A 123,690-nucleotide genomic window follows, 5' to 3' on the forward strand; every position below is an offset into this window, starting at 1 on the left:
ACTGGTGAGATATTTCCCTGCTACCAAATGACAATGTTCTTAAAAATGAATTAGATAATTTTAGTAGATCCCAATTAAAAATACAGTCTTTGAATTGATTATACCCAGACAAATGATATGAATTCATTTCCTAAGTAACTTATAAATTTAGTAGGAATAGTAGAAACTGAGTCTTTCTACTGTTAAAAGAAGATACACTCTGAATTATATCAATACATTAAATATACATATAAGAACTCTAACGTGCTTCATACTACATTCACACGCTGATGGTGGCAAGCTACTGGATAGTAGCCACAGCTGCCCTGACCTGTATATTTTCAAAAATATTGAATAAATAATAAGCTCCAAACTAGATACAAACATAAGCCTAGAATATTTTATGCACAGTAAAACATTTTTAGGCTACTAACTCTGTTTACACCATAGGGATGTGCCAATCCTATTGACTGGATATGTAAATAAGTGATACAAAAATTGTTGCAAATGCAAATCTGACAAGCAATTTATTTTATTTAATACCCCCCAAATGACTGTGCACCCTGGCAGATAGCCACATTTTATGTCAACACAGCACTATGTCAAGGACAGCATAACCAAAACAACTAAACTCAACCAGCTACTCATTAAATGAACAAAACAGAAATTGGAAGACATACATTTAATTACAGATTTTCACAAATGTTTGGAAGTATGAAGCGAATATCCACCTCCATTATCTGTGCCAGAACACCAGGGATTTACATCAGCAAAGTCATCACAAACAAAGCCAAGCTGTGTGTTGAAGGAGAAAAGCAGACTTTGTGATTTAACTGAGCATCTAAGAAAAACAATATCTACTAAAGTACTGCAGGACAAACACACTATTTTTAGCCTGAATCCCAGTTGCTTTGGATATGTTTCATCTTTTCATGTTGAGACGTAACTGATTACATGGCCAATTTATGAATTAAAGGCTTGCTCATTAATAGCTGCCTCTTAGATTTGAGGGGAAAAACATGTTCACTCATTCTGACAAATTCTAACAACATGTTAGGCCGCGTAGTGATCAGCAGTAAACACATTGTTATTTTCAGGCTCTGCCAATCCACCTTTAAACTCACTCATTAACTGGGTCAAGGTACCTATGAGGTGTGGCATTAAACCTCTCATACTGCTGACCTTATTCATGAGTTACCTTGACCTGAGTCTGGCCCCGCTGGGGCACCTGTAGTGTTTACTTGTGCTTGCAGAACTCAAAGAGTTCTTCAGTTTCTAAAGGACACAGGATGGCATTACAGCAGAACTACTGAGGAGTCTGTAAAAGATATCCTTATGAAACAAGATGACTGTGGTGTCACTTACATCTGCTCTTTTTTTTTTTTTTTTTTCTGGAAGAGCAGTTACACTGGGACATTAGTGACACAACATTAGTTGGTGTCTATACAAGGAAAAGGTAATAAAATGGATCCAATTACAAGATATATATTCTTGAAGACTGGGAATTGTACCTCTTGGAGAATCATTGGGCAGAAAATGACACCTCGAGTCCACCTCAAAGGGCCTAGTGAAGCGTTACCGTTCTCAGTGCAAGAGAAAGCAGTGTTTCTCCGGTCTGCTGGCTTCATTACAACAGATCCTCTACTACTACTTCTACTGTACTATCCGCTCCAGCTCTGCTCTGAAGGGCTGCACTTCAGCTTCTGGCCACTTGATGGCCCTTTCGACCAACAGATCTCTCCCCCCCCCCCACCACCACCACCACCACCACCACACCGTCTTTCGCCACTACCGTCATCATTGCCCACAAAATGGATGACAGCTTTTTTAGAAATATCAGCCTGCGTCACGACTGTGAGGTGCACATGCTGTGCCGTTTACGTTCCACCTGTTCTGATGATGCCTCAGCAGCCTCAGCAGGCAGGGAGAGATCATGCCTGCAACAAACAATCTAATACTGTTGAGCACAGATACTGCATCAAAGCAAGAGGACAGAGGAGATACAACTCACATATTTTGCAACAAACAGATACAATTATAATCTGTGATATGTGAATAATTCACTTATGATGTCAAAGAATCAGTTATTCTAATCTGCTTATTAGATTTTTGGCCATAAGTAGAGCAAAACACGTTTTCCATGCTTTTTTCCTTTATTGATGATGAACTTGCTTTTAGAAATGTTTTTTTTTAAAGTGTAACCATCTTTCTAACAATTTCAGGAATTAGTTTTTATCAATCATCCAGGAGTTGTTTATGCCACCTTTTTTTATTTAAATAAGTGTAAATGACAATAAAGTTGAATTCTATTCTAATGCAGAGGATCTATAAAACTGAGGCAACAATCAGCTCTAAATGAGATTTGATAGAAAAGCAATTAAAGAAGGGATGTTGCAGGATTGTGTTTTACATGGGGAATAAACAAGATCTATTGGTTGTGTGTCTTGATTAAGGAGCTTATTGAGTTATTTGTAAGAGTAGAAAGTTAACACTGAAGAAAGGTGGAAATTATTTCACCTGAACTGCCTTACTATACTAAACACTCTGAGAACAACACATCTTCTCATGCACTGGTAAATTAGAAGACGTTCCATGAAAAATGATTCACTGTCTTGTGGGTTGCTGACATTGATGCGAACCCTTTCATGCTTAACAGATTCCTCACCATAGAGCCCTGCAGCAGCAGACTACCCACAAAAATGTTATTTTATTCTCTAAATTCTTTTGCACACATGGGACAGCAATGGGAACTCGCATCTCCTCTGTCTGTCTCTTCTCACAGTGCAGCACTGCAGTGCCTCTCTGCACATGCTCAGTCAGAGAGACTAAGGGACAGCCACAGAGTTGGATCTCCCTGAAAATATGAACAGCCTCCATCATAAGACGTTGTTGTCTTGCGATCAGGCTCTGAATCATGCTGAACTTAAGAATAATAGGCAGCAGTGTTGCTGACATGGGCATATTCATTCCTACCTGAATAAACTTCGTCTTTTTATAGAAACATTTCTGCTTTGTCAAGGTCACTCTGTCTCTCTCAAGCTCAGACTGCTCAGACTGACTCTCTTTTGTGGAGGCTTTATGTACTGTGAGCCCTGGTAGCGATTTATATCCCTTTCCTTAATATCTGATACTATTTGGGCTGCTCTTTAGTTTGTAATTCTTTCCACATATTTTCTATAATTAATCTAAATATGTAATAATTTACTGTGAATACAATAGTGATTTTGTTTTGCAACTATACATAGTTTTTCAGTAAAATTAGTGAATGTGAGTCCTTTTCTTCTCTTTGTAATTAACACAAATGGGCCTTTGCAAAAATATTCATGCTCACCTTTCACTTTTTTCATGTGCATGTGTTACACACAAACTTTATTGTGTTTTATTAAGATATTCAATAAGACATACAGTATGTGCAATTACAGTGCTGTAATTGCATTTCACAAGTGGAAGGAAGAGCGCACATTGACTTTTTTGTTCTAAGTTAAAATTTGAATCATAGCACTTGTTTTTTCAGCCCTCTTTATAACTTAGTACCCCTAAATAAAATTTACTGTGACAAAATGTTTTTAGATGAAGCAAAATGATTATATAAAGTCCAACTCTGTGCAATTATTTCTCAGAATAAACACTTGTGCCGTAAAAGTTGCAAAGGTCTGATAGAGAACTCTGATCAACAGACCGCATCATGTAGATCAGTAAACACAGCGGAAAAGTTAGAGATAACTTTTTGAAGAAGTTTAAAGCAGAGCTAACACTCATTCAAGGAACTATTCAATCTGTCATCTGCAAATGGAAAGAGTGCTGCACAGCTGCAAATCCACCAACACATAAGCGCCCACCTGAACTGACAGGCCTGACAAGAAAGGCATTAATCAGAGAAGCAGTCAAAAGGTGCACGGTAACTGGAAGAGTGCAGGGCCACTGCTCATGTTGGGGATTCATTTGACAGCACAACTACTACCCATGCAACATACAAAATGACCTTAACAAAAGAGTGGCCAAAAAAAAAAAGAAATTGTTGAAAGAAAGTTGTAAGCAGTTATAGTTCATGCCTGGATAGCAGCCTCAGACTCATCCTTCTATGATCGAATGGGAATGCAGTTGAGTTTCAATCAGTCTGCATGACTGAAATGAATTGGCTTGATATTTCTGCATATGAATTTTAGTTTCTTTCTAGTGTTTGAAGCATCTGTTGTAAATCCTGGCTTTATAATTAAATTAAATTAAATTAAATTAAATTAAATTAAATTAAATTAAATTAAATTAAATTAAATTAAATTGAGTTGAACTGGGTTGAATTGGATTGGATTGGATTGGATTGGATTGGATTGAATTGAACTGAACTGAACTGAATTGAACTTAATTGAATTGAATTGAATTGAACCCTTAGAAAATTGTTCTACTAAAATGCTTAGACCTTTTCATGTACCTAAGTGTAAAAATAAGAGTCAAAACAAAGATAGATTTGTTCCTCACTGATATTTTGTTGTCTAAAAACATGTATTTTTTAAATAAATTTTTAAACAATATGCCATCAATGTAAAGCAGTTCTGTTCAGGTTGTACCAATTGTGCATTTCACATTCAGTCTAAGATGGCTCTAAGGCAAAAAAATAAGGAAAACTTTTTTTTTAGTATTGTTTTTGTGACTCCAATAAGTCCTTTGTAAATCTCAAGCTGTGTTTCAACGAGTGTTAAAAGTCTCATTTAAAATTAACCAGTCTATGAATCCAAAACGTTCAGAGTAAAAACAACATATTGCTTCCTGAAAGTTTTTGGCTTTTGTACAAGTATTTATAGTTTCCCCCCCAACACTCTGGGTGGCATGTCATGTCAACCATATGTGTTTTTAGATGTAATTGACAGACAAGAAAGGTACTCAAGTGAATCCCAATAATGTGGTTGGTAATGAGGTGGTATATGTCGTCTTAATTGAATATAATTTTTTACTTTTCATTCTGTTTCATTGAAGCAACAATGGACACATGATAAGATTTCAAGCAGCGAAAATATCTCTCAAGGTATAAAACTCTCCACACAAAAAAAAAACCCATCAAAGCCTCAAGACCACCAGGAGGACTGTGAATGTTCAACCTGTAACAACCTACTGAACGAAGTAATGTGTGTGTGAAATTGTATGTGCGCATGATTGTGTGTGTTGATCGCTCTACTTGGACTCCTCAAGCAAATTATTTGCCCAGGTTTTCTCACTACTCTTTACCAGTTCATTGCTTGTCTTGAGAAGGGTGCGTTAATGTTTTTAAAGCACTTGTCTGACTCATTATCTCGGTCTGTCTTCACATTTTTTTCAGTACTCACCCATCTTCCCTGCTCTGTCTCTTAAAAAACATTTCTAGGCCTTAAGTTGCATTTTCTTCCTCTGCTCTTCACTGAGATGCCAACTTGCCAACACTCTGACTATCTTTGGAATAAATCTGTTACAGTATGACTGATTTTAGTTACTGCCTCTACTCAAGCTTCCAAGTTGAGAACCTGACAGTATTTCCACAGTTACGAATAGAAGAGAGGTAGGGGAAAATGTGCAGCAAAAATTACTCTGTAACCTTCAACCGACTCTAAAATGTCACTTTAGCAATTTTACTGAGCCAAATCTAGCATGTGCGGACTAAAAATATCTCACTGTGTGATCTAGTTTCCTTTTAGTATTAATTTAATTTGATCTACCGGCAAAGTCAGAATCAATAGCGATGACGTTGCTTAGACATGTTTTGACTCTACTTGTTCCAGACGCAACAAATCAATTTAACATGCGTAACTCTAATCCCCCATTCAGTTTGTTGTTAGCACAGCATCTACCCATATAACTTTTTCACATTTTGTCACATTACAACCACAAATGTTATTCTGTTTGATTAGGTTTTGTTGCGATAGATCAACATAAATTAACAATTGTAAGGAGGAAAGAAAATGATAGCAAGTTTTCAAAAAATGTTTTAACAAAACTTCTTAGAAATATGAAGTGCAAGTGCATGCAGACTCCTAATTTAATAGGTTTGTAGAAAAAACTTTTGTTGTAATTACGGCTGCAAATCTTTTTTGATATTTACCCACCATCTGTGGCGCCAGTATTCTTTTTAGAAATGTTTAATCTTAGTCCAAAAAGTATCTCAGTTAAATTTAGGTCTCTGAAATTCCAGTTTGCCTCTATCCATCTTCTCATTAACTCTGACCAGCTTCTGTAGAAACTTCCCCAAAGCATGATACTTTCACTACTATTTCTGACAGGGGCCAGAATGTTTAAGATGCTAGTTTTCTGCCACACACAGGGCAAATAGGCTAAAAACAAACAAACAAACAAAAAAAGAACTGCAGAGGGGAATTATTTTGACTTTCTTTCAACATTTCCACAATCTCCACAACAAGGGCCAAATTTCTGGAGTGCTTGATTAGTCCTTGTCTTGTTATTGGATTCTCACCACCTGAGCCATGAATCCCTGAGGTCCCTTCAGAGTTACCATAGGGACTCTTGGCAGCTTCATAACGCTCCCCTTTCTTTGTTTTGGTGAAATGCCATGTGTTGGTAGGCTGGTAGTTCAGCCAAAGTCATTCCATTTGCAGATGGTGGGTTGAACAATGAGTGGCATGTGTGATTTTCATGCTTATCTGCCTTAAAGTTCTCCCCATGTTTATCTCTGAGTTGTCTGCTGTGTTCCTTATCGTCATGATGCTGTTTGTAAAGAGATGTTCTCTAACAAACCTCACAGAAGAGATTGATTTATACTAAGACTAAATAAGATTCTCTATTTATGATTTAACATTTGAAAACAGTTTATTCCACTGGATTTTAACCTTTATTCAGAGAATAGGTTTCTGCAAACCACCTAATTTTTCAGATTTCCACAGATGAAATATATACAATTTTTAGATGGTTATGTGACAAAATCTGAAAAGGTTTAAAATATATTTATTCTTTTGAAAGGCACTGTATCTCCTTCCCTTAGGTTGGTGCACCTTTCTATTTGGTTGGTCATAGAACCTAAATGAGTTAAATGAGAATTGCCCCGACATTTTGACCCAATCATCACCTAAAGGCACAAGCATTTGAAAGAATCAGAGTGCATACCTACAGTTGAGCTTACCCAATGTGTAAAATCAATCCCAAGATGCATTAGAGCTGCTCTTTTTATACATAAAGTATTCCCTCTGTGACACTATTGATTTTTTCCTTCCATTTGTCATCAGTCAGAGTCTCCACCTTTGGCCCACAAAAGGTGAAAGCATACATTTTATTACCGGCATATTATGTCGTTTACCACCACCTTTTGTGTGGTTTTTCACTGATATGGTGTTGTAATGTAGACGGTGGGGCCAGGGCAAAGCAGAGTCAGAGCTCTACAAATTTCATAGCTGTGCAATTTATTGATGTGATGTAGTTTAGTTTTCCTCCTGCTGAATCAGAAAAATACCCCCTCCCTCCTACCACGCAAGTATGCTGCTGTGAAGCTGGCTTGACGCGGCTGCCAGCTGTTCAGGGATGACTCACCTTTGCTATAAAGAGATGCGCGAAAGATGTTTTAATTTTAACTTCCTGTAAACATCCAGAGTCTACCTTTACAGTCTGTTGACATTGAATGATTATCATTTCCCCAAAAGTTATCAAAACCCCTTCTGTTTCTCTTGTGAAGCTGAATTTTTATTATGATTTTCAATAAGTCCATGACGTTTAATTGTACAGGCTCACTGTGTAAACAAATCAAAATCTGAATTCCTGTCAGAAGATTTAAACCATTTCCAAAATCTCATGAGAAAAAAAAAAGAGACAATTATAAAGAGAGTGAATCTGACAGCAGTACCTCTCTGCACATGGCCCCTAAATGGAGCTGCAATCAATATTTACGACTTTGGCGAAATGACCTTGAAATGGCCACATCTTGTCTCTCCCTGTTGTTACTCCCCCCAAACCTTCCTCTAGTTTTTCCAATTCTATTTTACCACCCAAACACACACTCACAGGAGCTGCCCACTACAACTGTTCTTCACTGAATTTTTAATATTGATCTTCCTGTCACGTGTGCATTTTTAGTTCAGACTGTGTATGTGCTACTCTGTCTTTAATTTACCCCATATTATAACAATTTTCAAAGTACTGTCAGTGTCCTGCAAAAGTTTTTCAATTACATTCTGCATTTATTCATGTTACAATCACAAAACCTTAAGTATTTTATTCAGACTGCATGTGACGGACCAGCACAAAGCGGCCCACATTCCAGAGGGAGAAGGAAATTGATTTGTATTTATTTAATTTGCAAATGGAATTTTGAAAAGTTATATTGAAATTTACCACATAATTTCAGTAAATCCTGCTGAGTATGTCTTTTTGCACATCTTGAGACTTTTAACTATTCTTCTTTGCTGAATTGCTCAAGTTCAGTCATACTGCATGGAAACATCATGAATTTCAGGATTATCTACACATATTTAAATCTGTGACTGAATCATTGTCTCAAACATTTCACCATTTATCATACCATCCAATTTTCCTCTAAAATTGAAATTATGACACATTAAAAAAACCTAAAAATCACACCCAGAACTTAATCTGTCTACAGTATATTAGAGAAAAGATGTCTGGCAAGCTCTAAAAGAAAAATGACTCAAAGTTACTATGCGAATTACAGTGTAAATGCATTATTAATCAAAACAGTAGATATTACATCTATGATGAGAAACATAAGAAACCAGACTAACAAGAAATAAAAACTACAAATGCACATAATCTACTTTTTGTAGTAAGTGATAGATAACTACAACTTTATTATCTAATTGTAGACAAATTTAGTATGAGTAGGAAAATCAAACTATTACTGTGTTGATAAGAACCAGGACAGGTTTTACTATGCGACTCATCATCGTTTGAATTATTTCTGAAGCTTCAGACTTTGGCCCTGCAGTGAATTTGTGGCCCAGATGTGACTGCATGGACCAGTACACTAAAGCTTGCTGTTTTAGTGGAGACGCTATTAACATCCCCATTGGTTTCCTTATTGTTGCCTCCGGATATACAGTTTAAACTTAGAAAACTGTGACAACCATCACTGATTTTTACAATCCAGCTGCTGTTGCTTTTTGCAAAGTCTTGAGCTTCTTTGCTTGTACACATGAATATCTCTTCAGAGGAGAGAGTTGACCTGTATGTACAGTTCAGTATATACATGCACAATCCTGAGCTGCGCCTCAACAATGATCATTTCCAGCAAGCTGTAAACACGAAGGTGAGGATATTCCCTCCGGATGATTTACTTCCCTCTCTGTCTCTTCTTCTCCGTGTCAAGCCAAAGCATAGACTGCCTCTAGGTACAGACTGCCTTGCTTATTTATTCTATAATACTGCAAAGGTTCTTTATGTTTTTACATTAATTCTATGCAAGTCATATTCTAAATAAGCACTTTTTGGCATTATTCTCACTGTTTATAGGACCTCAATTAAAAAACGCAAGAGAGCTGAACAATAAACTTGGTCAAACAAATTGTGAGTTTTTTATGGGTTAAAATCATCTTTACATGATGAAACAATTAATATTCATGAATAAAGCCATGATCTTAAACAACAGTTATAAAAGAATAGTTTTTCTTTTTAGAATTTTAACATTTAATATTAAAATGTTTGAGATTTAAAATTATTGTAGTGCATTATTTATACATTATTACACTGAATAATGTATTTCTGGAAAAGTGTTACACATTACTGGCAGTTATAGTTGTATACTTTGTTTAAAATCAAATAAAACCATACAAGAAAAAATATTTTCTCATGTTTATTTAAACAAGTTTTCCCTTTACTGTTTTCTTTTCAAACAATATTTCTGAAAATGTAAAACTTCTCTGTAAAGCTGCAGGCTTTCTGCAGAAATCCTGGCTGCTTTTCAGTGAGAGGCAGCTTTCATCAGCAACATGTGATTATGTAATTACCTCCAAAATGTTATGACAGATTTAAATTGATTAGATCATTGGTTATTAAGCTGGTACTGTACTATCAGTCCACTGTCCAGCCTGACATTTAATGCAAATGACTGTGCACTGATCTTTTGACTATATTGTATTTCAATGACCTCAACCAAACTGTCTGCCCTAGATCATTTCCTGTCCCAACTTTTTACAATTTCCTTGTTTTTCTATTGACAAGCTCTTGAGAAATGACACTGATTGGTTAGTCATTCATTTAAATGTCATTACGAAGGCAACAATTGGTAGATAACAACTACTCATGCTGACTGTGTCAGCAGCTCAAATGTGCTGTGGGTCTTTCAGTGTGACTCTGTTCCAGTGTTGTATAAAGTACTGAAATCTCAGAGTCAAGTAAAAGTACAAGTACCTCTCCAAAATATGACTTTGGTAAAAGTCCAAGTCACTGACTGAAATGTTACTTGAGTTAAAGTCTTAAAGTATCTGAAACTTCTTGTACTTAAGTATGGAAATTACTGTAAAAATGGATGTACTCAAGTAATGTAATGAAAAGTACAAGTAAAAAGTAAAACAAAGCAAATGCAGTTTGAATGACTTTTTTTATATTTTGGTAAACTTGTCAAATACACTTAAAATAATGTACACAACCAAGTGCAGGCAAAATTAAACCTGCTAATAGATATACCTGCAGGCATCATTTAGTTAAGAAAATTAGGTGCTTTACCAATAGCACAAGGTTAACTTAACCTGCTTTACAACTGAACCAGCTTCTTAGTATACCCTCCAGGACAGAAAATACAAAGTTTTTGTAAGCCTCAAGTTTTCCCTTCAAGTAAGGTCAGTGCTGAAAATGAGAAAAATAAATAGTACAGAAAATGCGGCCAACATGAAGAAAAAGATCTGTTACGATTACTCTACTTCACAAATCAGTGAATCAGTCAATCCTACAGTCAGTAGGTGGTGCACACAACTGGTCATTATGCAAAAGAAAAAAAGAATTGGGAGGGAAATGCAGCTTATTGGCATCTCTGTAAACCTGGTTTTGATCTTGCATGCCTTTCCTATATTCGTTAAATTTAGTCTAAATTGCTATCGCTATGGCTTCTGTCCCCCTTGAACAGAGGAGTCTAGGTAGCCTGATACAGTCAACATTAGGCCTCAGCTAAATACACCACGTGTGGAACTGAAACAATGCCAAACAAAGTTCATTTATGGTCAAGATTTCACAATACAGTAGTGTCTAGTGACCAAGCTATAGTTACTGAAACAGGAGGATTATAACCATTTCATAAGTTACCTCGATGTGTTTCTTCAAGTTGGACGGGGAGTTTTTGTAAGATAGAATTTCCATGTGACTGCTACTGATTGCGAGACTTGCTTTGTGTTTAATGGGAGAAGCGAAACAGGTGTATCCTAATTAAAATAAAGAAATCAAGAAATGGCAAAAAATGTGGAATGAAGATAAGAAAGGAAGAAGATTATATGAAGTACAAAAGTCAGTTCAAATTCGAAGCATTAATGAAAGAAACAGAAGAGAAGAAATAATAATTAGTAGATTAAGAGTAGGTCATACCTACTTAAATGACATGCTTTATACAATAGGGAGGAAAAATAATGATAACTGTGAGAGATGTGGAGTGAAAGAAAATGTAGAACACATATTGATGAACTGTAAGTCAAATGAACTCGAAAGGGAAGAATTAAAGAGAATAGTTTGAAACATAGGGCATGAATGGAATCTTAAAGGTATATTAGGAAATGAAGGAAACATAACAGATATTCACAAATTAAGGAAAGCATTGTTTATTTATCTTAAGAATACAAAATTAAAAAGTAGAATTTAATAGATATGAAGTAATGCTTCTACACACTCATGTACAGTAGGTGGCGGTATGCACCTTAAAGTTGCTTGTGATCCGCCATAATAGAAAAGAAGAAGAAGAAGGTGTATCCTATTGGTGGTGATGAACAAGCCCAGGCAAGCAGGCTACGGACTTTGTTCGGTAGCCTGCTTGCTACTTGCTAATCAGTAGGTGGGATCAAAACACTTTGTTTCTCTCTCTCGCTTTTTTGTAACGAGTAACTAAACCACATATTGAAAATGTATCGGAGTAAAAGTACGCAATTAAGTTCGGAAATATAGTGAAGTAAAAGTGAAAGTCATCAAAAATGTTCATACTCCAGGAAAGTATGAAGTACTCCAAAATATACTTAAGTAAAGTAGTGAAGTATTTTTACTTCGTTACTATACAACACTGCTCTGTTCAGCTGTGCTGCAGTTCGTCATAAGTATTATACTGCATGTTGCATCATCCATCCATCCATTTTCTTACACCCTTGTGCTCCCTTGGGGTCGGGAGGTGCTGGTGCCCATCTCCAGCTAACGTTCCGGGCAAGAGGTGGGGTCACCCTGGAGAGGTTACCAGTCTATCGCAGGGCAACACAGAGACAGACAGACAAACAACCATGCACACACACTCACACCTAGGGAGAATTTAGAAAGACCAATTGACCTGACAGTCATGTTTATTTGGACTGTGGGAGGAAGCCGGAGTACCCGGAGACTGCACAGGAGACCACGCATGCACAGGGAGAACATGCAAGACCCCGGGCCGGGAATCGAACCCAGGACCTTCTTGCTGCAAGGCAACAGTGCTACCAACTGCGCCACTGTTCATCCACCTTACATTAGGTGCAAAATCTCTAAACATGATCAAAACCCAATTTAATCTAGATGCATGTGTTTACAGACAAATTATTAGTTTTTATGTATCATCTTAATCACTGAACCCTGTCTCTGCAACCTGCTTATGGGTTTTCCAGCAACACAAAACTATTATTTTTGAGGGAAAAGAAAATTACTACCTCAGAATATGTCTATTCAAATAGCTTTTTGTGTGTGTGTGTTCTCAGGAAGCATGCCCACAGTATGATGCTGCAACCATGATCTTTCACAGTGGGGGTGGTGGGATTAGGATGATTTGCAGTCTATCGCCAAAAAATTTAACCAAAAAGTTAAATTTAGGTCTCTTCTTCTAGATACTTCTCATGTCCCTTACATGTCTTGTGGCAAACTGCAGAGGGTAATTCATTTAACAATGGATTACCCTTTGGCTCTTACACAGTTGTTGTGAACTGCATGACAAATTGTTCACCTGTCACTACATACACAGACACCCAACTCTAACTGCTGTAGGTTTAGTAAAGGTTTTTTGATCAGTTCTATTGTGCCCCAGTAAAATTCTGTTCTGTTACAAGATTATGAGTCAATCCATGCATCTAATAGAGTTTCCAACATTTAAACAAAAGCAGCACTCATTGTACTGCAGGCCACAGAAGTAATCATCACTTTAATCACAAAAGAGGCACACAGCATGACGTGACTACCCGACTGTCAACTCAATCTTGATAATCAGCATCTGAAAGCACTTTGAGATTTCCTACAATGTTCCTTGTTGATACTTTGTAATGTGCACATAGATTTACTCACCATTTTACAACCATAACTCCAAATGTCTTTAATATACAGGTATATATTTTTTTTAAATATATACTTATATGTGTTACCACCTGTACATAAAGGTATACATGGTGTAAAACTGAAGCTGAGAACACATATTCTGCTTCTGTAGTTGCATTGAAGTTCAAGCATTGAGGAATTGAATGGAAAAGCATAAAAATGTTTTAGATTTGTTTATAAGAAATATGGTATGAGAAGGTTAAAAGGAATATTATTAGCTAGTATCACCATCAAGCAAATGGCAGTACTGCTGTGTTGCAGCGAGAATGTCCTGGGTCAAAATCCAGGCCTGGAGTTTTTCTGCATGGATTTTGCATGTACTCCCAGGTACCCCATCTTCTTCCGGCCGTCCAAAAACATGACTGGTAATTTGGTTTCTCTAAATTGCTATTAGCTATCAGTGTGTATGTGTTTGTGTGTGAGCATGTTTTTTTTGTCCTGCGTGTCTCTGAGTTTCCTTGTCATGGACTGGTGGCCAGTCCAGGGTGTACCCCGCCTCCCGCCCAATGACAGCTGGAGGTAGGCACCAGCCCCCTGTATGTATAGCAAATTAATAGATGAATGCATGCCGGAAATGGTGATGAATCAAAAACGGGACACAGAGAAGAGAGAGTAGGAGTGCCCACCAGATGACGGGGGCAAATTTGAGTCGACCAAAGGATAAATAATACCACTGTAAATTCTGAGAAGCACAGTCCTTTTTTGAAGTTACTTATTTTCCTTCATTTCCCTGACCCTCACCTGCAAAACGTAGCCACATTTTATTGCACAGCAGCCAAGTATGAAGGCAGCAGAGAGAGTTGCAGTAAATCAGCTGTCAGGAGCCGAATATATCACTGACTTTCCCCTGGTCAGCAATAAAAAAATCACCTCTTCATCAAAATTCAATTATATCTTGACTTGTAACAAAGATGGTATTCTCAAGGCTTGAAAAGATTATTTTGACTTAACACTTGAAAGAAGGCACAGAAATTGACTTGAAAGTGTATGTCCAGATTGAATAAGATGGTCTGTTATCAGTTAGAGGGGGACTTTAACAAATTGTTTTAAAAGGACAGATTTTCTTTTGCTTTCTGATAAATTACCTTGAGAGATGCCAAATGTGAAAAATGTAAGGGATTACCACTGCTGGGCTACTTTTAAAGAGATTTATTGCCTTGCAAAAGTATTCGCCCCATTTCCTCTTGGCATTGTCTACGTTATGTCATTTTCTTTATTGCGTTGCAACCTGGTACCATTTAATTTACAGAGCATGCCTACAATGTTGAATGTTTCATTTTCTTTTTATTGTTAAGCAAACAACAAATAGGACAAAATCACAGAAAATGTCAGTGTATAACTTTTCACGTCCCCTATTTCAGTACTTTGTAGAGCCAGCTGTAGGTCACTTTGACTAAGTGAAAGAATAACTTTGCAGTTGAATGTCAGAAAACAGAATGTACCAAAGACTCTCAGGGGGAATAGCAAAAATCAATCGGACACAGTGTGTATTGATTTAACAGATCAGTCACAAGTGTTGTAACGTTAAAAGCAAAGTTTTGTCATTTTTGTAGGGGTAACACAATCCTGTCCAAAACACTGATCAAACATTGCCGTGTATCAGCAATCTAAATTATTATTGCACACCTGGTTGCAGAGTATGAATCAAATGATGACACAGTGAGTTATGATACGATGACTGAAGCTAGTTTCCAGAACTGTAACTAATTTTTTATGAGGGTCAGTTCCATTGTTGGTTGATCAATAACTCTGTGATGCAAAAAAATAAATGTTGCAAGTTTACCTTTTTTTTGATGAACCTTTAAGGAGTTAAGTGGAGAAAAGGAGGACTTTCAAAGCTTAGAGTACATACTTATAAATTGGACTAATAATGCAACTTTGCTCACAAGGCTTTGTGGACTGTATGGCAGATAAATCCATTATTCCCACTACATTATTAATTTGGGTGTATTTTAAGCATCTGGTTTAGCATTTTACATCATAATCTGTCCATGTATGTTCAAACTGTGATGTAATATTTCCTTATGGTGAAACAGGAAACCACTGGATTATAACATAACTTCTGTCAGAGTAGCCAGGGTCATATGAGGGGATATGAGGTAACACAGATTGCTTTTTATCCAAACATATTTCGTGGATGCTCTCGTTTTTCCACTTAAAGGTTTTCCTCTTGCTCTACAGCTTACTTATGCTGACTTTCAACACAGTGTCTCTTTATTTGTCATTTTATCTTTTATTTTTCTTCTTTTATCACACAAGAACAAGTTTCAAATCTAGGAATGCGTAAGATCGTGCTCGATGATGAGTAAACACGATTGTCTTGAGAGTTGAGTGTCCTAGCTACGTTAAAGGTCAGCTCAGGCTGCCAGCTGAGGGAACAAATCTGCACCACCCTTCTCAGAATCAGAGGCCTGCGTGAGAAATTCAGTGCAAAGACTTACTACTTACAATAACAATGAGATTACAGACCTTTCAGAGAGAGAGAAGAAGAAAGAAGTCTTTCTTTTGCTCCAATCTTACATCCAGATTATGTTTGAATCTTATCAGACATCTGTCATGCAAGAAGTTGACTAAGCTGCACAATATGTGAATGTCACAGAAGAAAAAGTTAATCTGTTGACCTAAGATGTGGAGCAAGATAATCTCAGACAATTTAGACACACTAAAATGTTCACAAGTACTGCATATACCTGTACCCTAATCTGCTCTCTTATCTCTTGGCTTTACATTATTGATTTTAGCCATTTTCAATTATTTCCTGTTATTCGTAAATCCACCTATGAGGCTTGCACTTAGGTATTATGAACTATGTTGGATCAAAATTGTTGCTTTGAGCAAGCATACAACTTTTATGATGAAACCATTATGATCCATGGAATGACATTTGAGTCGTGTGTGTGTGCTGTGTTGAGGACCCTGGTAGCTGCAGGGACATCATGTTCTTGTGACGTACCCAGCTTGCTTGGCTTGATCAAAAGAAAATTTGATGAGCTGAAAAAAATCTTAAAAAAACAAAAGAAAAACTGAATTAAGTAAACCTTCCAAAAATGCATGTTAACACTGTAAACTCTAAATACTTTTAAATTATAAAAAAAATTGTACAAGCACAGATATTTATTTTGATTTAATCAGAAGTAACAGATGCAGTAGCATTAGCAAAAGAACGAGACGTACCATGATAGAATAATAGCCTCCTTTCACATTTTATTTCGGGAAACATAAAAATGAAAGAGAGAAAGCTTACGTTGTCTAACAGACGGTTCGGGATTCCACAGCTTAAGTTTGACAGGCTACAGAGGTCGCTCACTGTTAATCCATTAAATTATAAATACATATTTTGCCTGTCTGAGCATGTTCTGTCTGTCTCTCTAACTCCTATACTTTTTTTTCTCTTTCTGGTTTCTCCTTGCACTTTATTTTATTACCTACAACAGTTCTAAAACCTGATCAAATTTTTGTGTTGATAAAAAAAGAGCGGATGGAATAATAGAAGAAGCATCATATTACCATTAATATGGTTATGGAAACTACAACAAACTGTCAAGTCATAAGGGATTTGCTCTAATCTGGCTGGGTTTAATGATGGACGGATTATTTACTGTCAGGCAGGGGGCTTTATGTGTCACATGTCCATGGAGTCTGGGACAGGGACAGGACTCCACATCTATGGGAAACCTTTCACATCTGTTTGCCCTCTGACTGACCAGATTAGTTTTCTTTAGCGATGACTGTCACTGACCAACCAAGATTTGAGCCCATCTACTCAACGTACCTGGATTAATAATCTGAACTTTCACCCAGGCTGTGTTCATTTGATCCGGTACATAAATCCTGACATCTTCAAGTCTCACTTCCTGTTGTAGAATCAACTTGCACCATAGCAGTGCCAGTATCTCCATTGATGTTAGAAGAACTCAAAGAACTTAAAAAACTGAAGATTATAAATACCGTAGAAAAATATTAGAGAAATATTTTTATTTTTATTATTATTATTTGGGCATTTAAGTGTGCATCTGTGCATAGGTAATATGAGACTTTCTCATGACTTAGTTTAAAAACAAGTTCTTTATTATAAAACAGACCAGATAATCCCCACTGTGTAACCTGATTACCACTTTGGCAATCTAATCAGAATGACCATTAATCTTCTGAAAATGTCAAACCCGTCTGTGTGTGCAAGCCCTGCTGCAGTAATGGGAAGTCTAGGAATTAATTATTACACATATCCTCTCTACAGTTAAGTGGGAGCTCATTACACTGTAAAATGACTGACGATAAGGAGAATCCTGATGGGACAAGTGGTGAGAATTGTGTGCAACATAAGAAGTTGTTAAAGTTCCTCTGGAAGCCTGAGATAAGACATTTCTCCTGGGGATGCACTCGAACATGGAAAGCATGGAAACCCACAATACTTACAGTGTGGTGATTACGTATGAAAAAACTAAACAAAACATAAAACAAACAAAACTAAAAAACAAACAAAAAAAACTGAATTGTTAAGCTGTCCTTGGGATGCACCTCTTGTTGGGAGTAAGATACAATTTTCACCTACATTATTAAATGGTGCCAATATTTTTAATTGAAGTTAAGATTGCTATCTAAAATTGCGTGACCAGGAAAACTAAAAATATCTGCAATATTTGTGTTTCTTCTGTCACTAGCCAGCTTTGGCGTGGTTTCCCTACCTGTTAATATAACAGGCTGCCATGTCTGGGAAAGTAATAACTCTGCATTTTCAGAAAGATGAGGAGAGGAAGGGTCAATGTGTCCATCCATCCATCTGCCCATCAATAGAATGAGGTATCATCTGCAAAACAGGAAAGAGGAATTATGATCAAACATGACACCAGTTAATCAATGGCTGCCTCTTAAAAAAATAAATATAAATGTAAGCAATAAGCAGGATCATTAATAAAGTACTTTAGTCCCAAAACCATAAGAATAAGTAATTACTGAAAATGCAAACCAAGCTTTTGTCAGTCATGCAGGCTAAATATACAGTCATATTCAATGAATTGTTAAGTGAATAAAATGTTATTTCAGTAACTAATTTCACTAAGTGAAACACATGAAATAATTACACATACTGATGTTTTGAAGGTTAGTTATGATTATTTTCTGCTAATAGCTAATTGAAACATGCCATCTAAGACTAGAACAGAACATCTGACCAGTAAAAAACATATTTATAACAGAAATGTGGGCTTAATGAAAGTATGTTTAATACGTGCTTAAAGGTTGCTATTTTCAAAAGGTAGGCTACTTTTACTCTGACAAACAAGCCCCAGCATAGCACATGTTTGTAATGTTTTAAATGTGGCTGTCTATGAAGACTGAAAAAGCAATCTTCCATGCAATAATTACTGTGGCACAGACTTTTTCCATATAGTTGCAAAATCAGTTTTTAAAAGGGAGATGGACATCTTATTATACCGGGCCATGCCCATTGTTCCAACCTTTAACAAAATTTGCACTAACATCTCATTCAAAAACGTCCAGCAGTATTTGAGATTTTAGAAACACAGCATGAATCCAACCTCATGACTCTGTTGCTTCAACCCTATTTGTCCAATTATTGTGAATGGAACTCGTGCCGTAAGTTAAAAGTGGTAAGAAACATTTTCCTGATGTAATGTTTTACACCTATTTTTAGAACGATGATTACTAATCAACTCTGGGAATTATTTTGTCTCTCCTAGGGGACTTATTTCAGCCTGCACAGAGTGGGCGTAATCTCTTATTGACTGTCAGACAGTATCATCAATAAACTGTGTCCCAATGCCTAATGTTACTTGACAGTATTTTCCTTCTTGCCATTTCTCTTCAGTGATTCAAAATTAGACACACTTTTTTTTTTTTACACCTGGCCAGGGGAGGAAAACAAGATGCACGAATGAGCTTCTGCACAGAGAAATCCCTCTGGTGTAATTGATTGACAGACCTGTCTCATGATGACAAACAGTGTGTGTTGACAGTTCATCAATAGACTTCGGTGTGATGAGCATTACCCTCCTGCAGACCACCCCAGAGTGGGTGAAATATCACAAAATTCACTTAGAATCTTAGCAAATATCGATTTAGTACTGGCTAATTTAGATTTTGTGTTGATAGTAGTCAACTTGTTTCATTTACCCCGGTTGAAAACAGATCATGTTTTTGTGTGACTGTTCTGTGTGCGTGCAAGAAGCTGGACATGACTTACAAGATGACAAGAATCCTCCTCCGCGAGGTCACCGCAGAAGTCCGGCTGTCATATCTGAGGTTAAATGCTAAGTGAAAGCGGGGTCATTTGGAAAGGTTGCAGTGATTCACCACACGTGGACATTCTGAATGTAACTTCTTTCTTTTTTAATTATTTCATTTTTCTTCCTAAATTCTGGCATTTAGCAAATAGCAATAATTGTGGCCATTCCAAAACATGAAAAGTTCGCTCTGATTCAAAGACAGAAGGTTATGTTTCATTTTCTAATGTGTATGTAAATATTCAGTTGTGACTGCATTTTAACAACACTGAAAGCAATAAGTAGCAAGTCGATATGTGTAGCTGAAGATTGAGTTACTATTTGTGTTTCTTTATTTAATTGTTCTGTTTTTGTGAAGCACTTTGTGATCTATATATCTGTGAAAGGTACTATGTAAAAATACAATTTTACTTACAAAAAATGTTTTCAGCATCCTACAGGTAAGGATGCTAAAAAGCAGACAAGATGTCTCCAATTCTGGTTTTGAAAATGTTTTTAAACCACTTTCTCAATAAAACCTAAGTCTTCTTGTGGAGAAATATGGTCAAACCAAACTGAAAAAAAATATCTAATGTACATTATAAACTTTTTGGCTGTGCAGTTAATAGCACTGTTGCCTTGCAGCAAGAAGGTCCTGGGTTTAATTCCTTTCCCGGGATTGTTCTGCATGGAGTTTGCATGTTCTCCTTGTGCATGCGTGGGTTCTCTCCAGGTACTCCGGCTTCCTCCCACAGTCCAAAAAGATGACTGTTAGGTTAATTGGTCTCTCTAAATTTTCGTTGGGTGTGAGTGTGTGTGCATGGTTGTTTGTCCTGTCTGTCTCTGTGTTTCTCTTTGATGGACTGGCGACCTGTCCAGGGTGTACGCCGCCTCTCGCCTGAAATGTCTCGCCGGAGATAGGCACCAGCAGCCCTCCCAACCCCACTAGGGACAAAGATATACAGAAAATGGATGGATGGAAGAATATGAACTTTATTGAGAATGATGAAAGTCCAAACAGGAAGTGGGCGTTACCAAGGATTCTATCAAAGAAATTTTCTTTTTAATTTTAGCAAAGAGAAATGAAAGCCGGTCTATTATATAAAATGCCCTTAAAATATTTAGAAGTTTGTGATTGTAACAAAATACAATGTGAAAACGTTCAATAGCTGTGACTGCCCTACATAGCAGCTGCTATATTCAAACTGATCATAAACCCAGAGCAACTTTTCCTGGCTTTCTTTGAGGCTGCTCAGACTAGAAAAAGCTCTTTCCACAACGGCTGGAAGACTTAACAGAGGTAATCGCGACAGACTTTTCACTTGGTTCCGACTTCAATATTGAGCAGATTCTCCTCCTGCTGTGCCCTTTCCTGAAGAGGATTTCCGACGCGCTGACTTCAATTCCGCTGCATGACATTACAACCTTTATCTTTATGCAGTTCATGCAGGTTACGTAAACAGAACAAGATTTACCAAAATTCAATCAAGTGCTCTTTTTTTGTCTTTTGGTGGCTTTTCAACAAAGAATGCTTGTTTTGCCGTCGCAGACAGGTGTTGGGATAAAAATATTTTTTCTTCCAGATAGAAAAAGGAGTTTTGAGGTCAGGCTGTAATCAGCCAAAGGATTGTTTTTCTAGATATGTATTTTTTTTAAATATGTAATTTAAATACAGATACAAAAAAAAACAGAGGAGAGTGGGGAGGTCACACAGCAGCTGGGGAAGCTTTGGTGTTGTAATTACGGTCACTGTTTTGGCTTCATTATGTTTTTCTCAGCGGGCTCATGGATACCATGCAGGCAAACACAATGGCATAGCTAATCTGACTTGGGATAGATGGAGGTATCCAGTGTACAAGCAGTCAGGTGACTTCGGGTGAAACGGAAAATTAATGGGCAATAAATGAATCACATCCAAAGTCTGAAATTCCTCATCTGTTGTTTGCAGGTGGTATGACCTTTCATGAAACCTTAGGAAACCAGTCATGTCTTAATGTCAGTGGAGTCTGCAGATAATCGAAGGAGTGGAAAATACAGTTGAGGCCAGTAACTTTATACTATATTGATTTTTGTGACTTGATAGAGTTAGATCATAGGGCCATAAGAACAACAACAAAATTCTGTTGACGTCTTTGTGAAAGTTATCTAATATTCAAGCTCTCCTAAAGCAATCAAGGCTCTGCCAGTTATTACCAAAGTCTACAGCCCAGTCTGACTGGAGTTTTCCCAATTTTCGATTGTTTTTTGCATGACTAACCCATTCTATGGCAAACATTTTTAAATGCATCTTCGAGTACATCTGGGATTGTATTTTGACTTATACGATGCCTTCTTTTTCTTCCTGACCTTTTCCAGTTCAAAGACACAAAGATCTATTTAAATTGTTTCAAAATATGTCCAAGGTATCTCTTAAACCATTGTCAGTATCTATGGGCAAACTTTTTTCTGAAGGTCAGCTGAGAAAAAAGTGTATGTCAGCGCTGAAGGATAAATAAACAAAGTGCATTTTGTCAGAATTAAATGCTGAAATAGCAATGTCAAAGAAATGACAAGCACCAATAAATATAATTTAGTTATATTTAAAAGAAAGCAGTATCTTATTTATGTTTGTATGCTGAGATATGAGCAACATTTACAATATTCCTATCAATGGTTGCAACAATGTGAATTAGGATAATGATTTATTTTGACGGAGAAAGAATGTCTCTCAAAGATATTGCAAAGAAATTTAAAGCACAATAAAAAAAAAGGAATGAAAATGAAACCTAATTTTTGCTAACTATTGGCAACAGATGCAGTTTTCAATTTTGCCTGGCAGCATTTCTGTTTTAGTTGCTTGCAGAGTCCCTAATTAGTATATTTATTGAGCCTCCGACAGTCTACACTGAGTCACAGTTGTAGGACTGTTGCTTTGTGGCTAGACAATCCTGGATTTAAATCCAAGTCGGGGCCTTTCTGCATAGAGTTTGCATGTTCTTTTTGTGAATGATTTTCCTTTCACAGTCCAAATACATACTTGTTGGAATAATTATTTTTGAAATCTGCTTGTGAATATGTGAGTGTCTGACTTTTAATTCCAGTCTATCTTCCTCTTTCCATGGTGTACCCCAGCTTTTACCCATCGACCTCTGAAGATAGGCAGCACCATCAGAGTGGGTATCGAAAAGGGATGGATGGATGCACTTAAAAAAAAAAAAAGCATTACATCTGCAATATGCGTCTGGCTGTGTTTGACTGTATTTTTATTCCTAAATGTACCTGTGGAAAAAAATATTTTCTGTTCAAAGCAATAAAATGACAAACATTTTGACCAATCACGTAGTTTTCAAAAATTTACACTGAAGGCACATTTAAAACACTACACCTTTACTAAAACATCAGGCAGGTTAGATTACCTTAAGTTATTCAAAAAGGTCCCTGGCTAAAAAAAAAGAAAAAAAAGCCCTCAATCTTGTTCTGTTTTTTTTCCATCGGATAGAGAGAACTTATCAAGGTTTGATATAAATTATGCTAAGCAAGGCTAACATCTGTAGGAGTTGCAGTTTCTGGCCGTCTTTACAGCTAAAACTCACCAGGATGGATTCTCCTCATGAGGGTTCAGCTGCCCGTCAAGCTTAGGATTTTGTAGATAATGAACAGAAACCCCTCTCGGCCATAATCACCTTGTCTGTAACTGTTGACACACACATATATAGCCAAGACACTCTGTGAACCTCTCAATCACTGCTTCACATCTAAAAATACTCCCGGACCTTCTTCTCCAATAATCAAATTGTAAATGAGTCCACAATCTGCCTGCATGTTTTATGCAACAGAATGAGTCACACCCGATTTAAATGACAATATGTCGTTTATTTTCTATATTTTCAAGGTTTATTATTTACAAACAAAATAAATGAAAAAAAAAATCAAAAAGAGTTTTTGACAAACACTGTTTGTCTGCATATTATCGTAAGAAAGTTTACATTTATCCTTCTTTCTTCTGTTTTAAGCAACCACCAGACAGTTTGTTTTCTCTAAGCCTCGGATTATCTGAATAAGCTGAACAGTGACCATGTGAGCCGGGGTTGCACAACTCACATTATCGGTAAACATAATGAAACCTGTGATCATCAAAACCAAAGAAAAATCTGGTTCATCCTACATGAATGTTATCAGTTGTTTTTGCATCTTGCTCCCCAAAACACCAACAAACCCACAAAAAAGAAATATACATAAATAATATGCGTGCTGGTTTGTTGACAGTCTCTAAATTCCTAATGTGGATGCTCGTTATTCTGTGTTATACGTCACTGATAATGCCCTTTCCGGTATGCTAGTTAGTAGCGATTTGTTTAGTGAAAAAAAAGCACATAGTCGGGACGCTCTCCCTCCAAAGGCAAGTATCAAAAACAGCACAAACCAACAGTGCTGCAATCCATCTCAACTGTGTACTAGTTCCTATACACTATGGCATATTCACGATTAAGCGCTCTCCATTGCAAATAGAACACTCGCTCCCGTTTAGAAACTCAAACAAGATGAGGGCAGCACAAATTCTCAGGGATATCGCTCCCTTTTCCATCTCATCCAGCACCTAACCTCGCTGAAAGAATCCCTATCTTTTCATTAGTAAGTCAGAAAGTGCAATTTAAAAACAAAGACAAAGACTTTGAATGTTTTGCTTTGGCCAGTTTCTTCTCAAGCATCAGTACTCAACCTTTTACATCAGTGGCTAGCTACAAAGAAAGGTATAAAGGTGCTCCAAATTTATACAATGTCTCAAGTCTGTGATACATCTGCAAGTCTAAAGATTGCACTTCTTTTATCTGTACATTACCTCATGACGTTTCTATTTAAGTCGAGAGTTTTAGAAAATAAAAAAAAAAGACCCGCCTCCAGCAGTTTTCACCCTAAGTGAAGACACCAGCTGCACACGTTGAGACATTTGGCCATCATTATTGTTATTTCCTTTCTTGTCTAAAAACACTGAGACACAGAACACACACAGAGTATAGTAAGAGTGAACTCGCAGCCGTGTGCAGAAGTGACGCTAGTGTGCGGCGGGCTCATGCCCGCAACGAAAAGGATGGAACATGGCGATAGTTTTAGGCACAAATACTTCAGACCGTCAATGCAAAAAAGTCAATGCTTGTGTTTCAACACACAGATAACATCTAGGCAGAAGGACAGTGAACAAAAGAGAATCTAACATTAACATTTAACGTCAACATTTTCGAGATAGTTTCTATTTAAGTTATTTGTGACAACGCATGCTTTCATGACAGTGGTGGGTTGACTGTATTAGTGAACTATCGACACAGTCTGGGGTGAAGACTTTTAATCTTTTAAAACAGTATCTCAACGGGCTTAGTCACTATGAACTGATGAGATATTTGGTGCCATGAAAGCGGCAGTTCTGAATCAAAATTGACTGAGAATTTGTCACATTTGATTAAGGAGAAAGCAGTAAGGCCTTGAGCACAATGTGCAACCTATTGTATGTGCACGGAATGGACCTGCAAGCAGTGACGATAGCTGCTTTTATTTGGGTCTTCAGATAATAGTGTGTTATTCTTGCTTAACTTTATACTTTCATGCCTCAATCTCCGGGTCAGTTTAGAGTATCTAAGCCCAACACGATGGATTTACATGAGACAGAAACCTTAATGCAAACCAGCTATTGTTTACCATCCACTTTTAATCTGCCCCTTTTTACCCATTGATACAATGTCCTGAGGTCTTCATAAAGTGTCTGTGATATGCTTTAATGAAAATACACCAATGATACAGTACCAAAACCCTCTAATATTGCCTATCTTTTCTTTTTAGCTCTCGACTTTACTTCTCCTCTTTCTTCTGCTGGTTGTGTGTTTGGAGATGGCTGTATATATTTGTTATATGTGTTATATGAAGCTATGTAGAGTATTCAGCCTGACAGCTCACACCATGACACATAGACTAGGAAATGTCAAACTGTTACAAAATACAGTTTTGATCTAAAAAAAAAAAAAAAACAACAAAAAAAACTCGCATCACTCTTATCCGAAGCTCAGTCAGTTGATAATTATCCACTTTTTGGAAGAGAATCATTGCAAGTTATGTCATGTTACGCACCTCAAATATGATTGCCAGAAACCATAAAAGTCAGTCTGCTGGTGAAATATCACATCATAATTTGCAGATGATAAACTCCGGTCTTTACAGTTGGTTTATTGCTCTGTTTTCAGTCATTTATTAGGAACTTTCCAGTTTATTTTACTTCTCATTATTCTTCATTTATCACCAGTTTGAAATAAACAATGACCTTTTCACACAATGTAGTAAGAAAAGGTGGTAAAGTTATGCTGCATACTTACTAAGTATTTCCTGTGAAATACTTAGTTCACAACAGCAAGTTTCTCATGTAAGATAATCTTTTACCTTACACATAGCTTGTTCCATAAGTTCAACATTCAGATTTTGAAAATAAATACTTAAAAACCATGAAATCATTATGCGCACTTAAAACTGAAGGCCTTTTTCTTTAAATCAAATATTGGATTCTATGACGCTGGTGCAAGAATCTAGTAATTTAAACCAAACTCTGTCAAAAATAGTTGTGTAAGAAAAAAATAGAATAATTTTACTGTCAGAGCTAGGAAACTCAAAATGAGATGTATATTCAATTAAAACCTAAATATATTCTCATTTAAATGACTATAGCCATAACAGTAAATTGGCAACACATTGCAGGATGTTTGAGTGCTAATAGAAGAAACTGAGTGAGAAGATGGAGAGTCAGTGGGAGCTTCTTTATGCCTTTTCAAGAAGTCGTAATAAGAGGAATGTATTTCTATATCTCATTAAAATGAGAAACTTTGTCACTTTAACGAGATATAACACTTGTCTCGTTAAAACAATTAAGTATCTCATTTTAACGACATACTGCTCCTGAATATATTTCCTAACTGGGCAGCTAAACGTTTCTGAAAGGAAAGAGACAAAAAGGAACCTTACTGTGGTTATTGGGTAAACCTCAGCATCACTAAATCTCGTTTAGAGGAATAAAATTAAAAAGAAAATATCAAAAGGTAAAATTGTGCTGCATAACTATGTGAATGTGAGTGGGTTGTTTTTCTACTTACACTTCACACTAAAGAAAATACTTGTTTATTTACTTGAGATAATATCAACCCTTTGACTGCTATGTAGTTAGCATAAGCTATTGCTAGCTTGCCATGCTCTTGTAAACAAAGAAAGTGTCTAATAGAAAACCTAACTCAGTACTCTAATTCAAACATCTAACCTTGTTGTGTTAAATAAATCAATGGCGACATTGGAGTATATTTGATCCGGTTTGCAAATAGGGGACAATTTAAATAATTTTTCAAAAGCTACAATATGTAAGAATGAAAATAATATTTCTGGCCTTGAATATGAATCAGTAACATTAGTGAAATCATTTTAAAACTGAAATTGGGATAATGGGAAAAACTAATCCACGTTGGATTGAAAGACAAAAATCAAGTTCTTTAAATTATATATTGTGTGGACTCAGCTGATCCAAAACCATATGTGATGCTAGACCTAAATACAGCAAACATCCAGAGAAGAGAGAGGGAATCATAAATGTCCTTTAAGCCTACATTTCTCTGCCTCGAGTTCTGCTAGTTTTTGCATTAAGGTTTAATCATCTCTTATGAAACATACGTATTTTGTCACTTAACCTCTGTCGCATATAGATGATAGAAGTAAGACATTGTTATGATAGAGAATGCACAACACAGTATCTGTAAATCCTAGATCTACAAAACTATTTACAGCACATGTATAGGTATTTGTTATGTCACAGTCTATTGCATAATGGTGATAATCTTTAGTTTATAAATATTATAAATATACACAGAATTTTTTTAAGCAACATTATGTAAGATCTCAACCATCTGAAATCAAAAATAGAAAAAACAAAACAAAACAAAAAAAAACAAGATCATCCATCCATATCCATCTCCACGTTCTTGCTTCACCAAAGAAATAAACAAAGAAAGCAGCATTTCTATTACCTATTCCCTTTGGACCCATAACACTGTCATGGTTTGAATGTGAGCCTGCCTTGGGGATATAACGGCTCAGAAGACTGTATTCTCACCTCTGGGCGCAACTTAATACACAGTTACAGTATTTATTCTGATCACTCAAGCAAGGGCTCAGTAAATTGTTAGGAGATTTTTTTTTATCATAAGTATATGCTTTTAGAATTTCTCTGTCAGAGATAATTGCATTAATAATCGCACAGTGATGCCTAAAGCTGCTTAACAGGAGAAAACATTTTTCCTCTTCATCAGGTTAAGAACAAAATCCATATTGCATTCCAGTTAGAAAAGAAAGCAAATGACAGAAACAAAACAAATAAAAATAATTTCAAAAAGTCATACATGATATATCATTTCATATATTTCTTAGAAAGGAAGACTCATTTTTATACTACAGCTTTAAATTGCCTTTGCCAATATTGTAGTTAGATTTTACCCACTTGCACCTGCACACATCCACACTCTCAAATATCCATTCACGTGTATCTGTATAATATACATTCTTAAGTTTAGGGAGACAAAAATGTCTAAAATATTATACAAGGGCTTATATACATATAAGATTTGTATGAGGTTACTTTAGAGGAAAGTTGGAGAGTAACAAATAAATTCAGAAATTCCTCGTTTTTGCCTCTTTTGTTCTATACCCATCCTGAAGATGAATTGAAACACATAAATAAAAAAAAAAAGAAAGTAAGGGAAAGATGTATGGAATCATAAATTTGATGCAAAACGCATTTTGTCTTGCTCAGTCTCTGTACTGCTGAGGACAGAATCTCTTCTAGATCCAGGGGATTCCCTGTGCTGGGTCGAGGTTGATGATGATGCTGCTGCCACCGCAGCCGCTGCCGAAGCGGCTGAACGCACTGGGGGCAAAGCTCCCGACGACATCTGGCGGAACAGACTGACCCGCTGGGGCACTGTAGTGCGAATGCCACCTTGTAGACTTATTCCCTGGATGGCTGCTGCTGTCGGTGGCACCATGGAGGCCAAAGACTCCCCAGAAGCCGGATGAGCTCTGGGCCCCAGAGACGTGTCATGTGGCAGTGATGGTTGGGAGGCCGACAGGTGTCGGACGTCTCGACTCAAGCTGCCAGACTGGAGAGCATGCGTGCTCTTGTGGATGTCTCCCCGCTGAGGTGAAGGGACCTGCTGCTGTGCTGCTGAGGCTGCAGCGGCAGTCGAAGCAGCCGGCTGTTGACCGAGCTGCTGCTGTTGTGTGGGTAGAGAAGGTTGACCAATGGGCTGCTGGATAAGCGACAGCTGGGAAGCTGTTGGTGAGCCATACTGGAAGCTTCGGCTAGCCAACGGGGTCTGAACGGGTGGGCTGCACATGGCCGCTGTGAAAGAGCAGGGTGACATGATCGCTCCCTGCTGTAGTGCTGTCTGTGAAGAGGAATTCAGGTTAACCTGGGAAAGACTGGATGTAGGGAATCCCCCCTGTGCCACAGCGGCGGCAGCGGCAGCGACTGGCAGCATGCGAGCAACAGAGGCATTGGCAATAGCTGAAGCACTATAGGTCATGGGTACAGAGGACTGCTGTAACTGAGCGGCGCCAAAGGCAGTGGAATATGGCGGCTGGGCTGGTGAGTTAATAATGGAGTTTCCTGACATTGGAGTCGAGTTCATCCCGGTAACTGACTGCTTGCGGTCCACCATCATCACCATCTCTCTGTCCTGACGGATAATCTGCTTCAATATCTCGTTCTCCTGTGTGTTGAACACGCCGGCGTTCAGGTCCTTCTGGAACTTCTGCAGCAGCAATGAGTTCTTCTTCCCTGTTGACGCGCAATCAGAAGAGTCACCACATACAGCAATGGAGAACTTTGGATATATAAGAGAAAAGCAGAACTCTGGGTGATAAAGATGCAGCTTGTATGCTTCAGTCATACCAAAGCATACCTATCTTCAATTTCTAACCTGTTAAGAGGTCCATTGTTTTAGCAAAAAAAAGAAAAAGAAATTATTGTACAAATTTTGGCTCAGAAGCTGCATGTTTATAGACCCACTAAGGACTGCTACGTTTAAAAAAAACTGAAAGACATTTTGACAGTCATGACTATGAGAAGATATAAAGTCTGAGAAAAGAAAAGGACATATAAGAGACAAAGATTACTGAAGGTGCGACATGATGACAGACTATGAGGGTGGTGAGGTCAAAACACAGGAGTTACGGATGATTTGTACCCACACGCCACAATACTGGACACTTTATAAAGACAGAAAACAGAAAATCTAAGTTCTGAGAATGAAATTAAATCTCACTCTTTTGAATTACAATGAGAATTTAGCTAAACCACGTCACAGGGACATCTAGAATAACCACTACAATTTGGCACAAGAAAACATTCTGCTATCTCAGTCTTTGATAATTGTATAGTTATTGTTTATTAATGGAAATTAATCTCACTTATAACAGAATATGTTAAAGAACAAGTTAACTATTTCAACAGTTTTTTTGGTGTACAGTTAAATGGTAATAGAAATTTAGAAATAAAATTTAGGGTTTGGTATTAGAACCATGTTCTTTTATCACTTAAGAAGAACTCCCTTTTTTGGTACAGCTATTAATGTGTAAAAAGTCTTTAAATGATTTAATCTTTTGTTTAAATAGCATGTTAATGATGCTTAAATCTTTAGAAAAATCCAACTGTTCTAGGAGTACATTCATACATTGATCCAATGGTAACAAATTGCTGATTTCACCAAACAAAATAATTTAAAGCACCCCTCAGGATTTAAACAATAGTATCTGAAGCATTTATAATACATAATTTTAAGGTTTATCTAAGCTATAAAAAAAATGGCAAATAAGGCAGAGGCCTCTCTAACATTTTTAACTTGCTCATACACACAGCAATTTAAAAAAAAAAGAAAAGAAAACTGAAATAACTGGGTGCATTAAAACAGTGAAATGGATGAAACCAAGAGTACCGATAATTTCTGGAGACTATTGTATGTTCTATTAGGACACAGAACATTTTTTTCCAGTCTGTCAAAATGGTTGAGCTATGAAAATAAATGGGACTAATTACTTATTAAACAGCAACCTCTTCTTGCTTCTAGAGGAAGCAACAGTAGGAGCTCCTAAAGACATCAGATGCATCTCAAAATGACAAGATTTCAAAATACAGATATTTTTAGCATGTTTACCCTGAGTGACTATGTCTGACTGTTCTTAGAGGACGTGTTTCCTATAATTATTGTTGTCCTTCTGTATTGACAGGCCATGAAGCATTGTCAGTAAAGAAGACAGAGAGGGCGTTCGGCGTGGTGAAGGCTTTCACTTCATTCAATCAATCATTAAATCCTGTCCTTGAGAGTGAAGAATTTCTTCACATAGTTTACTGTTTAGCCACATTTGCTGCACTCAAGACTGCTGGCAAGCCATGCATTCAGCTATAAGATATTGCTTTACAGCTGTAGCTGCTGAAAATAGATTGATGTCACTTTTGGAGCATTTTATTTTCAGAATCCAGCACTCAGTTTGAAGTGGATCACTAGGATTGCAACGATTACTACGAGGTCGGGTAATAAAGAGCTAAAACAAACACCACAGGCTGACTGTTAATCTACTGTCAACATACAAGATGGCTTACATGGCAGTTTTAAAGGCGAAAGGGTCAAATACTGTAGATTAGAATGAAAATACATTTATTCATTATTTTAAGAGCTGTTTTAACGAGAACTGCTATGTTTGTCAGAAACACATTCAAACAGGGATCAGTTTTAATTCAGAAAAAAATAATAGATATTTAATTTTATTGAAATAAAAAAACATTTTAAATCTATAATAAAATGTCACCATTAACATTTAATAATTGTACATTTGCTCTGCAGTGCAATGTGCCCTCTGTCTTATCTATTAATTTCCTTAATGTTGTTTTTGGTTCCTCAGTCATCTATCTTTACTGGATGTCTTGTCTTCTTCATTAATCGCCTAAAGGTGAAAAATGTTTTTATAGAGCTACAGGTCATACATGATATATGCTCTACATTCACATTGACTACAGTCAAGTATTTGACTTTATCAGCTCCTTTAAGCTGGTATGCCTCCAGGATGGTCACACATGCAAAGCCATTCATATATAAAAACTTCATGTGATACTGTGTGGCTCTGAATGTTTAAGCAAAACCATATTTCAAAGAAAAGCATCTGTTGCATTCAAATAATTTCCAAAAATATACAACAAGATAAGGAGCTGAGACTACAGATGTAAAAGTGGAAAGCATGGACTTATTACAAGTAATACAATATTTATTAAAAAGGAAATCTGCAGGCACACCTCATATTGAATTAAACATAAAAAGCTGTTTATGAATTGAATTATTGCTACAATTTTGTATCTATGACTTTAAAGTTTAAAATTAATACTCTAAAATAAAAGCCATGAGACATTTATACATGATTGTTTTAAAACAAGACACTTCTGCATATTAGGAAATGTTCCTACTCATTACTACTGTAAAACCAAGTAAAAATCATAAACACTGCTTTTGACTGTATTAAGACATATAGCTATTCTGCATCTATACTTTAAATATTAGAAATAGTTAAAGACTTAGCAACCCACTAGTCAAACATGTATAAAGCAAATAAAACATGTTTCCAGCCATGACTGAAACAATGCGGGAAAATATGATTACATTTTGAAAGCACTCATATTTGTGTACAACGTTGAAATAGTAACAATTCAAAATGTGAAATACCACCATCTTACATTATGGTGATATTTGAATGTTGACTAAGAAATCTGCTGATGAGCAGAGTAAAATTTCCAGCAAGTCTGACGACTGACTGGTCGGGAACTCAAAAGTTTGATCTTTTTCAGGTCAGTGAATACAACATTTTGTAAGCACTATCAACCTGCACTAACCCTAATACTCTGTAGTGTAGAAGCACTTTAGTGCCAAGAACAGCTGTACTACTGATTCTGTTGTACAGTTTACTGATCTAATACTCTTCAGTGTAGAAGTATTTATTGATGGAGAAAGACTATTTTTTGTATTTGTGAACCATTTAAAAATATAGTTTTTCATGTACCAAAACGCTAAACTTTTTGTACCCAAGTTTTTGGTGTGCAAAAAGCTACAACAGGATATCAATTTATTCCTGCATTAGGGATGCTTTATTGAACCAGTGAACTCTCACAGTGAGCACACTTCATCAAATACCAGGATGTGTGATCAAATTATAACAAACTTGCAAATTGTACATTGGGGAAGGAGTCTACATTCTAGAGACCACTGTTTACAGATAATGCTAACATCGCTAATCATCCAAATGGGGTGATGGTGATGATAGTTACGGGACAGGAGTTTGTCCCGTAATCGGTGGGCCAGTTCGAATCCCCGTTCTGCTTGTCTCAGTTATTGTGTCCTTGGGCAAAACACTTCACTGGCTTTGCCTCCTGGTGGTGGTCAGAGGGCCTATCGGCATGTCAGATTGTCACCATCAGACTGTGAATGTGACTGTGTGCATGTAAAATCTTGAAAATTGGTCACTATAGTCTGTGGATTTCAACATTAGTGTTCCTTTGCACATTTCTCAGAACTGTAAAGAAATATCCATATTAAAATAAAATGTAATGCATGAAAATGACTATTAATTGTGTGGTAAAAGTTACAATATGCTCTGACGGCATCAATCACAATTTTGGTTTCTTCATCTACACATGGTGAGACTCACATAAAATCAGAAAACTCACACCATTTTTCTCTTGGCTGCACCTCATTTCAGACAGACTAACACAAACTGGAAAAGTCTGAAATGCTGCAATTGAAAATGTCCTATTTTTTTGGAAACTCTGGATACTGAATCCTCCAGGCTAAAGAGGAGGGACCGGCCTGCTGTTATCGCCGCACAGTTAGAAAGGCAACATCTGCGATGGTACGGCGGTGCAGTCATGCACATGACAAGTGGAACTTGCACATCTGTGAAGGTCCCATTAATGCTGATTTATATTTACAGGTCTCAGGGAAAGAAAAAAAATACTGAAAACTTTGGACACAGTAGTGTTAGCGTTTTGTATCTTGTGCTGGTTTTAGACAACTAAAGTGAATGTAAAGGTTAAATGTGTTGTACATGTTCCCTAATTTGCTTCTTTATTAGTTTTAATGATTACATAATTACTGCAAACCACGTCTTAGATAACTGTAGTTCAGTTCAGTTTAAGGTAAGATGTTTACGGTACATAGTAATCTGTATGTCTATTATAGAGGAGGTGGGAAGTTAAAGTACTTGAGGACTTGTGCCTGCACATTATAGATGTGGTCCAGCTCCAACACTTTCAGTTCAAATTGAAAAACCTGCTAATGACTTTGTTGATATCAGGTGTGTTCATGCAGAAAAACACCGGCCGTCAAGGACCAGCATGACCCACACCTGCTTTAAATCTTCCTCGTTTTTTTTTTTTTACACAAGACAGAACAGACATTTCAAGTCAGACAATCAGAAACAAACTTTTTTGCTGGGTGAAAACATGAATAAATAATGAAATGGGATATTGAATGTATAGTGAACTGTATGTGGTGTTGTATTAGTAAAACTCTTACTAATTTGAGGTATGGTTTTTCTGAATGCACTTTCAGGAAAGGATTCATACAGAATTGGAGTGCTCAACAATCACAGCTAACCATAAATTGTGTGATTTTTCATTGAGGATTAGTTTACAAATAAAAATGACATGTAGAACTGGATGACATCTCTTTGTTTCTTTGATTGTCTCAGTTGCTGACATTTTAATGTGTCCATCAGAATGTAGAGAGTTTTTTGTGTGGGTAACTTGAGTTATGTGTTAAAGATGCAGAAATTAAACAAGTAATGTAATCTTCAGCAACAAGTCAAGCTGTTAATTTTCAGACTGGATTTATTTAGCAAGGCTGAATGTGTTAAATCTGGCCCTGTCCAAATACTGGAATCAGAATAAGAAGTTTACCTGGTGCCTACTCGTCGGCCAGGGCATTCTTGAAAACGAGATGAGCTCGTCTCAAGATGGACTCCTGGTCAAACAATTTTTAGATAGATAAAGGATAACGTCAAATGTGCAGCATAGTATTTTTCTCAAAGCATGGTTACTTTTTTCTTTTTTTTAAAGAGCAAGACAAGCAGGTAACCAAATGCAGTCAATATGTAGAAACGATACAACCAGCACTGATCATGACAAAATATCTTCCATCGTATGAGACAAAACCCCTTTCATGTTTAGACTGAAAGGACGAATCTGCTCTGCAGCACCCTGAACTGTGTCGGTGTGCACAGCTTTCACTTTCCAATATATGATAATAGTGAGAAGCTAACTCATCTGGCAGTTCTTATACAAGGGGCAAATATAGGTTAACCAGCTGACATTAAAGGGCACATTGAAACAAAACCCTACATTTCCCTGAAGGACATTCTCTAAAAATGCTACCTTGTCTCCTTTGAGTTTTGTTCTACGCTAAAGGTTAGTTCAATGTACTTCATGCTGAAAGTACAGAAGGATGAGCTATTTTCTGTCGGGTGTAAAATTGTTACTGATATTTTACAGATGTAATAGGGTTTGATGCAGGAATAAATACAAATTTATTTTCAATTTTGCAGATTTGTGCTTAGCTACCTTTGTAAATAAATAAAAAAAATATTTTACAGAGCCTCCCAGGTGCCAAAATAAAATCAGAAATCAGAAAAATGTCCTCCATGCCCAGGCAGACATGTCACAGGGTGGCTCATACTAAGTCTGGTTCTGCTGGAGGTCAGGTCTTTCCTTTCCTTGTTCGCCAAATGCTTACTGAGGAAAGAACTGCTACAAAGCTCTTGACTTGATGCAATAGGATTTACTCTGACAGGTACCTTTTTACCAATTGTAATGTAATCTCCTATTATAATCCAGATTCAAGTGGATAAAATATTATTCCAACAATGAACGACTTCTAAACAAACAACTACAACCAAACCATGAAAGTCATCTTCTCTCAACAAAATCTTGTATTTCAATTAAAACAAATAATATTTTGAGCTGGATGCGAGCTTAAGAACGTTCTCGAAGAAATACAAGGATAAAGAATATTCAGAATTATCTAAATGTGCATTTTGAAATTGCCGACATGAGCCGGATGAACAAATGTCTGATAAATTTCTGAATTTAAGAAAATATTTGTAGGTAATACAAACAATACTATCAATACATCAGAAAGAAATTTGTTTCTGATAGAATATGAGACAGGTATTTGTCAAAAGATAATACAACAATGCAAAAGGAAAATTGTTTCCAAAAGGAAAAATCGTTTTCCTCTGTTACATTTTTTTTTACAATTCACAGATTTAAAAATAAAACTTTAATGATGACAAATGCTTCTATTCTCAATAATTACTGATTTTTTTTTGTTGACAAACAGTAAAAATCAATTAAATCCTTTTTGTAATTTTTGACTAACCTTTTCATGGTTCAACTTGTATTTTGATAATTTGTCTTTGAGGTTGACACCCATTATCTTTTGCTTCCTCCTCAGATTCTCCATCTGGTTCAAGCCAGATTCCTCTTGCTGGTCTACTCCAAAATCTTACTATTACTATTATTATTATTACTCCGTTTGATCAATTTAAACATTGCTTTAAGTCTAAATCTGCTAGGGGCATGAATAATTTAGGACAGACATGTATTTGAATCCTAAAGTGAAATATTTTGATTGAAACCATTTCCCAAAATCTTATTTTACCTTTTCCAGCTCCAGTGACCCAAATGCTGCTGCATCTCTGAATTTATTTTGACACCAAGCACTTGAAGGGCTCTGTAGGTTTTTCTTAGTCATCAGCTGACTTGATGACATATTAGAGTCACCTATAGAGACTTTTCCAACTTTATAGACACCAATAGTATATTTCCAGTTAATCAATCTGACCTGATAACTAAGTGCTTTTGAATTTGAGTCAACTTTGTGTTACAAAGCAATTCCAAAGCAAGAATATGTATATCCATGGCAAAGTGATCCACTGACAGGGCCGTGATAATGAAAAACAGCCAGAAGTGATCCAAAAAATTCAAGTTGAAACACTATAACAACTTTTGTATATTGTCTTTATTTATGTTGATGGGTAATAATGTTTTACTGTAATAAAAGATGTTTATTAGTATATCAGAAACATATTATGAAGTATTTCAGCCCTTCTCTCAATAAAAGAGTGGATTATTGTGAAAAGATTTTAAATTGAGACGGCCAAGGTTATGTTTAATAACGTCATTGAGAGGCACCACTTGGTGAATTCATTTGAGTGAAATTGTGTATATTTTACAAAGTTTACTGTATTTGTGTACTTCAAGAACCACAATATAATTCAGTGCATGTCACTAAAAAATACTAAAAATATTTCCTGATAATACAGTAGGATTTATTGTTTTACAGACTGTCTAAAAGAAATGGTGATATTGGAAAAATTCAGGGAGAAATTATAAGGATTACCCAAATTGAATGTAATCTCAGTTATCTCCTGTGACACCAGATCTTACAAGATGCACAGGACTTTCTGAGACATCGACTGTTCAGGATGATACTTTGTAGACACTTGCAGTGTTGTAGCCGAACAATGATTCAAGCATTTATGATTCACATGGAGTGGCCTGATCAGATTTCAAACATACTGTACATACATGTGCCCCTTTGGAAAGTCTGTGTGGTTTGAAATCTAGATTACTAATTCTCATTTTAATCTTTCATGGCAAAGTTCTTTTTACTTCACTTTATCAATTGATTGGAGTACGATCTATTGGTTAATAATGTAGTAGAGTGCCTTGCAACAATATTCATACCTCTTGTGCAATGCCACATTTTCAAACCATAAACTTCACTATGTGTTTTTGGGATTTTGTGTAATAGACAAAAACAAAGTATTTTACAAGGGCTTTGTTTTTGATAGTAAATGAGACAGACATGTCTTAAAAAGTTTTATTGGTCTGAAACTGTTCTTGTAATTTCTGACGACCATATTGCATGTATTTACTGGTATTTTGGCAATTTATCTCTAATGATATGCTGAAGGGGGAGGGAGGGACTTCCTGTAAAATTGACTTTTTTGAGCTTTAAATCATCTTACAATGTTATGCCTTCAGTCAAAACATACCTGGAGTGTTGCTTTGCTTATTTCCTGTATGTCTGAGGAATCCTTGAATCTCCAGATCAGACAAAGTACCTCCTATTTACCAAAAGCTCTTCTTTGGAGTGGCAGTCACCAGTCGAGCTTCTGCCCCACACCACAAAGAACTCCCACACTCAGCTCCTCCAGACTAGAGGCAGCAGCAATTAGCAAACACCTGGTGGAACTGCATATCTGCTGAGCTCATCGTGCAAACTACTACTCAGTCTAATAGTGGTTAACCGCATCATGGAGGAGCACTGTTGTCATATGGTACTGAAAACAGAGTGTAGAAGTGAGTAGGATATCAATTTCAAGACATCTAATTGCAAACTCAAATTTATTTTAAATGATGCTAGATGTATAAAGCATTTTGATAAGAACGGAAGGTAGCATATTTACTTGATTGTACTAAAACGTGGCACGCTGTGCCTGGAAAATGCATAATACAGCTCCTTTAACTCTTGGGGGTTGGATGTTCTCTGTGCCATTACCCTACTCTTTAGCATTCTTGACAGATTCTCTACCAGATTGTAGCTCTGATCTGGCTGGGTCACTCTTAAACACTGATGTTACTTGATGCCATAATGAACATGTTGGTAAAATTAAAAGATTAATTAAACTAAAATCTGCCAGTGGTATTCATTTTGACCTTACCTGTGTATAGTAAAAGTTAAACTGTGTGCAATCTCAGTGCAGACGAAAACCTCAGATGTTTGTTAAAGACCAGAAAACGGTCACTTTATCCAAGCGGGCCTCGGTAAAGGTGGTGAAGGTAAAGGAAGGGTTATTTGGGTATGCTCATTTCTGCTGGTCTATTACATAAAACCACAGTAAAATACAGTGAAGTTTGTGGTTCAGACAAAATCTAAAGAAATAAAATAAAATCTAAGAACCAGCTATCAATACTTTTGCAAGGCACTGTGTGTTATACTGATCAGGAGCCTGCTTGACAGCCAACTGAGCTGCACCAGATGGTAACATTTCTCTTGTCCCTGATATTAATTTTGTAAGAAATCTGTAATTGGGTGGGGTGCTGCTCATACCCAGGAGTTTGGATGAGTGTACAGAGAGCCAGACACACATGCACGTGAGGTTAGCTTCCATCGACTCGGTGGCTTCCAGTGGGGGGGTCAACACCAAACCAAAGAAGTGGGCGACTAGACTCCCTCCCGGACAGCGACATGCACCGCCTTCCAATTAATCCAACCACAAAATGCTACTTTTGCTCATTAGAAGGATTAAGACAGGTTATAACAGAACTGTCTTTTGTGTTATTTAAGAAAAAGAAAAAAAAACAGACACAAGTAAAAGAAAAGGTAGCATACAGGTCATGCAGCACAAGATGGTACACACAATGCTTTTATGAGGAAATAAGGGCAATCGGAATCTGATTAGGACAAGACAACGAGGCATGATGACGGGCAACAGAACCAATCAATTAGAAACGAGAAAAAAATTGGGTCTTACCAATGCGGTCCAAGCGGTCGATGGCTACAGTTTCAAATGCACGTCGCATCATGGGGTACTCTTCTAGCACCTCATTGAAATGGTCAACAGAGAGGGAAAAGAGTCGACAGTAGGTGTCTGCACGTACGCTCGCTGTCCGTCTGCCCTTGGTGAGCAGACAGATCTCTGCATGACAGGGACACAGAGGTACAAAGAAAAACACATGAAGGAAACAGTAGCAGGACTGCAGCGTGCAAAAGGCCATAAAGGAAATCATCCCAGTAATTACTGTACACATTATCATATAGATGAATCTGTGAGAACAAAAGGTTCCGGAGAAGGAGAGCTAATGTGAATGTAAATAAATTGAGAAGCTCATGAGCAGGACTGTCACAGTCATTATGCTAAGACAATTCATCATCCTGTAGAGAGCTAATAGTCCCATAATATAATACCGTAGTTAGCTTTACTGTCAGGCTCCTAGGCACTGCATCAGTTTCTAAAATGTAATGAGTAACTAAAACTGGGGATGATTTTACAGCCACCTGTATTCCTGTCTCTGATGCGATGAAATACAAGAACGACAGCAGAACAATGCATCAGCAACATATCTATATTCTCCTTGTAGTCCCCATTGATCACTTTGATCACATTATCACTGAGCAGCACAATATATAAACACCCTAACTTCCTACCTCTATTAATGCAGAATCATTGTACACAGTGCACATCCATTTGAAGAAAAGCATCGCTACTCATATGTCCTACCAGGTACCTGTTAACGCCACTTAAGTTGTTTACATACTTTGCAAAAACAGAGAAATTAGTTCTATGTCCCATGACTGTAGGCTGTAAGTGATTTCATTCTTTAATTGTAGCCTGGTTTGGGAGTTCTTCCAGCTTTTTGTTAACATATTCAGGTGAGATCTTTTTTTATTTCTCTGTTGTGTTCAATAACCATTACATACAAATGTAGTAGGAGGGACCTTAAAGGATTTCTTCAGTTGAGCTCTTTTAAAGTATAAATGTCATGACCAGAAAAAATCTTCTTGTGGAGTACGTGTTGACCTTGAATCTCATGCTCTGCCATGTACACGCTCCTCTGCATGCAGAATGCGGAAATGATCCCTTCCCCATTTAGGTTCTTAATGTTTGAGGTTGAAGAAGAGTCAGTAAGTTGAATTCATAAATTCCATTTATTAAGAATAAAATGCAGCGCTGGTCCATCGTCATTTTTTTCTTAAGGACTAACACAGCAAAACGGCACCTAAGAACAGTTTCTAATTTCTTTTGTTGGCTTGTAAGCTACACCCTAAAGAGGGCATTCTTTAAAGGCTAAGTGACACACTTAAATTCACTTAAAAGAATTTAAGTGAATTCCTTAATTCACTTAAATTCCTTTTAGAATAATTTATTCCCAACACTGCCTACTTGCAAGACAGTAGAGCTTGTCTTTTGAGGCCCTGTCCACATTACCTTACCACATGCAATTTGAGTTTATAGTGACACATGCTGCATTTTTTGGAAACACTTTTTAAAGTGAGAATTTTCCAAAATTCAGACTGTGAAGTGTATGTTTGAAGCTGAATATTACATAATACAAGGACAGAGAGGCCATCTTCACACAAGTCCACTCAAGCATTCCATACCAGAAACCAAAAATGCAGGAGTTTTCTGTTCTTTTAAAAATCCATATTTATCCACTTTATCTCGACTACTTTTAATAAATATCAAGTGTAAGCACAAAACTTTAACGACTAGGAGGAAAAGATAAACCGCGTCAACATTAGAACTGAATACGTTTATTTTGGTAAATCTTTAGCACCACACTGCTTTGAGCATGCTCAGGATCTTGACAATTTGAATTCTGATAAAGTTATTGTCAATGTTTTTGCCTCGTACAAGTGGATTATTGGAACCTTATGGGAAGCGTGCAGGTAAAATGAAATTTGCTTAAAAATATCCAGAGTACCAAAACCGGAGTCTGAATGATCCTGCAAAGAACTTGACTTTCACTTGGTGTTACTCAAAAGCTGTGTATAAAGTTTAGAACTTTCATTTCCAAATGGTCAGACAATGATTACTACTAATAAATACAAATTATAAAGAAAAGTGATAGTGATGTCATAGCAAAATAACTTACTCTGTTCTGACTCAGCAGCACACTGTACATCTGACACCTTTCATCTTAACACTGAACACATTGACATCACAAGCGACGTGCATACCTAAGCAGATGTAACAGGATCATGTGTTTCACAAGAGGAAATTGATCTTTTTCACAATGAAACCCATGTAAAATGTGTTTTTACAAACACCAACATCCATGGTACGATAAACAGCGTAACAGTAACTTAACATTTGCAGTGGCTGACTGAAGCAAAATACCTTTTTATTTATTTTTTTTAATAAACCACCCCCTCATCTACTGTCCTGTATCTGTTTTAACACTCTTTGACCTCCACTTACATTTGCACCTGTACACAGTCTACCACTTTCCTTCACATGGCCAACGTTAACCTGTTACGGTGTAATTTTTCTTGGCTCTGCCATGATACATCATGGAAGCAGAGCACAGACTGTGCAAGATGTGCAAGCAACACTCTCTCAAGGTGTGAGTGTGAAGAAGGTGTTAGCCCTGCTGTAATGGAAAAGCAGCCTTTACAGCAAGAGGTTCCTTAGTGAACCTGGCAAACACACAGAGGATGAGAGACGCTGATAGAAGAATGCATCATGTCACATGTGGTTTCAGACGTGTGGGAGATACAAGAGTCAAAACAAGTACAGTCGATGGTTGGTCTGTATTTAAAGCAGCATGCTATGCAACTAATAAGCTTATATGACACAACAATGGCAACATCCAGAGATAAATGTACCTGACACTAAGAATCCGATTAAAGTGGGCTAAACAGCAGTGGGTGTGTAGATAATGACGTTTTGTCTGATACTGATATAGACAAATGAAAGCTATAGCTTTTGCAAAATTTGAACAAAGAAAAACCCATCAGCAATATTGGATCTTTTTCATTCACTTAGCCAATTCCTCATACCTCTAATGCCAAGGTTACATTTCATGTTTAGATAAGTAATGTCCCCCCTTATCAATCATTTTAACAAGTAAGTTAAATAACCTGTATACACCTTACAAAAAATTACTGTTGCTTCTAAGAAAGACTTAGAACGTATAAACTTAGAAAAACAAGATCTATTACCCACTTTTGCTATTTATTTGGGTGGCAAGTTCACTGGTTTAGCACCTTATACATATTCAACTACCTCTGTTTTTCTGTTGTCCTGGCTTGCAATTCTGTGTTGACATGGAGAGAATAGGAGCCCTGAAATGAATTTTAAAACTCTTCTGAAATATCATCCCCGTCACCTGGAAAACCTCGGGTGTTGCTGTGGGATCGTGTACGTCAGGGACCAGTTATCACTCCTCATGATGCTGCAGTTTGACACGTGTCTGTTGTGCTGTCACAAAGCATAACCACTGACTCCTGGAGCGTTGAGGATAATTTACCATCACGTCATGTGTCACATATACACTTGTGGCAACCCGCTTTCCTCCTGTGTGTGTGAGGAGGGTAAATCCCGTATGACTAAGACACTGAGGCCCAAAAGGGATTCTGGTCTGCTGTCTGTCTTGTTCTAGCATCATGCTGTATTATTTCTAAAGCCACACAATGGCTTCACTGCTGAGCTTCTGTGTGAAAGTAATATGTAATCCCATCCACTCTGGCCCTGAGGTGATGTTATTTCAGCATGCAGGTGTAGTAATGACCATGGCTGAAGGTGCTTTGTGACCTACTGTCCTCCCAAATGTCCTGCTCATCATTATGCTATTAGTTTCCTATGGCTTTTTTTCTACAAGAGCAATGCCAGATGGTCCCCGACTCTCCCAAAGAGTTACCTAAGGCATCTAAGTATGCATACCCCTTTGAACCTTTTCACAATTTGTCATGTTACAAAAACAAACTTAAATCTATTTTATGCGATAGATCAACTGATCATCAGGGGTTTATTTGAAAACATAAGTGAAAAAACACCATCACAAACTGAAGGAGCATTCACAGCAGTCTTGTTTGGTCCGATTTAATCGAACTCTAGTTGATTTGCAGAGAGGTGTGAAAGTGCAATCAAACTCTGAAGCGACCAAAAAGACTCTGCTCCGCCTAAACTCTGGTGGTTTCGAATGGAAATGTGGATGTGAGCAGACTGGAGACCGCTTCAGAAGCAGGAAGCAAACTACGGGCAGGGCATTCTGGGTAAATACAACTTAATAAACACAAGAGTCTAATGTTAGTGGGAAAATATGTTGTGAGAAATCCTACAACAGCTAAAATTTGACATCACTCGACTTTTGTCTACGCTTTGCAGAGACAGAAGTCGTCTTCTGGAGTTATTGTGTCATTTCCTTCACTGGTTCTTGGTGCAGAACCACCACTGGCGAGGTGGGGTGAGCAGGGTTTTCAAAGAGTTTGGATTCTTTGACACATTGCAGTGTGAAAGCGATTCTGGAGAAGTAGCTGTCATAGCCCAGGTGAAAATAAAATCTGTTAAAATAACAAACATTAGCCTTGCACTCCACTAATCTGGCCCTTATTGAAGAACAGCAAGAAGGAAGCTTTTGCTGGAAGAAAGCCACAAGATGTCCTGTTGACAGTTCATTACAATCCATGCAAGGGACCTAGGAGACTTGTAGAAGAAGATACTCTGGGCAAATGAAACCAAAAATGAACATTTTAATGGTATGCATGGTTGAAAAAAGATGGGGAATAAAAAATATGGAGTAAAGGCTAAAGTAGAGGAAGCTTGAGTTTTTTGCCAACAAGAATCTGCAGATAAAATGAGCCTCTAAATGTTAAAAGACAGTAGAGACACACTCTAAAACACTTGCAGTCACAATTGTAGCTGAAGGTTGTTTGACAAACTATTGAATCAGCGGAATTTAATACCAATGTTCATCACATCTTTGAGTTATTTTATCGCATGAATATGCAAAAATGTACATCAAAAGTTACTAATAGCATAAACTAAGGATGGTTTTTATGTGACAAAAGTGTGGAGAAGGTGAAGAGGTGCAAATACTTTTCCAAGGCACAGTATTTTCCTGTTTTGAGCAGAGGTGTAGAAACATTTGAAGGCAGTGTTGGACAGGAATAATGGACTTTGATGATTCAACCGGGAGACTTTTTGTTTTTGCCTCCTTTAGCCCGTCAACGAGTCACAGTGCATTCAACAGACACACCAAAGGGAAGGTATTCTTAGACTTACCCTCCTCCCATAGCAGGGGTGAGCTCAAGAGATAAAAAATGCAAGACAGTCTAAAATAGGAAACTTTGCTTTGCTTTCAATAAGACACAGCAATGTCTGCATGTAGATTTTGGCAGAGTAAACAACCTGCAATGAAATTACAAGTGACATTAAAAAAAAAAAGAAATGTATGAAATCTGGAATGTCTTGAAGAGGACAAAAATTCGAGATTTAAAGCATGGTGACAGGGTGAGAATAGCAAGGTGCTCCTGACTTCAAGCAGAAGAGTTTTCAGTTGCTCATGATAAATACATCCAGCAAGAACGAACAGAGGAGGCGAGGAGTTTTTGCATGCGAGGGTGAGTGTGGAGGAGGGACCTCTGTGTGTGTCCTAAGGGATGCCTGATCCGCGCCTTGGCCCACTCCAGCAACCAGATGAGAGATTATGTAAGCACCGAAGCTGACTAACGTCTGAAACTGGTTACTGAGAATCTACAATGACTTCCAACAGCATCAAACACAAGCCTTAGTCGGCTTTTCTGTCTAAGCATGTTACATGTGCATATATACAGTATGTATGACTCTGAGCAGGCTGACGCAATCATATAACTAGCATTTGAATTTTTATGTGAGTGTGTAGAAAAGCCAGATAATAAAAAATATTCTCTTTTTTTACCTCCAAAGTAGGATCCATCAGTTAGTTTCATTTCCTTGTTGAACTTGGTGATGACACTCACGACGCCATGCTGAATAAAGTACATCTTCTTCCCAACCGTGCCTTCCCTGATGATATAGTCATTAGGTTGAAAAACTTCAAACTTCAGCTTGCTCAGCATCCCCGTCACAAAGTTGGGGTCGGCATTGGCGAACAGAGGCATGGTGGCCACAAGCTTACGACAATTGAAGTTGACAATTTCCTGGCGGAGGAAAAAGAAACAGGGATGTAAGAAATGGATACGCTCATGCCATAAATAATTCACTTATTTCCACCTGAACACAGGGAAAAGCAAGCAAGCAGATAGGTGGTCCGACACAAAACCCTCCAAAACCTTTCATCTCTGAACCGTTATCTGCAAACATAAATGAAATTGGACACACAGCGCTGATTTAGGCTTAATACTTCCCAAGCACTTCCCATATGTCTCATGAGAGGAAACTTTTTGGCACATAAATCAGATCCTGATGAGTTTGCCCTCTGGTGCCGGCTGTGAGCCATCTCGCTGGTCTCATCCTGTCCCCTCATACGCAGCAGGAGATTAGGAGCTTGTTGTCTGTTTGTACGTAGCATCTCTGTTGCTGTGCAGATGGAAGGCCGGGGCACTTGGCAACCGCAGTGCCGTGTTGTTGACCCCACATGAGCGATAACTCTCCTCCAGTGACAACGGGACATTAACAAAAAAGATAACCAATCTCTGCAATGTTTTGCTGGCTACATGAGTGCAACAGAGAAGAATCTTAGCGCAGCCTCAGATGTGTTTGTCAGCAAACGCTATGGAGTTCTGACCTCAGTCATGCACCAGAATTAATGAATTAGACAGAAAACAGTTCTCATAGCGGGGCAGCATTCATGTCTGAGAAGGAATCTTTGGCTTTGCCTTTTTGAAGTTTTGTCATATGGCAGACAGCAGGAATACGAGTTGGAGGTTATGCAGCAGTGTTGAAACAGTATGGTTGTTTGCAATTACAAACCAGAGATGTTTTTCTTGTATTTACCATTAAAATGGTCATAATGTCTGAAAGCAAACATATTTATGCAGGCCTTCAAAATAAATCTGTCTATTGTTTATTTATACCACTATGTTTACAGGTAGGTAAACACCTTAGACTGTGCTGAAATGATACCTGGGCTGAATTATTCAGTGATTAAAGATTCTTCAAAGCATGTGATTTGTGCCTGCCATCCATCTATCCATCTATATTGCAGAAAAAAAATGCAAGAATGTGATTTTAGCAAATAAATGCAAAAAAATTACATTTATTTCTGCACTAAATTGACAAATTCCAACAACAGATTGAGCATTTTTTCTTAATTTATTTATTAATTATTTAAATTAATATTCAAAACTGGCAAAATTTTAAAAGTGTGACCACCATACTCAATCCATCAATGTTATACACAACAAACACCATTTACAATCCATTCAGGTTTTAGATTATACTACAAAATAAAATAAATTTGTTTAGATCATTTGGCAGTCTATGCAAGGTTTTCCTCTTTGCACATACTGAACTACCCCTGCAAAATATTTTGTCTTAACACCTGAGTCTTAAGAGCTCAGACATAGACTAGCCCCTCGCTACACACACATCTTTCAACCTAATGCCCACTTAATTTTTGTGCAAAATTAAACATTCGAAGTTCACCCTAGAGAATTTTTTTTCTTCTTGCAAATGTGACACCAGCTGTCAGAAACACTTTTCCCTGTATTTTTTTTAAAGTATTCTAAAATCCAATTTAAAATTTCCATCAAACAGGAAATGATATGGGGTCAAAGTTTGAATTCACTCATATGTTTCATCAGTGAAGCTGTCTCACCTCTTTGAGTGGGTCGTTGAGTTCACTCAGAATGTTGTCCTCATCAAAAATCTTGCCTTGGTAGCGGTGCTCATAGTAGTCATGGATTTTCTGCCTCATGTCTGCTGGAAGCTTGTGGAAAGACATGTATTGCTCCACTTGCTTATACTAGAAAAGAATTTAAAAAAAGACACATGCTTCAGTTCATACAGCTTTTACAATCCTTTTATTTGGCAGAATGCTGTTAAGATGTGTCAAAAAAATGTCATTGTAAAGTGCGATCTGAATCACAAGCAAAGTTGCGAATAGCATTGCGGTCCCACAGTGTACTTTTGTGTCCCTGTAACAGGGACAAGTCATGCGCTCACTGAGTCACAGTGCCATATCCTGGTTGTGTGTGTGGAGGTACAGCCACAAAGAGAGAGATGCAGGTGGTGAAGGAAAGCAGGAACAAGAACAGGCCGAGGGCTATGTCTGACCAAGGTAGCAGCTCAGATAACCTCATCTAACCTAACCTAGCCCAGCGCTAATGCGAATTACCAAACTAGGCTCTACAACAAATAAATCAAACTGAAAACTGAATTTTCAGACTAATTTGATAAAATATTCTGTCAAATATTTCTTGCAAGGACAATCGCAGGACTACGGACAACTTAAATGGGGCCCCAAAACATTTCTTTTAAAGGAAAGTTGTCTTTTGCTGTAGGTAACAAGTGTCTTTTGTACAGTATTTCAATCTTAGGTTCTTATGATGTGTTCGACCTTCTCAGTACTCTATTTCCTGTCTGTATTTTAGTCAATGATTTCTTCACAGTGACTCCAAGGAAAAGATTAAATAATGCATACTGAACATTTTCACTTCAATTTTCTTCCTGAGGTTCAGCAGCCACACAGTCCTCTCAGGAGCTGCATAGCAATATGAAACATAATGTAACTAACGCATAAAAAGAATGAAAATGTTTAGGAGTACAGATCATTTTTAAAACAACTCATGTACAAGTTACTACTTGAGATCTGTTCAAAGGAAGCCAAGATTTGATTCAGTGATTAAAAATGGCCATTAGATTGCAAACAACTTTTTCATTATCCACATTAATCTTGGGTTAGTGTGTCAGTGTGTGTCTGCATCACACATCAGACCGTGAAGGACAAGAATATTAAGCAGAGTCAATGATAGATCTGTGCAAACAGCTTCCATAACCTTGCTTTCAAAACCTGTTTTGTTGTTTTTCAGAATAACTTATGGTTTTAGAAGATCAAATTTGATAATCAGTTTGAGTATTTTGTAAGACAAATGCAAACAGCAGATAACTTATTAATTTGGTGACTTCTGAACTAACCTTTGTTTGGGGTGTCAGAGTGAAGGGGTAGGAAGACAAACAAGTTACACATTTCAGATTTTTATTTACATGAGGAAATGTGACCAGGTTTTTGTTAGGGTTAGGGTTTTTTTTACTAAAAAAATAGTCACATCAGAAATGTGTTTTTTGTTTGTTTTTTTTCTAAATGAATCTCCAATATGAGGTGAAATCAAAATTGTATTTGTTGCCATTAGGACAACTATAATATATATACTAAATATAATCCTTTGTAAGAAGTAAAGACCAAGGAGGCTGTTTTTGAGACTAGGAGCAAATCAAGTAATTTCACAAAATCAGTAGAAAAACCTATACAATAGTTCACAGAAAAACAAAAAAAAGTCATTTCAGGCTATGAGAAAAAAGAAGAAACTGTAAAATGCTCCTTGGAGAGCACTGCAAAAAGCCAGGCAAGCACTGTAAAAATGGGATAACAATATTAGCATATTACAAATAAAAGAAAAACGTTCAATCCTCCCCTTTTTTGCCTTTTTTCAATTACTAAATCTGTGAAAATGTTTTAATTCAAGCCTCAGACAATCAAAAAGAGAAGAAATAAGGGAAAGCCGAAGATGCAGATGAAACTACCTATTTTGATCAGTTTTGTAACAGATTTGTGAGAGACACAATCTTCCCATCCAGTCCGCAGCCCATACAGCTGAAAATAAACAATGTCTCTCACACTCCTCTGGGTAATCATAGCGGAGCAGTGGGGGAGAGCAGACAGCAGCTGAGGTTGGTAGCTCAGGCCAGTAGCAAGCTCTTTGACCGGTGCGGCGCAACTGGCTCCACAAAATGAATTTTGTCAGTGAGAGAGAAGACACTTGAGTCACAATGCCCCCCTTTATTGATTCCCTCTCCCAGCTGCAGAAAGGTGATAAGGGGCCAGGATTTTGTTTGTGGGAAATTGATTTATTTTGAGTTCACACAGTTGATGCTGGAGAGTGTCCACTGTGACTCAAACAAAGCATTTTGACTCAGTTAGTCAAGGTGGGGCACAGAGTGAGGCGAAAGTGCAGAACTTGGAGGATTATCAACATGACCTGCTGCTTAACATAATACTTTGAGTAAAGATAAATGGGAAATCAACTGATGACCACAATGAGATGATTTTTAACTTGGTCAGCTTTTACTGGGCAGAAACTGATGAGTAGCAAGCACCACTAGATCAAGCTATCCACTACATTCTTCATAGTAGAGGTTGTTACTGAGCAAAAAAGATTCCGTGTGCTATTCTCAGTATCAGCTACGTGTCTGCAGTTCATTCAGACTGCAAGAGAGAATGAGAAAAGGCCTCAGTTTCTGCGGGTAACAGGACAGATGAGCATATTGCACCAAAATTGCTTTGCGTTATCCTTTTGCTATTCAACCTCCGTTTCTTAAAGAGCTAGCAGGGTTGGAAGTGTTTATATTCTTTGTGGAAATATTGATCTATGGTAAATGCTGGCATTCTCTAAGAATGTACATTGATGTTTTAGTACTGCTAGCTCTGCTACATGCACTAATTGCTAAAATACGGTGCAAAATTCCACACTAATGTTGATTTTCCTTCAAACAATAAGACTGAACTCTTGTTTTACGACTTCTCTCCCGCACATGGGGTATCCAAGCACCACCTATAGAAGGTATAGTAAATAAAGTTTAAATGCTGTTCCTATGTCGTAGCGTTTACTTTTTGCATAACTGATTAGCTTTGTTAATCCAAAGCCTTCCATAAAAAAACATCCAATCAGAAATTAGATGCAAAATTCTTGCTTGTGGAGATTTAATTTTAAATTCTAGCTTTTTTTTATAGCATTTATAAGTTTGTGATGAAGTAATTAAGTTCCAGTATCTGACTAAAACTACCCATATCCCTCAATCAAGAGTCCATCTCTTTTCCTAAAAAAGAAAAATCTAATATGTATTTTTAGTTAGTGCCTGGAGTAGCTAAAAAGGATCTTTTTGGTGCAAAATATAGGAAGCAGCTATACAGAGAGAGGTCTTCGGTCTTCCTGAACTGAATGACACCGATGTCCTCTGGGTTGCAGTGATTCAGCACCAAGGCATCACAGCAGGAATGTGTTGACATCATGCATACTTTACTCCCTCACTTCCTTCTCTCCCCTCCAACAATGTCTCTGACTCCTCGCCACTAAAAATGCTCACTCTGTCTTTTTCATCCCCTTTAAGTCTTTTTTTTTCCCCCACCCTCACACAACACAAAAGAACATTTAAAAACATTGACTATATGGGTCACATTTTCCCAACAAATGCTTGCCACAAACATCATCTACCATCGAATTACTTGTAACAAGAACGCCCACGTCATACATCTTTGCATCCATGTCTCTAACCCCTCCAGCCCCCCCAGCTGTGACAGAGATAGATGTAATGACTAGAGGCTCAGCACCCTGAACTCATTCCTGCTGCTCCTCATCCTGCTTCACTGATATGCACAGCCATGCAGCAAATCAGCCCTGGCTGAACCTGGCCACACACTGGGGTTTCTGCTCCCAAAAACAAGACATATTCACGGCCTCAAAGCTAAGAGTTCAATGCTTGAAGGGCTGTTGAAATGAAAGGTAAAATGGGAAGGGGGCAAGGGGAGTAGATTAAGACTATCGGCTGTGAAGCAGATGCACATCACACACTGAGCAAAAGAAATGCCACTAATTCAGTAACCTTAGACTCCAGACTTGTTTTCTGTGGGCAACTGTTTGTAAGAATGTTTTGTGGTGTGCCTTTAGCTGTCTATAAGCAATCCTAACATTATTTTCCTAATTACAATAAATCTGGACATGCAAAATCCACATTTTTAGGTTTTTCTTTTTCGATTTTTATGATTAAACTTCAGTATACATTTAAGAGTGATTCTGCAGCAAAAAGATTCTGGCAAAAGCCTTGCAATCATACAGTAATGACAAGTTTTAAGTGGCATGTTAAACAGCTTTGTGGAGCCGGGCCAAATGCAATGAGTGCTTTTTCTAGATTGCATCGACCACGAAAGCGTCTGGCAAGGTCAGCCCATCGTGCTAGAATAAATTAAAATCATCTAAATGCTTTTATAAGCAAGGTGTAGATTAATGAACTGGTACTTTAGCATGTCCTGTTATAGTTACAGCCAAGGTGACTCTGCTGATCTGAATTATGGTAACAACCTCCCACGGGACAGATAATGTGTATCAGTTGAACTTGTCTCTTTTTGTTTGTGCCGATGCACAAACCAACACAATGAGTCTGCAACAAACTAACATGTAATCTTTGAGTTAGTGGACTGGCAGAAAATAAACAGCTAAAGTTTATTTGAGTTGTATTGTATTTACATTGAACCTAATCGTATTTTGGCGTATTTAGTTGTTTCACATCACATTGTAACACCATTGTATACTGTTTTCAATGTATTGTTTCACATTCCAGTGTATCACAGTATTATATCAAATACATTGCAATGCATTAAATTGTATTACCTTCAAATACATTGTACTGTATTATGCCTTATTGCATTTGTTTATAATTTCTGATTGATTTCATATGAGAAGAGCAAGCCTTGTTTTCAGTTGCATGTCCTGTTTGAACTATTGCTGATGAGCTGCAGGCCAAACTAAACACAAAAAGGAGAAAGAAGCTGCAATAAGAACTTAAATTCACGTGAAAACTTTCACTAACCTAAATCCCGACTTATACAAGAACATATGTAAGGTCTAATTGTGTTTTGCTGTACTTCTTTTAAAGAAACTTGTCAATTGTGATATTTGATTAATTATAGGCCTTTAAGGATAAATACTAATCTCATTAGAAATGCTCAATTACCACATATGAGCACAAGAGAAAAGTTGAAAGGCTCAAAGTGCTTCTATTACTGAATGAACATCAAAGGAACTTCACATCGACTTCACCAATCAACTAATTATAGCACCTCTAATTACATATGCTGCAGTATTTTACAGATGCCGATCGGGTATCTCAGAATGTTATCTTAAATGGATATAAAATCAACTAACCTTTTCGTCTTCTGGGAAGATTTTATAGCCTGATACATAATGACTGGAGAGTCTTTGTGGCTCAGACATAAATAGTTGAGAATTACTAAAACCAGTGATAGTACCTTAATTACTAAAAACAAAAATTTGCAGCTCCTACAGCTGTATAAAATTAACTTTTAATTTCTGTAATTTTGAAAAAAAAAATTATTGTTCTGGCAAAAACAATTTAAAATTAAATAAATGGAATACATTATGGACAATTCAGCTTGTCTAAGCTGGAATTAGTGCTGCTGAAGTTCAGCTTTTTGTTTTAATCGTACATGTGTCCCGGCATGACACAACTTAGAGGACGTTAATCCCTACCAGCACACAGTCGTATGTAAAGCACAGTAAATGGGTTTACTGCTACATAACGGAGAAGTATGGAAGTTAAACTGAGCGTCTCGCGTGCAAACCCAGGAGCACATCGGTCATTGCCGGCTGTTCTGGGAGAAGCCCAGGCCCCTCAGCATGATCACAGATGGTGGCTGGGTGTAAAGCGAAATAATCACTCTCCATGCGGAAAAAAAAAAAATAATAAATTTAATTATCTAATAAGGAAAATTAAAAGAAAGAAAAACATAATGCAACTTCTCACAGACTGGTCATTTTAAAGTCCAATCCTGACCCCAGCGATCGTACTTTTATCTGCTGTGGAGGGAGATGAATCCTCTTTTCTGGTCATCATCCTGGATTTTATAATCCGAGAGCAACTGAGAGTAAAGCTAATTTAAGTTTCGCTCCAAAGTGCAAGGTCTTATGTAATTCAAAGAAAGCCAACCAGTCAAACTAATACCTGGTATAATTCTGCTATTTTACCTTAGGTCTTATACCCTGTAACCCATTTGTTAGACATCTACTATTATATAAATCAAGTAGGACTAATCTACTTTTACTTTAAGTATTATGTTTCCTGTATGCGATGGCAAGACTCTTACCTTCTCCTGGTACTGCCTGCGTGAGGAATCCAGTGACTGGATTAGCGCTGTAGCATGGCCCACAAACATAGCGTAGCACGTGGCGCCCACGATCATGCTCAGCATGGTGATCCACAGGTCGGACATGCTTACGGGCGCCCGGGCGCCATACCCGATGCACAGCATGTGGCTCATGGCTTTGAAGAGGGCATAGGAGTACTGCTTACCCCAGGACACATTCTGCAAGGACAGAGAAAGAGGACATGGGGAGACAGAGAAGGGTTGGGGGGAGTTACTGCGGGGCAAAGCAGTGAAGAAAAGATGGCTTTGCTTTGATGGAAGACTGGCTTTTAGCCAGCATTCATGTCAAGCCTAAGACCTTAAGGTCCTCATTCTACCTGTTTCCATTCCCTCTCTGCTCTCACTGTGCCAGGACTTACCTGACCCCATATTTTCTTCTCAAAGGTGGAAATAAAATCAAAGGTATGCCTGTAATTCCCCTGACATGTGTTCTGTTGACCTGATTAGTTTATCTTCTGCACCTGCCCTTAACTACACAACAGCATGCAGAGCTGGGTTTCTCGAGTGAGATGTTAGTTTTATTATCCCTGTGCAACTCCCACTTATGTATAAAGCAAGTATCCCTAGCTGTTATCTCACTGTTACTCAGCTCATCAGAGAACAGCCTGCTTTAAGTTGTATTGCATTTGTATTGCAATATTGAAAGTTCAAATTGATTAGAGCCTGGAGTTGGCTAATTTTCAGGTGGGCTAGCTATGAATGAGTTCTGTTTTTTTCTTTTTTTTCCCCCATAAATACACTATTGGTGAAAATTCTGCAATGTCACACTGATACGCATGTCAGCATTTATTTCAGTGTAAAAGCTGCTGCTGGGTGAAGAAAAATCAAAGTTTGGTATTTTCACAAAAGTATTTCAAAAGAAGTCAGTGGAAGCACAATGATTAAAGAAGCTAACCTGAGTCAGGGCAATGATCTGTACATTGTTTTGATAATGATAACCATATTATCCTGGCACAATGCTACGAAAAAAATATTAAACACCATAATAACTTTGTCTTCGCTTTATAATAATAGCAAACAATTCTATTTAGCAACTGCTATTTCACAGACAATGCTGCAATCATGAATTAAAATTAAATGCTTGTGGAAGAAATACTTGGAAAAAATATTGTGAATTATGTTTTTCATATCTTCTTATAGACTTTCTTTGAAAGTTACAATTAATGATGATAAAACACATATTGTGCAGAATAAAGCTCAATACAGAATATAGTAACTAAATGTTGAAAATCTACCTCAAAAATTTCATGTGTTCAGTGAATCTTTAAAAACTTTATCCAGTTTACTGCTGGATAAAACTTTGCTTCATATATACCATATAAATTAAAGTTTTATCCAGAGGTTTCAACTATAGGGTGCTGTATCCCTCCCAATCCCTCAGGTGATGCTGCACACTGCCTTTAAGAGGAAGAAAAGGCTTCTTTGCCCTGGGCTTCTGAGAAAAAACATTTCAGGCCTTAGGGAATATTTGTGGCTATTCTGCTTTTGACAAACTTAGGGCAATAATTTGTGAAATGTGTGACTGTCTGAGACATTTCCAGCAACTTCCTCCAGAAACTGACCAGGGTTAAAGGGATGAGGGGGCTTTTCAGGCTTTTAACCTCATTGTCAAACACTTGTTTCATTTATACATTCTTACGTCTTCAATTTTCAACAAAAATAACTGGGGTGAGAAAGTCTAGAAGGGTGCATCAGTTTGAATAATATTTCAAAGATTACTGCTTTACACTCTCTCTCTCTCTGATGTCAGGCACTATCCCCTCATGCTTGATGTTGCTGTTTATAACAGCTTTGGCGTCATATCCCTGGCCTTTAGGCAGTCTCATTTATATCTTGCCCTTTTTACAGATTAAAAAGCACATTGGAAGTGACTTACTATTGAAACTGTGATGTGAAACCATTAAAATGTGTTAATGCATCAACACTATTTCACTGCTGGGCTTGAAAAGCTTTCTAGCTTTGTTCCAGAACTCTCTAATGTCTTTTGTTCCCCACTTTTGTTGGTCTGAGCCATGACAGTCATGTTTGGAAGTGAGAGCTGCAGGATTTAGCCTCCTCATTAACACAGCACTTATCAAATGTGAAAGTGTGCCTTTTTCCCCTGGAGGACAGGCAGGATCTCCGGTGAGCAGGAGAATAAGCCCTTTGAGGTTGTGGTACTCGGTAAGTCTTTGCAGGAAAAGACATGTGACAGGTCTTACAACGGCAGCCAGAATGCTTACTGCTGCAATATATTTGCATCTTGCAGACAGAAATTACATTAAAATTTGCTTCATACGATACACTTATCTCAACCACACCTATGTGAGAGACAAAAGAGTTCAAGGCTCACTGGGTACCTCAATTTTAGGTGTTTTTTTGTTGTTTTTTTCCCCCTCAGTTAGCCTCTGTTTGGAAATAACTGTTCTTTCCACTAATTAAAAACGTTGGCTTCCTCTCATTTTCTCAAATATTCACATTGCTTGAATCGCTCAGATTCTGTAATGGCACAAATGGCATTTAGACAGTTGTACATTAACACAGTCTGGTCTATCAATTCATGTCTATGTAACTCAAGAGTTAATTTTACATATACTTTTAAAACCATAACTTTTTAAAACCTCGTTTACCTTGCAGACTCTCATATGGGGTCCGTTTATATTTAAACTGTCTAAAATAATAAAGTGCAATAATTTTCCAGACTGGTACTTTCTTTTTGTTTCTCTGTGTGGTTGCTTTTAGGGACAGATAAGTTATTACTCCAAAATAATCTTTTGCTAGAGCATATTCTGCAGCTTTATACATAAGCCCTTTACATTCAACGATTCTGTCACTTCCTGTGTCTTTTTTTATCTACTGACATCAGACACACTGTATTTATCTTTCGGCATGTCTGTAGAGCACTACGGACGTCATACCCAAAACAAATCCCTTTCCATTCCATAATTTAAGTATCAGCTGCTACAAAGTTTCTGTAATTTAACAGTGCCATGTGTTTACCAGTGTGCTTCTGCATCTAACAGCCTGCCAGGATTTTGTTTCATTAGTCACAATCTAGTCTCCTCCAGTTGCCTTACACAAGATGTAGCTGGTTATGTGACCGGCAGGCAGTTGCTGATTCACCATCGCCCCAGTGTTGAGTGTCACCCAGAGGCGTTGGTTGTTGTTGATACTGATGAATAACTATGAGGCTAACAGGATGCAGTACACTGCTACAAAGAACACAGTCTGTCCTCTTATAACATTGTTTTTGAAGGGCAAAAAACATCCGTGTTTACCTGAAAAATATCCCTGAGTAGAATCCATTATAACAATTGTCTTTGAAGGCAACCTATTTAATTTGGTCTTTGGAAAAATACAGCTACTCTGTGAATCTAGTATTGGTTTCTTGAAGGACATTAGTAAGCAAACTAATGAGGACAGACCAGTAATAACTCCTAAAGGGCAAAAACAACACAAAATACTTGCCAAAGTATGATGAAAGCAGAGTTAGGTTATGAAATAATATCTGAAGCTTTGAAATCTCACAGCACTGTTTGGTCCATTATCTGAAAATATACGGGGGGCACAACTGCTAAAAACGCGACAAGCAGAACCATTATTGGAGAATGATCCAAAATGGCCCTTGCAGCCCTGGAGGAGCTGCACAGATCCACAGCTCGGGTGGTTTATAGAAATCTGCTATAAACCGTGTAAAAGAAAAGAGCGAGAAAAATACTGAGTGTGTAGAGGAAAGGTAGCAAAGCACATCTTCATGAACATGGCATGAGAAATGCATTAGCAACATCATGATATGAATTTGCATTCTGGTAGGACAATATAATGCAATAGCTGTGGCAAGATATAAACGGTGGTGTCCATGGATGTTTTTGTTTATTTTATAAAGGAGAATGGGCACAAACTTCAGTCTCTAAACAGATTGCAACATCCGCTAAACTTATTGCAGTTGTAAAGGAGTATTAACCCAGACTGCACAAAAAACAAACAAACAAAAAAAAAAAACATTTTCATTTGAGAAAACTGTTACAAACCATGCATCATTTTACTCCAACTTTAGAGCTATTTATACAAATAAAATAGAAAAGTCAATGGGCAGTGAAACCAGAATTAAATTTGAGGGGAAAGTAACAGAAGGAAAGAAAAATGTCAGATTAATTCATAAACTCAGGACTGAGTTTGGCTGCTGGAAGTGAGTCATTCATGAGGTTGGAGGGAAAATCAAATGGGTGATCTTGCAAAAAAAAAAAAGTCAAGAGGGGTGACTGACGGATGGTTATGCATGGCTAGCTGGGCCTTCGTGGATTTCAGTAAGTGCATGTGTGGGCGTGCGCTGGGGTGTGTGTCTACCTACTGTTTCTGCCCGTCTCTACACTTACACACAAATATTCAGCTGTCTAGAACTTAGTTGACTATATCTCAATATAGCATATTTGAATAACACACATGCTGCTAAACACATGTCCACATGCAAACAAACAGAACGGCCCATCACCCCCTGACAGAGTCAGCACAGTGACAGCGGCATTATCTTGTCTGGTGATTAAGTAAATGCAGCCTCTAAAGAGTAAGAAGGTACTCTCAGGCCATTAGTCAGAAAGATAACAGGCACACAGCCTGTACTGCAACACTCAGCAGTATCTGCTCTCCTCACTCTTCTAGCCCCAGCTGGGAACCAAGTACAAGCCAACTACAAGAAGAAATAAATATGGTGAATTTGAACTCATCGGGATAAAATGATACAGACACTGCATTTGGAAAAACATTGAGGAATTACATCAGGTATTTATACCTGAAATAAGCCAAATAAAAACAACCGAAAACAGGGTAGAGGGAGAGAGATGTGAAGATATTTAGCCCATGTACGCTAATGTATTGTGACATTGTGAGAAGAAGGATCCCACACGTGGGCGCGACTTATCACTTTGGATTTGCCAGGGCACAGTCAGCACACAGGCTATTACTTCAGCAAAGATCCACGGGGAAGAGATTCCACAATCTGCTCACATCAGAGTCTGTGACACCACGCCAGCTGCTCATGAGCACAAGCCTAACAAAAATGATTGGCTTATTGTGAATTTTACCTCAGTTGATCCCCAATTATTGTAGAAATAAAAACTAAGAAATTATTTTAAAAAATGATAGATCTGTGTTTCTTTGGCACCTACAGTACTTTCAGATTCTAATTTTAACTTTTTATAATTTCTCTCCACACAATATATTTCCTGCTTTAAGATTCCAGTTGATCAAAATAGGTAAAATGTAAAAAATGTTAAAAACTTTATTAGTACTTTATTTCTTTTCCCTGCATCCTCCAGCCTAATATACAAATAGTAGTAAAAGGAAATGTGAATGAAGGAGTAAGGATAGATCATCAATCCATCACAGGACAACACAGATACACAGGAACAGCAAGCATGCACACACTTGCAATTTAGATCCAACGATTAGCATCACAGGTATGATATTGGACTGTGAGAGGAATTCAGAGTACCCAGAGAGAACCAAAACATGCATGCAAACTACAGGGTACACTTCACAAAACAGATATGATGATGTGGAAAGGAATATTATGTGGACATAATGAAACAACAACAGCCTAGATGTAAAGCTTGGGTACACGTGGATCTTTCAAGTATGCAATATCCATAAATATACTGTCATGTTTGCTACAAAGTGGCTCACAGACAACAAAGTCAATATTCTGGAGTGGATGCAAAGCTCTGAACTGAGTTTCAGAAAGTCTGTTGGCAAGGAAACATACAAACCCGACTCAGTCACGTCAGTTCTGCCTGAACAAGTGGGTCAAAAAAAAAACAAAAAAAAATCAGCAAACTATCGTGGCGACCTTGTAAAAGGAAACCCAAAACGTTTGACCCAACATTCAAGCTTAAATAACAGTTCTACAAAATGTAAAGTAAATGTATGTAAACTTTAGAATTTGAATTAGGAAATAGAAATAATTTGAATCATTCTACATGAATTTGAAAGAAGAAAATGTTTAGACTGATTTCTTGTCAGACAAAAAGGAAAAACAGTTATTGTTGTACTTTTGACACAGTGTATGTAAATGTATGGTCTTAACTGTAAATTAGATGTACGATGTTCTGTCATGGACACTGACATGCGGAGCATGAACATCAAGGCACAAAGTTAACGTCTTTTGAAACCTGACAGATTTAAGGGCCAGGGGACATCATTGTTTTCTTGTTTCTTCATGCAAATTAATTTACGGGTGTACAGCCTTATGAAGAGAGAATTTAAATAGTTGTATTTAATGATTTAGGTCACCCATGCCTCCAGCAAACATTTGTGCCCTCTTTGTTTCAAAACACTCCTGCACTCTGAAGCTTTGAGCATAGCGTTGTTTGCGGGGAAAATAATCCTGCCACACAGGGGGCATCAAATTAGCCTTTTACATGAGTTCATTTTACACTGATTTGCATACAAGAAGACGAATGTGTCGAACTCATACTGAGCAAGGCCAACAACCTGCAGCACAAATACAGAAGCTGTTCATCACTGCGCTTTAAGATTAGAAATACACTTACAACCAAACGGTTGTAAATCAAAGTAAATGTTAAAGAAGAAAATTCATCTCCCAGTTTGTGGACCATTAGTGAGGACGATTTGTAGCATTCATGTGGGAAATTAGATCAGTCCAAAGTCTTTGGGTGCAAACAAAGAAGGATCTGTTTGTTCCATCTGTTTGCATGAGTAACACATGCAAGCTGGTAGTGAGCTTGCTTAGGCAACTCATTGCCTCAAAGTAAAGATAAGAGTGGGAAACAGAACCGTGACGCTGAGCAGAGCTGACATTTGCACCTCGAGCCCAATGCCTCAGAGCGGCCAGCATGCGTGTGGAGCACAAAAATGTTTATCACATAGAAGGAGATGAGACGGCAGAAGACTTCCATAGGCGAGCATTTACAAGCAGAGTGACCCAGGAGGCATGTACACACTTCTGCACAATCATGTTGCTCCAAGAGGAGCAGCAATGCTTGACCCCCAACTTAAGGCAGAGACAGTGAGGAGGAAATAATACTGAGGAGGGAAGAGGATGCCCAAGAGGAGGGAAGCTAAATAAAAACAACGGTTATGTAAAAAAGATGCGTTTTCAAGTCAACTCCCATTTCTACACTGTAGTGAAACTAATTCTCAGCCAAAGCAACACCTAGACTTGACACTTTTTCATGACTGACAAACCTTCATCCGAAACACACACACAACGACTTACACTGATTTTCTACTACAGAAGTGTTTGATCATACACACAAATAGATCCAGGACATTTGAACCTTTTACATAACATTTAGGCACATTTCTTTTATAAATCAACAGGGATCTTGGTGTACATGAGAGTATACTGGGAACCATTCTATTTTAATATACACTTAAAAGTAAGTATATCCTTTCTGCATGATTTAAAAGCATGTCTACATGCAGAAAAAAGTGGAACTTGAAAGAGTTGAGCTTCTAAATGAGGCACACAAAAACAAAAAGTTTGACAACAAGCATTATGTTTTGGTGCTAAACACTGCTTATGTGGATTACGCAGAATAAAACTATAAATGAAATAAGAAGTGTGTCAGGAATAGCAATAAGACTAAAGCATTTTAAATATTCGGCATGAATTTATGAATAAATCCCACGAAGAGAGGATATTTTGAGGTCACATTGTGTTTATTTACCAAGTATAAGTATAAACGCATCCCACAGTGCGCCAGTTTGTAGTCTTTTCCCAACTATGAAGTTTTTTAAATTTGGGAGACTTGAGTTTTGATTGATACTGTATCGCTGTATATGTAACTCCATCAAAAAATTATGGTGAGCACAATGCGAGTTACAGTACGTCTTTCTTTACATTATTATATTGGCTAATGTTTGAAAACAGAAGTTTGTTTTTGCTGCACAAAAGTGATGTTTGATGGATAGCAAAAGTGAAAATTTTATTTTTTTAAACAAGCTGATGTGGATCTGAAATACCTAAAAGTATGATACATCTATGAAATTCAGAACTGTTTCAGACCTGTGCAAACCATATATGAAAGAAACTGTGCTCTTAATTAAAATGTCAGAGATGCCAGGTCACTGCAGACTCCCAGGATTCATTCTTATAGTTCAATGTGAAAGGAAGGATGCCTCAAACAAAGCAATGCTGCTATAAACAGCCACTCCTTACATTTTCTATGTACAAATCCTTTACGGACAGCTTGGCATGTGCCAAAAAGCAGTCATGTCGACGCTGGTAACAACATAATTCTGCTGTCTTATTCAATGTTTTATAACTCATTTTATCCATGATGGAAGGCATTGCATATTGTTAAACATTCAAGACCAAAGACAGTTTAAAAAAAAAAGAATGTAAAATGATTTAAGCCTTAAGATGTCTTTTTTGCAACAGCTTATGCCAGTGTATGTAAACCAAATACACTGCGCACAAGGAGTGAAGTCAGTGCAATGATTAAGCTGTACTCCTCTATTTTCCACACCATTGTGTTGCATTGGATACAACTATATGTTAAATTATTCCAGTCTAATAAATGTACCAGCACAGGGAAGCTGAATGTCCTATATGCCACATTATGAATGCAGTGTAATGATAAACTGCATACCCCTTCCACATCAAGAGGCAATTTTGATTGCATAGAAAAACAAACCAGAGAGGAGCTGAGAAGACAGACACGAGCTAAAAAGAACAGACAGCTCAACCAGCAGAATGGTCCCCCTGTGTTTGCTGGATTTCCAGCTAACAGGAGCACAGAATTAAACATAACTTCTCATTATACTTAACTATATTCTTAAAAAAGAAAAACAAGATTTTCAGCATTGCAGTAACATGGATGAGTTTCTTTTTTTTAATCCGTTTTCTACATGGGCCTGAGTAGCTGATAATCTTTCCCTGGTACAGTCGGGTGATGATATACTTAACACTTCATTTTAATCAAACAGCTTACAGCATTTACTTTTTTTGAAAAAAATAACATTTTGAAGAGAGATGTCACTCCTTTTGAGGCATTTAATTTCATGTGAAACCATTACACTCAATAAATGGCATGTTTTAGAGTCTGTCAACTCCTGTTAATGATTAATTGTTTACTGAATTAGCTGATTTTTTAAAATTTGTTAGATTATTTTAATCATTGATTCATCATGATTAATCCAAGTAATCATTTCAGACATCCTCATAAAGCTAGACCTGCAATGTTTGGCTTCAGGTATTTTTATGCCTCAGAGTAACCCAGTCGAAGTTCAGACCTAGATGCAAATAAGAATTTGAGAACTTTGACTTTCAAACTTGGACTCTATTAAATCCCAACAAAATATAAATAAGACTGTGCTGGCAAAATGATACAATATGAAAAAGTGAATAGTGTTGTGAGTCGATGTATATTGAAGAGAAAGTTTAGAAATAAAGCACAAAAAAAATCATTAAAAGCCATGCATGACTTTTGTGTGCAATTTATTTTATCTTGTGAATTACAAAGTTGATATGAATTCTAACATTAAATTTTGAGTCAAATGAGAAACTTCAAAAAAACTATAAATTTAATATTAACAGCAACATATAATTCTGCTAAAATTGTGCTGGGTAGAAATGTGAAACATGCTTGTTGCAAATGACAATTGTTTTCAAACCACAAGTAAGAGATGTAGGAAGCAACAGCTGCTGACATATTATGGCTTTATGCATGAAAGAAGAAAAATGTGTAATACTTACAACCATACCATTTAGGGACACCCAGCAGTCAGGGGGAAAGTCTTGGAGGAGAGGCACCAGATACTGGAGACAGCCATCCCAGTGACACAGAAGCAGCATCATCCCTATCAAATTAAATATTCTTACCACTGCACTAGCCAGATCATAGGTCATATGGAAAATCTGGAAGACAAAAGCAGAGACAAACAAACATTATAGTCTGGACATTTATATATACAACTGGTGTTATATTCAAAAAGATTTTAAGTAGTAAGCCCCTTTTTAAGCTGATAAATTTGGCTGCTTAAGGGATGTATGTGTGCATCTGCACTCGCAGAAATTGGGCTGTACATAATTCAACATGGCTGCTTTCCAAAGCAAACAGAGCCGTCGAGGAAACACACATCCAGCGCAGAGGACAGCAGGTAACACAGCGTAAATGAGTTGGATGATGAAGAGAACGCATGGCTGTAGAGTAATTAGTTGGCTCGTGTGTTTCACTGGCATAAGCAGGAGTCGACTTCTACAGCCGGCGTTTCCGTTTAATCTCAGCCCGAAAGTTTTCAGAACAAAAAGTTATCAGCGGCATGAAGTAGCAAATCTGTGGAGGGAAGCTGCGTCATTTACATCGGATCAAGCCGAGGTGAATCGACTCACGCCTGGGTGACCACGGCGCTTCTTCAGAGCTTCTCATTAGCATAAGAAATCATCATTAGCATGAGAAACCAATTACTTACTTCCAGGTTAGTTAGGTCAGAATCTTCTTTATGCTGAGGCTCAATTTTTCCTTAAACAGAAAGCTTAAATTAGGGGAAATATGGCAGCTGATTGGTCCGTTTTGCATAATAAACCTGCATAATTTTTCAACTTAAAGCATGTGATTTCAGGCAATTATGATCTATTTAAAACTAATGGCTTTCCATATTCCATGAAATCACCATTTTATTTGTAAGAACTGAGTTTCAATTGATTGGCCACATCATTAAATGATTGTGAAGATTTTTTTTTTAAATAAAAACTTCTGTTTAAGCTTATTAAAGTTTAAATCTGAAGTAGTTGATGGACTTCAAGCAATTCACCACTTTATGCAATGTGGTTACTGCTTTGACAGCTCTGCACAAATGTTGATGGTACCGACACATACTATAAAGACCTGCATTGTTGGCAAGTGGAGTTACAATCTGTGTCAAATGTGGAGGATATTAAACTGTATGATCATTTTTTAGAAAAGGAGTAATTGAAACATAGAGGATGTATTGATGATGCTATGGAGGCTGAAATAGCTGAAAATGCTGAGGATAAGTTAATTATAGTTTTGTTATTTTATACAACTTGTTTCTATTAGAAAGACATGTGCAAGTTCTGCACCGCTTTTTTTCTTTTCTGGTTTGTTTGGTACATCTTTTTTCTTACATTTGAATAGTGATTTTCTTTTTTCCTTACCCCTCATAAACAAAGTTCTTAAAAGTGGACCCCACGTTGTTAGTAGTCTATGATCTGAGCCACTTTTTGTTTATGTTCAAAAATCTGCTTGACCAAAGCCCAGGTGTTTTAAAAGCTCTTTGAATCCACAGTTCCCCACCTCCATCTATTGTGACTGGCCTGTAACCCCACACGGCACGAAGAACAATGTCCACACATAGAACAGAAAGGAGAGGCAGGGCCTGAGCTGGCGCTCAGATCCCTCTGTGGTTCAACTCATCCACAGGGAGACACAGTGCACTGCCCTGAAAGGCTAAAATTAGCCACCGGCTTACAGGGTGGCTGTCTCAGTGCACCTAACATCTTCTCCTCACACCCAATTTAGAACACATTTCACTGACTCGGCTGAGGTTCTGTTTAGATTAATTAGAATAGTGTGACATAAGGGGATAACACAACATTCAAAGCTAATGCCTTGCCGGCTCATTCCCCTTTGTGAATACACAAAAAGCACAACAAGAATTGATGAAACTCGATGAAGGTTGGGACAAGGTTTCCCAAAGTCCCAGCGACTGTCTGACTTCGCTGGAAAGTTTCTACGACCTTTGACTTGTGCTGCGTTCCAAAGGCCAGATGGGGAAGAAGCAGAGTCATTAATAATTGCTACTTTCAGATGACTAGGTCATTGTGAAGTAAATATTTGAAAATATACCAAAACTGACGTAAAGGTAAGTAGAATGTCCAGTTTTCCTAAAATATTGAAATAACTCACAATAATCAAGGCAATTAAAATTTCATATGAATGGACACAATATGCAGTGTTATTGATATGCTGCCAGTGCCCACAGAAGCCCTGTGAGTTACTGAGTTAATTTTGCAGCATATATCTCTATACAGACATCATATATCATCATAATATTTTGTGCTATCTTTGTGATAATGATAATAGTACCGGTAATATGATTACAAAAAAGGACATAAAATTACATACCTCATCACTAAGCTCCGCACAGAACCTGCATTTAGTTATATTTTCAAATGTATTGATTTTTATTGATGCTCTCATGACGAAGTTGAGTTAATCGTAACATTAACAATTTCGAGAAAACTTTCCATTTTTTGGATTTTCAGATCATATCAATTAGAATTTGTCATCGTCAAAATACGTAAAAATTCTTATTATTGATAAATGATGACCGTCTCTGTTTTACATTTTGTATTTTTAAAAAGACATTCAGTGCCATAAAATGTTTCTTATTTCCTTTTGGGTAATTACACAAAACAAAGCAGAAGCGAGTAAGAATCCCTCTCTTGTGTTCAAACTGCTTCTTTCTCTCTTCGTCTTTGCCATGGAGCTGAATGCCAGCAGACATGTGCTCCTTAGCAAGCAGCATGGCAGAAAGAACAGCTTATTATGTCATCAAAGTTTTAGTTGGTGTTTATTTTTTGGATTTCAAAAAAAGACAAGAACATCACCACAGTAAACAAACGCAAACTCAGAACAATTGACATTAAACATCTATCAGATGTCAGGGCTTCATGTGAGCCAACTCAAATTCATAACCCTTAAAGGAAAATTATAATGCAGTGACTAACCAGCCACTGATCCCCCATGGCAATGGGGGATCCCCAATCTCACCAGACTGTACAGCTGAGACCACGAGAAGGCAGTCTTTGCTTGGGAAACGCTCCTGGAAAAAGTAAAACCAACACTCTAAAATTAAGTCTGATTTTTAACTTCCTCAATTGTGAATCTAGCAAAAATATTGCATCATCTTCATTTATTTACTCCACTGGTAACAGTATGCAGTAGCTAAATAATTTCACACAAACATATTTAAAAAATTAAACCATCTAAGATGGGCACTGTCGTTCATTGGAGGGGAAAAAAACCTCACCAATGTTATATAACTGACCTGAACAAGTTTAAAAGGGCTCGAAATAAAAATTTATCTTTAATCACTAAGCTGTCACTGGATATGAATAGAAGATCACAGTGAACCTATTTCTCTAACCATCTTGACGTGAGAGAGACAGGAATATGTGTCACTTGAGTAAGGCAGACATATGTTGGCCTGAAAATGGCAAGTAAGTAAAATATTGAAAACTGGAACTATGCTGGATGTCTCATCTTGCACACACACACACACACACACACACCCACACACCCACACACAAACACACACAGAGTTGGGAAGTGTATTAGAGAGCAAAAGATAATTTCCAAAGATCACTGTCCAACAACAGCAGTAAAGAGTGGCACCTTGGGGTCAGCAAATCTCCACAGCTGGATTGATTGAGCGTTGAGACACTGAAAGTCCTGGGCTGACTCAAAGCCCAGGTCTTAATCTCATTGACATGCAATGAGCCACACATGCAAGAAACTCTTTAAACGCCTCAGCTGAAACTGAAAAAGACAATATAACAAGATGAAACATGAACAAGTTAGAGGCTGTAGTTGTGCACATAGCAAGAGTTGCAGCTGCAGAACACAAGTCGCTTTGTTACAAATAAAGCCTAAACGATAACTTGCAACAATGTATCTTATAAATGGCTGGTTGTGTTGGCAATAACTCACAGCAGACACAAAAAGCTGTCAATTATTGTCAAGCTAAGAAGCTTAAATCATCTGCAAAGGTAGCTGTAGCAGAGAGCCAAAAGCACCATCAGCGTCTGCAGCTGGCATGTATGGCAAAATGTTGGCATAGAATTAAGTGCATAAAGCTTACATTTCTCTGGGGACAGAGCTATTGGTCAACATAATCCTCTAATACTGCAGAGACAAACAGCCAAGATGTGATATGATAGTTAAACAAAGTCACATGCTGGTCATGGGTCATGTCCAGCCAGCAAAGCAAAGCACTTGCAGAACAAGACAAGAACAAATGTATCTGAACCTGACCAATAAGATGTCCAAACCTTCCTCCTTAATATGTGACATTAAAAATACAATATTAGAAGTTTTTTAATATGTCAACTAACTCATGTGATTGGAAATTAATTTTCCTACATTTTGTTTTCTTTTTTTATTTGATAACTGCATTCTGTCAGTTTGACCTTTACAAATTATTATGCACAAGAAAATAAATAAATAAATAAATAAATAAATAGCATGCCAGAGTTTTGCTTGTCAACAACCAGTTGGTTCTGAATGTGCAATTACAAAGTAGCCTTTATGCATCTTTAAAATGAACATGAGTGACCTCTTTCTGAGGTTAGTGAGGATTAGCCTGGGACTAATTTGATGGGATTAAATCCACCACTGGCTATTACATTGAGGGATGACAAAATGCTTCCAAGAAAATCTGCAAGTCTCCTGCTTAGCATCATCTTGTAAATCTCTCTTTGGAAGTCTCTTAGTTTTACTTAATTACAAGAGCACATCTGAACATAGATTTGTTTTTTTAAATCACATAAAACTGGATTTTTATGAAATGTAGTAGATAAGGCATTTTCTGCAAAGCGTTTTTATATGAATAGAAAAAAAAACCCTTCAATTTATGACGAGGCATCAACATAAAATCCTTCTGTCCTTCAAGGTCGAGCAGTTTCTGGTAAGTAATTATGACTCATGTGACTGCAGTGCGATAGTGATGCAAGTATAATTCAGCAAGAAATAGACATAAACAGAGCTGGCATTACTTCAGGCAGCATACTGTATGCACTGGAAGCCTCTCCAGTGTCCTGATCTGTTTATTGTACATCTTAGGATAAACTAGAGCTCACAGAAAGGACAGGAGAAGTCTTCCAGTAATGTCAATATGAATCTGTAACACACAAGCGTAATTAAACAGCAACTAATGCAAGCAGAAGAAGAGGAATAAATGTCTATTAAAAATAATTTCTAAAATGCATCAGACTTACTTATTTTCCTGTGTAAAATGTAGGTTTGATTCCAGCTTCCTCTGAGCAGGTGCCCCTGGGCAAGGCAGTTAACCCTTTATATGCTGGGTTAACCGCTGGAGCTATAAGTTGTCTACATATGAGTGAGAGCGGCTGGTGATAGAATAATTATGTTTTGTTATCATTCTTGCATAAGTAGTTAGTTTGTTTTTCATTTAAAGGTTTAGTATTCACACCCCAGGGAGGAAGAATCTGTTAAACCATGTGAAAGACAAACTTTGCCTTTTCCCTAAACCTTGAAGCTGCAGCTGCTTTCTAATCCAAGGATCCTCCTTAAAGGGCCTGTGTGTTAGTTTACGTGTTCTTCCTTGTTTCAGAATAGCCATTCTTTGATTTATCACTCTCCCACATTTCACTCTCGACTCCCTTCTTTCTCCTGCTTAATAAAAAGACAGGCTCTGCTGCAGGGAGTCAGAACGCATGGTAAACACCTTGAAGTGGTTTGCTATGTTTTCTCCTTCTGCAGAAGCTTGGTTGAAAACTCATAAACGTTGTCTGTGGTTCTTTCTTTGTATTTAGGTAAACAAAATACCTATCAGCTGGGAAAGTAATTATCTATTGTGAGGCATTTTGAGTGGTTGGTGATTAGAAAAGTGTCGAATAAACTAAATCAACTTATCATTAAAATAGATCATCAATAAAGATAATTCAAAACAAATAATCACAGATTCAGTCATTCGTTTCCATGTCTAGGCTAACATGACTAACTGCTGGGAAACTATTTGTAAATGGTGAATTACTAAACACATTTTGTTAAGTGCCCTATATACTGTTAATTATTTCCAAGGAACTGACTATTAGGTTCTATTTAGTAGATGTATAGTTGCTTATCTGCTAATAATGAACAACTGTCAGCTTAAAATCCAATTATTGAGTAGTAGTTATGTTACTTACTACTTAATATATTTTTTTTCGAGAGCAGTTAGTTTACTATTCAATAATTATGATGGACATAATGTGTTACACAGTTAATTTTGGACTTGTCTTTAGGTAAAAACATAATTACCCAATAAGCTTTTTACCTATTTTTGTTTTAATTGGAAAAATAATTTCCAGGCGCGGCGGTGGCGCCACAAAGTTCTCAGTCCTCCATACAGCTGCCACAGATTCAAGTCCTGGCCTGCTGACCTTTCCTGCATGTGTTCCTACTTTCATGTCATTTCACTTTAAAAAAAAAAAAAAAAAAAGACAAGTAGACCCAAAAAAAAAAAAATCCATCAAAAAAAAAATTTAAATAATTTCCCACTGACGATGCAGTTTTTGAATTTAAAACAGTGGCTTAGCCCATTTTTTAATAGAACCAGTAAAACTGGCAAGTTATGCAATACAATGAAATTGTGTTATTTGTCTATATTGTATGTTGTATCAGGAAACCTTTTTGTAGGAGCCTCAGCTAAATGTTATAAAGACAGTTCCGTTATGAATGCAGAACTCTATTTCATGACCTCTAAGATAAACAGGGGCATTATTAACAAGAGTTTAAAATTACTGAACCTTTATCTCTTCACTACATTATTAGTAAACCTTGATCTGTATCACAACATTAAATACATTGTTGCATTCACTAGTTAATGATAAATGAACCACTTTCTGCTTGTGATAATCTAATTAAAATTAATTCTTGAGTGGATAGGAAACTTGAGACTTTCAGCATGTAGTTTAAGATTACATTTTTACAGTATTCCATATATGAATATTCATACTCAAGTATTTTTTTTATTTTAATGAATAACTAAAGCACATATTAAATAGAGATGTTGCAAATTGTATTAAAATAGGCAGATAAAAGCCATATGTCCAATTTCAACAGTTAATCGCCTGCTGAACAAAATTTGTTTAGTAGTCTATTTTTAAGTAATTGTTTGGTGACTAATAAGTAGTTACTCAGTTATTTGTTCAATATTACTGACTATATAACTAGAATAGTTTTGTTGCTTTTATTAGGAAACATTACCAAAAATCTCAACACAAGGGTTGGCTGTATTGCTAATTTTACATTTAAAAAAAGCGACAAAAAAACAAACATCCATATGTTTTTCACAGAGGCAACTTTTCAAAATCTGATTCAGCACTAATGAGCCACAGAAAAAGGAAGAAATAAGAAGTAATAATTTCAAGTGAAGACATTTCTTACACAAAAACAATGGGTTCAGACACAGATTGGTTTGTTACCCTCTGCTGCTTTTCTTTTAAAGTCAGTTCTTTGATATCCAGATTCCAGAAACAATGTTGCAGGCAGTTTATGTGTTTAAAATGCTCTCTGCTTATAGCTATTTATATGGTATGATTTTGTTTATCTGCTGTCTATCTGATCTACAAATGAGTAGTAGTTGTCTCTTGACAAGGAAACTTAATACAATAGTCTATGCCACCAACAAATGCATTAAAAAGTAAATTTTTATGTATTTTTGCCTTTGCCTGTAATGCTTTTTAGGATGCAAATAATCTATTGGAATACTAAAACTTTCTTGCGGAAACACAGTTTCCTCTCCAGTGTTTAGGTCTGTCAGCATCAGTGATCTTTTCCAGGAAGTACATCCCCGCTATACCTCAAGCCTGGCTGCTGTGCCCGGCGTTTCACCCGGTCTGCATCTATTTTCGTCGTGTGAATGTGATAACCTCAACACTTGTGTTCTGGCTTAATCTGCGCTTTTCCCAGTCAGAGCCGCATTGCATTGGCAGAAGTGACGTCCTCTGGGGAGCAGGCTCACACTGCTAAAGGGATTCACAGTTATGATGTTGTCTGCATGAACATGATGGGTTGCTTTTGAGGGGGTACTGGTATTATGGCTGAAAACGCTGATTTAGAATGTTATTTTAGCATATTGCACATCCTCTATTAGTAATCCCAAATACTATGACCCACACATTACACTGGGGCCTCTTCTATTCTGGGTATGTGTAGAGATTAATCTTTGTAATTAATAATATGCTGATGATTTATGCATAATCCTCCTGGTGTTTCTCTCAAGGCTCACAGAAGCTTGTCCTGTAAAGGAACAATCCAACATCCTTGTGGATGCATGTTTTATTGATTTGTACCTGTAAATCAAGCAGTGGCAGCAACCTAACGTTAGCTCAGATCAAATAAATCAAGAGCATGCAGCTCTCTAAACACAAGCAATCAATACAATGCTTGTAAGCTCAATGGAGTCAGAGCGAAAAATAGCATGAGTACAGTGGTAGAAATAATGCCACAACAATGCCGGCAGTGAGTTTCTCCAACAAAACAATTTGTATTCAGCGTAGAAAAACTAAATCCAGGTTTGATGTATGTTAGTTTGTGTTTTTGTATTATTTAAAGGTTGTCTGAGCCATACACCGTGTTCCAAATTATTATGCTGATTGGATTTAAGTGTCAAAGATAAAAAAAATTGTTGTGCTATTAAATTTATAGACGGTATTGTGTGTCAGGGCTCTTTGAATCACTATAATTGATTTCAGAGAGCTGAGTTAATTAGTTTGTCTGGTGAGCTCAATTAAAGGAAATCTACTTAAGAAGGATGTTCCACATTATTAAACAGGCCACAGGTTTCAAGCAATATGGGAAAGAGAAAGGATCTCTGCTGAGGAAAATCATCAGATAGTGTAGTACTGCATGACAAGGTATGAAAACATTAGATATTTAACGAAAACTGAAGCGTTATCATACTGTGAAGAGATTTGTGGCTGATACAGAACAAAGATAGGTTTGTACAGATAAAGGCATAATGAGGAAGGTTTCTGTTAGACAAATTCATTAGATTAAGAGAGCAGCTGTTAAAATGCCCTTACAAAGCAACTCTGGGAAGGTATTCTGACATCCTGCAAAGAAATTCAAACAGAAACTATCCACAAACTCACAAGTTCAATGGATGCAAGAATTGTGCAGGTGATATTAAAGAAGCGGTCCTATGTTGACATGTAACTCAGTCTGTTAAGATGTTTTTGATTGAAAGAGCTTTTGATTTTAGTACTTAATGCTGCACATTCAAAGAATGTCCGTTTGTAGTTCTTTATAATCCATAAAATGTGTAGAAAATCCACTGTGAATAATAATTTGGAACAGTGCATTTTGAGTTTTTTAATTTTGAAAAAAATACTGTTTTCATGGGGAACTTTGTTCAGTAAAATTTGATTTATACTGTAATAGTTCATGACTTGAAAATTATACTGACCATCATTTGCATTGACCATTTAAGAAAATCTGAGAAAATATCACTTGCATAATTGGAAACACGGTATACAACAACATTGGAAATTGACTTTTTTGTATTTCACAATTAGAATATAAATTAAAAAAAATGTAACTGTGTTTTAGTCATCTCTGTGCAGCGTCAAATAGCTGAAGTTATAATATTGTTTTTGTAAATTATTACGTAACTATCTAATGTTTTGAACTGGTCAGAAACAAACAACCAAATAGAGAACTAGCCCTTTATTTTAGCATTGAAACTGCCAATCACAAATCAACTTAATAAGCAAATACAGTCATATTTTCTTACAGTAGTTACACTGAGCACAACACAGTGGGTACCCTTTGCTCACTGATTGGACTTACAAATTAGCAGCAGAAACTTGTTCAAGGCTTTTTTCATTTGTTGTCTGAACTAACCCCTCCCTCCTTTTGATGAGGCCAGGCACTGAGCCAGTCCTGAAAATGTTGATACATTGTCCAAAAACATTTAGGTAGCCTCAAGAGCAGATTTGTAACACCTTGAGATGTATTTTGAAGTTTTGCAGCTCTGTCAAAATTTTCTGTGTGGGTGTCTTAACAAATAGGAAAATTTCAGGTTTTCTTTTTGTTTGGTGAAAACTGTTCTTTGATGCATGATATCAGATGGACTTTGCCCCCTATGTAAACTATGTTGGACTGCAATGATCCTGAAAAATAAGAAATGAATTATTATCCAATTAGAGGGTTTCAAGTCACTGACATTATGTGTAGTTGCTATTTGATTCAGCATAAAAGAGAAAAGCAAGGTGCATTTGCTAAAAAGTGTACAACTCAGCAACATAAGAAAAAAATGACAGAAAGGCGAACAGATGCCAAAAGGAAAGACAGAGGAAACGAAAAGGAAAGGAAGCGATGGAGAAGTCATGGAGAGCACATGTAGTTCTGTAAGCTGTAGTTCTGTGGGTTGTAGATGTGCTGTAGATGGCAGTCATTGAAGATTAGTGCCCATGTGAGAGCAGGAGGGATTTGACTGGATTGCACAGGGTGACCTGCTGTGCTCTTGTAAACATCAGCAAGATGGACCCTTTCTGCCTCAATGTAAAGTGAGGACGCTTTATGCAGAAGGGGATGGAGACACTCGCAGCCCCAGCGGATCCTCTCTGTTGGATGTCAACAACCGCCTATGATAATGCCCATGATAGCACAACAGGAAATGTTGTGGTAAAAAAAAAAAAAAAAAAAAATCCAAGAGGGGAAACCTACACATACAGAAGCTATCTGGTACTACACTTAAAATTTTTATTTCTAAACAAATCGACAATCATCTTTCATTTTTCTCCTACTTTACAGCTATGCTCTATTTTCTCTACATCTACAAAATAAAATGTGTTGAAGTGAGTGGTTATAAAAAGTGAAAAGTTTAGTTTTGCAAAAAAACTGCAAAAGTCACAAAAGAGCATCAGCACATTAAACAGCCTCCATATGTCTAGCTGTTGCATCATGACCACAGCTGATCTTCCACATACTCCTCTCTGTCTGCAGCCTCACACACATTCACACACACATCTGTGTGCTCTTACGATAGGTAACTGTTCTGATATTGCCTCTCAATGGGACATTGTATGAGAGCAGCTGTAGTCATGACAGCAGGACAAAGGGTGCCTCGCTAAATCCATTCACCGCCACATTAACTTCGGGAAGCGAACGGAGAAGAAATCTAAATGCTTCACTAGTTTCTAATTAATTAATTTGCACAAGGCATCATTTCAGGATGCCTGGGATGAGTGGGGGTACTTCAGTGTAATTACTGACGGAGTCACTAATACGTGCCCCTGATGCCGAATCCGTCAATCAGTCCGGCTCTGATTTGTCAATGGTCATAAATGCTAATGGTCATAAAAACACAATGAAGGTTCTAAAAATATATATATATAATTTTCCAGATGGAAACTCTGGCCATTACATGGTTTTGTCTGTCTAATTCACATTGGTAAATACTGGCTTACCTCTGGTCATTTTGCAAGCAATGAAACCAAATTTTCAGCTGTTTGGTGTAAATTACCACCAACATCTCTTAAGAAAGCGTGTCAGCTCTCTGCCATCTGCTAAAAACAATATTGTAAACTTAAAATATTCACAGTAGCATCATAAGCATTTTATAACAAAGCACGTCAAATATATCAATAGGAGTATTTCTTTATTTGATAGTTTGCTTAAAGTTTAAGCACACAATACCTAGCTTAATGTCTATATGTTTGAAAAAATGCTAGAAGGCTTTCTTTCCTCAATTACTTTCTACAACAACAAGGTAACATACCAGCTAGCAAAAATAGCCAACGATAAGCCTAATCTTCACAGCTATCACTCACCCACCCCACCAGATACACAAAAGACAAATTTATCTGTCATCTGTCTGCTTACTGTACTGTGAAGAATGAGCAGAGGGAAATTTGTCTCTGCAGGGGGATATCCCATGGGGATGGACAGAAGATCAAAGCTGCTGTTACCGACTGTTTTTAACTCATAACTCTGGAGGGAGTTAATGAACTTCAAGGAAAGATGTTGCTGCTAAACACAGTATGATTTCAGAAGCTAAATTATGCAAAGAGCAGGACCTTATTATGCTGGATAATGTGGAGCAGCTACCTTTAAACTAAAGGCTGAGTGAAAGAAGCTTCTAAACTGCGTCCTGGCTGAAAACTTTCATCCATTTGTTTAATTTGGAAAAATGGAACCTATGGAGATGTTCATGTGCAAAACAATGAGGGTGGCAAATTTGTATATCAAGGAGTACAGGAATCTAATATTAGCATTATAAAACTTCCAGTGCCTTTTTGCAGTATTTTGAACCTATGACTCTCAAATTCTATCACATTTCAACCCCAAATGTCTATTGACATATTTTTTTATTTGACAACACAAAGTAGAAAATTATTTAAAAGTAGAAGAAACATGATATATGCTTTTTACATTTTTACATTAATAAAAATGTCTCAAAAAGGACTGCCATGTATTTGTATTCGGCTCCTCTGGGTAAGAAGTTTATAGAACCAAGTTTCCCTACATCTGCGTTTGCAACTCTTTTAGGATATATTTCAGCTCATTATCCACATTTTCAGACAAAACCTTCTGCCTATTCCTGTTCAGACTTGTTCAGAGTAAATGAAGAACATCTGAATAATAGTTTTCAAGTCTCGCCACATATTCCCAACTGGATTTAAATCTGATCTTTGGCACTTTTCCCGGAAGGCCAGATTAGTAGGAGCTTTTTGTTCTCTAATATTCTCTAACAGACGCGTTAGATTCCCCCGGAGGAGCTGGAAGAAGTGGCTGGGGAGAGGGAAGTCTGGGCCTCCCTTCTGAAGCTGCTACCCCCGCGACCCGACCTCGGATAAGCGGAAGAAGATGGATGGATGGATGGATGGAGACGCGTTAGACCTACACATAAAGACTGCGCTTAAATTACACACACGTGGACTTTTACTAATTGCAATTGCTATTCTTTCAGAACAGCGATTGTTTTGTGTTGGATTCTACTTTTTTGATTTTTATTTGTGAAAAGTGTAGAAACTTTTTCCTTCACATTACAACTATGCAGTACTTTGCTTGGACAAACCTCAATATGATGGTAACATTATAAAAAGGGAAAGATTTCAAAGGGTTAGAATGCTATTACGAGAAAATTAAAAGGCAGTAGCAAGTGCTTCATTTTCTCTTTTTTATATGTAGGTAGGTTAAATTTAGATTTAAGAATAAACCTGTGCAGACAAACTTTCTGCCCTCTTTTTCTCAGTTACTTCCTTTTGGTGTCACTACCTTTCTGTCTCTATGTCTGTCTCACTGTCTCCACTGTGCGGAAATGTCTCTTTGCATCCAACATCAAACAAAAGGAACAAACCAAGAGACAGACTGACTGCAACAGAAAGAGACAAAGAGAGTGAGACAGAGCAATAAGTAGAGGTAACCCCATCAAAGGAGTCCACCCTTGTTTACAGCAACATTATGATACAGCTACCGAATAGGAACATAATCAGGCTTACCTGGAATTAAACATCAATCTAAATGGTAATGTGTCTGAGTGCTTAAGAGAAAAACACCTCCATCTGCAGATTTTCCTTTACCAAAGGTCAAACTATATGATATACATTAGATCAGTATAATGATCAGTATAACACATACCTAGCGCTAACCCTAGCAAGGTTGATAGCCATGTTGCCTTGCAGAAAGGTCTTGGGTCTTTCTGCATGGAGTTGGCATGTTTCCCATGTGCATACATGGGCTGGTGCCTGTCTCCAGCAGTCATTCAGCAAAACAAAATTCTACAAGCATGTCCACACACACCTAAGTCATGGTTTTGGACAGTGGGCGGAACAACAATACCAGGAGAACACCAATGCAAACCTAGAATGACAATGGCTGTATGGAGTTTTTTTGGGGGGGCGGCGGGGGGTTCTACATAAAAGTTACAGTAAAAGCTCAATCCTGCATGGGAAAATGAATTGTAATCTGCTAATTAATTTTTATAACCCTGGAACTGTTCAGATAAAAATGACAGTACTCAGATTCTTAGCTTTTAATTGTGTATTTTAACAATATAGAATGCTATGGATTAAATTCAGTTCCCTAAATGCTTTATAAGAGATAACAGATTATGACAATGTTTGCCAACCTCTCGCTCACCCATCCAAATCACTGCATTCAGGTATAAAAAAAAATCACTTCCATGGCCACAGCTGTGTAAAAACCTGCACCGAGACAAGCAGACTGCTTGTACAAAACAGTCAGTGAGTTCCAATGCAGAACTATGACAAGATAAATAAATTCAGCCATGAGCATTTTTTGTTAGGAAATATTCCACAGTCTGGAATTGGTGTTATGACAAAGTTGAAGCGACTGGGAACTGCAGCAACTCTGCCACACAAGTTACTAGTGAGCAGCAGGGGAAGGCAAAGCACTGGATGCAGCGTTGTAAAGCATGGACACTCTGGGTTCTGGAGCAGTGGAAACATGCCACCTGGAATGACAAATCATGCCTCCCTGCCTGTCATCTAATGGATGGGTTGCAAGGAGAACAACACTTCTCTGATTGCATTGTGTCAAGTGTAAGGTTTGGTTCAGAGGCCAATACAGAGTGTGATTGTTACTTAAGAGTTGGGCTCATCCCCTTAGAATCAAAGGAACTCTTAAAGCTTTAGCATTCTTTACATGACGACAAAGCAGTGAACAAAGTATAAAGACCTGCATAAAAGAATTTGACATGGAAGAGCTTGTCTGGACAGCAATGAGTACTGACCTTAAGAACACATTTGAGATGAAATGGAGAGGAGACACATCGAGACACATCAATATTTGACCTTAAAAATGTGTTTCTGAAAGAATGGTGAAAAATACCGATAACGACACTTCTGTATTCTAGGGAAGCCTTCCCAGAAGAGCTGAAGTGGTTCTACCTGCAAAAGCTGGACCTATTAAGCCTTATCGATTAAAAATAGGACGTCACTCATGTTCATAATTATGTGAAGGTAGATGAGCAGATACCTTTGGCAATACAGTGTGCATTTTGCAGTGCATGTTTTTCTACCTCTTATTCCCCCCCTCCCCTATTGACCTGCCACTACTGTGGTTGTCTGGCTCTCTTTTACTGTTTGGCAGCATGTCCATAAACCAGACAATTGATTGGGTTAAAATGTTAAATGAATTGGATTTTTAGAGCTGTAGATGCTCTAGTTAGTTGTAGAACTCATGAAAGTTCTATAACTCTTGTGGGGATTCATCGTGGAGAGTGAATCCCCACAATGGCCTCGTGTTTCTAGTTTATTACTAGGTTAAATGCTGCTGGCGTGGCACAGCCCACACTCAGACCTCTGAGGAGCAAATAAGCGGCAAGTAGTGGGGTGTCTGTAGAACTGAAGCACAAAGAGACTAGAACCATTATTACAATTTTAAGAAAGTATTAAGCAGTTATGCAGTTAGTTTTGCATAACTTCAGATTTTATAAATTTGTTCTCAGAACAATTTAGATTCACAAGACAACCTGCAGTAAAAAAAAAAAACAAAAAAAAAAGCAACTGCAGTTTTCTTCTCCCCTGGTCTCAAATCCATCTATGTTCACAAAATAACAGCTTTTATTTTTCAGACAAAAAGAAACAGTTCCTAGAGTGGTTCTCCCTAATACTTTTCACTGAACCTCACAACAACAAAGAGACAGACATACTGCATCTTAGTCTTTGTTTATTTAAAAGTGAATGAACTAAATGAAGTTTAAAAAACTAAAATCCAATCTGTGTGTCTGTCTATTACATAAAAAAGTTCACAAACAGATTTACCACCAACTCAGCTGATTAAAGCTAAATATGAATAAAACTTTAAAAAATAAAAATAATAATAAAAAAATAAATAAATAAAATATATATATATATATATATATATATACACACATATACACATTCTTGCTTAAAGACAATGGCCAAAACTAAATTAAAATGTTCGGGTGAAAGTTAAGAGTGATTATACATCTTATTGCATCTTCTAAATCTTGTGAGCGCAAAACAGAAGGGTTAAGTTTTTAACAAATTTTGCAACAAAGACTTATTTAATTAGTGCTTTTCTTGTCTATTCTTACGCCACAATATTCATGTTGCTTCCTCCTGGTCTACTAATGAAAATATCTAAAAATGTATGTCTTCAATTTTTCAAATAAATTTTTTTGACACTAAGTAAGAACAGTAAAATGCTACTGTTGGCAGGAAAAGGGCTTTCCCCTACAAAGGGCTCAGCCTACAAACTGAAATGGGTTGAGTTTGTTAAATCCTACTGCAACTTTAACTGGAACGCCGTACTAAGGTTAGATGAGAAGGGAGTTTTTGGCAACACACTCTCCAGGAGGGCCAAGAGTAGAACACAAAACGAGCATGTGCACAAAATTATCAAAAGTAGTGGCAGTGGTAGTTTTGTAAAAACACAAGTATATCTTCTTGTCAGATGCATTTTTAATGAAAACATTTGCTCTGTTTTCATTTTTAGGGTCAGATCATGTCTACAGTAAAATAAAATAAAATAAATAAATTTCATTTAAGGAGTTTTACACATTTTCAACAGGGTTATCCTTAACAAAACACTTTTTAAGCAGCAGATTTCCTTCCACTTTCTCAAACCTAAATGTGACCTTAAACTCTGTGTGCTTAACCATATGGAAAAACAATTAGCACTCTCTACTGCAGTTGACAAGAGCAACTAGCAACAGAAGGAGCAATTTGGCAGGGAAAAATAAGATAGTCAGCAGGGAACAAGGAGAAGAAGTCGTTCTTTCAGGCTGTTGAGTCTGGGATTTTCCTCCCCTTGAGCCAAGAGTAATCTTCCCTCGGTGAGCTGAGCAAGAACAGAATTCATGGTGCATTATGCTCATTGTCAGAGAGGTTCGTTTGGAAGACAGAAGACGAGAACTGACAGCGTGAGATGGAAAAATAAAAAATAAAAAGAAGCAATGTCCTTCATATCTCTTTGCATGACAAAATTGGTCTGACGAAGTCCATTTAGTTACTGTGTACAAGTCAGCTTTGTTTTTTGTTTTTTACACACAGAAATGTATGTGTCAAAGGAGATAAAAAAAAATTACCAAGTTTGTCAGCAAGACCAAGCCATAAATGTCTTCAATAAATACTTTTGGCAGAAAAAATAATCTGCTGTAAAGTTATAGTATTAGCAGGGAATTCTTGGTGGCGGTGAAGGGCGCAGTTTGGTTTAAAATAAAAATCTCAAATCAGTGGTAGCAGAAATGTCAAATGTATTTCCCGAATTCATTTAAACTGACAATACTCCCTCCTAAAAAAATGTCAACTGTGTAACAGTCAAGCTTTCACTCATGGAGATGTGGAGATTTCTTTATCTGCCCTGCAGCAAGAAATCTCTACTTTGCCTCTAACACACCGTGGGGCCATGCTTCTCAGTCCAGAGTCGAGATACTGAATCTGTTTATTCCAGGTTCCTTAATGAGGAATCCACACCGTTTTATCTAAAAAGTGAAATCAGAAGTGGGGCTTCAACACAAAACACAAAGGAAAGCGGATAAATTCATGTATTTATAGTACATCAGTAGACTTAGGAAATTTGTGTTGTGTTACAAATGCAAGATTTTACTGAATGCATTATTTTCTTCCTCACTTAAGCATCATATTTGCAAAGGATGCAAAAGTGTTGCACGCCATAACTACATTAACTCTTTATATCCAACGGCACATGTACTGATTTCTTTATTTTATTTTTTTTCAATTTTCTAAATATTGTTACCATAAAGTTTGAGGTGACTGAACTCCCTGAAGGTGCTGTCCAGAACTTGAGCAGCAATGCCATTTTCAAATTTTTCATTTCACCAAAATCCACTTCAAAAGCACTTTAACGCTATGCCTCTTACTCAGAGACGAAAGAGGCACAAATTAAATAATAATTGTAAATATAAACATTGTACATAACAATTGCATTATAATGCAAGTGGAAAAATTCCACTTTTTAGCACATTTGCTATAATGGACAAACAATCTCAGAGAAGAAGCACAGCAGCGGCTCAGGCACAGAAGATGCTCTCCGCTGTGGGGCATGAAGACATCACAGATAGGACTGATGTCCCTCCTAACCCACATGCCACTGCACCAAAGCACACACTTGAGATAGACTGGCAGGATTACTTGCTGCAGCCACTTTGGCGCATTTACTTTATCATGACTTCAATGTTTCAACTGCTCTAAAGAGGATGAGAACTCCACTTGAACCTCCACATTCATCTAACTTTTTTTTCACCATCAGGAGATGCTGCCATAAAGTCCACCACCCTCTCAAACACCCCCCACCCCCTCTTCCCAACGCTCGCCCAACTCCCTCAATCCTTCTTCTGCAACATGCAGACTGCTTTGAGGCTTCATCAGTTTGATAAATAACACAGATATCTCCAGGCATCCATAAACTAGTGGTGCAGAACCGGATCCTCAGCAACATCTATAGATTTTTCTTTTTGGGTGAAACCATTAAAACAAAGGGTTCTGTTTTACTGAATGAGGGACATCAAGTCTTTTTATTGCTTATCTTTGCAACAGGAGTGTCAGTCATGCTACGGGTGGATAGATATTTTCCACCGAGCCAGATTGAAAGAGTTTGGTTGTGCTTTCAAGCTGCCACATGCCTCCTCTTATTGGCCACAGGGTATAAAATAACCAGACCCACACACAAACATGTAGACATGACAACAATCCTCAGCCTCTTGCCTCGCATCAAATCACAGGACGTAACAGGAAACAGTTGTACGCAGACATCAGCCAGCGGCTCTGCTCCAATGCAGAGTGAGTCCTGCAGCCACTCACATTTCTGCTGCCCGCTCCCTGCTTGTGTGTCCAACAGCTAAATACCATTTGAGAGAATGTGGTAATGAGTACAGGCTCCTTTTAATTATGCTCCCGTAAATGCCATTTGCTGCTCTCTCTGATAAATTAGCTGTGCATTTCTTCTATACGTTCAAGTAGAGAAGACAAATGGGAGACTGGTTAAAAAAAAAGAGAGAGATCACTTGCATGTCCTGATAAAAAAAAAAGTTTGAGCTTAATTTTACACAACTAACTGCGAAAGCCTGTTTTCTAACTGCAAAGGCTGATAAATGAAAACCTATGCAGCTGGCACTGCTGCTGTGTGATTCACCAATGAAAAGAAACACAAACTGCTCCCCTTTCTTTGTTTCCCGTCTTTCTACTCTCCTTTAATCTAACACACAATTTAGTACATCATGAGTCAGCGCATCCCTGTGTGTGTGTTTTTTTTTTTTTGTGAGAGTGTGTGCGTGGTTGTTCGTCTAAGTTTCTCCGCGTGGTTCTGGGACGCCGGCCCCGTGGCTCTGAGCAGCTGGCAGAGCCTTTACTGAAACAGGTGAAGCAAGACCGCGGGACACTGTAACGCCCACTAATCAACTACAACACGAAACAAGCTGGTAATGAGATGCCTTCGGCTTCATCATGAGGCTCTTTTCCAGGTTCTGATGCTGTACACTTCCAACGCGTTCAGATTCATTATCACTGGAGGACAGGATACTCCATTTCAAGTTTGTTTTTGTAAAAACCTGTTTCTTTGCTCGTACGTACATTTTTTATATATTTTCGCAATCCTAGTTAGTTCCTTCTCATGCAGCACCTTCAGTTTTCTTTTTTTGTTATTTTGTTTCGTATGAAAATATATTTTTTTAGTTTTTACAAACTGCCACCCTCCTTTTCATAAATTGTGTACTAGAGTTATTCTCTAACCATGGATTAAAGTCCCTTCTGAGTTTACAGCTCACAATTTCAGAGTGAAACAAACTGCTTTTACTATAGTTGCTGCTATTTTACCAAACGCGAGTAGACAATCAGCCCTACAGTACCACAAGGAATATGGTAGATTAAAACACCGGGTGCATGCTAACATCTATTATGAATTAATCAGAGATGAATGAGACGTGTAGAAATCTGCATATGAACTGAATCAGACAATTTTCAGCTTGACTGTTCCTGCTCAGTGACGGGCAAGTTGAAAATTAAAAATATATACATGTTCTTTTTCTTTTTAAAAAAGCCTTTACTGTCATGCTGACGGCACTAAACTTCAGGGCAAACAGCTACAGAGTGGAGAAGAAACAAAATAAGCTATTTTCAGTACCATACTACTTTAATTTAAAAAAAAAAGATTCCTTAGGATACCTTTTGGCTATTCCTAATAGCTAAGCTATTAGTTTAGCTAATAGTTCTTTTAAAAATATATACAAAAAAAGGAAAACAATGTAAAGATCTACAAAGACAGACTATAGAAATGGTACAAACATTCACACTTTGAATGATGAAGGGTGTAAAAAGCTCTAGTGTCAGTCACACAAAAGTATGGGTTATTTGAAGGCCAGTAGAAGATAGTTTAGTTTTCCTGCTGCCATACACGGTAAACTGGATACACTAAGGTCAGCTTGCTCACAATTTCCCTCTTTCAGATCGATTTACCAATTGTGAATCCAGCACCTCGGGTTGGGGGAATAGATCTCTGCTGATAAACTCTAATTAAAGAGATCACTTAGTTATTGGCTGGGGGTCAGCCCTAAACTTCCTGTGTAGAGTAAACTATACAACAGGAAACATGGAAAGTGTATTCACAAATTTATAAAGTGGATACACTTTATAAATTTGAATATTAGGTAATACTAAAATGTGTGGATGGAAAATGAAATAGAATTTTGAGAAGATCTAATGAACTTGAACAGTAAAAGTCCTGTGACTCTGTTACATCAACCAGGCTGCCTAAAAATCCTCGTCTTTTCTTTTCAATTCATTTCCAAGTTCATGTCAGATCAGGTGTTAAAAAATAACCCAAGAGGTTCAACATTAATAACAAAAATAATTAAGTTTCCAGGGAATACAAAAATGCAAGTGTAAATCATCTTATTACAAAGGTTTCTGTTACTATGGGATGTTTGTGCCAAAATTACAACTGTAAGTCTGTTAAAATTTCAATTGTATGACTCTAATCTGAGTAGACTCTAATCTTGCTATACCATGCGTAGGTAGTTGATCTTAAATTGTGATTGAATGCTTGAGTGCATGGTGCATCATTTTACAATAAACAATTTGCAATATTTTACAAAATAATGCAAATTTAAAAAATATATATTTTATATATTTAATTGCTAAATATATCCAGATTAAATATCTTTAATTTCTAAATATATTTAATTTTCTTATATATATATATATTTATATATATATATATAGAAATTACCATCAAATGTTTTGCAACAACTCCATCTTATATTCAGTTTGCCTAAAATAAATCTCATACATTCAAAATTGTAATCTAAGGCATAAAAAAATGCAGCTCTTTGTGGATTAGGTGTACTGATTTCATGTTTAATCCAACAGTGCAGCATTAGTCAAACTCAGCCTGAGGTCTCAGAGAGGTTAGAGCCACCCCTGAGGGCTGCTGCGTTGCCACAAGCCCAACCTGAGCCCTCCAGCTTGAGCCGGAATCTGGCAGGAGGCCGGGTGGCCGTGATGAGCCAGATGTGGCACTGGGAGCTCTGGGGATTTTCTACATGCAGTTTACAAATGTTATCCTTTAATTATGCGATTGCATATTTTATTAAATACATTAAATCAGCACGGGAGTGGCGGTTTAAGCAATCCATTCATATAAACCTTAAATATGGACAAACATATTTTCATGCAAATAACTTTCTCAAAAACAGAAAGCATGCAAAGGCAATTTTAGAAGTTGGACACGGTACACCTTAGGTGTAATGAATCAAAGGTCATTTGTATAATTAGCCTGTGAGGGCATGAAATAATAAGAGAAACATACGGACAGAAGGTTCGAAATACATGAGAGCAGAGGGCAAAAACGTCCTTGAAACATCCCCAAAAACGCTGGTGAAGTTAAAGACTAAATGGTGTAAATGCCACCCCTAATCATCGTCATTATAAAAGGGAACTCATTAAACTCTCAGACATTACATATAAGTAGCTAGTAGACCACCACTCACCAAAACAATCAAGGTACTTTATCACCACCCAAATACAATACAAGCATTTAAAAATACCAAAAAAACTGTCTTTACTTCTTTACAATGTAGTACATTATCCTTGAATGTTGGAAAAATGAGGCCAAAACAAGGGACTTTCAGCCAGTGCATATTAACAAATTCTAAATGAATTCAGAGGAAAGAAACTGGCAGACAATGAAACATTTGAAAATTGTTCCCACTCAATTTCTTTCTTCTTTTGTGGTCTCCAATGGATGAGGTTTTCTTCAAAAGCAATGAAACCTCTGGTTTATGAGTTCACAACATAAAGGACTCCTTTTATTTGAGTCCTCACTACCAGTAATTATACAACTTCACCTTATGGTGGACCAAAAGATGACCAACATGGCCTAAAATTTTCTATTTGATGACAAAAACTTTAGTCAAAAGTTCACTCAATTTATGTTGAATACTGTCATTTGTGATTTCACATAAGCAGTGCCGGTTACTGCTTGTTAACACCTACACCGGGTTGGAGGTGTTAACGACTCTACTTAGCGAATGAATAGTATAGCATCACTAACAAACACCTGTTTGATCATTGTTGGTACATTAACAGCCAAAAATAAAGTTAAGCTACATTCAGTTTGCCTAAAATAAAATTATAATGTGGAACAGCCTGTTTTGAACATGAGTACAGGGAATTCTACTCAGCACTTCCAGCAGATGGAGCTTTTTTTAATTACTTGCATTAATTACTGCAACATGATGTAAATGTTTTAAAGCTGTTCTGCAGCACAAGCTTTAAAATGCGTGTCCAAATAAAGCAATTTAGCCTTCACTTCCAGTGAAAAGTTCACACCCACTCATCATAGAATGTCACGTTCATTTTTGGCCTTTAAGAAATCATTTTTAGCATTTTTCCTTACCCAAGATAAACCACTTTCATAATTTCCAGGAGAAAGAGTTTGCATAAGCTCGAATTTATTGTGAGTTTTCTCAAATCCATACTTGGTCAAAACTATCAATGCATAAGCAAATATAGATTTTCAAACCCTCTCATTTGTAGATACATGCCCTTTAACAGATTAGTACCTGGGTCACATGCTTTCTGTACCTATGGCAACTGACAAAAGCATCTGATGTGAAATTTTGATCCCTCTTCTTAAGAGAAATAGTAGACGTCATTTAGCTGGTTGGTTGCCTGACATGGATCTGATGTTGCACTCAAAGCTCTTTACTATAGAGCAACAGTCTCCCAGTTGAAAATAAAAACATACACTTTCATACACAAATACACAGATTGATAGGCATCTTAATGTTTAATGCTTTACCCCAGGATACACATGTGGCATGGAAGGAAGCAGGAGCTGAACCCACAATTTTTCAATTGCAATACACCTACTCTTGCTTTTGAGCCACAGTGGCCCAAAATCTTCTTTTGTAAAGTTGAGATTGTGGCTTTAGGAAGGTTATTATTTTCATTTCCCTTTGTCCATTGCAGAACCAAATGAGATGTCTAGTTGATAATTGTTTTGTGGAAACAAAATATTGACTGTGTCCAAGTCGCAACTATATGACATAAACTGTTAACCTTAAAAAATATTAAACTGGGCTCGCACATTCTCAAACCTATCATACACTGGAAACAAAGCCAGTTAGACATTGCAATGGAGGGAGCTTATCAAAGAATAACAATAAAAATAAAACATCACCTAAAATCCTGTACCTGCTACAGGACTAAATGTGAAAAGTTTAAAGGATATCAACATTCCAACAAAATGGCTGACTCTTTATATAGTGCACAATATAGTGAATGAGAAAGTAATATGACTCATGAGCGCAGCTTAAATCAGAGCAATATTTTTACTCTGTTGACATTTCTGGTTTGATTTCGACCTGAAATCAAACCAGAAAAATGACTCCATTAATCGTGGCGTGAAAATATGCTGATGTCTGCTAAAATCAAATCTGTCCCGTTTACCTCCTCACAGGAAGATCAGAAAAAAGGAGTTACTTTTCAGGTGTGTAAACAGCACGGTCTTCCAAGTGGTTGGTGCCTGTTTAAATTGTCCTGTTTGAGTGTACGCCATATTTACTGCTCGCCGTGACCTTTACACCGTACGCTATAATTTCCCAAAGCTCTGCACATTGCAATAATTATGTGAGAGTAAACACACGGATGAATAGCTGATCAAACACAGAGCGAGCCATGCATAAACAGCGGCAACCAGCAGCATAAATACCAAGCAAGGTAGGATGTGGGCCGGTGATTTAACTACCCAGTCATCTGTGATGGATTTCTGCATTGCAACTTTCGACAAGCTTCCTAGCTTATCTTATAGCCTTTTTTTCCCCCCAATGGCTCATAGTCAAATGAGTGTATCCACTCAGCTGTTTTATTTAAAACACTTTGTGTTCTCGTTTTTTGCACAAGCAAATATAACAAAACAAAAGCTCGGATTTACTAAAACGTGGCAGGTAGTTACTTCAGCACACCTGCAGCTGACTACAAACCTATTTTTAACACACATGGCCAACATCTATCATTTTAAGTAAAAATAAACTCCTTCCCTGTGGGTAAAAAAGAAAGGCATGAATACAGCCAACATATTAATATGCTGTTTGTCTCTATAGTACAAGATCGAAAGAGGATTTAACAAAACAACAAATCTGAATGTGGCCAGTTCTGACTGTCCAGCCTATGGTGATGATTAAACAACACCCATCATTCCTCCGCAGACGGAGGAGAGAGATGTGACAAAGTGAGGAAGGAGGCGGCCAACACACCACGACAGAGGAAGGAATGATGGATGAACATAGAGGATAGAGGATGACTTATTGTGGAAACTGACTGCCTGAATAACTAACTAAGTCTTTGGTTGAGCTGATGTAATGACGGTACGCTGCTTGAAGTCCATTACGACGGCAGAGGCTGTATTTGTCCCTCCATTAGCGCTCTAATCCTGATGCAGACACCTGACAGGTTGGAATTGACTGGACTGTTTCCAACTCATGTCTCCTGTGGATGTGTTGGCTATTGTGAATGTGGCTCCAAAAAAACTCAACAAGCTATTACTGTAATTTTAAAAAGCCTGACATCTAAAAGGGACAAAGGGCTAAACAGAAATGACAAAGCACATAGGTGAGAGAAGTGAAGGAAAGGAACAACTTGAATGAGAAGAACAGAGAGAAAAGCAGTGCTGTGAGTTCAGCTCCTCTTTTCAAGCATTATGACGTGTCCCTATATGCTGCACTCCCAGGCTGCATGCTCACTGCAGATTTTCATTAACCTTGCTGCACCAAATATTTGTCTCATCCACACAACACTTGGACCTATTCAAGTCGCTCTTTTCTGTGTGCTATTTTATAAGGCATATAAGGGAGATGAATAGAAAGAACAGACAGCACTTTGTAAAAATTTTCATAAGCATAGATGTTTATATATATATACAAAAATGTTTATATTCTGAACAAGAAATCACAAAGTGTAATCCAGCACATTGACCTTTTAGTGTAGCACTATTGCTAACTTTAGCATTAGTGCTAATGTTAGCACTAACTTTAGCATTACAGCATTGCTGTTGCAGTATTTGCTGCAACAGTAATGCTGCAAATACTATTGCAGCATTTCACAACAGTACTTACAAATCAGCCTTCTCTTGCTGACTGTCAAGGCTTGTCAGGCTGTTATTCTTCATTTTTTTGTACCCAAAATGTTGGGAAAACAATTTAGAATTGATGGCAGCTTTTTCAATGCTTCTGTAATCAAGAGTTCCCAGGCAGCCTAACCAGACATCTTTATTAGGCAACAGTGCAGCTATAAAATTGCTTCCTCTTTAACTTCAAAATAAGAGTCCTAATACAAGCAGGATATTAAGAACAGCTTATACTCACTTCACCAGACCAAATCAGGCTAACAGCAACTAGGTAGTTTTTTGCAAGACAGACTTCCCTTTCACAAAACATACTGAAGTGTGTTAGTATTATGCAATCTTGACTCAACAGATATCGTATTCCTGGTTTCCACTTGCAAGGAGGACAGTACTGTATGTAGTTATTAGCAGGAAAGACATTTTAACACAAGACTTTGTGGAACTGAGGTGTTAGAATAATTATCTAAGTTCATTTACTTGTGAGTTTATTTGAAAGGTTATGTTTTCATATTATTATTTTGTGTGTAGTTTAGTTGACTTCTTTTCTTCTGTGAAATACTATTAACCATTTGTAGGATGTTTGCCTGGAGGCTAGAGACTTTGACATTCCTGTGGTATCAGCTTCCATCTGTAATTGATTAGTTGTGGTCAGTTGCATGCCCTTGTAAGGGCATGTCCACAGGCGGTGCCAGAATGTAAAGACGGTTGGTCAATTCTCTGTGTGAAGAAGCCCAACCTCCTTTTTCTATACAATAAAGAGAAATGCAGAGAAAGATCTAGCAGAGTTGATCCAAGACAGTGTTTTACAGCGATTTGTCGCGTCTCGGATCTTCCCTCATTTTCTGCAGAAAAGACAATTGCCTCCTACTTGTCCAGTTCTGCTCATTAAATGGTGGATGTGATCCATTCAATCTACGCTTCAATTATTATATACTACACCTCCAACAGATGGAAAACACCAAAACCCTGTAATCACCTGCTTCAAAAGACATGTTTCCAAATTAGTGTTTTCCCTGAATGTTAAGCATATGCAGATCTTCATTTTAAACCAATCTTGTAAAATAGGACTAAACAAACAAAACAATAGCTTAAACATGTGCTGCAGTTGTATAGTTTACATTCACCATCAAAACAATGAATATCAGTGTGAATTAAACAGTCCAGTTTAAATTACCTTTATAGAACAAACTAGATCTTACTGGTTATTTGTCTAAATCATTTTACATGCGTTCCTTAAACAAAATTCAAAAGAGTTAGACCTGGAGAAATTATAATGTCAATGTATGCGTACCTTGAAACAGAAAGCATGTACATGCCTAAGCAAAAGTGCCTCTGTACTCTTTTTTAAAATATCTATTGACTATAAAACTGTACTGGAATCTGTATATTAGTCTGATTACCACAATTAGTAAGAAAACATGCATAATTTAGGTGTGGAACATTACTTATGACCTGAAAATCACAAGAGCAGGATAAATCCTTTCACAACTGAAAATAATGAACTTTCTTTAAGTTTGAGATTGTTCTCACCACCATGTTGCATCTAACTTTACTGTGCAGAATTGTCAATGAGTAATGTAGCTTTTTATTGCATTTATTCAGTTATGTCTCCATAAAAACCCTCTAAAAATGGAACCGGGTGGTTTTAGATCCAGCTCACAAGCCCAAATACACACAGAATACTCACAACAACAACTACTTTGTCTTTTTTTCTCCTTTTAATCTATATGCAAAGAAATGGCATATACACACCTCCTCCCACTGATGTATATATCTGATGAGCCGGGACAATCTCAACAGACGCAGGAGACTGAGGATCTTGGTGAAGCGGACGATTCGCAGAGCACGTGCAGTTTTATACACCTCCGAGTCAAAGCCTTTCTCCACTATTAAAAAGATATAATCCACTGGAATGGAGGAGAGGAAGTCCACCACAAACCAGCTCTTCAGGTAATTCATCTTGATGACCTTGGGGTCGAGGATGATCTCGGAGCTCTCCTCGTTGACGATCCCTGTCCTGAAGTTCATGACCAGGTCCACCAAGAAGATGGTGTCCGAAGCCACGTTGAAGACCAGCCAGGTGGTGGTGGTCTGCTCTGAGAAGAAGGTTATTCCCACAGGAATGATGATTAAATTCCCCATCATCATGATGAGCATTATCAAGTCCCAGTAGAACCTGCAACCGAAATACATGCAAATTAGTTAAGCAACAAAAGCAAGGCAGCTTTAGATAGTTAACATGAATTGATAAGATTGTTGTGTAATCTTAATCTCAATCGGTGGTTTTACTGATTTCAAGGTGGAACATTTAAAACTATGGCTTTTATTTTACTATGTGAACCCACAGGAAGCATGAAGATCCACACTAGAGTTATTGCCAGATCTCGTAACCATGATTCAAGGACACTGTTTTATCTATTGCAACCACTTACTGTCCCTTTCCAGGACTCTTTGGACTGAGACCCTCTCATACTTCACAGCCCTCTTAATGTCCCTGCGCTCTGCCTTGCTGTGCAAAAAAAAGAAAAGGAAAAAGGCAGGAGTGATTCATCAGTTCCCATGCTCTGTTCACCAAGCGTCCCAGGCCCCAGAAAAGGCTGAGCGACCACGAAATGAAAATAGATGCTTTCAGGAATCCTATCTCCTTCTAAAAACTCTCCGCTGACACCATCCTTGCTCGCTTCTGTCCCTGCCTCGCTGCCCGCTCTCTGACGTTACCGAAGGTGGAAATGGACTTGCTGGCTGCTTGGCAGGCTGCCTGTCTGATGGGAGGACCGGCCACACAGTAATGGATCTGTGTGAATAAATTAAACCAGGGCCTTGGCTTTATAAATACCCACAGATCATGTGTCCGATAATTGTCTTCACTTCGGCTGAAAAGCGGTCTTCAAGGTGGCTCATAAAACCCACTGAAGGTATTTTTACACCAGTAGCATATATTGAGCCCTGGAGTGGATGCTTAAGGAAATTGCATGATGCACTTTGGGTTTTTCATGCATTATATTCCTCTCAGGGGTGTTTTATTTTAAGGTATGAAGACAATGATAGTAATAAGAATCATCAATTAGACATTCTAACCATTAAGAGTAAAAAACTATACTTTTTGGCGGCTTGCTGTGCTACTGTAATATTCCATGCCTATAAACACATCCATGTTCCTTGAGCATCTGTCATGTTACAGCCACAGTGTATCCTATAGAAAAGCATGTTAGGGACAATTGTGTAGAAGAAAACATAAACATGATTTGGTACTTTCTTTTGCAAAAATAAAATCTGAAAAATCTAGTATGAATATGTAACTCATTTTTGCTGCAATTACAGCTGCTAGTCGTTTAGGGTATGTCTCAACTTGCTTTAAACATTTAAAAGAGAACTTTATTTTTTCCTTTATTTCTTTACAAAACCAATCCGGCACAGTCAGACTGGATTGTGTTTAGCTATTCTAAGCTGGATCTAGATCTGGACATTCAGTAGGGCGTTCTAACACATGAAATTGCTTTGTTCTAAACCCTTTTACTATAAATCTGGTTCATTATTTCTGTTCTGCGGGTAGGTGAACCTCCTATTTCCAGGATTGTCCTGTATTTAGTTCCATTTGTCTCCTATCAACTCTAGCCAGCTGTTTGTTGTGCATCTTTGTTCTTTGTCTGCAACAAACAAAACACAGGACTTTCTTCTTGTCACTTCTCCGTTAAGGACAGATAAGAGTTATATTGTCAAGAGATTCTCTCACCTGAGAGGTGGATCTCTGCAACTTCTCCTGTGCTACAAAGGAGCGTAGGTTGTTTTATACTGAGATTAATTTGGACTCAGGTGGACTCTTGGTTGCTAAGAATTGAATTTAGGGATATAAAATGAAAAAGGGCCTTAAATAATAAAATTGCAGTGCTTTTTCAAGAGATTGTAAAAACATTTTAACATTTAATTTTCATTTAATTTAAAAAATATGTCCTCGAGTTCCAAGGTTGTAATGTGACAAAATGTGAAAAACGTCAATACACAGCTCTGGGAAAAAATAGGAGACCACTGCACTGAACCTCATTGAAAACCTCATGGTTATTCCACCATATATTGATTTCTGAACTCTTCCTGAGTTAAAACATTAGTACTATTGTGTCTAAGTAAATGTGAACTTGTTTTCTCTGCATTATTTCAGGTCTGAAAGCACTGCGTGTTTTACGTTATTTTGACCATTTCTCATTTTCTGCAAATAAACACTAAATTTCTCCTTGGGATTTCGGACACATGCTGTCAATAAAAGAACAATGTTCATTTTACTCAAACATGTACCTATAAAAAGTTAAATCAGACTGAATTTTGAGTGGTCTTTTTTTCCAGAGCTGTATTTGCAAGGCACTGCAAGTAAAGCACAAGTATCTTTTTTTCTTAGTATTTATTTATTTTAAAAAAAACTTATATGCTGTGACTCATCTTTTCAGTTTTCAGAGACACCAAAACTGGAATATTTATACTGGGGGTGATGGGATCGAGAGTGAAGATGGAAAATGAAATGAGTAAAAAGATTATCTAAGCCTGTGGTTAAAGCAGGGAGTCATATTGAAGTTAAATAAGTTGAAACACAAACAGCAGCTCAAAAGGTTAAGCTGCAAGTCAAGGAAATCTTGGATGTTTTCCACTCGCAATAACATAATGAAAAGGACTGCCCACATCTTTTACATATTTTTATCTCTATCATGATTTGTTTTTGGGTGGTAATCATACTGTACATGACCTTTCAGACACTCACTTGAATAAGTAATCCAAAAGTTTGATCCAAAGCCCACCATTTTGGGTGATATTTCTTTACATGCGGTATGAATTTGTGTTTTGTATAGATCTAGTCCGTCATAAGGCGTTATATATGCCTTATGACATATATAAGGCATATATATTCTGCAGTGGAATTCATCCTCCAGCTCCTGGACAGTTTGGCCTCCAGTTTGTAGACAATGTTTCCATGAGTTCCTCTGAAAGACGATGGCATCTTTTCAGATGGGATCCTAAAGCTGAATTTGTAGACATTATGGCATTATGACGGACTAGGACAGTCATAAGGCAGAATGACAGACAGCATTCTGCCACTGCACTCATGTTTTCAGTCATCATTGGATTAAGCTCTTGGATTAATGGTCAAGTTCTCAGTTTATTCTCAATCCCAGTTAAACCAGTAGCAGTAGCTGTAACTGCACCTTGTACAACTCCATACAGCCTTTATTTATCCCCTTCTTCAGATTCAGTTCATGGACAGGGTGCATTATTCAAGCAGTGCACTCCTGTGCAGCACCAGCTTTGCAGTCAGTCACCTCGAGATGCACCGCACACGCTTCTTTCAAAGCTTCACACTGCAAATCACCCCGAACACCCAAACAAGTTGCTGTTGTCATTGATTTACATGAGCGACAGGAGCGAGACACAGCCGACTCCGCAGTAACACTGCAGACGTTTCTTCCTAAGTCAATCCAATATCTGCTGCATGACGATAGATTAAACAAGCATGTGTGACCCCTGAATATATATTTAAAAAACAACAAAAAAAGCAAAGAAATGAGACAAAATGTTCTTGCACACACCACGGCTTAAAGCTTTAAAAGACATGAACCTCAAACTAAAATTCCCAGGCAGAGGGATTCAGTAGTAGACCTAATCCTGCTTTAAATCAAGCCAGCACTTCTTTTTTTTTTTTTCTCAGATTTCCTTTTTACAACAAGTGATCCATCATAATCAGTGCCAGGCCAATCCTGCCAAGCAACAGAGGGAACCCTACATGATCTTAGTCAGCACAGGCTGGTCCAATCCAGTCTGCAATATAACAGGTAAGGCACGTAGTGAAAGGTAATGATGTAATGATGCTTGTGCAACGAGAAAAAACACAAACTTCTGGTCGGACATAGGGGTCCCGGGGCAATCTATGGATACAACTGCAAGATGCAGCAACAATGATTTACTCAATATTTGCGTTTATTGGTAAATGTCTGAATAGATTTTGTTTTTATGTGGTAAGAAATTGCAGAAGTTCTGGCTGATCAAATTTGAGCAATCATTTTGGAGTATATATTGCAAAATGAAATGCACGCACTATCCTCCGAAGGTTTAAACTGCAATAGGATTTCTGCTCTGTAAGACTAGCATTGCAATTTATTAGGCCAAGGCGCACCAATCAATTGGTCAGATATCAGAACTGGACATACTTTCCTTGAATTTTCTCTTAAATCAGCTCTGGCCAGTGATTCACATTTTTCCCTTATCCAATAAATGTACCAAAATAAGAACCTGCACAATTTTCTATCTATTAATGTCATTAACAGGAACATTCATGCATTTTTCTGAGTCATAAAAATCTAATAAAGGTTAGGAACAAATGATTTGATGCGTAAAAAATGATAACCCTTTAACTACTTGATTTTCTTGTTGAATTGAAAACCACTACCTTTACAAAACTATTGTGCGATAGTCTTTCTATTCGGAAATCCATTTTGGCCTGATCAGTGCATCTCTTGTATACAAAATAAAATTAAATTAACAATTTGCATCTTGAAAGCAGATTGTGTCAAAGAGTACAACAAAACATAACACAAACTGTGAAGCCAGGCATGAAGCCTCTCCGAAATAATCCATGAATAATAAATATTACTAACCTGCTATAAATCTTTAAGCAGGTACTGTGCACAAAGAATATGTTGCATATTGAGTTTCAAACACTCCCACCATGCATGGTGTCATCCATGTGTTGTTTATATGTATGCCTTTGGTCATACTACACTACTCTGCTTACATAACTAAACTAAGAAGGTAGCTTGTTCACCTAAAATACACTCGACCACTTTCAGAGCCGTAGTATCATTGCTTCTTTACATTGACTAAAGATTAAGAATCCCTTCTGTCAAATCACTCTTTGGAAAATGTCATTGAGAGGATAACCCGAGGGCAGCCTTCAACAGAAGGAGCAAGAAGGAGGAGGCCAGTCTGGCCTTTTTGCTGTGACATGTTCCCTTACATCTGCATGAGCAAAATTCTTGCCCATTATTGCTACAAATTCAAAAAGGAAGTATGGATTACACCTCATTATTCCTGTCGTGCCTTTTGGTCATCTTTAGAAAGGGTCAGTCTTCTTACGTAATTGTTTGCGGCTTCTACTAAGCTCATTGACTGTTGTTTGTCACTAATCCTTGCCCATCAAGTTTGCACTTCTGTGTAAACACAAGGACATCTGGAAGTGTCTATGTCTTTGACTATGCCTCCCTCCAAGTGTATAATATAGACAATTTCTACATTTTACCTGCAGAGTGGCTGGGCAGTGGGCCTGCATTGGATTCTGCCTTTAGTATGACAGCCTTGAGTTGACAAAATTTGTTTTCCACTATATTTATCTGCTGCTCAGGTAGTCACAATGCAGTCAAACGCCTACCAGACATACTTTTAGTAGCTTGTAAATACTAGTTTGAAAACATTAATACAGTGTCGTCTTGTAGTAGTGACTAGTGGCCACTTTTAGCTTGAGTCTTTGCTATTCTTGCATCCAAATTTTGCAGACACACAAATTTGTCTTTCTTCTAGATGTGAGAAAAATGTTTCAGCCACAACCTGCTCATTTCTACTCAGGACTCAAGCGTATTGGAAAATCTATTGCTACTTGTCTTCAACCTGAGATCAAGTGGCCCTTAAATCAGCAGCAGTGTACACAGAGTTCTGCATTCACAGCCCCTGCCCAATGCTCAGGACCACGGACAGCTCTGTGGTAGCGGCAAACAGAGGGAACAACTGGGATGACTGTCCTTATGCCAAAAGCCCACTGGTGCAAAAGCCAGACCAGATTAAATGCTTAATTGGTCAAGATGTGAACTGTAAACATGCGAACATGCAGCATGTGTGTTACTGGTCCTTCCTGTGTATGATCTGGTTAGTGCTCGAAATGTAAAACCAACTATCCGGATCCATTTGCTACACATCCTATGCTATAGGAATAACCATTTATTCCTATAGCATAAATGATATGCTATAGGTATATTTGGTATACTAATGGGCAAACTATGGAGCAAAGGATATATGCAAATTTGACAACTATGTAAATATCAATATCACTTGTTGAAGGAGTTATGAACTGCCTCTATGCTGCAGCAGCACATTCTCTCAGTAGGACAGCTGTAACAACAGCTTCTACAGAGTCAGTCTAATCAATTGATTTAGGTAGTTTTTTGTTTCGTTTCTGTTGTGTATTTGTTGAGTTCGCTGCTTTCGGCTAGAATCATGCCAGCATATGAAAAACAAATAGCAAAAATAAAATGTTCTGGAGAAAAAAAGAATGAAACGCTGGCTCAGCCGGTTGTAGATTGTGGAATATAAAAGATAAACATTTAATTTTGGGTTTCCCCATAATACTAATGGAAGAGTCCATGTCCAATATAAATTAGATGAGGCTGCCAAACTTTGAGATTTTCTGCCTTAATGTGTGGAACATGTGAGATATTCCAATGGAATCAACTCAAACACAGCCTTAAACCTCCTCTTTAGTTTCCCTAAATTTATTCAACATGGCAGTTTTTGCTTCTTCTTTCCCCTGCGTGATTTTACCGCATTCTGTGCATTATTTTTTTTTTCCTGCACGCAGGCCTTTCGCTTTACCGCCGCCTACAATGAAATGTTTACTACCGTGATGGTGCAGAGGCATTGTCACGTTGTGCCCAGGTGAAGTCGCCCCTTCAGATAGAGGAACACGTCGCCCGGTTTGTGTGAAACATGCAGGAAATCTGAGCTGTGAGAATGTTTGCAAATTCTGACATTCAGCAATCTTTTCCCAAGGACACCCCACCAATATGCATATTGCCCTTTTTTATTCTTATTATTTTAATTATGATTTTTTTTTTTTTTTTTTTAATATGCCGCAATGAATCAGCCTTGGAGCAGAGCCTCTCTGCCTGCAGAAGCCAGATTGCTTACATGCAGAGGTAGATTAGTGGATGCGCTTAGGGGCCAGGCTGTATGAGGCTACATCTCCCAGACCCTCAGGGTGACGGAGGGGATGCATTCAGAGGGAGGGGTGAGCAGGTGTCTGTTCCAGTCCTTACCTAAAATCGCTATATGGGTGAATGATCCAGTATCCGGCCGTCTGGACCCTCTCTTGCTCTTTCTCCACGGCTTTCTGACTGCCGAACATTCGCAAGGAGAACTTATTGACTCCGGGCTGCATCATCGCCCCGAATTGCCTCTGCATAAAACCATGCTGCCTGGACGCCCCGTCCAGGTCGTCAAAGCCGACCATGGCCTCTTCCCGCTCCCCCTTGAATCCCACGGAGTTGCCATGGTCCTTCGTGTTCTGGCTCCCCGTGTTATTTTTCTGTATCGAGTCTTGCCTCTGAAAAACATTATTCCCATCCGCCTTCTCCTCCTTGTTGCTGGAGAACGAATTGGATTTGTCTTCCATGGTGCTCCGAGTTTGCCCGTTGTTCTCTGTGGACAGAGCGCTCCGCCGCCTGCTCGCGAGAGAGGACCCGCCGTGGGCTCTGCTGGTTCTTCTCGGTGTCCTTCAAACTGTTCGGCTTCTCTTGTCTTCAAATGCGAGTGCTGCAAACTGAGACGGAGTGCACGGGAGCCCGGTGGATCAGGTTTCTTGGGTTACCGCCATCTACCGACGGCCCCGGCTCCTGCCGTGCAGCGTCTGTGCTTCATCCCTCACTCCGCACGGCACTGCGGTTTAACTGGCACATGCTCCTGCACCTTATTTACATAATGCTACAGGCGAAATGTGGCCCGTGAGATCCCTCTGTCCTCTTCTCCGAACATCTGTCAGAGAGGAGGGAGGAAGAGGGGGGGGGAGGTAGGGATGCATTAAAAAAAGTAATAGTTTTGGTTGTTAATTTATGTTTCGGTTTTGGCCTGAACGACGATATAAGTTTTATTTTTGCGCTAATATATGCATGATATATTTCATCACGATTAAAAAGATGCATGTAAGTTTGATCGACTCACAGTAGTATTTTTCAGTGGGGAGAATCATCATTTTAATGTGTTGAACTTCTCCACATTTTGCCAAATTTCAGTGGAATATTCTGCAGTATAGTAATAATAAGGTGCCCAATTGGGAAGCAGAAATAAAGGGAAGCATGTTTTGTTTGTTTGTTTTTTGCAAATTTTAATCTGGTAAAGGTGTGTCATGCATACGCATGTAGGATATGCATCCTACATGCATGTATTCTCAGCTGAATACACGCAGCTGAGAGCACAGCTGCGTGTATTCAGTGGTGTTTCTCTACCAGCTTTCCACAGCTAGACACTTAACTTTTTGCCCATTTGATCAAAAAGGTCAAATTCAGTCAAATTGGATGGAAGGCTGAAAAAGAAATCTCCCACAGCATGATGCTACCATCACTGTGTTTCACATATACAGGGAACATTGTGTTCAGGGTAGGACTCCACAATATGTGGTAGTACATCACTAGTAATATTAGGACTGTTTGAATGCAATGACGATTGGCCGTGAAGATGACTTTGAATTTATCCGTGTGATTAGAATCAGCCGTCTATGTATTTCTGGTATTATTTTTTTAATCTGTATTTTATATTAACTATAACACAGTGATAGCCAAAAACATGCCATATAAATCAGATTCACCACTTAGAAAGGCACATGATATTTGTATCACTCTGATCAACTAAACACTTGAATGCTCTTTGCTGATAAATTTCAGATCCATATAATTGGTGTGAAATAAGAAAAGTGTATTTCAAAGCTATACATTTTGAAACTAAAGTTATTTGTGAGACTAAAGAATAAAGGATTCTACACAAGGCCTCAATTTCTGAACAATTCTGCCAATGCTGAAGGATCCTAACTTGTATTATATCTTTTGGCCAGTAGGAGATAAGGTAAAATCACAGAATAAGCATTTTTTGTTTTAAATTTTACACATTAAGTTTGTCAGTGAAAGCAAACATAAACATTTATAGAAAAACACCAAGTGAAACTTTTCCACTGTGAATGACAAAGTAAGAACCAAACAATAACATGTGGAAAAGTGAAAAAAAATAAATAAATATGAGGAGAAATCAAGAAAGAGAAAAGAGAAAGTTTAAACATGAAACATTTTTCTGTGCAGTCATAGAACAAGAATGTGCTTTCTGTGTGACCCACGGGGTTTCCTCAAATTGTAAAGTTAGTGCTTACATGTTTGATTTTCTGTAAAATGAAATAATTGTGCATGTGTGGATTTCCGTTGCATGCGTTTCAATTTTTTTTTCTTTGAAGGAGTTGCTTGGTTTGTAGGGTCCATTATTTTGTTTTCATTTTTTTTAAAAACCAACAAAAATAATAACACTTTACACCGCACATTCAAAATATTACACGCAGCCAAATAATTTTTTCACTTTCTTTTTTTTTAGCAAATTAATGAAGCACATTGTGTTCCATCCTTTCAAAAAAAGAAAGTAACCATCACTGCTTTTGCACTGTGGCATTAGATCCACACACCACAACACCTCTGCTGGTCGTTTCAATGGCTTTACCAAACCACATCTATTCGTGTGTATCACTGGAGAGGGCATTACCTCAGATATTTGTTGCATGTTTGGATGTGGATTATGATGTAATGATCCAAATGTTATCGTAATTGAAGCAGACATTCCTTAATTTTTTTTATGTGTTCCCCCCCCTCCACTCCTACCCCACGCTTGTCAGCTGGTTTGGGTTGAGTTGGATTAGCTGGAATGCCAACTGTCTCCCCCTGCGCAAAGCTTGTGTAACTTTGGCTACTCTGTGAGTGACGCTGGGAGGGGTAGCGAGGGAGACAAATGTTGCATAACATTTTATGGCTTTAACTAATGCTGATATTGACCAAGTACAAATGCTAAATGGCCCCACTCACATGTCCAGAAAATAAATAACTGCACACTGAAATGCATTGTTAGTGCACTTTGTGTCAGATTTAACTTCATAATGCAGAAAACATGCAGGTATTATAGCACAAACACTATTTTGCTACATTATCTTAGTGCATGTCTAAGATAATCCCAGACAAATTTAGGTTGATGTCATATCATGCATAACATACAGAAAATGGTGACTGTAATACCCTTCTTTCTGCACGATAAACTGTGTCCTTGTTCCTTCTGATGGTCTCATTTGCCCTTCTGAAATTGCATTTACTGACTTAGATTGCATCCAGTCGTCTCTGCTTACAGTCAATGCCTCAAGTGGACATGAAACAGTTCATATCCCCTTTGCTTTGTTGGGTATTGCTCATGCCACACAGAGGCAGGAGAGCAGCACCTTGTTTCAGCCCCAAACTTAGCCCCCGTTTTTCTTTATTTTTTGCAGGAAAAAACTATTTATTTTGTATTTATCTTGTTCTTAGCATTTGTATAGTGGATTAAGCAAAACTGATTATTATACTTAGTCATTTCTAAATGCAAAAGTGTTAAAACAGCAAACCACATGGAACTAGATAAAAACAAACAACCTAAAAGTTTAACATAAAGTAAAACATGCAAATTCACTCTTGTCCTATGACCGACGACTTTAATTAAACTGTGATTGGGTCAGGGACTACGGTAGTGTTGTAATAGGATTGTGAGCTTTGGTTTGTGTCCAGTTGAGTCCAGCAGGGTATCATGGAGCAGAGGGATAAGGGTGAGGTGTTGGACAGGGACCAGCTTGAGCTGTAGGGCTTGCTTAATCTGCAAAAGGGCTTGAACAAACAAAGAGCATTATCGGTCAATAAGATAATTATGAGAAAGTGGTTTTAGGATTGCAAATAATATTTTGAGCATTTTAGAAAAGGCAGAAAAACAAATATTGCATACTACTTAATATTGTTAACTTGGAGAAGAATATTTAATATTTATATGGCCTCTAAGTCGGGGCCGAGTCGGGACCGACCTCTGAGTCGGGTCTGTTTGGAACTATCACCTGTAGAAAGTACATTTCTTGGACTTCCTACAAAATGAATCCTCCATTAAGAGGCAAATGTTGTCCAATCTTCATACAGGTGCGTCCTTGTAATTCTGTTTTGGACCAGACAATACTGAAAGTCAACAGAACACCAATGAAGACCCTACACATGTGAACATCTGTGATACTGTTTTGGAAGATATTGAATCAGCAGACTTTGAGGACTAGGAAATAAATGAAAACTGCTCATATGTGAACATTGGTGATGTAGTTTTGGAAGACATTTGGAAGATATTGAATCATTAAACTTGGAAGACCCCGGTCTGACTACTGTACAGGCCTCTGAGTTGGAACCTGCCTCCAAGTCAAAATTGTCCTCCAAATCGGGACCGGCCTCCGAGTCCGTACTGGCCTCTGAGTCCCTCTGAGTCGGGAGGAGTTGAAAAAGACAGAACCGTTCCCCTATTCCTTCTGATAAAAACGGTGGGTGAATGAAATCCAAACCTTTTATGGTTCCTGAGATATCAACATTTGTTTGGAGGCATCGTTTACATGGTGACTACAAAAAACATGCCACATGCAGCACGTAAAAAAAACAATGTCAAAAGCTCAAATTATTCCCATGTGTTGTTAAACAGCATAAAAGCTGTTAAACTAGTCAACTTCAAGGCTGTCATGCCTTGTGTCCTCCATGACAGCCCTGAAACTGGATGATTGATTGCCATTAATAGGCAGGACCTAAAACATCCACTGTGAAACACAACGGACATTTTATATTGTAATTCTCAATTCTGCCATAGGATGGAGCGGTTTCCCCCATGGGGTGAAACTCATAAAAAGCTGAATATTATAAAAAGTATGAGGTTTATGAATACCAAGAGATATAGCCGGCATTAGGAGATAGCTGTATAGTATAAAAGTTGAATGGTGAAAATAGCGCAAAGTATGCAGGAGAAGAAGCGCGGTGAAATTTACGAAGCAACCAGAAAAGTGGAACTCAATAGTCTGAATGCCTACAGCATTCACACCAATAAAAACTTATTTCATTGCATTAATTTTCAGTTAAAACAGCAAAACATAAGAAAATAAGCATCCTGCCACTTGTAAGTACACTACTCCAGAGTGAGTATAATATACTGTAGAACTAACACACACAGCAGGATGCAGCCAGTCCTAATGCCATACTGGGCTGAGTGCCTAAGCTGGATGTCACCCAGTTTTTTCACCTGATCTAAATTAGCTCAAACACAGAGACTTTAGAGATGATCACTTCAGAAGGTTTTTATGGAAAAATGTTTGGCACACTTCTACAAACTTTACGTACAATGTATGAAAATGATTAACCTCTAGGCCCCCATATCACAATTAGTAAAATCATAACATTTTATTTGTGTAATGAACAGAATGAACTGTTTGTTTTTTTCCAAACTACTGTATTTGTACTCAAAGAATAAAGCTTTCGAAGCTACTGCCTTGCCGTTGCTTAATTTCTTCTTGAACAACCTTGTAGAAGAGAAGTGGACAAAGTTCAACGCAACACATGGCACAGCTCAGATAAAGCAACTCAGCTACATGCACCTTTGGCCAGGGGAAACATATGCCTACATAGTGGATCAGGTGTTGATGGACCATTGACAGCCTTTCACTGCCTAATTCCAGATTTGTGCCATGCACAATGTCCACTTGCTAAGCGTAGTAATCCCAAAGGATTGGTAAGTATTTTTAGTAATGGATTTACTGACGTCCGTTGATCCCTTGATGGGTAGCGTCTTTCAGAACAGTCATGGAGGAGTGTTCAGCCGCCCAAGCCCAGCTGAATAAAGTGTTCATCAATGCATGCGTCAGTGTGAGGCTTGCAGATTTGTCACTTAGTTGCTTTCTGCTGGCTTAGGAAACCTGCATCAGGTTGCAACAAGGAGTCCCTCTGAGAATTCTGCAACTTGACAAAAATTCTGCAGTACAAATCATTTTATAAAAAGACATCCAAATGGTTTTCATCTGCCTGAATGTTTGTAAATTAGTATATTAGCTACAGAAATAAAAGCTATTGTCAAATAATTTTCCAATGAGGACTTTTTTGAAGAATAGTCTGAGTCACAGTCCAATACCTAATTAGAAACAATTATGTATACTTGAAAAATCAGTGCATTAAAATAACACTCTACATTTCGTCAGTATTACATGGCCGACATACAGTAGGTATCATCATTGTGTTCCACTTAACTAACTCTCTGGTGATGCATCAGATGCTGCAGTGTCAGCTTTTCTTGGGACCAGCAGATATTTTGTCTGGAGGACAGACATTTGTTTCCAAATAGATATTTGACTAAACACATTTTCTCTCTTTATTTTTTATTCAATTTTTGATTATGGTTGAGCAAAACTTGCAGAAAAAGTTGTTTTCCTGCCTTCTAAGCTTACAACTGGGCTTATTGCTTCAGAAGTGTTCCACACATCTCTCCTGGGCACCCAACATGGTCAAAGCACAGAAGAGCAGGTCACATGACAAAAATAGAAAATAGTCTCTCTTCACTGTGAACATCACCGATGTAGATTAGGGGAAACTCAGACCCTTGGTCCAACAAAAATAATGTGCCTAGTATAATATGGAATTTTGTAAAATATATGCATTGAAGTGCCAGTTTTAAAATCAACCAACACAGATTGCAGCTTTATGGGGCTCACTGGATCCAGCTGACAAAATATAAAAAAGTAGACCAATAACAGTTATTGAAATTTAACTTTGGACTGAGATTCAGGTAGAAAATACTTTTAAAAATCCCTTAACTTTCAGCAATATTCATGCTAGTTAAGCATTTGCTTAACTAGCAAACTTGAAGGCACTTGAACAGTGCCTTCTGATTTAGGCACTGTTCAAGGCATCTTATTTTCTACTGTATTTTTTTGCAGAACTCTTAAAACAGGGTGTTCTAGATTGAAGCTGCAATTATTGCCAACACTGCTGTTGTTGCCATGTAAGGATGTAGAAAGTTAGTATTGTCAATGTAAGCAAAACAATATTTAAGATTCTGTTTAAGAACTGTTCATCTGTTCATCGAATTGGGCTGTTGTCAAAGCCTAAAGTTCTTTTTGTACCTGCCCCAACCTGATATAGAGAGAGTAATAGCAGAATAGGCAAACCAGCAGCATGGATCTAAAATTTCATATGTTCATAAGTGTTCTGTGAACTGTAAAATTACATAAAGTCTAAAAAGAGAGACGGTCTCCATGTCCTGCACGGTGATTCTGGATGACGCATGATCGTTGATTCCCTCCCCTGCCTACTAATGCAGTTTTCGAACGCCGCCGTCCTGCGTGTGGCCAATCAATAAAATATTTGTGGCAATTTCACAAACGGCTGCGAGGCTGTCATAACATGTCAGTTCCAAGTTAGCGTGCCTGTCAGTGATTGGTTTCTGTAAAAGCTCCTGTGGACTGCGAATATATCTCACAGTGGAATGATTTTAACATTAACTTTAAACACTAATCTTTTCCATGTACTGTAGTTTGATTTAAATAATTGACTTATTTTAGTGAGAAATATTTTTTGGAAAAAACTGAACACAATGGGAAGAAGCATGTCTGGGATGTGTGCACGCTGTTATGAAGATAAAGCTCCAGAAAAAACAAACAAAACCAAAAAAAAAACAATAGCTGTGTTTCTGGCTGGGGTGAGCCTGGGATGAGTCTGAATGTTTATTTAAAGCTCAAAATAGTCAAATCGCCTGAACGCTAAAAGCCAGAAATTTTTGTGGCCGTTTGTAAAATCCATTAGTAATCCTCAGTGATCTGAAGCATAACTGAGCAGTGGAAAACACAGCCAGCTGCAGGCAGACAGACATCCATGTTTGTGCAGTTGAGGCACTGAACGAGAGGAAGGATTTTTGTCAACTGAATGAACACATTGTGTTCCTTTGTCAAATTTGGGTAAACACTGTTCCGCATTGGGTGCTACGTGCAGCCGGTGACGTCACCTATTTCCATCATCCGTCTCCTGCCTTATCCGTCTTTCTTCATCCAAGTGATCCTCTAAACTTCTTTTTCCCCCCTCTTTCCAACCTCCTGATACCTTTTCGGCCACCTCAGCTCTCTCCGTTTCTTAATTCTGTCACGGCACTAAGGCTTCCTGGTGTTTTGGTCTGCTGCCTCAGCAGAAGACCAAGGTGAAAGCTCCCCAGAGGAAAAGGCTCCCTGCAGGTTTACCCATTAACACACACGGCGCCCTCACCTTGGAAGAGTGACAGCATTCAGACTTGATTATGTGTTTCGCATTTGAGCGTAGAGAAAGCATGGAAATGAATGTTCACCCCTACGAATGCTGCTGTGTGATCAGAATTTCAATAAACCCTTCAGAGTCGGTTAACGCAGAATGTGTCCTATCACTGCACTTAAAGGTGTAAACAGGAGGAAAATGTCCAGTGCAGAGATGATTGATACGGAATTGATGCTCTTAACCTCTCAAGTTGCATGTTTCTGCTCAAGCGATGAGAAAAAATAACTTAATCCCAAAATGGCCTCAACCTAATACTTTCTTGAAAGACTCAATAATACCTGTGTCCCAGATGCACAACATCATCAATAAAACTTATGTGAAGGCTTTAAATCTCAATAAAATGTTCATATTGATAGGTCTACTGAGTATAATTCATTAAAAAAATACTATTTATTCTCAGAATAAATACTACTAAAGTATACAATGAATATTTCTGATCTGATTTCTATAATAGTCCCAGTGAAATGCAGTGCAATAGTTCACCAATAAATGCATAATTATATCATCTGAACATCCTTAAATTTTTATTATTTTTAAGTAGCATACTGTGTCTTGCAAAAACATTAATTCTTCTTGAGAAGGTTCATATTTTACAATTATTTTTGTAAGATTACATATTTCAATGGGATCATGATTTTCCCATAAATAGGTAACTTTTTTTACTGATGAAAATTTAAAAAAAAATCTGGTGGTCATTATGCCTTCATTCTCCTGATCCAATATGTCCAAATCTCAGTAAAATGTGAAAAAAATTGGGTTGTAACTAAATTACAAGACAATATGTCTAGAATGACTGAAACAAGGACACAGAGGGGATGGATTCTGTGCAGATAATCCACACACTGTAGCGTCTTCTGCAGTCGTAAGAAAAACAGGAGACGGGACGAGAAAGGACCAGAGCAGCTTTAACACCTCAAACCAACACTTCCAGTGAGTGGTGTTGGGCTGAACTACTGTTAAATGTTGGGTCTAGTCATATCAGTCTGATGAGCTAAGTGAGTCATTATTGATTGAATCATTACCTCCAGATTGAACTGGGGCACCCTGCCATTGTGGAGCACTTAATTATTCATGAGGATGAGCTCGACGGGCTTACACCTGGATTTGAAGCTTTGTCCTAAAGACATAATAACAAATGTAAACCATGTTAATTAAAAGAAAAATGAATTCCACCACCGGCAAATCTAATCTATTTCCTCTATTTAGAGGCCGTGAGATGTGAGGCCCAAACACAGCCCCATGGTTACGTTCTAATTCATCTTTAACAATTTATAATCATAAGCAACTTATCCTAAATCACCGAGAAATAAACAACAAATCACTTCAGGAAATTACATGTTTAATCAGAGGTGGATGTACTTCACCAAACCAGATTCTCGAAGGTCAATTAAACATTAAAGGATCCTGACTGGGTGGCTGTGACAAGGAGGTTCTTATCGCACTTTGTGAAGGACAGAGGACACAATAAATATTCTATTGGCTTAGATAGCTGTCACAATTCAAGACGGGTTCCTGCACCAGCACCTGATTATTGAGATTCGGGTTGTAATTAGTTTTAATGTTTATGTGGACACGGTTTAAATTGAGTCTTAAAATATTACAACTTATTTCTGTGCTCACTCTGAAAATTGGGGGAAAAAAGTTAGCTAATAAAGAAATTAAGGTGGACATAATAATGGGGCACTCGAATCAAGAACACCCTCACAAATTAGGACTTGACGATCGGAGGAAAGTTGAAATTTGTGATTGTTTCCACTTTTTTCTGTCTATGCAACTATACATTCTCATAGAAATGGTTTTTTTTTTTGGTTTGTTTTTAATCTACTTATTCACATTTTAAGAATAACTATATGGTACAAAAACAGAAACACACTTGTTCACTAAAGCATTGAGCATGTAGGCCTAAGGTATAATCATCTTTACTCAAAAACATTCTTATTTGAAGAATGTTGCTGAAAAATCTTGCCAGAGTCTAGCCCTCTGATGAAAGGTTAAGCAATGGTTTGTTTCAGCTGTAAAAAATTTAGAGACTTCTGAAACAAATTTTGGCAATTTTATGCTTGGCACTGTAGGTTGATTTTTTGCTCTTCAGATTTCAGTGGCATATAGATCACACTTTGTAGCCTTGTGCTACAAAGGGGAGCTTGTTTTTTGATACCTGGATTAGCAGATCATTAGGATTAAACCATTGACATGAGCTGGAACTTCTGAAATCTTTGAAAGCGTTGTTGGATTGGTCGTCACAGCAGCATATCCATGACGTTGAATGTGCCCTGCAGCAGGCTCAGAAAATGTAAATGAGATTATACGGAGAAATTCAGCAGACTGTTATAATAACTAGTAAAACCATGGCTCAGGAGCACAAGTTATTGGAACATTAATAAAATGTCTGACTCAATGCCCACTGAGAAGAAATGTCAGGTTTTATTGTGTTCCTGTCTATTTATTCTAATCTCTCTCTAAAACGATAAAAATAAATTCATTTATTTTCTTTTAAAGCAGAAAAATTATCCATGGACATTTTTGTATTTTTCGCTTCTGCATGGTCCAAGGTGGTTTCTTTAAGGTAATAAAAATGTGTATCTCTGCTGGTTTCAGCATAGCCAGGTAATGATACCATGTTCATTGATATAATTAATGCTTCAGTCATAGATGATTATACACGTGGTGCTGCTTCTAATTAGCACTGGGACTGCTGTAATTTTTCCAGCCGGGTTCGCCATGCTTGTCGTTTGCTTCATGCAACAGAAGATCCCAGCAGCAAGCTTGAGGAGAAATTGCTTTCCAGCTCTGCTCTGATACAACATTCTTGTTGTTACTGGAAACAAGATAATCAAACTGATCAAAGTTAATTCCTGCTGCAGAAGAGTATACTGTTTTGACTTGAAAAGCATCAGTGCATCTTTTGTGAAGTAAAAATTGTTTTATTATTTCTCTTAATTTTATTCAATTCTTTTACTCATTTAACCATATTAGTATTGTTAAATCTGTTAAGAGTATGTAGGCTAGAGAGTTTCTGCAGAACCAGTCAGAGGGTTCCCTGCAGCAACTGCAGCAGGCTGATAGCAACAATGGCTCACCATACATACCACAGCAAGGTGCCAGTATTTATTAACAGATAAGAACAGATAGTTTATAGTGTAATGGAATAAGCCCTGAGGCTTTACAAGGTTCTCTATAAAATGTCACCAGCTCAGAGTTTTGAGAAATCGATGCACCTGCTGGATATTCTGGTTTGACAATGTTCTTGTTGTGCAAAATTGTTCCATTAGCAAACCTGATTTTTGGAAACTCACATATTTGAACAAGAAGATGTTTATCATCCAAGGAGTTAACTGACCCTCCAGTGAGAACGAGGTTGTACTCTCCCCACCCTATGGTTACGTGACCTGCATGAAAATTGTTCAGCTGAAACTGGAATGACCACATTGTGTGTCATGAGTTCTATATATTGTGAGGGCTTGCAGCTCCAAGTCAGAACTCAGAGCAGCTCACTGCTGTGTTTGTTCTCCATCTGCAGGCGAACTAAAGCTTTGCTCTTTGCCATTTGCCATCTCAGCCTGATATCACACAGATTTTGTCCACACTTTGTAAACCCAGCTCTTCTCATGCCAATAGGAATTACTTGATGACACATTTTGAAGAGGAAAACAAGCGGTCTGTAAAGTACCACTTTTGCATATCGAATAAAAATTTATATTTTGAAGGATGGTCGGCTAGCTGGGAGTATAATGCTACATTGTGTTCTCTTTCAAATTACTTTCTTAATTATTTAGTAAGAATTTCACTTTGAAGAGGCATCAATTTATTTTCCCCCATTTTGTTATCCGTATAATCTTATCCAGTGAATTTTCTAGTCTAAGAGTGAAGTGCACATATACTTTAGTAATCAGATTTACTGCTAAATGGTCATAAATTAAATATAGTATAATGGTTGCCATGGTCTGGGCAAGAAGACTTCCATTCATGGCCTTTTTTGTAGCATTGAGATGCATGGTTGGGTGTCACCTGTGTCTCTGTTGGAGACTGGCACCCGTCAAGGGTGTTTTAGTTTTGTGTCTTCGCAAGGTCTTCTGCTTTTGTTCTGGGATTGATTTGCACATTTCTTAAGCAATATACACGAATCTCTGAACAATGTGATGATTGGATGTTTCCATGGTTTCTATGGGCACATAAAAATGTACATTGAAAGAAAAAACATTTTTAAAAGTTCTCCTTTGAGAAGTTATTTTGGAGGACGGACCTAAAGCAAATGAATAAATAAAGTCAGACTGTGCAAAAAATGGTTCAAAGTTTTGGATTTTTTAAAATTATTATTATTAAAGTCTTCTGTTCAAATGCCTTTTAAATTATCATGAAGCTTTAGGCTTTCCAGCTAAATTTCCTTGTCTTTCTGAAACTTCAAGAAAGAAGTCTGACCAGTCCTCCCAGTTTGGACATGGAATTAACTACTAATAAAAAAGAAATGTATTGATACCAGTTGTTTTCCATGGCTTCCTCTTGAATTTTACATTTTAATCAGTGTCCTATAGTAGCATTACAAATGCCTTCAATTCAATATTTGAAAATGTCACATTTTGACAAGGGGACAGTTGTGTTGGACTGTTTGTAAGAAAGAGGAAAGAGAATGTAATTCTCATCCGATCTTTGTAGTTTTTAGTACAACTATTGTTGGGGGTTGATTGTAATTATTCCAAAACAATTTTTGTTAAGAATACTGGGATTTAAACAATTCCTCTTTTTGGAAATGATTTACCAAATGAAACCCTTTGTGCAGAGTACATTTGATGCTGGTGGCCACAAAAACCCCGACGGCAACCTGGACAAGGTCATGGATAAAATCTCAACCACTTCCTGAAACACTCCAGGCAGTGCAGCTTCAAGCTTAATTGATGATGTAACGCAATTTAAATACATCGCTATTAGCTAACATAGTAGCAGGTTTCTGTTCCGTATCTGAGCTCTGAATGCACCACTCCATGGGTATGCTGCTCAATATGTCATTGAGTGATGAGCTTATCTCTACGCCCCTGAACACATCTTCCGTATGTCAGGAAGTGAGTAGAGGGTTTGACCTCAAACCCAAAGGGCTGTGCTGGTAGTGGAGAGGTCGAAGCGAAGCTGCTAGCAGCAGCAGCAGGAAAGAGGCAGAAAGCAGCAGAGTGTATCAGGATGCTTTGCAGCTCATGTAGATCACGCAAATTATTAGGATATTGTGTGAATTATTTAAATATTTAAGTAAAATCAAATACATTGGTGACTTTTGTTCACTGCTTTTATAAAAAAAAAAAAAAAAGTATTGCACAGATTGATTGCATATTGTAAAACACATACACCATTGTTAAGGTATCAATGAAATCAGTGGTACAGCCAAACAGCTTTTTTTCAGGCAGACCCCTTTTATCAGCAGTGAGCAGTAATTACAGGTGTTGATGCTTTTTTCAAGCTGATTATACACTACCTGGACAGAGCAAGGTGGCAGGAAGCCAACACACACACACTCCTAGAGAGGAATGGAAAATATCTGCCTTAACAAAAGACTCATAGTTTTCTAAGCGCTCATTTTCTTTGCCCCACTTGTAAATGTTGAGCTTACATTCGAATAATAGCACAAAAACACCATGTTTAGTTAATGCTGTCCATAAAAAAAAAAACTCTGGGGATTTCTCAGCAGTTTAATGAGCTGAACCTTTTCAGCTATTTGCACTTTGAAATATTCATTGGGTTAGACATTCTCCTGTCTAAATATTTGGGAAACAATGAAACACTATTGGCTGTAGGCCAGGCAAACACCCTTTGGGGTTCTTTTCTGAACTTGATCATAATCTTAATTGCTTCAGTCTGTATGTGACTGTTCACTTACTCTTAAACTCCGCTCCACTGAGTTCCTCAAAATTTGCTCAATGTTGTTACACATTTCAATGTTCTTTTACGTAATTTGCTTTGAAAACAACTAATTTAGCCACAATCTTTAGCAGCTGTTTATTTAATTATTTAAGAAATGGTGATATGACAGCAAACTGGTCAGCTTTTATTGGAATATATTTCATCTCTCTTCAAAGCGTTCAGCAGCAGTGAAAACAAAGCTGTTCTTCCATATTTACAGCACTGCATGGTTTATGGAAATTACTTTAATCTGTTCATTGGTATAAAGGAACTGCCATTTTGATAATTAATCTGCCTAGCTTCGGAGGGGGGGAGCCGAGGCCCAAACCCGCTGATGACGAGGTCCTGTTATGTGAAGGGACGGTCCTGTGCAGATGTCTGATTTGCTGCAATGTTTTCCAAAACACAAGCTGGGAGGTTAGGGCAACAAATTATGACATAATTCCCTTATATAAAAAAAAAAACTTCAAAGCAATTTAAATATATGGATGAAGTAAGCAATCTGGCAATATTGTTTCTAGAAATTATTTGAGTTTTCTTAATATATATAATTCCTAGCTTGTACTTACAATGACTTACAGAAATATTCTTACTTGCACTTTGTTAAAATTGCCAGAGTAAGAAAGAAATTGTGATGAACTCACAATAACTCTTGCTAAATAGAAAAATAAACCTAGCAGGACATGGAAAGACCTAAATTGAGGCAGACCTCCATGGCAGACTAGCAGAATTGCAAAGATACATACTGAGGAAAGATCCATTCCACACTGCTTACTTTAAAAAGCTCTTTAAAAAGGAAAAGATGGCCAGTATTTTTTTAATGGAAAACTTGCCACTTTCCAGTCATATTTGAAAGAAAGCCTCAAGAAGTCTTGTTTAGCGTTTCTCCTGATGTATGAGACACAAGAAACATGTAGAAGCAAGTTTTTCTCATCAGATGAAACCAAAATAAAATTTGACAGCCCTGCTCATCACCCTGAGTGGACCATCGCTAAATGAAACATGGCATCATACTGCTGGCATGCCATTCTTCTGCAGAGACGGGGTAGCTTTTAGGAACTGAAAGGACTACGGACAAAACTAAATACATGATGAAACTTGAAGAATCCCAGAGCTACCCTGGAATGTTTTAGATTGGAGTACATCCTGTGTCGTACTCAGGGAAAGTCCACAATCTTACATCAAGGCGTCATGGGTACCATGTGGAAATGTTTGGTTCTGCAGCCAAAGCCCAACTTGCAGAACACTACCAATTTATGGGCTATGGCTCCAACGAATACAAACTGTCGCTGTATATCAGAGTCAGCGTGCGCCGCTTCCAGACACTGACTGATGTTATAAACATGAGGGGGCTTTCAACAAAATGAGCTTTCAGAGTCAGGACATAGGCTGATGGATGTTCTCAACTTTTTTTTCAATTAAGGATGTTGGCTACTAAATTTATAAGAAGGTTCTTTAGAAACTAAGTGGGAAATTCTACAACTCAAGAATGGAAGCAGCATGACATTTGCATTATATTCTGTGATGCTTCCTCGGTAGTTTTGCCTTATGCATTCAGAGACACAGTTTTGGATTGCGGCAAGATGAAAAACTCACTGTGCAAGTACTAGGCCGTCCTGCAGAGTGCAAAAAAAACAGCAGGGAAAGAAAACAACAGCTGGGAGGCACATATGACTGAGAGGCCACCACAGGGAGTGAGCCTTATCGTGACTGATAAGCCCATACATTGGCCTAATTGATGGCACTATTCCAGGCAGACCTATCAGTTTGACACAAACACATATGCACACATTGGCATAAAAATGCATGCATGAATAAACACCGTTCACCAAGCGAAAAGCACAAACACTTCCCTCAAAGCAGTTGACTGTATCCGGTCGCCGCATTTCATGTTCTACAAAATTCCTTCCTTTTGTTATCTCTTACACAGCGACAGAGGGTGCCTGTCACGGTATTTGGTTTGACCTCATCATCGTGCTAATAACGCGGACCCATGTAACACGTGATGAACATCTGGTGTAGCTACCAGTCCATCCCCTGTCTGTCTGCCAGTATCCTTACCCCGGAAGGTCAGCTGCCTACCATTTGCTGTATTTCATCTCATTATGCAACAAAGCTTTTCTTTTTTTTTTTTTTTTTGGACTTGAAAACATTTTCCCATTAATAAATTCCAAGGAGAGGTTTATCTGAAAAAGAGTTAATCCTTTTTTTGCCTCTAATTATTAATATCTGGAGAACTTTAGAGTGTTTTTTTTTTTTTTAAACTAACAGGACTGAGAATGCCTAGCAGAAGTATCCACATGCCATGAATTTTTTTTTTCCTGATTTTGTCACGTTGCTACCCAAAAATTCTCTGTTTGGAGAATTTATGCAAGTGGCACAAAGTGATGCATATTTCCAAAATGTAAGAAGTCTCTTTCAAAATTCTTGAAACCAAAAACTTATGTTCAGCCACCTTCAGCACCACCCTTAACAGCAATTACATCTAGGAGTCTATTGGGTCGTTCTTTACAAGCTTCTCATAAAGGACAGAATTTTTTTTGTTGCAAAATAGCTCAAAATAAGTCTGACTGGATGGAGCAGCATCTGTGAAAAGCAATTTCAAGTCTTACCACAAACTCTCCATTGGATTAATGTCTGGACCTTGACTGAATGCACTTTAATCTAAACCACTCCACTGTATCTATTGCTGTATGTTTAGGGTCATCCTGCTGGAAGGCTCACCTTCCAGCAGGATGGAGGAAAAAAGTTAAAATCATCTGTCATTTTTCTTTCACTTGACAATTCTGTGCTATACTGGGTTGGTCCACATTAGAGGTCACAACTGCTATGAGACAAAAAAAGTGTATTTTTGTTGTAATTCTGTATTATGTTGACTAAATAACTGATCCCATTTAAAGGCTAAAAGAGGTCAAATGTTTGAATCACATGAAAATGCTGAATCCATCTATTTGATATTAATAAAAGAGATGTATTGCAGAGTTATGTTTATTTTCAATGGTTTGGGGAAAACATAACCCTGCCCTGTACACTGACATGTTCTAAAAGGTCAGCTTGAGTCTAAGATCTTTACACAGCAGAGGCTACAGGTCCTTATCCGATCAAAGATTTATATTCATTCAATAGGCAGGTGTCCTCCACTGCAAGAGATCGTCACTCTGTGGGAGATGTCAGCATAAGTCTATTAACTTGACTACAAAATGTTAAGTAAAAATAAAAGATCTCAGAAGACATACAAGTTACCAATCAGTTGTGATTGCAATTAATCATCTAAAACATAAAAAGATAAACTGAATAACATTTGGATATTTAGTCAAGCGACGACAAAACAACATAAACATATGAGGAGCCACTAAAAAACAATGCACCGAAGAAATGACTTGGTAGAAACAATGAATCTGTCATCAAAACAGCCAAAAACCAGTGTATTTCTCTCAACTACAGCAGAATGCTTGTTTGAAGAAATTGTATTTTTAACATATTCATAGACAAATATGGTACATCTTGCGTACAGCAAATAAGGTACTGTTCCCTTTGTTTTCAGTCTGGACCAACAAACTAAAACAAGGGAGTTGATTTACTGACCCCAAAATTCTGCTAGATGTCAAATGTCTCAGTGCACAAATATTCCAAAATACTAAGCAACACAAAAAATACTAATCAACGTTTAAGACTAGACTTGCCAGTGAAAAATTTGGTAGACAGGCGAGCAGCTGAAATTTGAAAATCTTGCAGTAAAATAGAGAGGTGCAAACTAACGTAGAAAATTTTCTACAGCTGTTTAATTGAACAAACTATTTCTGAATTTATTGTGAATAATAATCCCACACTGTGCCCTATAAGGTCCTTGGCATAATGTAGTTAAATGACTATATATACAGTGAGAGGAAGTGAAAGGAGGAGTTTCCTCTAAAAGCCCATCAAGAGTCTCTAGAAAACCTGCTGGACCCTGAAGTGAAAAACTGTGCACATTTTCTCATTCTGTCAGTCTCGTAAGTGTAAAACAATGAAAATCTATTACTAAAATAAAAGCGCTGTGAGTAAGAGTTTCACAAGGAATGGTTCTTCTGGCACTAACCATTTTCTTCTGTGTCAATTGGTGGTTTTTGTACATCGTGGGTGGACTGGGATTGTTCCCAGTTCTCCTGGAAAGCTGGGCCGAAGCTCTCGAGTTTCTCAGCATTGCTCATCAATGTCTGTCAGCCAGGTACATCAACAAGTACACCGTGTGCATCTGACACTCGTCTGTAAGCCTAGAAGCGTGCCGACTGCGCTGCGTCAGGATAAGATTTGATCACAGACTCTTCAAGTGCAAAGAAAGGACAATCCGTGTGAGCCGATACTACATCTGCTGGATTATGAGTCATATTTTGTCCAGCAGATTTACTTCTCCTTTCAAACATGCAATGGGTAGCTGCATTTATTTTGGGTGTGTTCTGGTTTTAGAAAAAAAAAAAATTAATTTGAAAACCATGGCTGAAATTGTTTTGGACAAGATCCTAAAATACATATCTGAAATTAAACTCCTTTATTACTATGTATCTATTTATAATATATTTCTATGTTTTTCTGAGTTTACAATAGTTTATTTTTATCATTAAAACAAATAGGAATTGTTGCCATAGTCTGTGTATTCTTTCATTGAGTGCACTCTTTTTTTAAATTCTTTTTTTAGTTTTATTTTACAGTGCTTGTTGCCCTGAATCTCTGATCAAGTGTATTAAGAATATTTTATAAATCATTTATGCTACTGGAGCGATAAAGGTCACAAGCAGATAGAAAAAAGATGATGAAAAACCTCTTTATTAGGGAAAGCTCCATAAATTATCTGACACAAGCAGCCTATGAGGTTAGCCTGCAGGAACTGTCCTGTAGTGCAACAAGGCTGCTTGGTGGCCGAGTGTGTGCATTTGGAAGTACCAGTGTGTTGCGTACTGTTCGCGGGGCTGTGCTACATGTGCAATACCCCAGGTGTCTGGTTCATGTACTGTAGGATACAGGCCCACTTTGTTCGGTATTTTAAGCACACAACGAGCTAAACTAGGTCTCTTTCTCCTGTATCATCATCTCTCTGTTTCAGTGTTTATGGTGGAGATTTATGAGGTTGTTTTGTCCCAGAAAATATATGTTTGAGGGCCTCAAAGCTAACACCAGATAATACAATAAGACGCATTCAGGCAATACCTCATTTATCTCAAAGAGAAGTGGCATCGGGACGTTTCATTTTTCATTAACATCCAGCTAAAATTTTTGTGTTTTTACTTTTTCCCCTGGTGTTGGATGTTGAAACATTTTTTGATCAACTTTGCAAAGACAAAAAAAACCTCCTCTGACACTAGCTTGTACATTTTTAAACATTACATTTCTTTTTGATCAGTCATTATGGTCAATCCCATGACAACCGCCTGGGCAGATGGCACGTAACAGATGTTCATGTTTACTGAGAACACAAAATGTTTTCCGAATTTCAACCTCATTACAAATAAAAAACGGAGAGAGAGAGATGGGGGAAAGAGAGAGAGAGGAAGGAGGGGAGGCAGGCAGAAGACATTCCTGTTCCTATAAGGTCTCTAGCACAGATGTTGTTGCGCAATAAGTCATTGAAAATGAAAGCTCTCTTGTTAGGATGGAAACTGCCAACTGGATGGTGAACTTTGCTTTGACAGCTGAAGGAGGAAAAAACCCTGGTACTGATGACTAACTGTGAGCCTAAGGGTAAATGTAAAACATTACCCTTTGGTTCCCAAATTAAACTTGGTATGATATAAAATACAATTGGACAAATAAAAAAAGAGTTTTCTGAAGGAATAAACAGAGTTTTGGAAGATATACAAAATATTTGAGAGCAAATTTTGTCCTATTTTAAAGTGAAAAACCAAAAGACATAAATTTTCAAATCCCAAAAAGTCTTTCAGTTGTTTTTGAAAGCAGAGAGAAAAGTAAGTTTTCTATCTGCAATAAAATACCTTTTGTTATTAAAATGTGGTGTATATCAGACATGATACCTGACAAATGGCCTCCGTCTCTTTAAGAAGCTCCTGCATTTTTCTTACACTCCCCCTTTAGCATATCACCTCAACGAGGCTCTTCCATAATGCTGTTTAGAAACGCTCTTAGGAGAGTTGGACTGAGAAGCAGTTCTTATGACGGCAGGAAGATTTTCAAGAATTTCTCAAACATGCATGAAAGAACCAAAGCAACATGATGTAAAGCTCAAAAAGTTGATTTTGCATAATACACCATCTTCAAGATTTATCCAAGACAGTAAAGACTGTCATAAATAGCCAAGTATAAGGTTCTCACTTGTTCATTTGTCATTTGTTTTTTAAAAACTAATAGATGGTAATGTATTGCATCATGGTGTAAAGCATTGAGCTAACAGATTGACGCAAGCTCAAAGCTGCAAACAAGTTGATAAATTAAACAGGTCCACCTGATAGTGCCTGAAGTGTTAGAGTGATTGTTCCAGTCATCCAGAGAGCTCGCTCTGCCTCCTCAGACTCTCATGAATTATTTATGAGAGCAGTCTAGGTTTGCACCTCTGGAAGTCACATTAAACACCTCGGGTTTTTAACAGCGTTTAGAGACAACAACAATCAAACAGAAGTGTGAAGGTATTGATACAAAGTCAATGAATCGATGAAATTAATAAGGCTTCTTTTCAATTAGTAACTTAAAAAATTGGGATTATTTCATCCACTGCGTTTGACTGCATTGTTTATAATTAGAGTTGAATGTGAGTACAGGTACTTGGATCTGAATCTGACGATAGGAATAGGAATCAAATCAAATGGATTAATTTGAAATTGATTTAAGCCATATTGAATCTTTTATAATTAGATACAAACTAGACCTATTTGTGTTGTAAAGTGGCTTGATAGGACATCATTTGTTGGGAATTGGTGCTATATAAATAAACCAAATTGAATTAATAGCACAGTATATTAGGCATGACTTTGCAAAAGTTTTTAATACATCAAATAACTACCGGTAAATACTTATTAGTTTAAAGATTAGCTTAACAAAATGTAAACCTTAAAATTTGAACTTATTATTAAAGGTTACTTTGCATTGTATGAAACTATCGGTGCCTAAATAAGAGTCTTGTCCACATGAAATTTTGATTAGTTTATGATGACAATTTAAATTTATTAGTACAGTACATTTAAGTAGTAATTTTTGAAATGTAACATTACTGATATGTAATATAAAATAATTCAATTCTTTTAAATTTTAGTATTGGAGTATAACTTCCTGTACAAAGTAAATATTTAAATCTTATGTCATTATGAAAACACTTCACTCGAACTGTAACAACACAAAATAACAAAATACAATATGAAATCAATTTTCAACAGTCTGCAACCTGATGAGGGCTGTATACTGCATCTGTTGCCAAATCTGTCCTGTTTCCTGTCTGGAACACGTCGGACCAGCCTCCGTCATTTTGGCAAGGAGACAGCTACACCCACATGACATCACTGACTGAAACCAGAGTCTTGAGTGTCTCTGATGTACACGGGTCAAACACCGCCTGTCCCATCCTGTAATCAGAGACAGGGGCGATGCCAACCAGTCAGTTTAGTCAAACAATCCCATCACAGCCAAGGCACACAACACATCACAGCTATTCATTGACCCGCAACCAGGTGCCCTTGTTATTACAGCAGCACACATCCATTCACTGCTGAGATGAAATGAGCTTCTCTGATTTTGGAGGGGAAAGCGGGGGTGGTAGTGGTGGAGGGAGCTCGTGTGCGTGGGAGGAGGATCAGGTGACCAGTCACATTTCTGTTTTGTCTCAATGAGGTCACACCCTCCTTTGACGAAATTAAAATGTCAGGAAGGAAAAAACGGCTTCAGTGAGATGCAATATGTAAACAAAAGTTAGATCTCAATAAATAATAAAATATACTGACAAAAGAAATCTATTTTTTTATATATCCAACTTGTTTTTATTTGGTTAAATTTATATCAAAATAATTACAAAAATGCAACAGATTATGGGTGAGTAAACTAAATTATAGCTGCCTGCCTTTTTTGATCTTTTAATAGTTTGTCTGATTGAAAACAAGGAATGACCTCAACCAAGATTCTTTCAAAATGTTTTTTAAATTCTTTTTTTTTTATCTGTACTTTTCAAAGAGCTTTTAACATGTCCACTCAGATAGACACATCATGTATGTTGGACTTTGCAATACGATTGTGACAAAACATATTAGAAATGCTACATATCCATTGACAACAGCCCTGAGATGGACTACCAACCTCTCTACTGTCCCCCACCTCTTAGGCATTGATAACCGGACACATTCCTGTCCTAATCCCCCGATGACCGTATGACGATAAGAAAAAAAGATGAATGTAGGAAAACAAAATATAAATTGGCCCTTGTTTTACCAATATTGATTAATGTAACTAAAAAAACGTTTATCCTTTATGCACCTGTGTTGTCCCTCCCTCAGATCGTCTTCACTTCCTCGTTTCTTCCTAGATCCCCCTTCTGAACTGAAATTTACATTCAGTTCAGAAGGTTGTTATTGTGTAGAAATCCACATTTCTACACAATTTCAAAAGTATCACTCATGCCCCTAAACAAAACAGAAAGGTGATTTTTTTATTTTACAATATTATAATAGTACTTTCAGCGTATGAAGGGATAATATTTCACAGTGATTTAGGGAAGAAGCTAATGCATTGGAAAAACAAAATCTGCGTAGGAAATGCAAAGAATAGCAGGAAGAATATTAATCATCTTAATATTTTTCCAACAGGTAACAAAGCACCATTTATATTGCCTCTGATCAAAGTGTGGAAGCAACTAGGATGGAGCTTTACTTTCTGTGACTGATTTCATTTTGCAACCAAATCACGTTTTAAATGAGCACCATTACGTCTGAATCCAGACAGAAGCATGCATCAGTCCAGCTGAGCTTTGAGCAGGTGTCTGCGTGGAGCAATTTGACCGCAAGCTGTTTAACATCCAGCCTGTTGTCATCCATTTGTCCTGATCAAATGAGCTGAGTGGGAGGAGCAGTGACAGAGATTAGTTGACAGTGATCTGCATCATCAGCTATATGCTGTGCTTGCGTGTAAATGATGACGCCTGCTCATTCTCAGGTCTCTCCTACGGTTTACGCTCAGAGCTGAGGTCGAGTGCAGCAGACACACTGCCCTCATGTGGGAAGAAAACATACAACAGCTAATTCATGCCAACAAAAGTAGTTCCCAGCCAAAATAACGTCAAATTCTACTTTGATTGAAATCCATTCAAGTTTGGATTTTCACACTGGTTACAAACATATATTCGATGTTATCAGAAAATCCATACAATGTATCTAAATTACTTATGAAAAATCTTTGCACTGCTTTTCCCACTCATGATGAACAATTTGATACACTTTGTTAAACAGATAAAGATAACAGGAAAATCACGCGCTTCTTTCCTGCAAAGTATCTTCAAGTCCAGATAATCCCTTTTTAAAAAGAGATCTGAATCAGATTAAAAACGCTGCATTGTTCCAGCATGTAATTCCTGCCCAGATATTGTTGTTTTTGGCTGCGTTTGGGAAGAAATTATCTGAATTACGTCTCAGCGTGTGCTTATGTCCGCTTGCATTTGCCTGAATGCCACCTGTGTCTACAAGCAGGATATTTAATACAACAAACCCAAGTCCACACCTGCTTCACTTTGTGTACGCTCAAGCCAAGTCTCAAGAAGCTATCTGGTGCATATCTGCACCAGATATGTGAAACAAATCCCCAACCTCTATTTTTTTTTTCTTCTTCCTCTTCTTCTTGCCATGGCCTTTCCATAGTTGTGTACCTGTTCTGTTGATAGATGGACGTTATATTTATACCAGGCGAGGCTTCTCAGGAGAAAGCCTCCCCTCTCAGCTGCAAGGCTGCTGACGGCAAGCTGAATTCTGCCTTTCCGGCCACACAGCTCCCAGCGAAACAGATGGGTAATAAGGTCACAGCAGACGTCTCACCAGCATAGACAAATTGCAGACACACCAGCTGTGCTGACTCAGGACAACATTAAACTCAGGGGAATTAAATTAAGATCTTTTTTGGTAAATATATATATATATGGAGATTTAGGAGGAGGGAGTTGTTGATCTGTTTTATTGTCATTTCATCTGGAAATTACTACTAATAGAAATACAACAAAAAAGTTCTTTAAAGCTCATTTGTAATCGGCAGCAGCATCAACAGCAAACTTCTCTACTGTGCTCTTTTCATCCAGTTCCTTCATTAAGATGTTTAGCATCACCTTGGAAAGACGTGCAACAAGCATGTGCATCTCAAGTGAATTAAAACGTCATTGAAAAGTTCATTTATTCCAGTAGCTGAAGAAAGTGAAACTTGTGCGTAACAGATTCACTGCACACAAGGTGTTTGTTTATTCTAGTTTGATGATTATGGCTTATTAAAATAAAACAAAAAAAAACAACACATTCAGCCTCTCTAAATTAGAATATTTAATAAGACAAATTGAGATACCATTATTAACACTGACATTGTCATTCTATGACCAACACCATTGTGTAGATAACATGACAATTGCCAAGCAGTTTGTCATTAATGTCCTACAAGGATAAGTAGCCACAAAATCTAATTGTTAAAAATACTGTATCCAAGTAATGGAAAGTTGAGTGGGGGGAAAAAAGCGTAGAAGATTCACAAACAGGTACAACCAAAGACTACAGACGAGACTCCAACTGGAGTTGGTGCTTCGAAAGCCATCAAACACGTAAGTAGGAACATGTAGCAATCAACTCAAACGGAACCAAGTAGTACTGAGTGCGTATAGTATATACTGTACATTGTGACAAAGTGGTTCGGTTTGTGTTTACCACTTGTCCCTTAACTAGATTTCTAATGTATTTAATATTTCTGTAGCTGGTCATGATGCTTTAATTTAAGCATTGCTGTTGTAACTTTGCTTTACTCGTTATCCCGGGTTTGTTTGCGGTAGCATTACGTTGCAGTTTTAGTGAAAGATAACAATTCTGAACCATTGGAGGAATATGAGTGTTTATTTTGGTTCAAAGTACATTTATGGTAAATTTTTAGTTTTTCTTTTTACTCACCATTGCTTGTCCTTAGATGCTACAGCCTGCGCCGGTGTATAGGAGGGGCCAGCCCTGCATTTCCTGCTTAAATGGGTGTATGACGTCACTGATTGGGTTTTACCAAATGGAGGGAGTTTTTTTGTATTGTTTTTTTTCCTTCTCTCTTTAAAGCAACCTTTTGAGTTGCCCTGTATTAAATGTCTTATTTTTCAGACAATTTAGTTAGGTAGATTAGCTTGTAAATTAGATTAATAATCTTATCCATGTTTCTTTGTTCAGATTTTGTTGTTTGGTTTGACCTGTTTTATTTTGGTATGGTCCAATAAAGTGCAGGTGTGTTACCAATTTAGTATAAGACTAGTAAGAATCAAGGTGCTCCAGATGGATTACAGGGGCTAAACAATAAAATTCACCAGAAGAACCTGGAACCTCACAAAAACTGTATACTCAATGTAAATCAGAGCTTTGGTTAGGAAGGGCCTTGCAGAAGTATCCGGACCCCTTAAACATTTTCTCATTTTGTCACATCATAAACTCCAGACTTTGACTGGGCCAAACACATGACTATGCTTTGATGGAAACCATTCTACTGTAGACTGAGACTCAACAGGAAGACTGGCTCTTTTGCAGTCAGAGAGCTGTGGTTTCATTTCTGGCCTCTTCACTTGAGTTGATGTGCCCTTCAGCAAGGCATTTAAGTTACATACTTATATGGCTTCTGAGCTGTGTATGAATTCAGGCGCATTTGTGAATTTGACTCAGACATAAAACTGATTGCCCTGCGTTTAGCTCCATCCATCTTCACTTCAACTCTGACCAGGCTACTTGTTCCTTCGTTAAAAACAATCCCACATCATAAAGCTGCCA

The 123,690-nt window shown here is 37.6% G+C and overlaps 1 protein-coding gene and 1 long non-coding RNA gene across 2 annotated transcripts; one reads left to right on the plus strand and one right to left on the minus strand.

The window, feature by feature from the left end:
• Positions 1 to 23,474: 23,474 nt before the first annotated feature.
• hcn1 (hyperpolarization activated cyclic nucleotide-gated potassium channel 1) lies at positions 23,475 to 98,476 on the minus strand. Its single transcript, XM_028025947.1, has 8 exons — positions 97,769 to 98,476; positions 90,459 to 90,882; positions 63,080 to 63,241; positions 53,323 to 53,541; positions 47,044 to 47,190; positions 45,184 to 45,424; positions 39,276 to 39,440; positions 23,475 to 29,475 (listed from the first exon to the last, which is right to left on the minus strand). Exons 1-8 carry the CDS (start codon positions 98,122 to 98,124, stop codon positions 28,412 to 28,414), a joined length of 2,778 nt encoding a protein of 925 aa, XP_027881748.1. The 5' UTR covers positions 98,125 to 98,476; the 3' UTR covers positions 23,475 to 28,411.
• Positions 89,573 to 105,336, plus strand: LOC114149861 (uncharacterized). The gene is made up of 4 exons (XR_003596622.1): positions 89,573 to 89,981; positions 90,630 to 90,632; positions 100,484 to 100,489; positions 105,326 to 105,336. It is a non-coding gene; the product is annotated as an uncharacterized LOC114149861 (long non-coding RNA).
• Positions 105,337 to 123,690: the final 18,354 nt, after the last annotated feature.

Source organism: Xiphophorus couchianus, chromosome 8 (genome assembly GCF_001444195.1).
Source record: "Xiphophorus couchianus chromosome 8, X_couchianus-1.0, whole genome shotgun sequence".
Lineage (NCBI taxonomy): Eukaryota > Metazoa > Chordata > Actinopteri > Cyprinodontiformes > Poeciliidae > Xiphophorus > Xiphophorus couchianus.

Excerpts from the sequence above, each read along its gene's own strand:
- hcn1 (XM_028025947.1), bottom strand. The coding sequence starts at position 98,124 with ATGGAAGACAAATCCAATTCGTTCTCCAGCAACAAGGAGGAGAAGGCG. Across the intron at positions 53,542-63,079 it reads TGTCCCTAAATGGTATGGTT|AATGTGTCCTGGGGTAAGCA; the intron begins GTAAGTATTACA and ends CTGTCCTTGCAG. Across the intron at positions 45,425-47,043 it reads TCAACGACCCACTCAAAGAG|GAAATTGTCAACTTCAATTG; the intron begins GTGAGACAGCTT and ends TTCCTCCGCCAG.